Source organism: Rhopalosiphum padi, chromosome 3, assembly GCF_020882245.1.
Source record: "Rhopalosiphum padi isolate XX-2018 chromosome 3, ASM2088224v1, whole genome shotgun sequence".
NCBI lineage: Eukaryota > Metazoa > Arthropoda > Insecta > Hemiptera > Aphididae > Rhopalosiphum > Rhopalosiphum padi.
In genome coordinates, this window is record NC_083599.1 from 27208422 (window position 1) to 27330361 (window position 121940).

Genomic DNA, 121940 nt, shown 5'->3' on the forward strand with positions numbered 1-121940 from the left:
TAATTAATTATAACAGCAGTTCTTAGGATATTTTATAGTTACAAAAGAATCTTAGGTATATACGTTTTGTAAAGTTCTTCGAGTTTCTTCAATTCTTTGCTGAAGTTCTTCTCTTTTACTTTGAGATTCAATGTTTGAATTCTGTTGTATTGTAGAACCATTATTATTTCCTTTGTACTGTGAAGATATACTTCTTTTACCTAAAAGTTTGACAGATTAGTTAATAACAGAAAGAATTATTTAAATAATTTTAGCTAAAACTTACTTGGGAAATGATATTTGTTGTCTTGAAAATCGGTTTCAGTTCCTCCAAGTGATTCAAAAGTATTCTTTAAGAATTGTTCTCGTTTTTCAATCATGTCTAATCTTTCAGTACTAAAACAAATAAATAATCAACAAAATAATAATATTTAAAAGTAAAATTTTAATTTGCTTACCTAGTTGAAAATATTGTTAAATTTTTGTCTGAGTGATCAACACTTGGAGTTGAAGTATCATCATCATCTTCATCACTTCCTTGACTACCAGACATTGAATGACTAGATAAATCAGTGAGCCCAGATGATAATAAACGATCTTTTTGTTTAATAGCTTTTGATTTTCTTTGAGACATTCTAAGAGCATCAGAATCTAATTTTGTAATCGTATAATCACTAAATAAAAATAAATATTATTTTTTATATGTTATCAGCCATAAAGATAAATTATTTAAGAACTTACTTGACAAGATCATCGTTATTTGATGGGTAATACAAAACAGTATTTTTAATTTTTTCATTACCAATCCATTCACCTTCAGAATCTTCAATATCACCATCATGATCATTACTTTCTAATTCCTAAAATTGTTTTAATACTCATTAATTTTCTTTAATTTACATTTTAATAAAACTCATAATTACCTCATTTTTAAAGCTGCCTAATGAACTGTCATCAGTTAAATTACGAATACGCTGAATATCCGAGATAGTTTGTGAATTTGTTTTTTCAGATGTTAACTATATAATTGCATTAATAATTTATTATAATATTGTAAAAATATATATTAAGTTATATTTAATAATGAATATTATTAAAAAAAGTAATACAAAAACCCTAAAATATATTCCATTACAATATTTTTTTTGAATACTCACATGAGTTAAAGTATTTTCCTCAAAATCATGTGGAACAAATACCGGTGGCATACGCATTGTCTAAAAGAATAAAAGTCAAATTAAAATACATTGATTACTATAAACATATTAAAAACTTAATATAATTAATTTACCTTCTTTGGTACTATTAATGACTCTTTTTGACTTTCGGGATAAATTGATCTGCTAGTTTCAGTACCACTATCTACAGAACTATCATCTTTAAAACAATCAGAGTCATCTTTATTAATAGGTAGTTGCAAAATACTACTGGGTTCTGATGAACTAGTTGCTCGCTGAGCCCATTGTCCTTTGGGGGCGTTTATTTGATTTTGAGAAGTATTTAACAGTGTATTTGTTGGAATATCATCAGAGACCTGGTTTTTGGCCCATAATGGTAATTGGCCATCTCTATTATATAAAAATTATTAAACACTTAGCACTTTTTACATTAAGCTAAAAATTATCACTTACGCAGGAATACTAAATGTATTTGTTTCATTTTCTTCAACTATTTTATGTGTAAATGACATACTTTCATTTTCAATAATTGACACCGGAACAGGTCTAAAATGTACATAATACATTGTTAAAATGTTATAGTTAATTTGTATCTCAGATTAATAATTAACTCAATAGAATTTTAGTATCAAAGATATTTTATTGAAACTTAGAATGCAATTTTTTTTTAAAAATTAGATAGCAGATTAATTTTAAAGTGTATTTACAATGCATATAATTATCATAAACATGATTTAATACATCAAAATATAATACCTTTCAATTTTAGTTATTTGTTTCTTATTAGAATTAGCATGTTTAATCATGTCAGATGGCATTCGCCAAACAAATATGCAACCATCTCCACTAGCTGATATTAAATGTTTACTATCATTAGTAAACCTTAATCCAGTAACTAGTTCTGAATGTCCATACATAGTAGCCAAACATTCTCCTGCGACAAAATCATACACACACAATGTCTTGTCAGTACAACTAGTAGCTATGAATGATCCACTTCTATCTAATACTACCTGCTCAGTAAAAATTATACATCAATTATACATTATTTTCAGTTAAAGAAATAAATATAATATGATTACTTTGATAAGTGAACCTTCATCTCCAACAGATCCTTTAAATGTTTTTGTGTGTTTTCCAGATGTTGTATTGTATACTCTAATATTACGATCTTGACATGCAGTCATAATATGTTTCTGTTTAGGGTCTACTTCCATATCATAAAATGTGGTTTTTCCTGATACATAATGATCATGTACAAAACTATCTTGGTTCTTATCACCTGACTAGAATAAGCAAATAATAAACTCATATTACATTTATTAAAACAGTATGATGTACGCAATAATCAATTTTAAATTAACCTCATTATAATTTCGAAATATAATTGATTTGTCTGCTCCACAAGAAACCATTTGAAGTTTATTGTGAGAATTTATAAACCGAACAGCTGTTATTGATGATGAATGATCATCTAATGTTTGTGTAAAATCATATCCCTGAAAATAATATACATTTGTTTTTTAATTAGACTTATTTAAAATAACAATTGTTTTAATAAAGAATACTTAATTACTTACTTTATTCACATTAAATACATGTATCAATCTATCTCTTGAAGCTGAAGCAAATAACTTGATCTTATCATTGTACTTAGTATAATCTAAATACAACACCTCAGCATCATGGGCTTCAATTAAACAAACTTGTCGTAAAGTCTTCAAATCATGAACCCTATTCAATTTACAAAAATTAAAACTCATGTCACATGTTTATAAAATATTTATACCATATGAAGCAAAAATTTTAAGTTAGAACTTTGTTTTAATATTAATATATAGAAAAATATCTCTTGGATATTGAATGTATGTTTACTGAAACCAGGAACCTATTATATTTTATTAATCAAAACAGTAAATTTACAATTTGTAGGTAGTTTATGTAAATATTATAATACAATAAGTAATTATGATAGAATGAGAAAAAGTGAATCAAGACAGGAGAGTGCCCTTTTGGTATCACCCTATAAACTTAATAATAGAAACATATAATGGCAAAGATTATAAAAAATTATAAGATTTTCATAAAGTTAATAGAATTTCTAATTTTATATTATTACCTTATGTTACCAGATCGATCACCAGATGCAAGATGCACACCATCAGGACTAATTCGTATTGCTCGAACACCATTCCTGCCATCGTATGACGATGAGTCATTTTTATCAACTAAGTTTAACTCTGTATTCTTAATAAAATTTAGTTCTGGATCGATGTAAATTATTTTAAGAAGTTCCTAAAACGAGGAAAGTTAACAATTAAATATATCAATAAAATTTAATGTATTATTTGTGCTTACATTACTGTAAATATTTTTTTGATAAAGAGATTTTCTATCATATTCTATTCTGTCTAGGTTCCAAACTCTAATGGTATCATCACTTGAGCATGTTATAAATGAATTTTTTGGAATTTGTAAATCAAGGTCTAATGCAGGATACATCTCTACTCCCCAAATACACGCCGAATGAAATAGAAAGGAATTGGATTTTCCCACCTAATTGAAAACATAATATATTAGATATGAAAAAGAACAATAAGATATTACACATACCCTTTTAATATCTTTCACATCCCATACATATAAACTGTGATCATTGTAAACACAGGTGACCTTCATATTAGTTTCATCATAAGCAAGTGCTATAGCATCAGGATACTTCGCATTTGGTGGTATATTGGCCATATGACTAAATAATTAAGATGATCTTAGAGTAAGAAATAATAATTTATTTGTTAAAATTATTACCTAATATCATGTCCTTGAGCTACATCGACACCCAAATAATGAGTTCGTGGTAAGGTAGTTACAAATTGAAGAGTTCCTGGATTGAAACACCTTACAATACCTTCAGCACATCCAACGAAGATAAACTGATTACCTATGGCCATACAGTTGGCACTAGTAGTCTAAAAAATAATAAAATAAAATAATAACTGCAAGTACATTAAGATAATTTATAATTACTTTTAATTCGACCCATCTATCTAATAATCTACGATTATTAAATTCACACAATAATCCAGATTTTGTTATTGCATAGGTGTAATCTTTTAGTTCACCATGTCCACAACAAACATCAATAAAATCATTATTTCGTTGTTCTCCTAAAATGGCTGACCGACCCATTAATGGTACTGGTTCTTTGTACTAAAATTATTAGAAATAATGGTAAAATTATAATTTATAACAAAATAATTACAGAACCTTTAACTTACTGTAACTGATCTAGAAGACTGTAAGTACCAAAATTTTACATGTCTATTGCCGATTGTTATAAAGTTACCATTATCGGAGAAGGCAATAGCTTTAATTTTAGCAGACACTTTGTTGGATGCATATTTTAAATTTAATTTCCATTCCCAAACATTCACAATCATGTCATGCTGTGATCCTACAGAAACTAAATATTTTTGGTTTGGAGAAAAAGCCTACAAATAAAAAATTATTTAAAAATGATAATAACATTTATTTTATAAAATAAGTGGGTTTGGATCAAATTTAAAACTCACCACACAATTTATTCCATATTTATGACCTGGGAATTCAGCTATTTGGGTAAAATCTGCCATGTCCCAAACCCTAACATTTGACTGATGACCGCATTCTCCAGTACCAAGATATCTTCCATCAGATGAAAATGTTAAACATGTTATTGACTTTCTACAGATGTTAGACAAATGTGTTTCGGTACCCAAAACTGGATTGTGGAATACCACAGTACATCTAAAAATAATTGTAATTGCAATATATTATAAATATAAATATATAACTTAAGTACAGTACCCACATTTTAAATAAATAAAATAATTTTGACACTATATATATATTTAGACAGAACAGAAAATAATTGTAATAAACAACTGAATTATATTAAATTGCTTGATTGAAATTTAGTAGCTAACTTTAACTCATAATTTTAACATTCTAATTTAAACAAACAACTAAAACTGTTATCAAAACAATGTTTTTTTGTTGTTTTTATTAGCTTTCAATGTTCAAACTATTACAGCTCAAGAATTAAGTGGAACACATACTTACGGGAAAGAAATGATTTTATTAACTTTAAAGCAAAATATAGCACACACACACAATACAATAAATAATTTAACTTTGTGGTGTTCACTATACTAAAAAGAAGTGCAGCCTTATACCCATTTCTACCAAAAGTATACCTTCCCTTTTTTACCAAATTAAATATTGACCACATTTCCACCAAAATAATGCCTATACTATTAAAAGCAATAATGTAGTAAGTTTATTAAAAATACTAGATACTATTAAAAACAGTGTATTATAAATTTTAATAAAATAATAATAATAATAATAAATCATAGATTGATCAAATACAACATAATATAGAAAATAAAAACATTTTAAAAGTAAATAATAGTTTTTATAAGATGAATAAAAATACAATACAATTTTCTTAAAAATAAAAATTAATTTTTAAAATATGATTTAGTGTTGATAATATACCTAATGAGAATTTGAGAACAGAGTAAAAGGCTAGGTCTGAACAGAATGTACATTGTGCATACCAGAAAAATGTGATCATGCCTATTAGTCATAGGTAATATGTAGTTTTATTTTTTTTTAAATCATATACAGTATTTCCAGGTATGTATATTATGTATATTTTATTGATTTTAATTTCATAAAATCTTTCAATATTTATGCTAAGAACATTTTTTAAGCTACTTATATTATATTGTTTTATAGTTTTATTAATTATTGTTTGTACTTATTTATACTAAATATGAATTGTTTTTATATTTTAAATTATACATACATTATTAATAATTGGGTTCTTTTTACCTGTATATATATGCTCTGTTTACAATAAGAAGAAACCTCAGTGGTGACCAGTCTTTTTGATGGCAGTCAGGCAATGCTCTCGTTTGTCACCCCCATCAAGTTTACTATACATATGCCTACTATGCAGTGAAGCCAAGTATATTATATACTTGCACACAAGTCAGAAGTTGAATACCGAGATTCTTTCTTATTATGAACAAAGTATATATATATATATATACATACATACATTAATTAATTAAATAAATATTTTATTAGTTAAAATATTTTTTTTTAGTTGTAAGTTATAATTTTCACAATATATCATTATATTTATAAGTATCCAACTAATTCAAGATTTTAACACTGATATATAGATATATTATTATTGCTTTCAACAAAAACAATAGAAATAAGAAGTTTTTTGGTAGATGCATGATCAACATCTCATTTGGTGGAAATGAGTATCAGTAGAAAATAGAAAAGTACCCTTTTGGCAGAAAGGTATTACGTCTCAAAAAAGTATTCAATATGAGTAATATGACTATAAAACAGTTTTTAAAATTTAAGTAAAATCTACAATTTTATTAGCAGTATTAGTGTTCCTCAAAGTTTTAATAATTGTTAAATACTTAAGCAAAAACTTTAATTATAACTTACCCAGCTGGATAAGCAATGGTTCCAGTATTCTTATCAACATCTAATGATGAGTTTGTTGACACAGTCAACCCAATAACCCTTTCAAGTTTAATCTAAAAATTAATATAAATATTTATTTATTATTTTATTAATGTTTATAAATTATTAGTATTAAACTCTTTTCATAGTACTAGATAGGGTTGGAAAAAAACAGATCTTTTCTAAATAATGAATTAAAAAACATATGTTTTATTCATTTAAAATTTGTTATATATAAATAGTATGCAGTAGTTTAAGAACAAATTTAACTTAAAATCTAACCAAAAGGATTAATAAAAGTAAAAATTGCTTGTAAATTATATGATGATAGATTGGTTGTATATACCGTAAACTACATACAAAACGTGTATTACATAGAAAAAAATTATGATACAGTTTCATGTTTTTATGGATAAATGTTTTAAACAAAACTACTTATTTAAAACACATTCTAACCTTGAACCTGGATGATTTTTTTTTAAAGAAAACATTCATTATCTAAAAAAGTAAAACATTTTTAATATACATGTTTAGATCATTGTAAGGCAACATTTTTGGGATATTTTTGTTTTATTTTATTGAATAATAACTTACATTTTTACATTTTTAATTTAAATCTTTGAAACAAAATGTTTTTCAAAATGTTGATAATCAAAAATTAAATTTTGAAAAAGTAGGTTATTATTATTATATAGTAGTTAAACTAAAGATAAGTGAAATGGAATTTAACAAGAGTATTAAACCAAATATAAAAAGTTTACTACTATTTTAAAATTTTAAATATTTATAACTAATGAACTACTATTTTGAAATATGTTAATATTTTTGAGATATGCAGTTTAATCAAACAATAATGGCCTTGTATTGCAAATATTATTTAAAAATTGTATGACTTACTTTGCCACCTTGTGAATCACCAGATCGACCACGTTTTAATGTTGGTGGTCGAATTAGCTTACTAGGTTGATTCAATGGTGATAAATTCTCCATTGTGTCAAGTGCTCATTATCAACTTGATATATTACTATGATATTTGTTATTTATTACTTGTTTTTTCAGAAATAAACATAAATCATGCATTCCAGTATAGTATATCATAATCTGAAATAAACAAAATACAATTAATCTAATAAACATAATAAAATAATAAATAATTACAGCATAAGTAATGTGTTGGACTAAATATAAAATTGTTTTTAAATTAGAAGTTATAACATTTAAAAATATTTTGTTTTTACAATTTATAAACACAATATATGTATATTTTATAATTATTAAGGTTTGGAAATTAAAAAAGTTAAAATTAATAAAATATGCATATTAATTATTAATAAGTATATTATATATTATTTTTATTATAAACAATAATATTCAATAAATGTAATGAAAAATTAATTGGATTTAAATATTAAGATTTTAGTGTAGCAGCTATAACAAAAAAAAAAAATAGCTCTATCAAAAATGTTTGTTATAGTGTTAAAATTTGTTTTTTGTTACTTTACAAAAGTCTTTAGAAAGAAAATATAAATGAATTTACAATTTTTTCCAAAATTGACAGAAATATGCATTTTAAATTGTTGTTTTTAATCAGTTAAAATGGGTTTGTTTTAACTTGGTCTTGTATAAATCAAGAGCACACAAAATATATGTAACTCTAACAATGTTCAAGCTTTAGTAACCATTTGTTTTTGATCTTTTTTATAGTATCTATTGATATACTCTTCAACAATTTCATGGAATATTTGTTAAGATATGAAATTAAAAATTAAAAATACCCAGTAATTAATTTAAGCTCATGAACATGAAGTTATCAAAAATATTATAATGAACATTAATTTATTTTCAATATTTGAATATTTGAATGAAAAAGTGAACTATATATCTATCTTTTTTTGTCAGGTAAAAAATAATTTTAAAAATGTTAATTTTAGTATACATATTACATTTACATAACGTACAACACTAATAAAGAATTAATAGATATGTCTACATAATATAATTTGGAATAAATATTATAAACTCTTTTATATATTTTTGGTTTTAAAGGATTTTATTCAGTAATATAAAATGTATGTATAAAAAAAATTAGTTAGCAAACACAACCAATACCATTTTTAACTGCAATATTATTACATCTTTTTCACTCGTGATTAAATATTATTTAATTGTTTCTTTATCGCTTAGAATCTTTTGTGAGAGTGAGAACCTGCTTTTTTCTTTATTAGTCTATTATGTTGGCCAAAAAGCTTATATTTAGTGAAATAAGAACAAGGCATTCCATATGTCTAATATCAATAATTTTATCTTGTAAATCAATTTATGTATTAAATATAATTATTTAGCACAATACAAATATGGTAATAAAAATGACAAAGAAGTATGTTCATCATTGATCAAGATATTAGTTTTTTTTTCAATTTGTATAGTTCTTAGTATGTATTATTGTCACTTATCAAATGGTTAATGTAAAATACTCAAAATGCTCAAATAATAAACAAAAAACCATATGCCTATTTAATTTAAAACTGATATTGATTAAGTAATGAAAAAGTACATGAATTATTATAAACATAATTCAATTATTTAAAAATATATACGCATCATATTTTGAATACTATCTTTTAAAAATAACTTATATGTATTATACCTAGAATTTAGATATTTAAATTAAATAATAAATACATCTTTAACTTCTATTGAGAATTGTAAAAAACAAATAAAATAGTATATTAACAGTATTTACCTACCAATCCTTAAAGCCTTGATAAAATATTTAAAAATCAATGCTCATTGCTACTTTAGAATATTGTATAAATAACATTACGCTACTTGGTACTATGTACACTATAAAAGTATACAGATATACCCAAATTAAAAATTATGAAACTTTATTTTAATAATATTAATGAATGATTTAAAATCAATATAAAGTTAACATAACAATTACAAATTAATATATTTTGTGTTATAACAAGCACACCAAATGGCAAACACCCATCTTTATTAGATTTCAGTACATTTTTAAGCTTTGTTTTTATAAATATTTAATACAATTTTAATTTAGGTCTTTTCTATCATTTATTTTTTAGGTTTCCAGTGGTGTAATACAGAACTAGAAAGTACTTAAAAATATATTAATTTAAATTTTTTTAAAGAATCAAATTTATATAATGGTAATGTACTAAAAAAATGTATTAGTAATACATCAATTATTTTATTATTAGTTATTATTATAATTTATTAGTTATAACTAATCATTAAGATGAACATTTATGTAGTGTTTTCTAACTTAACACGGTAATTATATTCTAATTAGCATTGAAAACATCAAAAGTTCAAGGAAAAATCTACACATCTACCCAAGTAATTGGGACTTGAACTAAATAAATAATATTTTCTTATCAACTTGTACTATATCTACCATTATAACTATATGGCTTTACTGTTCAATAGATATATCTAATTGAAATGTTTAGGTTACTTTCATACTAAGTATATATATATATATATTGCTACTAATAAAATATCAATAGGTTAAATTAATTACGGAATAATAAGTAGTTAGAAATAATTAAAACTAGATAATACTTACGTGGGTTATTCAGTGTTGTTGTACCGACAACAATTGTAACTAGTTGATGACGGTTGGGGGGCCGAAAGACCACTGTGACATAAATAACAGCAGTGACTTCACAACACTCACAGTGGAATTTATTGTAAACAAACGGAGAAAAAAATATAAGGAAACTTTAGGCCTTCAAATGGCCAGTTCTAAATAAGGAGTAACGTATGTAGGCAGGTCGCGCTGTTGATGATGATGATAATAATAATAATAATAGTAGTACTAATGTGTTGTTGTGTCGAAACTCCAAATCCTTCGCACCTGCTGCTGCGACGGTAGTTCGTGTAGCGTTGTCGCGTCGACACTCGACGGTGGTGCGCGCTCGATCACAGGGCGGGACCCGAAAACGATTGAACGATAATTAATAATCAACGGGAAAACAATAACCAGAGAAAAAAATAATAATAACAAATCTACATATACATAATGGTTAATGGATTGCGATAATAATATGTGTACGCACGCACAAAATCGCGACACTCGTAGTGATGATAGCCGTCTCGAAGGTTTTCGGAAGTTTCGACCGATGCTAAATAGACGGACCGATTGGGACGGAACGTTTTGATATTTCCGCTACGGTAACGACCGGCCGGGCACCAGCAGCTGCACCTGCATGTCGCAAACTCGCAACGTACACATTACGGATACTCCGCCGTCGTCATCGGTCGGCGGTGATCGGGACGCGCCGTCGCCAACACGGAAATAAAATTCTGTTCGACAATCACGACAGTCTACTCCTTTTTTTTTATTACTATTGTTAAATGTTTACAATTACAATATTCTATTTATCTGTTTTCCCGTGGGAAATCGTATACAATATACACCGTGCAGACTTACACATTTGCAATTCGTAAATTCGTTGCTGTGTACACCGACAGTGAAGTGCCTTTATAAATTTATAATCCGCCGCTATGTACTCATATATCATAATTCATAATAACTAACAAAATAAACAATACGTAAAATAGTAATATCATTTATGTATACATTAAATAGATGTATTCGATAATGCATTTAAATTATAATAATATAATAACCTACACATTACCTAATTGCTCATCAATTAATATTGTTATTATTATAATGAGGTAGTACTGTAGTAGGTATAATTATTTTCACTACAAGTTACAACGATTGTTGGTGATGGCGGGAAAGTTTAGTAGACAGTAACTATAATATAAATACTTTATAGTTTAAATTTAGGTACTCTGGTATAATTTTGAGGTAGGCATAAATTGTAGTAGAGACAGATCTACGTATTGCTGGTCATCACCACACATATTATATAGTAGTACAGTAACTATCTACTTTTTAAGTGTACCTACTTTGTTATAGTTGTTGCCTGTTTACAAGTATTGTATATATACAGTATATTATACTTGTATACAACACGGTACCCATATAGATAGGTAGCTATATATTATATCACTAAAAAATATCCATATAAATATAATATGTAGGTAGGTCAAACATCGATCCCTACCTGGTTTGTAGTTAGATACATTATTATTATTATTATATGACAAATGACACGAATTAACCATAGTTTTCACAATTTCACAATAAAAAAAAACCGTAATCGTCTTGAGCCTATATACGTTCTACTCATCAGTCCTCACTATAAAAAGAGACTATAGCAGGTAGGACTTACCTACCTATAATATAACATACCTAATCACTTCCATAAAAACAATAATAATTATACATTATACGTAACCACCTATATAAATTTTACACATATTTTATATTGTCGTCATTTGTCTTAATTAAAAACCCAAATAAGTGCTTATATTTAAATAGGTATATATAAAAACTTACTTGTTTTGTATTTTTTGATTTTATTTAAAAAAAAAATCAAAATACAGAATATAGTGAATATACTGTAAAAAAAAAACAAGTATAAACAGTACTTGTATGCAAACTTGTATAGGAAATTGTCTGTTGTCCTATAGAGTTGTGACACCCATTGCTCTGCTTTTTACGTTGTAGGTATTGAGTGTACCTCGTAATTGAGTAAAGACGTATTAAATTTTAATTCAATGATTAATCATCGTATACGAATATACGATGAAAAACGATTCTGACAAGAGACTGCACAAGTGCAGACCGTCATGGCGTCATCGTATACGTACCTATACGTATACTTAATAATATACTACGACTTGATGTCTATATATTTCTAAGAAAATGTCATAATATATTTATATTAGCCCGTACCTATATTACTAATTTATTCATAGAAAAATTACTATAATAACATAATATAGGTGAAATAATTTTTTGCCAAAAACAAATCGCATATTATACTAAATAGTAATTTATTATTTCATATATTTATATATAGTTCTATATAATATAAAGTAAGGTACAGGCTACAGTTTCAGTGGTGGTGCCTAACCTTAGACATTATAATATACTAATTTTTAATTTTTTGTGGCCCTACCTTATAATTGTTGGCCTCCCATTGGCCTTACCTAGAAAAAAATCTTGGCGCTGCCACTGCTACAGTCGTGCGTGTGCAAAATAGGTTTATGGTATATTTAAATGACTTAAAATTAATCTAAATATTTTAAACATTTAATTTGGTACCTATTTATAAAATAATATATACGTATAGGTCATAGACTAACCACTAACCTCTCAGTACAAATAAAACATCTCCTCAGTCTACATGTTAGCGGTTCTAAATAGAAAATAATGTAGAGCCGTAGAGGAATGGGTGTCTTCTAATCAAAAAATGTAAGTAGGTGCCTATATAATATAATATAATATTATTATTATACTACCTATAATATCCATTTACAAAATACTTTTTTTTAATAATATATGTATTTAAATACCGTAATTCTCGACATAAATTATGATAATACATACTAATACACAATAGGTATAATATTACCTACATAATATTATATAGGTAAGTCAGTAAAATAAAAAAAATGAATTTCAATTTTTACATTTTTTTATAAAAAAAAAAAAATTCTTGAATTAAATATATTATATAACTATACCTATGCCCGCGGTGGCACGGTCTATACTTAACAGTACGCTTCTGGATAAAAATATATGATAATTTAGATAAGCTTTTCTTCTTACCTATATCTATAAATATTTTAAAAAATATATTGATCAATTAAAATATTTAATTATGTTTAAATTACAATTCACAATATTCTATAGAAATATTTTTAAATGACATCATATGATATTGTATCAAAATATTTAACATACCTAAATTAAATAAATAATAATGTTTTAGAAATAGTACGAGTACTTAATATAATATCTTGGCATCTTGCTATGTGGCCATGTATGACACATATGTGTTATATTATTATGTATTTTAAGTAGGTAGATTTGCGCATTTGCTTATTTCAAATTCGTATATTATCGTATTATATATAACTTCTCCTGCACATTTTATACCAACAATATATTTATAAAAAAAGGTACCTACTTATTAATTATTTTCAGACTATGAAAAATCAGGGGCATCATTTCAAGATAAAAAATTTTCTAGGTGGTATAACATTTTCATTCGCCCTTTAACAAATAAATAATAATAAATGTATTAATTGTCCTTTTCCTTTCTATAGTTTTTATTTACAATTTTTATACAGTGCATATTTTAGTAAATTGCATAATATCGGTAGGCAATTAAATATTTGTTCTTGAGTAATTCCTTCCGCTACCACACTCCTCTATACCTATTTTAGTATTTAAACTTACGTAGTAAACTAGGAACGTCAATAATAGGGTTCGGAATTTTAGGCATATATAAATAAGACATAAGTATTTAAATAGCGAAAAAACAAAAAAAGTTATTTTACATGTTTCCGTAGTAAAAATATTTAAAAAAAAGTTAAAAAAAAAATTATGTCTAAGAAAATGTATTTATGTTACCTATTATAATATGTATTATATTTATATATTTTCTATTTCTAATAATTTTGTGTTAAAAATAAATGTGCCTATACGGGCTATATACAACTATCACTATGTACCAAATACCAATTATACTACACATAGATAAGTATCTAAAGTATCTATAAGTTACTACAATATTGTTACCAATATAAATACTCATAAATTTATGAAAATACCTATACAATAAAATCATTGTAATAAATTGGTAATTTAATTCAAAAAACCAAAAAAGAAATAAGGCAAAAATCATTATATCTTTGGTCATCGTATATTTTATTCAGATAGTCTATGCTTGTAGCTTATGTACCTATATATAATTTGTAATAACTAATAACAATAAAACAACGTTAGAATTAAAGTAAATTAAAGTTTACGTATTATCTAATAATCTGCATAATTTAAATACTTCTTTGTTTTCCTAATTTATTAATCTAATTTTACACGGTCATATATATATATTTTTCAAGATTTAATAAAAAATAATTTAAGCTAATGAAAATTATAAAAATGATCACTTACAAATTATTTATAGTGATAGAAAGTTATTTTTAAAAGGTAATTGGTAGTTCAAGTTTAAGTTAATATTGTTAATATATGAACTATAAGTATATAAATAGTTAAAATTCTAATTTCTAGTTCACATAGTAGTTTTCAAATCGGTTTTTTATCTACAATCTACAATTTTCAAGTGATGAAGAAGTTGAAGATGTGTTTTAGAGTTAATGAGATCTACACTGCAGTAGAAAAAGATAAAAATAAGAATTACCGAACAAAATAATAAAAATTTAAATAAATATATAATACCTATGCAATACAAAATTAATTTTGTATAATATGTTGGCTATTTTACAGAAATTGACAAATACCTAGGTTTGGTAACTATATTATTTCAACTATTCAACTTATTATTTATACAGCCATATTATTTCTAAGATATATTATTATAATTTTAAATTTATTACTATTTCTTTGAACATTTTAATTTATAATGCAAGATATAAATACTAAACATATATTATAATTTAATCGTTGGACCAAAAATATATAACGAAGCTTATACTATATAATATACTATATAGTAATATTAAATGATTATTAAGCGTCACCGTAGTTTGTTAACTGAAGTCGATCACTTTTGTTTTTGAAATATAAAAATACTATACATTGAAATACTTATATATTTTTGTTTTTTTATCCCACTATTGAATTATAACAGCGCAAACAGTGACCGCAATTAATAGGTAACCTTTTAATTGGTTAACTGCAACTAGTACGTAGTTTTTGATTTCGACCGCAACTAGTAAACGCCGCATAATAGTTATGTATCTCCTATTTAACGTTTTAGGGGGTATGATTTTTTTTATGATCTATTATGTCAGGGGCGCCATTTGGGAGGGGACGCAGGGTATACTTTACAGGCTCCTCTATTTTTTTCCTAGTCATATTGGCCTGGATTAAAAATTACAATGCGCCGACGGCGCATGGGCGATGGCCTATGGCCCCTATGAGTAAAAATTAAAATATATTTTAATTATTATGAATACTATATTGTAATGCGTAGGTATAAAATATAAATATAAAATAAATAGTATAATATTATTATGTATGTAGATAGGTAATAAATAATAATGCATAATATTTATTATTTTTAGATTCTTATTAGATTATAGCATGAATTATACGTCTATGATCATTGATCAAAGCTATTTCTAACTTTCCAGATAATGTTTTTTTTTGTTATTATGTATAAATGCGGGTATAATAAAATATAGTTTAAATATAGGTATATATAAATATATAATAGGTACGTATCGTCGTATATGGATATTCCATCATATAATTATGCTTGTAATTCAGAATAATTCTATATTTCTAACATTTCTATGATGTTGTTACAGACTACCTAGGGACTACGGTTACAGTGTTACACATAGTATCATAGTATAGTAATTATTATGTCTTCAATGGGTGACAAATGATTAAGTGATTTAATGGTCATAGTGATAGAAAAATAAGATGTTAACAAAATAGATTTAGACGACTAACGAAGCAGTAGATAGATTTCTAAAATAAAAACTAGAATAGCATAGTTAATTTAAAAAACTAATGTATTTTGTATGGAATATTGTATTTGAATTTGAATTCATTAAAATATACCCTTCAAGAGTTTTACCCCATACAATCGACTTACACACAAACCATCTGTATTGATTGTATCTATTATCTTGAAAAAAGTGGCCTGACGAAAAAAAAATTGGCCTGCTTAATTTTGGCACCCCTATTTATAATAGTTATATAAACTCAAATGGCGCCACTGTATTATGTTTCACGATTTGTTATTTAATTTTTATCAAACCAATATAGATGGTAGATATTTGAGTATATATGTAATAAATAATAAAATACTTTCTAACTTCACGTGAGACTGTACCTAAGTGATTTAAATGCATTTAAATATGAGTATATGACTATCAAAAATAGGTAATTGAAATTGATAAGTTACAGAGACTATATTAAGTAGGTAGGTAGGTACTTACAAAGTAAAAGGCAATACCTACCTGAATCGAGTTTGGTATAATACTATCTAATAATAATTATTGAAATTCACCTTTCTCTAGAAAGTCATAAATAACCGCCGCTGGACTAAATAGATATAAAAACTTTTTTTATAATTACACTTTGATTATATAGGTACTTATATTATACTTTAACATTAAGTATTTATGATTTACACGATACCTATATAACATTGATTTTAAAATATGATATTATAAAATCAATGCTATATAGTATAATTAGTATAATACTATATGTCTATATAATAGTATATTATGCTCGGTACAGTAGACTATAGCTATAGTCAGTGGTGTTCCCATGAATTTTTTTGAGAGTATACTATATCATCAAATACGCATGTATTATGGATTTATGGGTATACGCAGTTACCCATAATATTGAAAAAAAATCTTGAGAGTATACGGCGTATATGTAGTATACCCTATGGGAACACCCCTGGCTATAGTATAGGTAGATATAGCCTATAGTAAAATATTCGAAGGACCAAAAATAAATTACAAAAAAAATATAGGTACCTATTCGAAAAGTACAGTATTTTTACAGAAACAACGAATATCAACATCCGAAAAATATATATTAACCAAGAATTATTTATCATAAAAAATTTTTTTAAGAACTTGACCAAAAAATATGTCAGCCAAATGTATTTTGTCCTGATCATTTTTTATAGGCAACAAATATTTGATATTAGGAATTAGGATAATACCGCGATAAAAAAGTCCTTGTAAAAATTATTGTGAATTGTAGAAATGCATTATAATATTAATTAGTAATTACAAATTTATGTAATTTATTTAATTACAAAACTATGTACAACAATTTTACAAGTCATTTTTTTTATAAATATATCATAATTATACAATGAAAATAAACTGTGTGGTTTTTGGATGCAATTGCAACCATATATTATATCTACCACTTACCTACTGATTGGTCGCCGCAACAAATCTTGCGATGTATGAGCAGTTGTTTGCCGCGACTCGCGTGGACTTTGAATTAGGTTACCAATATAGAATAATAAATTATTATGACAACAAATCAATTGTGAAGTCTCAATATTTATATATAATAATAAAGACGACACTGTCGCACTCAACTATAAAAAATATTATAACAACACGGGGCCCTAAAATAATAATAACATATAAACAATTATAATAATAAATAATATAAAATATAAATACTAAATTATAACATGGAATAATTAATTTACCTGTACGGCAATAAAAAAAAAGGGTATATAATAATACAATATAAAAAATAGACCTGATATCTAGTAGTGGTGTCGATCCAAACTTTCCCGGGTCCAAGTTGGGAAACTTCACTGGTATAATCGAATATTAGGATAAGCTTGACGACGTAAATCAGTATACGTATAATATACTGATATAATATGTATATACTCGTATACAAAATAGTGTATGTATTACAACGACCGAAAAAGGTACGTTACACCCTGGCCGATAGCTGGGCAAAAAAGTGATCACACGTTGAGTATCAGCAGAATATGATACAATTATATATCGGGTCGCACACAATGCCACGATATTAAATAGAAAAACGTAAGTTTATATAAACGCCGCTTAAAAGTCGTAATAAACACGTGGTTTTATGCCACCGGACAACGCAACCGGGCACACACGTATAACAAAAAGGTCTCGGGCTTACCGCGGCAACAACACACGGTGACCGGTTTTGACGATATTCAGAAAAGGTGTGAAAACTGGCGCAAGTTCACGCGTCGACCGAGACAGCGGCGACAAGTTCGCGGCGATCACAGCTTGACCACTCGGGAGGGAAATAGACAAGTGTGATGACCGGACTGTCACTTGTGTTGTAGTGGCCTTTGACCCGGCTGAAACGCGCCAAGAGGATCGATGTTCGAACACCTACTGCAATAACCTTTTCCGAAATTTTATTATTAATTTATTATCATACGATTCAAACTTATAATTAATAATCACTAGATAAAAAGTTTGATTTAAACCCTAAAATCACTACTTCAAAAATGAACCTGATCAAATGGATTGCACATTGTTAATATTATGTTGTATCGCCATTCGCCGATATGAACGTAGGACATTAATAAACATATCTAATAAGTAAATATTTTACTCAAAGGAAATGATGACTGAAAATACCTACTTTTTAACCTATCTATGTATAGCAATAGCATATATTTACACACAGTTATTTTGCTTTGTTAAGAGGACGCCATACCCGCATGTTTTGTCTCTGTCTTACTAACGTATATCATAACATGCATAAGTCATAACACATTTTCGTTCAGCAGAATACATTTTGTGACGTTAGCTTTAATATTAGAGTAAATTTACCTATTATCAAATTTAAAGATAAGAATATTATCTAGACAATGACATATGATTTTATTTATATTATCATTTTACAGTGAGTTATGAACATTTTAAAGTTGTTATATTTTACATAACTGTAACTCACTTTAAAATAATAATATCTTTAAAAGCATATGTCATTGTCTAGATAAAATTCTTTCCTTTAAATTTGATAATAGGTAAATTTACTCTAATATTGAAGTTAACGTCACAAAATGTATTCTGCTGAACGAAAATTTGTTATGATGTACGTTAGTAAGACAGAGACAAAACATACGGGTATGGCGTCCTCTTAACTGCATCGGAATAATCGATTAGTGATATCTTTAAGATATCTTAGTTCGTGGTGATTACGGTCTTAATTCATATATAGTATATATACGTATATACTATATAGAATAATAATTAAAAGTAGATTAATATAAGTATTTATATTGTATTAATATGAATATATTTACTCATTACTCACTACATTCTATTATGAAACATAAAATATTGTTTCGTTATTGAGTGACTGCTGACTAATACACTATAAAGAATTAATGATTAATAGGTTATAAATCAAACTAAAAATTATATTATAATATTTATGTTATATAGAATTTTCACTATATTAAAATACCTAAATATATCAATTTATGAGTCATTAAAAATAACTATGTTAAGTACAAAGCCAAAATGTATTAGGTAGATAGGTTATCAATTTGTGCAAAAAACATTTAGCATAATATTAGACATTTAGACTAAGCATATACAGGTGAGGAGGACTGGCTACTCTTCCCAACAATCATAATTACTAAGAATAAAAACATAAATTAGAAAACATTTAAAAATTTAGTAGGAATGTATGTAAATAGTTACTGTAGTTAGATGTTACTTATCTATGTTAATACATATATCATATTATATCATTAAATATTATAGGTACCTACTCAGAAAAGTTTAGTCACACTGTGTTAATAATGAATTTTACTTTAGTTTAACTGTGACATAACATTTCTATTTAAAGTAAATACATTAATCAGTGGCGTAGCTAGGATTTTTTTTTTGGAGAAGGTTGATAAATTTTTGTAGTGATTTTCATAAACCATTTAAAATTAAAATAATTTTTAAATTTTCTTGATATTTTTTTTGGAGAGGGGGCTGCTACCCCCTCAACCATCGCAATGGCTATGCCACTGGCGTTAATATTACCATTGATTAAGTATACGTCATAATAAATTATACTAATATGTATTCAAAAATAACAAAATATCAGTATTTAATATAGATTCATACTAGCCAATATTAAAAACTGAGTACCAAAATATATATAAAGGTTAACAAATTTTTTTTAAATTGTATATAAAATTATAGTTTATTACTTTGTATTAAAATATGTTTAAAAACCAAGAATTTAACATACTAGCATATTAAGCTATCTAAACTTGTTTTTTTTTTTTATAATTATTTAAATTTAATAATTTTAATCAATTTTAAATAAATAAATAAATATCTACAATTTCGTGCAAAGAAATTCAAACATATATACAGTGTATATAATATATTTATTTATAACTAATAATTTATTATACAGGTATTTCACAAAATAATGAAGTTGTTATGAAGTTATCACGTCCATAATTTTGTCATCTTATACATTTAGAAATAAGAATTAATGTTATTAAATATTAGGTATATTATTTTTTTAAGTTTCTACTCTTTTTTGATGTTTGGTTTTATATTTGGAGAGGCTATTTTGAACATAAAACCGTTCACTGTATCATAATAGTTAATAATCGTAATTTATTAAAATAATACCATTTATATTTTATATTAATACCATTGATTATAGAATAGACTATTCTATAATCAATGTTAATACTTTAACTGCTGACATCGACAACCTGTATTATTTTTTGAACTCCCAATAATACCAGCATACAACAAACTATTTGTGCCGCACAGATAAACGGTTGAAATTGTTTAATTTGCAGAGGTTTGAGATTCCGGGAATTTTTTATATTTAAAATTTTTATTATACTTACTATTATTATTACAAAAAATGTTCAGCATAGGGAAATCACTCAGGTCAAACCAGCAGTCAGTGTTAAATGATATTTTTAATTGCTTTTTTAGCGTTTTCTATAAATTGACTTTATTTTAGCTTTAACCATTGACCAAAAAATACAGTTTTTAGAAGAACTAATATTAAAATAAAAAGCTTAGTTAACAGGACTTGATATCAAAGACCACAGTTAGGTATTAAACATGTTTAATACAAATTTGTTTTTTATATTTAATTAATTAGTAATTTTTAATATTTTATTATTAGTTTAACTGAAGAATATTATACGTACAGTAAACACCTATCAAATATCTACCAATATAAATTATTATAGCAAGTCATTTTTATAATGATGTAAGAACAAGAACATTATTATATGTCTTAATTATTTTATTAAAAGTGAAATAGCCAGTCGTTGCACTATATTATTAGATTCCCAAATTCCATATAAATTTTGCACAAGAATATTAATTTCAAAATAACAACAAAATATTATAAAAATGTAATTAAATCAAATGGTTTGTAAAATTAAAAGTAAAATATAAACTGTTAAAATAATATTTTTGAGTAAATAAGTTATTAAAATAATCAAGTTTGAAACATGAGATGATTAGCACCATCCATTTCTGAAGCCACTGTTACGCCTGGAGCATGTCTGTGGTTTTGCCCTCCAATTCGTACTTTACATTCAGGACAAACAGCCTCTTGCATTGGCCCTCCACATTCTGTGATAACATAGATGTGTCCATTAGGACACTTGCACCAATGACCCTGACTTCTATAGCCATCTAGAAAACTGGTGGACATTGCATCATGTATCATCTTTCTCTCTTCATCAGTAATAATTGCCAATCCATCAAATTTATCATTAATTAATTTGGTTATTATGTCTATGTCTGTTTCACTATCAACGGTATATGTTTTACATGACATTAATAAAGCCTCCATATTTTCTACTAAGTCTACTAATTCAGTTGTATAAGAATTTTGTATCTTTTGTCCACATGCCATCTTATACTTTGGAGTAGACATGATTTCAAATAAATGTAATATCCTAGCACCTCTTGCAACTTCCATATTTATATTGTGTTTTTGTTGGTTAGATAATTGTCTAGGATAAGTAAAAGCAACTTCAAGTAACCACTTAAAGTGGTTAGTGATTATATGTTTTTTTTGGGTGTCATTGATTTCTTCAATTCTTTTTTTAAATTTTGAAGTAGTTTTAAACAAATCAACGACAAAATTTAAAGATTCTATATCTTTTGCAGGTAATGAGAAGTTCAAACGCGTCTTTTTTCTATATTTTAATGAAGCTATTAAAGGTTGGCAAAATGCATCCCATAGATGTTTGATATTATCATATCCATTATTCTGACCACTAAAATAATTTGAATCAAAATTAATATCCAAGGATTTTAATGATTTAATGATTTCTTTTTTTCCTTGTTTAATAGCATCTAATTCTCCATACTGTTTGGATTTTATTATTGAAATGTCCTCTATTATAACTTTTACTTGGTTCATGAAACGTTGGGTTCTTAAAATTGGTGTCTTACACATAGGACACTGTTTCAAACATATTTCTTTATCGTTTTGATTCATCCATTTAGATAAAGCTTCCGATTCAATGGTGTGTTTACAATCTTCTAAGTAAACAAATCTGAAATATAATAAAAAAAAATACGCATTACTTAATTTACATGTAAATTACAGCTAATGATACACACAAAGAATATTTTTAATTCTAATTTCTAAGACATGACATATATTTATTGTTGTAACAATATATAATGATAAAACTAACCTTTGTTTATTATGACAAAGTAATGAAACTCAAGTTTCAACAAAAACATACAAATGAACAATTAAATTAAATTTTCACAGTAAATTTCTAAGATATATATGAAAAAAAATACAAAATGTTTATAGTATTCCTTCCAAATAAATTTACCTTGCATTTGGTTCATCTTCATTGCCAAAAATAATTGTGGTCACTTCTTCTTCTTGACAAATACGACATAGAGGAGGACACGGTTCACCACAAAAACCTATACATTCATGCCCACATTTCAACTTTAATGTGCAAGACTCATAACATGGTTCTCGATCACAAATTTCATTACATATTTGGGTGCATTTCAAATGTGGACACTCCCATACACATTTTTCCTGTTATTAACATCAACAGATAAATAATATATTTAAAAAATTACCTATACACTTTTTGTTTTTATTGATTATACATTACCTTACACGGTGCACAAAGGTTACCACACACACGAGGGCATTTAGAATGGACACAAGAATAAATACATTTTTGATTGCAAGGAGGACACCGTTCCTTACAAGGGAATTTACAACTGTAAAAAGATTAATATTTTATTAATTAATCCAGTTATTTAATGAAAATATACACATACGTATGATTACATGGGTTAATTTTGTTGCAAACTTCACTGCAAGGAATATGTAATCGACCTTGCTTACATTCTCCACATGTGCCCAAACAAATATCACCACAATTTAATTTCTGTAAACACGGTTCACGGCATTTATCAAGTAAATATTGGCTATTCAGCCGGAACTCTATAACAAATAATATTATTTATTAATTAAATTTATAAATTTACAGAATATAGGTATTACATAAAAAACAGATAAATGTAACAGTCAAAATCAATAAGATCATATTTTTTGTTTTATATATTGCAGCGGTTCTCAAACTTTTTTGTTCGCGGAGCCCTTATATTTCTAAAAAAAATTACGGAGCCCCAAAAATCAGAAATGTCTATATGAGACAACAAAAATTCATAAAAAAATGATGTCAATTGTAAATGATTTGCTTTTTATTTTTATTTTCTGTGAAATACGAGTATATACAAATTATTCAATTAATATTAATTTAATAAGAAAAAAGAACATAATATTTTAGAAATTTATTTATTTATTAATGTGATCCATGATGTTGGCTTTTTTTATTGACCAGTATTTTTATATTTGGCTTGATAGGCGAGAGTTGAATGCGCATATTTGCTTCAGCATCCAATTTATTACGATATTTGGTTTTCGTTGATGCATATGATGAAAATCCGGTTTCACAGATATGTTGTTGCAAAAGGAAGAAGTGCTAAGATAGCTTTTTTAGCCAGAGATTGATATTCGTTAGTAATACTGCTACTGCACCAAAAATCTGTTAATGATATTTTATCAAATAAAGTTTTTAAAGATCAATCGGTGGTCATTTCAATAAATTCTTCATACTCCGTTATAGATAAATCTTCGGGCTTATCATTGATTAAAAACGGGTTTTTAACCCAATTATATCGTTGGATAAATTCTATATCTTTACTTTCTGGAAAATATTTTTCTAATGACGATAGTATTTCATTTAAATGTTGTTCAATTTCGCCATATATTTCATCAAAATCTTCAATAGTACCATCAATCGATTTTAAATATTCCTTTAACAAAGGAAAACTATCAATTTTATATTGAGAAAAACACACAGCCCAAAAATTAATTTTTTTTTTTAAAGCTCGAATTTCATTTGTCGTGAAAACGATGGTAATTTTACCTTGTATTGATAAGTTCACTTCATTTAATTTTGTGAAAATATCAGCCAAGTAACTAAGTCGAAATAACCAAATTTTATCAGTAAGTAAATTAAATGGGTGATCGGTGAAAAAAATGTACAATTCATTGCGCAATGCGAGTAAGCGTACAAGTGTTTTTCCCCGAGAAAGCCATCTTACTTCGGTATGGTAAAGTAGCGATTTGTGCACACTTCCCATATCTTCACACAAAATTGTGAACAGTCTTGTGCTCAATAGTCGAGATATATAAATATATATATTTATAAATATTTTAAAGTTTTAAACGTTTAAAATAATAAATATTGGTACGGTCCAAATAATATTGATTATAAAAATAAAAATGTAACTAAGAAATATAATAATAATTTAATAATTTAAATTTAATTAATACAGATATCCTCAGGGAGCCACGGAGCCCCTAGATTACTCTCACACAGTTTGAGAACCGCTGATATATTGTAATAAATAAATAGCAAAATAATTAATCATAACTAATATGTGTGTGGGTGTGTGTGTGTGTACAATAAATAACATATATTTTAAGCTTTATAAAAAATTTTCAAAAACTAGATACATTTTTTTAGAATTGAAATTTTAATTTAATATTATAAAATCATTATTTTCACTCGCTTATTTTCTATAAAGGGATATACATAAAAAGAGGATGCCAACCAATACCAATATTAAAGACACCTTTTATTCACTGCTATACAAATACATCTTAGTAATATTTTTATTTAAATCAAGAATACATTACTATATACCAATCTTAAAGACATATTAAAAAAAATATAATAATATATAATCAAAAACCATCATATTATTACTGTAACATTTTTAATTAAACATACTAATTTTTCAATATTTATAATACTTATAATAATCAAATGATATATTACCTTTATCTTTGTCACAGCAAAGGACCCAAACTTTATTATGACCACAAGCGAGTTTACTATGTTTTTGCAACACCAGTTCTTTACATTCTTCGGGGATGCATTCATTTGCACATAAATTCTTACATTTATGTCCACAAATTAAAATTCGATCACATTGCTTGGTGCAATGCTTACGTTCAGGTTTTGTTTTACATTTTATTGTGATTGAATGATCACAGCCTGGTATCACCTTTTTTACCTGAAAAAAAAAATATAGAATAAACAAATAGATAGACAGAAGAAAATATTTAACTTACTAATTCTTCGCAAGGTTTACATGGTTCATAGCATTTAGCTAGACACTTATGATCACATTTTAAAGGACGAATACACGGAAGATTGCATTTAATTTCATTAGAATTTAATCCACAAGGTACATCATTTTTTATGTGCCCACAAGGCAAAGTTTTTTTAACTTTAACTGTACATGATGCACAATCTTCATAACACATCTTTTTACATTTGTGATTTAAAGAGCATTTGTTATTAATATTTTCACAAGGTTTTAAGCACATGTACTGTAAATGAAATTTTTAAAATAATACATTTATTGCTATATATTACAATAAAAAATACATTTAAATAAACTAGATTACCTTTTCGTGGTCTGGATCATCAGTCTTGTGACAATTGCGCTCACAAGCATGACCACAATCTAACCGATTATAACATTTAACTGAACAATTTGGACTTTTGTCAAAACACTTTTTCATGATTTTATGACCACATTCATCTAGCACTTTTTCCACCTAAATTTAAGTTTAAGGACAATTTTTAATTAAAATAATATATTAAACAATGTAAGAAGTGCAATACTAAAACTCCAACCATTTCTTCACACTGATAAGTATCAATATCAACATAGCATGGTAATGTCGACAGATGACCACATGGTAAATCTTTTGTCATAAGTACGGGGCACTCTCCACAATCCATATAACATATTTTTGTACATGGATGATTATAATCACAGGACCTATGATACATATATACGATTGCAAGACAATTAAAAATATTTTCTAAAAATTATAAATAAGATCTTAAAAAATTTTACTTGTTACAAGGCTCCCTGCATTTTATTTCCAAATGTTCACGGTCATAAGAATGACATATACTTGAACAATAATGACCACATAATAACAATGATTTACACAACATGGTACAACCGCCTTCCATTATTATATTAAAATCTTCACTCTTTGAAACCTTTGTTCTAATACCAAAATGTATAGCACATTCTAAAGATAATTCGTCACCTTTAAACATTAAGTAGAAAAATTAAAATGTATCTAACAAAAACTAAATAAAAATATATTTACCATATGAACCCTGATTTACCAATGTTTCTTTTATTTGTTTCCACAAATTACAAGAATTATACAAATTGTTCATGTTACCCATTATGTAAAATCCATATTTTGCTCTTGATAATGCAACACATATTCTGTTCTCCGTTTTTAAAAAACCAACATTTCCATTTTCATTACTTCTAACTAATGATAGCAATATGATATCACTTTCTTCGCCCTGATAGTTATCAACAACAGTTATTTTCATACCTTCTAATATTGAATGTTTTTTTCGTAACTAAAAATATATTAAACCATTAATTTATCATACTTAAGTATTTTATTATTTAAAATTAATATCGATATATTTTTTTTTTTTGCCTATAGACCATACATCAAAACATAACTGTCTCTATACATCACAATTTTTCCCTAACATATACCAATCTTAAGAAGTCTGCTACATCTTTCTTGGCACAATCAGGGCCAGCCTTAGGTTTTTGCCACCCTAGGCAACTCTAGGTTATGATACCCTATTTAAAAGTTTATATTTTAGAGAGGAGGGGGTTATATAAAATATGGATATTAATTTTTTAATAATAAACCCGTTTTTATTAAAAAAAAAAATGTTTTGAAATAATACAAATTATATTTATAACCGACATTATACATTCATTATCGTTATCATACATTAACAATAAGTATTAATTTATACATTGAAAAAAATATCATAGAACTTCAAAATTAAAAATATATTAAATGAAATTTATTGTTTGAACTTTTTCTTGTGCAAAATCAGTTGATTTTTTTATCACTTCTTTTTCAATAGAAATTGTAGCAAGATCACTGAATCTTTCTTGGTCCATAGAAGACCTCAAATAGTTGTTAATGATTTTTAAGTAGGAAAAACTTGTTTCACTTGACGCGACCAATACAAAAATCGTTGAATATAATTAAATCAAATTGATTCATTCGAAATTTTCCGCCCTAGGCTGCTGTCTATTTTGCTACCACCGCATTGGGCTGGCCTTGAACACAATCCTCCCATCACATTCAGAGTCTCCTCAAAAGTCTTTATCCCTTTTCTAATCAGCCACTATTAAATTTATTTAACATTATTGATTTATCAAAAAGAAGGAAAACCTTATGCTACTTTCCTTAATCATTTTACATACCCATTTTCATTTTCATTTCTACTACGCTAATTTTTTGTTTTCTTGCCTGCTGTCCAACATTCTGATCTAGACAAAATCTAAAAATCTTCTATTTAATCTTATCCGCTTCCTTGTGTACTCAAAACACCAGATTCTTCTATCTACTTTATCCATCCATACTTAATCATATATTTTTAATGTCTTCTTTTGTATTATCGATCCAAAGTATTTGAACCTATCAATCCAACCAGTATATCAAATCTTCAGAAATCATATATTATGATTGCCTCTGTTTTATTCAGACCAATTCTTAGCCATTAACTTACGAGCACTACTCTTCCAGTCTTTTATTTACTTGTTTTAAGATTTCTCTCATTAACACAAAATTTGCAAACATCATGCATACATCAACATAATAATAATACAGATTAAATATGTACAATAATTTGTATTATTTAGACAAGAAAAACAAAAATAGACTGTCATACAAATTGATAAAAGCATGTTAACTTACTGAACGAATTAGAAATAATTGACCACTGTAAGTTGTTAATATTGTCACTTGATTTGTTGTATATCCTTGTAAAACTAAATGCCTGGCAAACATAATTAAAAATCTGGCTTCATGGTCATTACTTTTGCTTGAAATTTCTTCAACCTAAATACTCAGAAATATAGTATTAATTAAATTAAATTGTAATGAAATAGAACCAAATAACATACTTCTTTTTCATACACATTATGGTTTAGGAAGAACACATCTTTGTTAACACCACGAATGTGTTCTCTATTGTTGACAGAAATATGATTGTTCAATTCATTATAGATCGATGGAGTTATAAGGGATGCTATTTCAGGACGCATTCTATGTTGTTCACCCAACATGTAACAAGGTACTTCATTATTAACCATACGTTCAAACAGTGAAATATCAAAATTAAAATCTTTGGCCAGTTTGTAAACTGCATTACTAGGACGAAGTTGTTTGTGGTCACCTATAAAATAAAAAATAATTATTTGTTACATTAATTTTCAACATTATTTTTTAAATATAAATACCTATCAATATAAGATGTTGACAATGCCTTGTTAATGACGAAATTATGTGTGCCTCCAAAACTTCAGCAGCTTCTTCAACAACAACTACAAATTAAAAACAACTATTAAATTAATAAAAAATAAAAAAATAAATTATAATATAATATACCGATTGGCGACTCTAGACCTTCCAGCATTATTCTATGTTTAGCTGCACCAGTAGTAGTTAATGCTATTACATGCATTTTATTTAATAACTCTATGTTTTCTAACTCCCTTAATTCAGAATATTGCTTATAAACTTGAATATACTTTTCTTCATATTTCATTATTTTTGGATCAAACATCTCTTTTGTTTCTCGTACCCAACAAAAATATAAAGACCATCTTTGAGCCATACTTAATTTATTTAAATCTTTAACTGATTTTGGTAGTTCCACATAAACATTAGCAAGATTCAACATATTTTCAAAATAATCATGTATCTTTTCCATTATATCAAAGTTGAATTTGGCTTCTTCAGATTCATTGTAGTAATTTAAATCCAAATTTGATAAATTCTCTAATTGTATATTGTTTTCGAGAAGTTCCTTGCAAGCATGTTTAATGTCATCTAAAGTTATACTATAAATAACAATATCTTTATAATCATGTTCTATATCTAAATAATCTGGTTCATATCGAATATCTTCATCATCTTCTACAATTGCTTCTTTTTCAATTTTCAACAATTTTTCAGAATGAAAAACTTTGTTAATCAAATCGGGGCTAATTCCAGTTATAAACCCAATTGGGTCTACATTGAAATAATTAGGATCTTGAAATAACCAAGAAAGAAGATCTAAGGTAGTATTAAAAAAATGATGATATATTTCAGGCATACCATTTTTTAATAGCGATAACTCTAAAATTCCCGCATTGTATCCTACAATATCACTACATTTCTTAAAATAATTTATGTTATCCATAGTTGTTTTAACTTGATCTTGAACATTTCTTAGACCTCTATTAGTGGTAATGGATCTTTTGTACATGCGAGTGATATTTCTTAAACTGTATTCTTCTATTATTTTGGATTTAGATTGACCACCAATTCTTATAACTTTGTTTGTGAAATTTAAAATACCTTCCATGAATTGATCTAACGCATGGTTAGTGTAGCAAACTACTAAAATTGGTTTAGAAAGACATGGTTTGTTATATAAATTATTTATAATTGTTTTCATAATTTTTAAACCAATAAATGTTTTTCCTGTGCCAGGGGGACCTTGTATAATAGTAAATTCTTGAGTTAGTGCTGCTTTGAATGCTTTGAATTGCATTTTATCAAGTTGTAGCTGTTCTTTAGTGGGCCAATCAAGATTATTCAGTAGATAGAATTTTTGGGAATCGTCAATTGAATAAAATGGTTCAGGCAATGTATCTAAGTAATATGGATAATCTACTATTTTAGAAGCTGATATTATATATTTCTCCATTGGAAAATTATGAGCATTAATATTTTTAAGAGCTTCCATTGAGCATTTATATGGTTCAAAAAAGACTTCACTCTCTACCATAGTAAGAGATGTATTAAATAAAGGTTTTGCATTTTCTAATAATTCTACAATCAATTTTCCTTGTTTCAAAAGTTCAATCTTACGCTCCAAAACAATACCCAAAAAAAAAGTTTTAAAATCATTAACAGTAAATAGCAACAAAGAACCATACATGAAACGTTTAGCCATTTCCCAGTTGATTTTCAATTTTTTTTTTATGTCAAAGTTTATTGAATAACCATATTTATCACGAACAAATTCACCCTTTTTTTGAAATTCAACATCTCGATAAATACGGATATTATTGATTTTTTTTCGACGTTGAGGTTGGCGTTGATCATTTATTAATTCTTTATAAAAATGTATTCCTTCTCGAAGTGGAGCAATAAAATCTTCACGTAAAAGACGAAATTGAACGTCCAAATAGTGTTCTACGTTTTGATAAGCTCCTTTTGAGATATTCGGTCGTAAAAATGGTTCACCATATTCAAGATCAATTGCGGTTGGATATACTGTAAGTTCCCTAAAATTTTCGGGAGGAGGCATAATATGAGCCAAGTTTTCAATCATACATTTTTCTTTCAATTTTAATTCATTGGTCACTTTAGTTTCATTCAGTTTTTTTAATAGTCCATTCATTTCAATGATTGTAGTTTCATTTATTTTAATATGATCACAATAAGTTTTAATACCAGTTAAAGCAATATTACTACTAACTATTATCTCTTTCAATTTTTCTTCCGCTGTTTTTGGAAATAATGTAGTTATAGATTGAAAAACTACTAAGCAATCTTCATAAAATGTATTCATATTGTTGCATCGATTTTTATTTTTTTCTGTAGGTGTACTCAGTATATAGGATTTTATATGACTAAAAAATTCATTACATGTTAATTCTGTTAGTAAACAAATTTTATTTTGCATTAATTCTGAAGAACAAATCTTGGCTGAAACTTTCATAAGCAAAAATATCCAATCCGGATCTTTATCTTGTTTGAATAAATCCATGAACCCATTAGTTTTATTAGACATCACAAATACAATCTCAGAAGGTTCTTTACTACATAATTCTTCAAGGCGATTGAATCCAAAAGTAAACTTTTTTTTACAATTTTTATTATTATTGTCATTATCAAAGTCTTGTTTTTGCTTAAATTCATTGTTTCTCGCTGTTTCTCGTCTATTTTCTGAGTTTTTATTAACTTTCCAATTTTTTTGTCGATTTTCTGAATTATGTATTGATGTCCACTGTGATTGTCTGTTTTCATGATTTTGATTTTTTCTCCAGTTTTCTTCTCCATTATCTGAATGTTGTTTTTCCTTTGAATTGGAACCACTTGAATGCGACTGTCCATTTTGTTGATTAAGCGACTTAAAATCAAATTGGGTTTTTTTTTCATTCACTCTGGATTTTCTAGTATGGTAGTTTTGACCTTGATGGTCATTCTTGTCTCTATGTCTTTTATTAAACATGATATTTCTCTAACTATGGCTAGTCACAGATTTACATTTGAGTCCTGTAACAGTATTAAATACATACTATAGTAAATTATAACTAAGTATAAACATTAAACAAAGCATTGTAATATTTTTTTAAATATGAATACCTAGAATTGTTTATACTTTATTTAATTGATTTTGTAATTATTTATTTTTTAAAGTTATAGACCATTTATCAATTCTTTAATTTTAAATACTTTAAATCAATTTAATTAGAAATTTAACACTCACCTAATAAACTTCTAAAATATAAATACTGTGTGATATAATTTATTTCTTAGAAAACCTATATGTTAATTATTTGTATGAAACTTTAAAACTACTTAACTTATAAATGTTTTACATGATAATGAAGTTCAAAACACATATAAATATATCATTGTATACAAAAAAATTATTCTGAGCAGAGGTCTATCAGCTTATATCACTAAGTATATTTCATTTTTAAGTACATTAATTTTTTATATACATATTAATTTGTTTTACTTTTTCTGAAAACATTGCCTTAATCATATTATTAGTAACTAATTATTATAATAGTATGTACTATTACTAATACAGTTAAACGATACTTTATCCCAACTTTTGAATTAATACTGACATAAGGCAAATATCGTAAAACCATGTGAATACAGTGACATTATTAGAAATTTTCCTAGAGGGGAGAGGAATAGAAAACTGTAAACTATATCATTTCTAAAAAAAAAACAACTATAAATAAGCACAATTAACAATTATTTATAATATGATACTTGGATTACCTACCATTAAATTATAAATGTTGAAAAATATTAGTAAAATAAGGCTCTGGAGTGGGATCTATCCTCCACCTCACCCTAAATCACTCCCCTGTGTGAATAAGAAAGTTATAGTATAAAAAAATTATAGATAATATCTTAAAACTTATCTATATCTTGATATTTCATTGCGTACAGTAAAATTCATGATATACATTTAAGTTTTATGTCCCCACACATGTTTTTGAATTATAACAAAATAACGAACAATATTCATTTTAAAATATATAATTTCATCCAAATCTGAACAATTATTTTTGTGTTAAATGTATATTATCTGTACTCATTGCAAATACAAAAATTGCAGTATAACGAAAATGATACGATTCTAAAATTAATCAAACTATCGTTTCGACTATACCTATATATATATAAAAATATGGATAGACAATAAGTAATTTAAACTGCAATATACATCAATACATTATGTACTTGAGAATTAAAGCAATTTGACAATCTTATTTCATGAAATTTTTATAAAACCGTTTAAAAAGTTTTAAAAAAGTGAAATTATAAAAAAACATGTATAAATGAGTAAATTCTATAAAATTGCACTTAAATTTTTTAGATTTTAGTTCGTACTTGCATAACACAAATTTTAAACTTACTAATCAATTAATTGAAACAGTAGAAAAAAAATTATAAATGCAACAACATCTGTGCCCTAATTATTATATATTTGAAGATTTTATAATTTTTTTATTATAAAATACTTGAAGTTTGAAATTTCCATGATTTTGAACTTTAAATGCATATAAAATTAAAGTGTAACAACTGTCACAACTTTTTGAAAATATTATACCAATATATGAACAACTTATAAGGGATCTTGTATTAAATTTTAGAAAATTTTGACCCACTAAATAATTTTTATCAACATCTAAAAAAAAAAAAAATTTCTCATGCCTATAAATGGCTTGGAAAGAGTTAAAATATGTTGTAAATTATACCATGAATAAAAAATGGTAATATAAACTAAATAAATATTTAATTAAAATTTCAAAAATTCACAAATATTTGTTTTTGAATTACAACAAAAAAACAAAAATTATTTGAGGAGAAATAGTTATCATAAGAGTAAATATCCAATATCATGAAAATTATAAATCCAAACACTCAAAAAATTTGACTTTCCAATAGAAATATTATGTATTAATATAGGTTGTTAAATGTATAAATTCTTTTACACAATTTTAAAATCTTAGGTATAAACAGAAAATTTTTTATGCATTTCTAACTACAATATAATTTTAAATGTTTATAAAAAAATATTGTAAGAATAAATTTCCTCTATTTTTTAATTGGGAAATAAAAAACTTGTAAAAATCTTGTATTAAATTTTCAAGCATTTACACCCAGAGCCGTAGCAATATTCCTTTGCACTCTTGGCCATTTAAAATATTTCCGCCGTTTTAAAAATTGTTAACCCCCCCCCCCCCCACGTACTTACACATATAGACATTTGTTATTTTATTTTATTTTTATTAGCCATTATAATAATTATTATATTTAATAAGAAAAAAAACACTGCAAAACTTATTATAACCTTTTATAATAATTTAAAAAATAATTGTACTTTTATACATTTCAAAATTTCACTTTTCGTGCTTTTTTAGTACCAAATTCATCTATAACATTTTTTAAATTAATGTTTGAAACCAATTCACGTTCAATTAATATAATACTCATATTCGTCAATTTTTCTTGTGACATTGTAGACCTTAAATCGAGGGCGTCATTTCAACTTTTTGAAAGGTATGCTAACAAAGCAGGCCAATATATTATAATATACTATAGTTATTACAAAAAAAAAATTTTCTCGCAAAGCTCAAACATTTAATTCTTCATCAATACAATGATTTAATATAATACATATATATCTAATAATCCCAGGTTAATGCCTATCTATATTATTTTATTTTAAATTTAATTATTTATATTTTATAGATAGTATGAAAAATAAAACAGAAAGTCAGCATTTATATAGTCAAATACAAAATATTTAAAAAAAACATTGCACATTGTTATGTAATAGTCATGATTAAATTTTATTTATATCAATTTAAGATATAAAATTGAAATTTTAAACACCATGAAATATAATTAGAGGGCCGCGGGTTGCTGGTGCCTGTCAAATACATTAAATATGTCAAAAAAGTGTTCATTACCACCTATTACAACTTATGGCCAAAAATGTCGAATGCTTAAGACCAATTATATATAAAAAAAGAATAATTTTTACCCGGCGCAGAAAAATAGTCAGGCCAGATTGGATCTTGATAAATTTTAGGTATGCATAAGCTACCCTGCAATACCCCAACTGACGCCCCTATCTTAGATAGTTCTTAATAATTGTCAGTTTACTAAAACTTCTTTCACAAGTGTTTCCTTCATGACTGATACAAAAAGACTAAATGCTAAAAAAGGAGTAGTTATCTACCACCCATAAATATGAATAAATTGATGAAGGTCTTTAAAATATTAAAATAAAACATTTAGAATCCTAATTTTAAATTAAACATGCAGCTATGAGTTAACAATAATAATCGATTTTGAAAATCATTATGTTTATTATTTTGTAAACACTTGCAAGTTGTAATATTTTTGTACACAATACGCCATAATAAAGTACTATAGCGTAGATATTCTAGTATAATTATTTTACCCATATTATAAATAAAATGTATGTTATTAATAAATGGTATAATATATGGTATATTGTATTCTGGATTTTGCGCCCTTTTTTTCGTTGCGCCCCTGGCCTGGTGGCCTGGGCCAGTTTTGCCAAGCCCTAGCTACAGCTCTGTTTACACCCACCCATTCATAAATTTTCATCAGCATATATAAATTTTTTTTTTTAAGAAATTGAAAATATCTTATTCCTAAAATATTTTTGAAATTATTCATTGTATAGAAAATTTAAACATTCTGTATCTATGAATATTGGGGGGGTTTTTTTTTTAACTATATGGCTCATATTCCAAATATATACTATCATATATCATATTATTATGTCACTATATATTACTCTCATAGAGTAATATTATAATAGTTATAATATCTAGAAATGTGTTAGGCTAAGACTACAAACCAGTATAAAATTAGAATATACTGATATGTATTGTTGGTTCAATATTAAACGTTTAAGAAGTTACATGTGTGGTATACCAAGGAAATGTACAAACCCGTATCAAACCATGATTTCAATACGAGTTGATATATAGCTGTTCCAAAACAATATTTTCTTCTTGAATGTGTTTGTAATTATAGCCAACATATTCATTTCCTAGAGTATGTTGTGTGCTGGTAAGATGTAGCTGAAGTAGCAGCTGAACAAGTATGTTATAAGTTTTATGCTTTTAATGTTTCACCTTCCACAACCATACTGTTTATAATATTATGAGTATGTTTTCAAAGGTATTAGATATTATTTAATTTACCTCTACTCCATGGAAAAATGATTTATTCTTATGAATGTTGAGATACATAACAAAATACATGATATAATATATAAAATAATCTTAGAGTAATAATACGACTATACAAGACATTATATTTTATAAGAAGTCTTATGATTATATAATATACTTTTATCTATCCAAGACAATATTCTTATCGTTACCTCCAAACACGTCTGAGTTACAGGTCAAAATGTACATACTATTGATAACCATCTCAATGCCTCCAAAAAATTAACAAAACATCTGTTATGATAACAATTATTTTATGACTGAACTATTTCCTCAGTTTAAAAATGTATATATATTAATTATTAATTAGACACAGGTTTATGAATTATGATTATACTATTGAGTGTTTCTATGACTGAATGAGTCTGGTTCAAATAAATTCACCACTTATGATAAATGTCCAATAAGCAATGATAAGGTGATCTTTAAAAACAATTTCAAAAATGTGTAAAATGTAATTATTGTTGGTAGATATATTGGTGGATAAACCTAATAAAAGTTAATTGACCACACATTTATAATATTAGGTCTGATGATGGCACTCGCATGTGCTGTCTCCGTTGCATATACATACAATATTGCAAATTTTTATTCAGAAAAATCAATTTCATGCTGTTAGCTTATATATTTTAATTTTTAAGCGAGTTATAGTTATATAACATTTTAAAACTTTAAAATGCTTGTAAACTCACTTAAAAATTAAAATATTATTAAAAGCTTATGAGATGCCCTAGATAATATTATTACCCTTAAGTTTAATAATAAGTAAATTGATTCCAATATTAAAGCTAACAGCATAAAATTGATTTCATTGAACAAAAATTTGCTATGTTGTATGTAAGACAGAGACAATACAATGTGGCGTCCTCTTTTAACACTTTTAGGTGATGGATACAATTAAAAATATTATAGCTGATTATACTTTAGTAGGTATGTGAACAAATATTGTTGTGTGTACCTTTGATAATGGCTATAAACATAAGAACTGTTTGTAAAATGATGTTAACTTTATACTTAAAACTGTGAACTATAGATAATAATAAATTTACTTTTTAACATACACAAATTACTAAAAAATTAATATTTATTAATCGAACAGTGCATTGATCATCGATGGGGATTTTGGACCCACCAAACAATGAACGTATACACAAATACAGAAATCAAATGACAAGTGATGCGTTAAAGTATTAAAAGTGATACATAATAACTACTCAAATGAAAATTAACCATGTATAATAGGTAATCGTCTTTATCCCGAGTATTATTATTTATTACCATTGAGGGTAATTACTTAATAGTACTACTAGTACTAGTCACCTAAAACTTAATAAACAACATACATTATACGTTAAAGTACTTACTATATTATATACAGAATGCATTACCGTTTCGCAAGACGTAATAGGAGTTATTATACTACTGAAAAATGAATAAATCGTAGAACGCAGTTAGTCAATCAAATAATTACCGGCGCCGAAGCCAGAAATCAGCGTCAGCCTATTAATCTATTATAAATTATCCGGCAATCATAGATACTCTTGACTGAATAATAAATATTTGATAATATATACTTATAATATAAGCAAAAATCACGAAGACGTGAAGGAGTGCGGACAGAGAAACGAACTGTGTAAATATGCGAGTGAACACTGTCCACTGAACATTGAAATGAAATATACAATTATATAATAGTGCGAGCTTAGAGCAGTTGGTCCCATGCCGACCCGTACACGCCAGTGTAGTACTGTTGCTCATAGTCCATAGTGCCAACATCGTTTAATTTTATTGTTTTATATCATGTCGGAATGTCCCCGCATCTGTGGCCTAACAATATTAGACATAATATAATATTATCAGTGGCGGCTGGCAGTTATTATCTAACACAAGCGGCATACACAATAAATCAAAATAATAGAAACAAGAATTTGTATTGTTATTGATATTATATTTCAAAATAGAAATATAGAATATTTCGGAATATGAAAATAATATAATGTTTGGATTGGGTTATTTCGAAGGCCAAACAACCGAGCGGTTATCAGTGCCGGAACGGTATCGACACACAGAATAATTATTATTAATATTATTATTATTATTATTATTTTTATTATTCTGTGATCGACATTCGACATGATTAACTAACTAGTTAGTTAATCATGGGTATCGGTATGATATATGTTTAGTAGTGTACACAATCGCTGTACACGGTAATTTGTAGCTTGTACTGTGTAAAAACTAAAAACAAAGTCAAAACACGCAATCCGTGTTATTGATGCGTTCATAACCAATTAAATTATTTTCAGCCAATCATTTTGGATGTCGCCGTCGTGCGTCGGCATTAATAATTTATTTTTACTCTCACTTTTACTCACAAAGCCATTTATTATATTCCGATTATTAGCTGATAAGCAGCGGCAATAATAATTGTAAACAATTAATATAAAACAATAATATTTATAGATATTTTTTTTGGATGTGCACAGTGCACTCTTCATTAAAACCCACGAGCCGCCTTTGCATATTAATATATTATTATTATAAAAATCCATATTGCGCACCGAGCACGATTTGAGATGACCGACATCATGTCAGACGGCGTTTCCTAAAACAATGATAATGTTACACGAAAAAAATCGAAATCAGAATTAAATCTATTCTGTGATAATACTATGAATATTGAATTCAAAACGTCTTGTTGTTTTCTACACCCATCATTTATTTCTTCGTATGTTAATCTCTTACCAACAATGACTTAGTTATGACATTTATCTAGCCATACTGCAATAGCAAAGATCTTTAACCTATTAATTGCATAATAACAAATTAATTTTAAAATTATGTTCGCAACTAATAGAAAAGCGAAAACAATGAATAAAAAATTAATAATTATATTTTTAATTTATAGTATACATTAGCTATTAGCAGCTTATAACTGAAAGGCTTTGTAAATTATATTTTTAAATTAAACACCGAACTATATTATTATATAAGGCATAAACTTAAACGATTTAAGTTCTGTGTTGGTATCAAATATCAATATTATGTAATCAAAAATTAATTTTATTATCTAATATGTGTCCCAAGTCAATTATCAAAACTTGTTCAGACTCAATTAATGCAGAGTTTAGCTTACAGCCTAACACAGATTATTATATTACAATTTACAATTGAGTTATGCTGAAATAAATTAATTCATATATAGTAAGATAATGACTTAATTAATGTTTACTCTAGCTATGCACTAAGTCCAACCACTCCAACCAATGCTGATACAAATACAATGCTCATAGTCCATAGAGTAACTAGAGAAAATATTTTACAATTATAATATAATAAACCTTATGTTATATATTAAATTGTATGACATTATCAGTAAATAATAGATTTCTATTTCTATATTATTTTTTTATTCTACAATTCTACTACATACTAGATAAATTATTATAAAAACAAAAAATCCAAGCTATAAATTATTGAATTAAAAAAATGCAATAAAAATGTATGTTATTGATAATATGTTTAAAATAATAATTAATAATAAAGTATTAAAAAATTAATAACTAAATTAGTTTAATTGTCAGGAATAAAAAATTGAAAGGCAATAATAAAATGTACTGTAACTACATAAATTCTATAGTTGAGAAAATGATTTGTTACAATTACAAATATAGCATAGATATATAGATAAATTCTATTAAACCTTATAAATAATACATCGTTGTCTTGAAGTAGATGCTTGAGCCAGATATTTATCACAATTATTTCAAGTGTATGGTTCTATTCCAGTGTAAATTTGATGGATTCTATTCAGAGGGATTGATACCTAGCAAAGCTTGCATTAGAATACATACAGGAAAAAACCATACAATTGATATAATTGTAACTAATTTAAAACAAATATTACTACAATTCTCGGAAAGGCAAGACAATTTTTATTATGTTTTACATTCGTGAGACGAAGGCAACACATGCGGGTATAGCGCCCTCTTAGGCGGCATTTCTATAAGCTTTTTCATAAGTCCTAAAGCAAGGTACTAATGCATTAATTCATTATACACTATTTAAAAAACAATGATTATAAATTAATAGGCACTGTATAAAATCTGGTGGAGGTAAATCTGGAAATCTGATGGATTTATAAATTAGAATTCTGTATTAAATTTAGGTATATAAAATTTTATTATTATAGGTAATTCTACAATTATTATAACTATTACCATTTACCTTTTTACTAAATATTTACTATATGACGTACAGTACTGGAATAATATTATAAAATCAAAAACAAAAACAAAAACTTTATACACCATAAACACCTAATACAATCAATTAAAGGGGACCCAGTGGTTGCAACCAGGTAAGTCCACTTTCGAAAAATGTACAGTAGAAGAAAAAAATCTTTCAACCATTAATATTTATTCGGCATATAATATATATGTATACTGAAAACGTGTAGCATTTTTCTCTATGTAATGATAATATCTATTTAAATTATATATTTTATAATAACGTAGTCAATACCTATTAGGAGCATTAAATATAATACAATTATTAGTTCACTTTATCTTACACTCACATAAATACAGTTACACATTTTAAATTCTGAGTGGAGCGATGAGTATATTAATTTGACAATGATGTATGTTTGTTTTTTAGTGTGTTTGACGTTTGTATAGGTACATATATCACCTAATCGATAGATAGTCGAAAAAAAGTTAGATTTTAAACTACCTATGAGAATGATTTCGGATAGCATATTGGATCTATGTAGTTTGTAAAATAGAGAGAGTTCAAAATTCAAAAGTTATCAGTATTTCTTAAAAGAAATCGAGAGAAAAAAAATTAGGGAAAACGGACATTTTTACACATACCCATCTTTTTTTTTAGCAAAAATTGAATTTGATTTTTGCTCTAATAACTTGAAAACAAATAGTCGTAAAAACTTGAAATTATCACCAAACGGTTAAATGTCATTTTTAAGATATATTTACTAGGTATTTAAAATTGTGCATTTATTACTTGTATGCTGTTACAATATAACATAGAACTACGTGATAAACTACGCACTATGCATAATACGCCGTAAACGAACAGGTCGGTTTGCAACGGATATACATGTACTTAATAAGACATCTGGCATATAATTTATAAATGTATAATAGGACTTAATATAATAATAATATTACGTATACATTTTATAGTTCAATAGTTATCTAAGATAACTTACTTATTATATAATATATTTGCTTACTTCCTACAAATTGTCAATTGATTTGTTTTATTAATAAATAAATATAGCAGATACATGACGATTTAACGCATTTACGCATCTATTTTAGTAAATCACAATTCAGTGTAATCGGTCGTCATTAGTGAAAAAATAATAATTTTAAAATAATTATATAATATTGAATAAATAAAATACAATAATATTTTTAAAACATTTATAAAATAATTTTAGTAAAATGAATGCACCTCTCTTCAGACCTTCTATTTAATGTCAGGAGCCACTGTTGGACATTTCGCTCATTAGACCATTTACAAATCATTTATTTTTCATCGTCATTTTTTTAAAAAGTTTTTAATAAACATGAAGTAAAATCATTTATTAAAAAAAATACAGAACAATATTTTTGAAGATTTATGGCATATCTATATTCGTTTAAATATATTGTCTTAAAACAATGTAATATTCATTTGAATTTACAGTTTTCAATTTTATATTTAAAGTTGAATAAACAATTAAATAACAATAAAATATATTTTGTAAGAACCCTTGCTCAAAAATATTATTCTCTACAATTTTTAAAATATATGATTTCACTCTAAGATTTCTCAAAAATCATAATAAACTATTTGGAAATGAAAACAAATATACTGCTGACATCCTGTTGAAAAATACTAATCCTTATCAATTTAAAGGTACGACGGTTTCCCTGGAGCATCTGGGTGATCTAATTTAGACGCACATTTAGCGTCAACTACCGGTCTGGATTTAATAAAGTGTCAAGATGCAATGTGGTTATAACACCATGCTGTTTTATCGTTTGACGTTGCAGGGAAACCAATTTACCACTCTCGAAGTTAATATACAGGCGTAGGAGGAAATAACGAAGTGATGCGACGATACTAAAATGTTTAACTATTTCGACACAATAACATGGTCTACCTGAGTGAAATTTACCATTAACGCATGTATGATCAAAATATAAAAATAAATCTTCAACTCAGTGGCGTAACATGATGGGAATGGGCCCCGGGGCAATTAATAAATTAGGCTCCTTAATTCTATATATAGGAAAAACCACATTATACGTTATATTGCTGTTTAAAATATAAATACCTCCATAAAACCATTAATGAAAATAATAAACAGATAATAAATTGATACTCAAAATAAAAAGGAAATCCATTTAATTACTAAAACAAATTTTAAATATTAACATTTTATCATTATTAATTTATTAATTCTATCTAATCAAATAAAATAAAATAAAGGCTATCAAATCAAATTTATAATCTTTTACGAGCACCGATTATTGCATATTCTGTGTATTTATAGGTATACAATGTTCATAATGTTCATAATGTTCATATTAAACTTCTAATATTCAATTATCATATTAAAAATATCCAACCCTTTTTTCAATTTTATTTCAATTATTTTACGGATGTATTTTTAAAACTTACCAAGAGCTCTGAGGGCCCCTAAGATCTAGGGGCCCCAGGGCACTGCCCTGCTTTGCCCGATGATAGCTACGCCACTGCTTCAACTACAACCGGCGCACAATAGTTTTAAGTATGTCATATACCAGTCCCTATTTTTGTGTGCAGTAACAAATGAAAAACAGACAAAAGAAAGTTTATGTTTACTAGTAAAGTTACAACCCTTAAAATATATTTGTCTAGTTATGCTAAAAAAAAATGGTTAAGTGGCGTGTAGTAGCAAAATTTACAAAAAATATGGACTGTGCCATACATACATGTTTAACATAAATGTTTCGAATCCTCCTCCGTTTTCCATACACAGTATTTGTTATTCGTCATCTTCTCGTGAAATATATTATATTCGCGACTTCGCGAGTACATAAGCAAAAATTGTATTCTACATTTGGGGACACAATTTTTGAGCCCCATCCAATCCCAGATCCCTCCCCCAAATTATTGTTCGTATATGTGATCAAATACTCTAGTCACGATGAGAACCCGGCTTAACACTTGATATAAGCGTGAATAGTACTAATGTGCTTTTAAGTTTTAATCCGAAATATATTAATTTAATGTGGGTGACTATTCTGACTATATACAGTATACAGCAATTAAACGCGGCGCGATCGGTTCGCGCCTCCACGACCGTACCGACGTTCGACGGCAAACACGGCCGTCGACAGCGCGCATCCGACAATCCATACGACCATGACGACTTTGAACTGTTTGTAGCTAAGCGGCGACGGGTTACTGCCCCTGCGAGGCTTTATCTCGTACACCTGCTCGAACGTGGCTGGCGACATGCGGACCTCGGTCACCCGGCTCAGCCAATAGTCGATCAGCCCACTCTCGAAAATCCGCTGGATGACCAGGTTGGCCGGTTTCACGTAAGGCGACTGCTTGGCGAACCCGAACCCGATGTAGAACTGGTTCATGCACGTCCGGCCCGTCCGCAGGTTGTTCAGCATGGACACCGGCACATCTTCCAGTTCCATGAAGTGTTTCTTGTACAGGCACTTGGACAGAATCGCGTACCGGCCGCGCTTCAGTCGCTTGATCCGGTCGTCCACGCTACGTTCGGGTATGAACCGCTTGCTGAACTCCACGTGCACTGGATTCTGCGCAAGTTTCATACAAAAATTGTTGTTTTTGTTGTTATAATTAATTCATGTTTATAGAGCTATCCGCTAAATGCAACATTGTTGTAGAAACAAGTATAATAATATTACCTACTTATAATTTGTGGTATAGCACTATAGCTTAATATAAGACGCAAATATATATTGCCTACCTACTGGCAGGTTTTTCACGTACGTGAAATTGGTTCACCTACTTTAGCGTAACGACTCAAAGTTTTCACCGATATACTTTGCGAGTTAACTGTGAGAATTTCAGAATTCAATCAGAATTTGTGAGTTACAAAATAAAAGTGGGTAGGCAACTTCACGTAGCCCATCGTCGCTCTAAAATTTCGAAATGCATATCAAAAGATGCATCGAGATTTGTAAGAATTATTTGCGAGTCAATTTTTAAAATTTGCAAGTCCACCTTTCATCAAAATATTCACCTTTTTATCGTAAAGTTGGCCTAACCATGTTGTCTTAAAACTTTGAAATTGATTAAGCCACAATAAATGTTGCACACATCGGAACATATAAATACGATGGTTATTGTAATTTTGATGAAATAGTGCAATAATTCAAAATGTTGCCTTCGTCATGCAATCATTATGTTTGATTTCGCGAACAAAAATGTCGTACTCTAGACTGTTGCAAGAATTAATGTAATATATATAGTCGTTATACGCTAAAGAGTGGATGAATCAATTTCACGTACCTACGTATTTTTATTTTTTCACCGTTTTCTGTCGACTCGTATGAATATGAATATGAATATTGTAAATATTGTTATACATATTATAATTTATGAGTCAAGGGCCAAGGCATGGGAACTTCTAGGCTTGGGTTTAAGTAATACGTTTATTATGGATTGTTCAATGAATAGCAGTGTCAGATATAATTATAAAAGACCTAAAATATTTTTTATAGGTACCTATATGATATGTTTATAGTAAGATTCTAAATCCAAAATGTTTAATTTTGAATATTTACGCATTATTAGCTTATATCAGGAAAACAATTATTCATAAAAATTAAAAAATATGATTATTAAATTAAAATACCTATATTTCACCAACATTGTATTTTATAGTTTTCAAGTTCTGAGCTCCTCGTCATCGTCAACATTTATTGAATCATGATTTTGTTTTTATTAACGGATTAGATGACATTGATATGAAACTACAGTATTCCATACCATATTTACTGTAATTGGCTCATTTGACCTTATTCTACACGACATTTGAATTTGATATAATTTCTTTGGATAAGCTAAGCTTACCTAACCTTACATAAATTTAAATCTCAACGGGCTCAACCAAAACTAATTATTAAAACAACTTATGAATAATAATTAATAAGTACACTGTACACGTACATTTTTTATATTTATATTATTTTAATAATAATTACAAATTAAATAAATTTAATTTCTATATTTCTATATTCATATTTTTATACTAGGTATATTATTTAAAAATAATCAGAAAACACAATATTTTTTAACTGTCTAGCGTATATAATTTATAATTATATTTTAAATTTCTTAATGCAAAACACAGTGTTATAATAGCCTATAGTACAATTAAAAATAAATAAATATGTACATTTTGGTAAAAATAGTTTTGTTTTCAATAATTTAATTAACAATTTTTTTTTTTTATAAATCTATAGTAGCTCATATAGTTGGCTCGTACTGGCTCACCACTCACCAGGACACAAGAAGATTTCCCGGCGCGCCTCGTGAAAATCTAAATATTATTTAGCCCCTCAAAAAAAATTGAAAATTGAAATTCATTCTTACTATGTATAGGTTAGTGTGTCTGTTAAAATTAAACATGATATTTTATTATTTCAACATTGGAACACAAATAATTATATGTAATTTATTTTGCAGAAAACTATTTTTATTTCATGTACGTCGTATATTATTCTATTTAATATCCATGTATAATCGTCGTTGCCGTTAATTTCCACTGCCGCGGAAAGCTTTTAAAAATATTAAATAAATAGCTTATAGATAACGAAAATGTTTCGTCGATTATAGTAAATAAATTTCAATATATTATTATTATTATTTGTCTTTGACAGATTGATCCGCTAGCCGCTGCACGGTTGCATAATGCACACTGCAGTGCATTTTTTAAACAATTAAATTAGATGACATAAATGTCGTCAAGTGAAAACATTTTGTCGCCTAGTTAACTTTATTTTTAAAGACTGGACGACACACAATTTTTAATAGAATAATTTTTATATAATGTAAAAAAAATAATTGGGTAATGAACACTAATCTGTAGTACCTACATAATAATATTATCATACTATCAATAATAAATACAAAATTAATTTATTATATTATAGAATATGAGAAAATAAGTTATAATAATTCTAAAAAATTTTTAACGATAAAATAAATATAAAATTCCAATATGTGTAAAAATAATCATCAATAACGATTCATTGTTACATGCGTAGTCCCGTAGACTGCGACAGCTCATGCCTCACGGTAATACGGTATTGTAGATATACAACATAATTATACGTATAGACCGTATAGTATTTATACTGCATTGTGATTTTTATTGCATTCTTTTTTCGCCTATATATGATACGATATATTTTTTATAATATAAAATCATAGTTAAAAATTTAAAATAGACGAAATTATTTGTTTATATGCAACTGATAAACTTCCGTGTTCATCATAGACCCAACAGGAAAATTATATTATTATTTAAAAATAAGCAGCTCTACAAATTTGTAAGCAAAAATTAATACAAGCATATGCCACACTAATACCACATAGTTGTGGAGCAGAACGTGCTGTATCATTCCATACTGCTCATACTATATTAAAAATCAATAAACTATAAACAATCTTGATATTCGAAGGATACAATTAATAGCAGGATGTATATTGGCATATTGCTTTAAACAGTACTTAAACAGCAAATTTTGAATCCAAGCCAGCAGTGGCTAAGTTTTAAACAATAAAGGAACGATGTTACAATCTTCTAGACTAAGAAATTGAAGAAATATATAAAAATCGTTCATTCATCAAACATTTTTTTTTGAAAAATAGTATAATATATTAATAAGTTTACCTAAACATAATTTTGTAACATATTTTAAGATTATTCAAGTTTATAGAATATAGTAAAACAAGTGCTTATAATTATACAAATATTATATCTTAGTTTCTTATTTTTATAGTGTATTCATATATTATTATAAGTCTAAATTATCAATTACTTTCATTCAAAGTATCTGTTTACATTAATTGGTTAGGTGTTAACATTTTAAGGGGGTGAGTAATATTTGATACTTTTGAATACATCATTGTTTTTTCTATACAAATGAATAAAAATAAAATAATATGTATTGTAATATAAGTGGAAACAATTCTAATAAAATGAAACAGTGTTTGTGTTATTAAAAGCAATTTTTATAATTAGCGAATTACGCTTGTGATGGGAATATTTATTTTTTTTGCATATTATTTTTTTATAATATGACTTGGTATAATACTTATAATGGGTATTATGTTCCCACAGTAATGAATATCCTGATAAAGCTATTTTTAACAGACGTTCGACAGACTGAGTTGACTGACAAGTTAATTGTTAGTCTATAATAAATACATCAAGTATTATTCCAATATTCAGCGCATTTTTCTTTAGGGACATTGTAAACATTATTTTAAATGAATTTAATTAATTCAATATTATTTTAAACTAAAAATACATGCATAGATTATACTGATTATAGACTTGCTAAAATTAAATATTTTTTTTTACATTGGATTTATTTTACCCGAAGTCTGGGTAACAATATTTTTTAAATAAAAGATATAACTAATAAATTAATTATTTTTATTTTGAGCCCATTATATTCTTAAAATTACCTATACGGCTATACATAGTATTCATAGTAACTTTATTACCTAGCTATTATAATTAATATAAAAATTTTAAGGTGCATACTATAATGCACCTACTGCTAATATTTAAGGTATTTGTGGAAGCTATAAGCATAAATATTTTATTAAAAAAAAATTGTGTGGAGGAGGGGAGGAAATGAGGAATATTTTTCGCAGTTAAAGCCTAATTATAAATCTACTGTTGCCAATACGAAAATATAGTCCTAGAACCGCGTCTGGTTAAACCTCCCCATATGGACACTTACAAACAGTGGACTTTTTTTTGAACAAACTACAAAATTTTTGTAAAACATAAACTAAACCTTATTTGAATCACTTTTAGAAAGTGGACAACTTGAATAGTTTGTATAATGTTTAAACATTTTAATAATGTCGAATAAAAATATCAATAACGTAATTCCTAGAAAATTGTATAATTTATAAATGTATAGGTACAAACTATAGTATACAATGTACACAAATACATAATACATAATTGTTTATCTGTACACTCAAGGCCCTAGTAATAGATGAGAGCAAAGGTGGAAAGTCCCTAATGCACTTTCCCTATTTGCCAGTATATAATTAATAAAATATTATTTTTAATTAAAACCATGGTTATCGTACAAAACTTGCACGTACCAACACGGAAATACTTTATATTAATTTAGGCGTTAAAAAAGAACCGTAAATTCACGTTAATATATTATCTTTTAAGTACACATTTCAATAATTTAAAATTAATATCGATAATTTTATTCCAACACACAACCATATAAATATCATTATAAGCTTACCTGCATTTTAAGTATATACTTATAAGGAGGAGGGTACGTAAGGCCCCAATGGTAATTTGCTTTCACCATGTCTTCAACTTCCAAAACAATGTCTGTGTACTCGAATGATGTGATGAATGAATAGAGAATGCTGGAAAACGAAGTAGACATGATGAATATAAATATACACCACCAATTGATCAAATGTCTAATAGGTCCCATTCGATAAGTACGTGGGTTGTTCGTCAATAACATCATTCCGATAATCCAAAAAATGGTTGCTGATATCGAAGTAAATACTAAAAAAAAACAAGTTGGTACGTTGTATATACATTTTAAATATATTTTTGGAACATTAATAAATTAATTACTATTATAGTACACCAATAAAGTTAAATTCAATAAGGCCCTTTTTCAAGTATAACTAATATATTTACGAAAAATATATATTTAATCCCACCTTAAACTGAAGATTCATCATAAACAAAATAATATTACAATAGTTCTGAATATTTAAGGTTTCTAATAAAAATTATTGGATAAACAAAAATTGTTTATGTTCAATACAGATTGAATATTTTTATTGGGAATATAATAATGTAATATAAACTGTATATTTTAATTTCAGATGTCGTTCAACTCGTTCCTAAATAAATATTTTTATTTGAATAAACTCAATTATACTACTATAGAAAGTAAAATCTGGCTTACTGATTCAAATTATATTAATATTAGAAGCACTAATATACAATTATCAGAGATCAAAGAAAAATTACTCAAATTAATAAAGATAGAACAAGACAAACAAAAAAAACACTTTAATAAAAGTTATAAAATAGTAGTAGATTATTTGCCAGGATAAATAGTATACTTGTAAACATTAAATCCCAAAACCACGGAGACATAAAAATGTTATCACATAACTACAAAGTACAAAGTTATAACTTATAGATAAAATATCTGACGTTATAAATACAATATACTGTATAACTGTATTATATTATACGTAAATAGAATAAACCCGTAATATTAGAGGTCAACACATTATAATAATTTATTTTTAATATAATAACTTATTATATTAAAAACGTATAGAAAAGTAAATGATTCATAATTAGCTGGATTTGAAGATTATAGGAGTTGCATATTGTTCTGTATAATATGCTCTCGATTTATAGGCTTATAGCAGACCAAGATAGAAATCCGAACTTACGATGGTATAAGCTAAAAAATCAAAAGTTTATAATTTATATTTTACATATTTCATTGATTTTTATACGCATAATATTATGCATATTACCTATTTAATATTTTCTAAAGGCAATTAATTTTTTGTTTTAACTTCCGAGCTCTAAGTTCTAACATTTTATATATTAAACATGTTACAGGTATATATATATAATATAATATACAGTAAACGCCGCATATAATACTCATTTTAGGACTAGCACACTGCAGTGAGTATTATAACCGAATGAATCTTAAAGAAATTATTAATTATATTTTTCTTTAATTAGATAATATATTACATATTATTAAATAAAAATAACTATTACTAATCTTTTATTATTATTTTAACTTATATTATAAATAAAATCAGATATATGTAGACATGTAGTACTTAATACAATTTTTTTAATTTAAAATTTAGTTAATATTATCTATTTATTATAATTATATTATTATATTATAAGACAAATTAGTCTGTTTTTTATTTTAAATTAGTATTCTGGAAATATACTGCTCGTACTTACATTTTTTACATTAAAATTAGTACAAACTACACAAACTACAAATGTTTGGTTTTTCAAAACCAATTTACTCGAATTTTTTAATTTTACCAAAATAGTTTATTTGATACCATTTTTCTTACAAAATTTGAGTGTAACCGATTTTTATAGAGATTGAATCTTATATCCGTGAGTCTTATAAAGTTATAAGCGGCATTCGTTGTGACCGTTGTGTGTATATAATATATATACATCCTTAATATTTAAAAGTAATTGTGTTTATAGTTATAAAGTCTATAACGTAAAGATAAGGTTGTATTAAGTGACATAAATACTAACCATTAATATTTTCATAGCCAATTTTTTTTTGAACGCAAGCCAATATCCATACTGTAAATGTTGTCAATGTCGCAGAAAATAAAACTAATAACCATAAACTTAACGGAAACGGTTTAAACAGCAAGTCCCATTTTTCTCGCAGCGGCCGGGGCTTGGGGACCAAAAACTTTAAACACGTTAATGTCCAAAATTTAGACATGTCCACGAACTTTGATTTTATATGATCAGTCCAAAGCGAACAAAATGACACATCAACTTTTTTAGTGTATAGCCATTTGAGTGCACCACCGGTTATTGTGTTGTTCGACCATACAGTCCCCCATTTATCTTTGTCATCAGACGTGTATGTATCCCATGTGACGTTCAATCTTGTAGCGATTTCTTTAAATATACTACATTCGACACCATACGATAAGCCTGTTTTAAAATATACGGACTTTTATCTTTTACTGGAGTTTATATTCTGCACTTTATAAATGGATGTATAGTACAACCTCATATACCTATACCTATACCTATAGCGTAAGTTCAAGCAGTATAGTCAGTAGTACAACTTCGTATATGGGATTATGATTTTAGATATCTTATCATTTATCAAGATTTAAAAACTTGTATTTTATTAAAAAAAAAATACGATAAAATATGTCGTACAGTGTTATGTACGTTGTGGTTACTTGCGTGTCCATATAAGTCATAGAGAAATGTAGGTGTTTCCGTATAGTGTTTATATATTTCTTTATAAAAATAAAACCTTTATTACACGAATTATTATTTTTTTATATTGGAACATTATATTCTTGTGTACAAATATGTGAACAAAAATGTTCTTTAAAGAGGTAAAATATATGTAAGTCCGAATTATAATAAATGAAGGACACTTCAAAGTTGCGCCTTGGACAGCCACAGCTTAATATATTATATACATAAGTGTAAATAAATTTAACAACAAAATAAATGTTTATAATTTTTTTACTTATTGTGTATAAGTAATATTATCGTCTAAAATGAATAAAAGAAAATTCAAATTAAACTATTCTTTTATACAATTGAATATTTTTATGACGGAAATAGCTTTAAAAACGTTCGAACTTATGCCATAATAATATATGAACTATAGGTATATATGATATGTTTATAACATACTCACTTATTTTTCCTGTTCCATTTTCTTTTATCACACTACTAAAAAATGAATTGTTGTAAGCCAATAACTTAATTCGGGTATTATGAAAGTTTTTTACTTTTTGTTTTCCTTGCAAGTCCTAAAATTAATCGTATATGAATAATTATAAAAGTAAAACGTATTATAATATATATAATTTATATACTAAGAAAAGAATAATAGTTGAAGGTAAAAATATATAAATTGGAAAAAAAATAATTATTTTTCTAAATCTAAACATAACAATATTATTATTATGTTATAAAAAAATTATGGATTTATAATTATGCATTAAATTAAATAGCACAATATTCCATATAACATGCATAATATGCAGTAAATATTGTGAAAATATGTAATAAATTTGCAAAAAGTTAAATTTTAAAATAAGTAAAAAAAAAACACTAAAAAAATAGTACAATTAAATCATTATTTAGATATAATTAATAGAATAATTTATTTATTAATTAAGTATAAAATAAAATAATATCTTATAAAAATCTTTTGGAATATCAAATTTATATTAGTTCCAAACTCTTAATATTTATAATAACTAATCCTAATGAGCACAATCAGTCAGTTGCGAAACGGCATAATGTAATGCATAATAATAATAATAATGGTTGTAGAAATTCTTGTAATATATTGTAGAAACATTCTGGAGACGTTTTGACTTTTGAGTACCGTTTAAGACGCGAAGAATTTAAATATATGTAACAGGATTGTATGCGGTGATAGTCATGTCTCATGGCTGTTAAACTACGAGTATTACTGCTACGCACCGACTAAATCAAATCTAAAATAATGAGTAGTGACTAACACATGCAACCCTGGTACCACGGACTCAATTTCATCAACGCAAATCGTCTACTGTGTTATGAAATCAAATAATATATAATATGTAATATATATAATCAAATATACTGTGTACTGTATACTAATGTGTACTCTCAAATAAATTAATTGATTTTACAACTTTACATTTTATATTTTATTTCATTGCTGTTGTAATTATTATATTTTAATAAAATCGTATAAAAACAATTATTAAATAATAAATAAAATAATAATAATAATAATAATATATTACAATAATAATTGCAAATTTTACTTATTAATTAAATTATTTCCGTTTAAATTTTATTAAGATTTCTAATTCCGCAGGAGTTTATCATAAAGTATACTTAATATATTATTATGTTTGATATAGTTTTAAATTTCTAATATACCTACTACCTAGTCATATTTTTAGTATTAATTATTTGAATAATAACAAAATAACAAAAAAAGATTTACGATAAAACGTTATAATACGTTTAAATATTTAATATCAATATTCAATATCTTATACAACTTTGAACTTAACTAATAAAAAAATATTGTAACTTTACCCTGAACTATTTTTTTTTTTTGATTTCCAGTTAATAAACTATAAAGGAATACAATTTTTGATCCTTAGGTCAAAAAATTACTTTTATATACTTCAGAATAATTTTTAAGCTTTCGCATGATTTAAATAAAATTTGTAAAAAGTTAATTATGAATGCTTATAAAAAAAAATGTTGACTGTGTTTAGTTACTGTGAGTAAATCATCAAGAAAGTTGATTTCAAATTTTAAAAGTTTTTTTACTTCGAAACAAAAATGTTATTATACACATATAAATTGAAAAAAAAAATCAAATAACTATAAATAACACAAAAGAGCCAAAATATTTTGAAAATTAAATAATGTTTAGTAAATGATTACTTGAATATGTTGTATACATTTCAAGTCTTGATTATTTATTTTTGAATTATGACAAAAAATAAGATCACTTGATCAAAAAATGTTTTGCGTAAACATTCCCATTTTTGCACTTTTATTTTTCATGAATATTTTGAAAAATACTTTTCTAAAAGGATTTTAAATTTTAATCTCTTAAAGTATTAAATAAATACAATTTACTAACAGAAATAAACCTTGATATTGAAGATTGAACCGTATAAAATTGATATACATACTTTGCTCAGAATCTATAAAATAAATTATTAAGCTAACTTATTATTTGTCACTTCACTAAGAGTAGGTAGGTATCCGTAATAATTGGTTTACATAAAACCTATTTATATATTTAAATTCTACTTATTTGACAAGGGAAATTACAACATTAATCTTACTATTCTAATTCTATGCACGTTTATAGTACTATACAGTTTTATACCTATGTATAATATAATAGATACTAAATAGTCACTTTAAAATTTTAAATATTTATTATACTTACATGTCTAAACCATTGGTCATGTTGTTTGGAAATAGGAACGAATTTCTTGAAGTATATGCTCATTTGATACACTGATTCTTTTTGTGGATATACATTTATAAGTATAACATCTTTATAATTGAAGTATGAGGGTGAATACTGAAACAATGTAATAACTGATTAAATACAACTTCATTAAATATTTAGAGCACTATTTTCGTAATAATATAAATAGGAAATAGCAAAGTATATTCTAAGTCCGATTTTTTACGGAGTTACATACATGTTATTGATATAAGTATCAAGTATCACTAATATTAATTGTTACATAATAATAATAAAATAAATGTATAATATTTTAATCAATAATCAAATTAACCTGCCATAATATTAATGGTGAAATAAATGACTTTAATAACATTATCCAAAAACATATCGTGAAATATACTTAGTAATATAGGTTGACCGTTTTCGATCAGAATCGATTTTTTATACCTACAGGCTGAGCCTACAACTATATATATTATTGAATACAAATTTAATACATCCATTACAGTGATCTACTCAATATATATTAATGTCCAACAGAAGTTGTACCCACTAGACAATCTTTTTTTAATCTTATTTCTTTATTCATTTTAAAATCTATTAGAAAATCAAATAAACCTATGCCCTATTTTATAAATAAATTTTAAAATTTTAAATAAATTGAAATTTAACATTTCTGGCCTATACCTTTTAAATATACAATAATAAATATCGATTTCCAGTGTTTGTATAGAAACCAATAATATATTGTAGTATATATTTTTGTATTGTGCATAAAGTAGAAATATTGTACGTAATAGTTAATAAAAATATATTTGTTTAACATTTTAAGTCTTATTCGACCTAATGTTACTTAATGTACCACCATCTAGTAAAGACAATTCAAATAGTTTTAATACTGAATTTGATCTAAAGAAAAAAATTGGTGAAGGAACGTTTTCCGATGTTTGGCTTTGTGTACAACGAAACAACAAACGAGAATATGCGGCAAAAGTATTGAAAAAAAATTATGGATGTACAGTTGACGCTGACACATGGAACTCTATATCCGAAGTGAATGTATCAAACTCGGTAGGAAAACATCCATTTTTAATTATGCTAGAAGCCGCATACCACGAAAAAGAAACAGGAAAAATTATTTTAGTGTCAGAACTAATGAAAAAATCATTATACGATATCATAGAAAACGGAGAATGTCCTCTATCAGATAATAGAATTAAAACTTATATGTATCAAATGTTAGAAGGTATAATTGTTTTGACAAACTATAATAATAATAATAATAATAATAACAATAATAATTAATTAGGACGTTTTGTAAAGGTTTGAGATATCTGCACGAAAATGGCTTTATCCATAGGGATATCAAGCCAGAAAACATTTTGCTAAGATCGCGGGACAGGCTATTGAAAATTGGCGATTTTGGAACCACGTGTCATTACACTAGTGGCCATCCGTACACAGAGTACGTGGCAACTAGATGGTATCGCTCACCCGAATGCTTGTTAACACGGGGTTGGTACAATTCAAAGATGGATATTTGGGCTACGGGATGTGTACTTTATGAAATAGCCACCGGTCACCCGTTGTTCGATGGTCGAGACGAAAATGATCAGATGGAAAAGGTTGACTATGTATTAGGCAGCCCAGACCAAAGATTAATTAATAAATTTAAGAAACATAAATCTGACGTGTTCATCGCACGATACGAGATCAAACGAAATGAAAGAACCGCTGGAGTTGGACTGCATTCAGTGTACCAACCATACCGGCCGGCATATGAATTAATCAAAGATATGGTAGTTTATGATCCATCCAAAAGGTACTCGGCAGATCGATTATTACGAAAGGCATACTTTTATGATATTAAGAATACTGGGTATGAATATAAAATGAGAGAGTTTGACAAATTCCTAAGAAATAAAACAATAATCACCTTATTCGATAACAAGCAAATAGTAAGTTATTGTCAGTGTTTTAAAGTACCAGTGTAAACGAGTAATTTATATTGTTATTATTTGTAATATTCGTACCTACTTTTTCAAATATTTAAATTGTATTATAAAATTAAACTCTTTTTTTCGTGTACTTATCTAATACATTTTATTTTGTAATATTATTTCGTAAATCGTAATTTTAAACATTAAAGTGAATGTAAAATAATTGTGATGTTATAATGCCGGATTTTAAACATAATATTACTAATTCTATAAGAAAAAACTGTTTTCGTTAGTTACCTATAACACCTATAAGTTTAAGATACATTGTATAATTTTGAAAATATTGTAAAAATATGTAGGTAATGATAAAGATAATCACCCTATCTAATTTTACAAATATCCATAAAACGTTAATCGACTTGTTATTTTGTAAACAATAGAAAATGACTTATTTAAAATAATATAATATTAATGATATTAATTTAAAATTTTTTTTTGAACTTTTCCAATTTAGTCGAACTCAACAATTAACAGACAGTCTTCGTTAATTAAAAAACAAGGCCCAGGTGGTGATCGCTTACAAAATTTGCAGACACGTTCGGGAAATGCTGAAATATTTGATAGATTATCTGATATAAGTCAAAAAATAGAGCAAACTAAATTGGATAAAAATAAGTCAAATTCGAACAAAATATGTTCAAAGGTCAATATGAAAAAATCTATAATTATCCAAGAACCAGAGAATACCTACCAAGAAAATAAAAAACCAAATCCATCGAATAAATATTCAAAGACTAATACAAAAGATATTCCTTCAGTTAAACAAATGTTGACAACTTCAGTATCGACTTTAAACAAAGGCTCAGTAATAAAAATTGTTAAAAATAAATTGGTAAACCGTCCACCGTTCAGATGATAAAAAATTAAAAATAACATTGTTTTTTTTAAAACAAAATTTCTTAAACACAATTTTAGCACAATTAAGCTGTTGTAAAAACAATAACAACATCTAACGTAACATTTGTAGCGTTTCCTACCTACCAGTTACCGTTAAATAAGAATTTTTATTTTTAAATTGTAAACAATATTTTACAACACCCATAAATGGTATAGATAGCTAGTTTATAAGTTACCTATTATAAATATAAATTTAAATAATATGTGTTAAATCATTGTCTTATTCTGATTAATAACTACCTATATTTATATCTGATAGAGGGGCGTCATTAATTTTGGCGAATGATTCAAAATTTACTTGAGTAGAGCATATATTTTTAGATGAAAAGTTTGGGAAAATGTATAAATTAATGAATATTAGATACCTAGAGTCAGAAAAAAATGGGTGTACCTTGTGTGTGAGTTATGACCTTGTGAATACATACTATATGGAACCAAAATGTACGTTGCTGGGGAAGTAACTTACTTATGTCCTATATAACAATTTTTATAATTTTTACTTCATATTTTTAACTATACCTTAGTTAGCTGAAAATCTTTAGTTTCTAAAAATGGTAAAAAAAACATATAAGTTCACAAAAATTTCACCTAAATTATATATATATATATATAAATATATAAAATAATATAAGCTCGCCTAAATTATATGTTATTTTGAGTAATTTGCCAAAATATAAGTCGTTCCTACAAAGCCAAATGTTAAATTAAGACAATAAATTATGCAACATATAAATTCAATAGATAAATAACATTTAACTAGGTACCTAATATTATTTATAACAGTTACAAATAAAAATATTATATTTACTTAATTTTTAAAAACTTTTAATAATTTATAGCCTATATATATATACTATGTAGGTTTATTAAATAATTTTAGTAACTAATAGGTAATTATTATTAAAATAAAATTTGAAAATGTTTTCTTTATTGTATGAAGATCTTCCATTAATGCTAAATTTTAGGTACACTAATCATGCGTAAAATATGTGTTGTCTCTGTTTGAAGTGTTTGAACAAGCACATACAAAGCATTTACTTTCAGTACCTACCATAATTATAGTTAATATTATATAGGGTAATTATAAATATAACAATATTATCTGTGTTTTCTAAATATTTTTTAATATTTTAATTTTAAAGCTAGTTAAAAGTAGTTAAGAATTTTATTTTTTATGGTATATCTTTTTTAGTCTATCTGGCACGTACTGACGTACTCCATACAAACGAGGAATGCATCCATTGGTTTTACAATGATTGCAAATATTTTTTATTTTTATTAACACGTTTTGAAGCAGATTGATTTTCTCCAATCATCGATATTATGTATTAAATAATGTTAATATAAATTAATGAATTTTAAAATGTACAATAAATATACAATTTTAAAATTCTAATAACTATTATTGCTTCGTAATAAAAATATCAACAAAATATTTCGATGTGCTTTAGATAATAATCTTACCATAAAATTGTGTGATATGTCAATTCACATTAATTTTAAAAATAACAAAGTACTTAAAATTAATTATTGTGAATATAAAATTTGTTAAAGATATTGTAAGACAGAGACAACACATATTATACAGGTGGCGTCTTAATTAAACAACTGTGTAATATATTATATTATACCGTATTTATAGTTTAAAAATATATTAAAATATACAATAAAATTTGTGGGTGATTAATTTATTTGCATACATTTTACAACTCGTTTACGTAAAAATTATACACAATATAGATAGTTTCTCAATATTAAAATGTCTATGGAAAGCTTCAGATTCGTTCGTTGTACTTGGTTGTTAATCATTCGGTTTTTCAGTGCCAAATAATAATGAGCTTTAGTTTGAATTAGATAAAATGTATAATATTATGATACAGAAAAATAATTAGAAAAGTTTAACTATCAGGATGAGCAATTTAAGTTATTCAATTTAATTTGAAAAAACATTTATTCTTTATCTCTAAATGTTCTGGTGGAAAATATACAGCAAACCAAAAAAAAAAATAAATTTATTAAGGCTGCATGTATAGAAATCTACCTAAGAATTATTATTTTTATACTTCCGTACCTAATAATGTATTATACCCGACAAATCAATATAGTGCTAAATGATTCAATGTACACATCGTACAGTAGGAAGGAAGAACTTTAAAATTGATTTATGAACACGTTTTGTCGATATGGATTTATTTAACAATATATTTATTATTGCTAAATGCTAATACATTTATTTATCTTCTAAAAAACAAAATACTATACTGGCACGCGAACAAAAAATTCATAAGGACTTATAGGTATAGCCCATTGGAAAATAATATGGTGATGTGACTGTGCCTACCTAGTACCTACTCATATGAACGCAACGCGTATAATTGTAGAAATCAGTTGTAGCCAAATTTCGGCGGGTGGGCGGTGGCTTTGGTGAGGTGAAGGACACAGAAGCTAAACTTACTTTGATAAACGGCTTAATGTACTTTCTATCCTGTACGACGACCACCAACATCCTCTCGGCCGCATCACTCTTGAAATACTCGAAATACTTATCGATCGTTTCCAGATGACGTCCGACAACCACGTAGGCAGAACAGAACACCGTAATGTTACCGGACGCGACCAACGCGATCGTCCTAGCGGGGACGTTCTGCACGTCGGACGGATGTCCGCCCGCACCGTCGCTGTCCCGCTGCGAGTAGAGCATGGCCACTATGGCGGCCGCCTCGGCGGTGTCGTCGGCGGCCACTTTCAAGCACCGCTGCAACGGTCCGAACGTTTTATTCACGTACGCCGTCAACGTAGCCGCGGTCAACCGGTGTGGCCAGTCCGGAGCGTATGGAGCCAGGCGTCCTGTAGCAGACACCAGAATTCCGACCAACACAGTGACGGTAAACGTCGTCAACCGTCGCATTGTAGTCTGTAAATATCCAGCAATAAAAGTATTGCCGTAAAAAATGTCGGTCAATTTTACGTAAACTTGAGCAAATTTGTTTTTATAGATTAGTTGTAATTTACATTAAATATATTATTACTAATTCAATAGTAGTTTTATCGTCAATAATTATATAATTAAAACGTTAAAGTTATAATTAATAACATATATTATTATTATAGCGGGAAGACTAATGCCTTAAAAGATAGTGAGAGAATGAGAGATGACATTGAAAAATGAACAAAAAAATCTAGAAAAACTAAAGCTAAAATAAATTTAAATTTATTATTTTAAATTTCAAAATATTTTAAAGAATAATATAAGTATTTAAAAAAATTAATATCCATATTATTTTTTTGTTAAATCATCAATCAATTGTAATAAAAATTGCAAATCTTGGTTTTTCCAATATTTTTGCGACTTCATAAACTGTGCAGGTATAGTATTTATATATATGCACATTATTCGAATATCTATCATCTTAATTTATCTTTTTAATATTACGCAACACGTCCATCTGTACTATCAAATATTATAAAATTATTTGTTATTGTGTACCTACATGAAAACAACTGAAATGTGTGGTGTGTCACTCAATAGTCATTTTTATGAATATTAAATTAAAACGTATTCAGTAGAATGTATATAAAATTTAGTCTATTCGCTACTTCGCTAGTATACTTAATTTATATATTATTGCATACCTGCATCAATTTCGAAGAATTTATAGGGAGCACAAACGTCGATCACCCACAGAACATAATACAGTTATGGCTGAGCGTCTTTATAAAAAATATTATATTTTTACATTAAGGCTCACTGGAGTCATACTAAAAGGGTAAAGATACTTGAAACTACGAGTCGGACAGCTGCATAAATATTAAAACGCAATCATTCTTAAAATAATATTCAATCTGAATATTATACTTGCAAGGTTTTTATTTTTTTTACCACTCTAATTTATATTTATATTCATATTTTATTTACTCATATAAGTTTGAGGAGGTTGAATAATGTAATCAAAGAACTCGTACCTAGGGTATAAGTGTTAAATATTTATTTTTTTCAGTGAATGTTGTAACTACAGTCTACAATATTCTATTTTGTATATTAAATTGGAATAGTGTAGTTTGTTATTGTTATTATGGCAATATGGCTGTATGCCTGTATAGTATATAGCAAGGAAACCATAATGATTTTACACTATAATAAATAGCCCGTTGATAAGCAATCCAGTAATATAAGATATAAGTGATATAACTCATATGGGATAAAGATTCACTCAAAACTTAGAAATTGCAATTTACTATTTTCGTATCAAATGATACGAATATTATAGTGCAGCAGCAGCGGTTCCCAAACTTTTTCATCTTATGGCGCCCTTTTGGAACTAAATTTTTCTCATGGCGCCCCTGATAAAACCGATGACCACTTTTTTAGATAAAATAATGAATAGAACATTTTAAATTTATTTTTGGACAACATAACAATTAGCGTTGTGGCATACACTTTGGGAACTGCTGTTAGTGTATTCAGTGAAAATATATATTTATAAAATATAAATAATAAACAGGATACCTATAAAGTGGAAGTGTGAACTGAAAAAGCTAAAAAAACAAAAAATAAACATAATGTATAACCAATACATTTTTTTTGTAAGTTAAAATCACATACCTATCATTGAATCTCGCTTCCTGTGCTTTAAATCTTGAGAATCATAAAATGACTGAATATGAACTAACATCATAATAGTTCTATTATATTATAATTTGTAAATAACAACTTTGCATATAAATTATAATTATAATACCTCAGGACATTTAAGACTTTATTTTCTCTATTTTTGATTGTTTTAATTAAATACAAAAAATAAAAATAAAAATGTTCTAGTTCTTCAGACTGTGTTATACTTTTATTATTAAACCATAATTGATATTATACATGTCAGGTATACAGCCAGCCAAATATTTCAGAGAAGGCCGATTGCATAAATTGTTTTTAAAAAAATGTACATTACATGTATAATATTTAATCATAAGTTAATTATATAAAATGAAAAAAATATATATATAATAGGAAATATTGATAAAAAAATAATTAAAAAAAGTGCATATACATATTTTTAAATAATATAGTGCTTAATTAATAATGCTTACAGTTTTAGGACTTTCATTTAAGTTGTTCATTAGACTTAACATATAAAAAGAAAATAAAACATTAATGCTCTAAAATATTAAAATGAAATACATAAGGTATAAATTACCAACTTATAATAATATTTGTAAATCTTAACTTAATAAAAAAACATAAGTAATTCAAATAAAATAGTTATCTTCTATTTTTATATTGGCACATATTTTATAAGCATAATGCAATTTATCATTAAACAAATTGAGATTAAAGTTTATTTAGATACTTAACATAATAGAAAAAAGATAAAAAAAATAATCTACACTTTTATATTGCATGTAATGGGAACAATTTGGAATTTATGTTATTAGTTAAATCGTATGTAAAAATATTAGCGCCAATAAATCCACCATAACCTTTTGTCCCTTTAAAGTAAATTCCTAATCCAGAAAATGGTATACCTGGATATGGTGCTACTATCTGCATGTCAATAAAAGGTAATGTTGTTTGAGCAACATCACGGTCAATAGATGAATGTGTAAACGTAAGGTATTTGTTTGATGACATATCTGGTTCAGATGGAGTAGTTGATTTGGTTGGCAGATCTGAATTACTTATGTCAATATGGGTTCTGCAAGTGATTATTATAATGATTATTAAATATGATACATCATACATAATACAAATAGGGATATAATCATTGTAGTCAAAATAATTCACAAACCTTGGGTTTGCGGACAGTTCAGTGTTTTCATTTCCAACCCAATAACTTTTCAACTCGGGTTCAATAAGTTCACCGGTCATAAAATCAAAAGGTGTAACACGAACTTCAATATTAAGGTGAGATCCAATCTTTCTAAATTTTACTCCTATAACAATTAATACAATTTAAATTAATTAAGTATTATGATTAAATTACAAAATAAAAAGATTTTACCTGTAACAACTGTATTTTCAGGAGCAATTACATTATCAATATCAATAGTACGAGCTTCATATGTTAATGTATGATAGTCAACACCATCTTTTAATGTTTTATTCTTATAAGAAAAATCAGAACCCGGTACTTGAATCCATTGTCTGGAAGGTTCATGTATTGTTCCTCGAGGGCCAAGTACACCTTCTTGTGCTTGTAAATGGAACATTTGTTTAACTTTAATAAACCTTACACCTGTTATAACTCTAAAAACACAAAACAAATTACAAATATAAGAACAAAAACTCATTAATTAATGATTGAAGCTTACTTATTTTCTTTAATATTAGATAAGGAAGGTTTTAAACTGAAATATCTATCAGAAGCAGAATCGGATGAATCGCAAATGCAAAAACAATAAGAACAATGCCAAATCAAAAAATTCCACCAGCTGTCCACCATACTTGTTGTACCTTTGCATTCAACTGATGTATCACCCAAAACTTTACCTCTTTCATATGAAATATAATCATATCGCCTATTACTTCCAAATTTCTATAATGATTTATTTATATTAATTTTATTATTAATACATATCAAAGATATAAAGTACATTCAAGAAGCAACTTTAAATACTTCTAGTCATTATATTGTAAAAGTATACTTACAGATTGACAAATTCTCATATCGGAATCGAAATACTGACAATTTAATATACGTCCATTACAAACACGCTGTTTAGCACAAAATTGATCTCTAAAACATGATTTATGTTCTGCGACTTCATAGTATCCACAGTCTTTTGTGCAGCTCTGCTCAATGTTCATATCGGCTTCATTTTCTATGTAACCCTATTAATTGTATAATATGATTTACATGTTATTACAAATACATATAATTCATAATAATAGTAATTATTAGTTTATAAAATTAATTGTCTCTAGTATACCTGTAATAACTGTGTAACTTCTAAATAAGTTGAATCTTTAACATGTCTTATTGGGTCACATCTCCAGTAGATATTACTTGCAGAAATTATTGAAGATTTTAAAGCATCGAGTTGTCCAATGATTTTTTTCTCAAATTGTTCTAATTGCTTTTTTCTTTCAAATGTAAAATTTCCTGTACAATAATTAATTATAGAAATAGCATTTTTTAAATGATTTTTCACTAATGGAAATAATAAAAAATAAACACAGTAATTAATATTAAAGATAAGATATTAGGTACTCCAGTATTTATGTCTATGTCATTACAATATGTACGTTTATAATTCCAAAACATACGATTAATATTTTTTTTAAACAAAAATACCTAAAAATATTAAACTAAACTACATTTTTAATATCTGACAGCTCAGATATTTTTCTGTTCTTAAAAGAGCTTAGTATTTCTTAGAACTTTAACATTTAAAATGTTTAATAATACTTGCATCAAAGTTTTCCGATTATTAAACAATAATTACAATATTGGTTTCTTTCTAGTAAAATTAAAATTAAATTCAGTATATTAATCTTTTAGAATTAATTTAAAAGGAAATTTTTTAGAAAATGAATTTTTTGTGTAGAATTAACAAAGAATGAGTGCAGAAACTACTACATTTTAGTATAACATATAACACAAAATATATTATAATACCTTTTCCATACGTTTGCAGTAACATCCATGAATATTGCATAACAGAAAATCCTTTAAGTTGAGTAAGATGCAATGTTGTGTACATATTAAAAATCAACTGTTGTAATGATTGGTTTTTCTCACAAAGTGCATCACTATTTTCCTAAAATATAAAAGTACAAAATGATTTAATAATTACTTATTAGTTTTTCCAATCTTCAATGTAAATATTATTGACTATAATTTACACTAAATAGACAACAAATATAATAAAATTGTAAATTACAATTTTATAGTGTATTTACTAGTTATAATTGTTCTAATGATTATATTATTCAAATGAAAATTAAATTTTCAATATACTTTGTAGAAAAAAAACCCTAACTATTATACATGTCAAAATGTGGAATCTGATATTACACTTTAATATTTTTAATGCTTACTCCATTAATAATTTGATTAAAAAAAAATAATAATAATAAAAATTGTATAAATTTAAATAAATATTAAATTGTTTTTAGACATATTGATAGATACATACCTAAAAAATATTATTTTCTATAATTTTTGTAATGGATGATTTTAATCTAAGATAACTTAAAAAAAAAAAAATGATTTTACAAAAATATTCTTGTCTGTGTTGCGTGTGGGCCAGAAAGATAAAACAAACAGTACTCTGATATTCTCTTAACCATAGTTCTAATGTTAAAATATAGGCTATTGGCTTATTGTGGTCATTAGATAGGTATTTTTGATCAGAAAATTTATTGATGTCTTAATGCCAATTATTATTTAATACTGCATTAATATTATTAATTTTTAATTAAATAATAATTAATAATTTTTTTATAATATTTTAATATTTTAATATTCACATCATAACATAATGAAATACAAATATATATTATGATATACTCGTAGATATCAGTTTAATAAAATATTATCTATTCTATAACCGTTGGTACTACATTTGAACTATACAAATTAATTAAATTCCTTATACCATTAAAAGTATTTATATTACAATATTTAAACAAAGTGCCAAGTGGTATGACACAATCCAAAAAATATATTTGTTTTATATTAATAAATATACAATTGAGTCCTAATATGACACAATGTAATTTTTATCTGTAACTGAATTAGTCAATACTATTTTCTTTATCCTTAAACCTTATGCAAGCACGTATACAGGAGGTCCACTCCCCTCCCCCAAAAATTAATTGTTATGTAATTTATTTATAACGATCAACGATACGATAACTATAACAATGAATTGGTGACAATTTATATTTTACACTTACTAGGTAATAAAGATAAATAAATATGATAATGTATAATTCAGGAAAAATACGATTTAAAAAAAAAACCTTGGACACGATCTAAAAATTACTAAATTTCTATTGAACCACATAGCGACTAAAATTTTAAATGCATTGGTTAAACTGTTATCCTTGGCCAGCGCCCAGCTTCCCCGGAAAAATTAGTGGGTGCATTGTATAGGCATTAGATGCTGTGTTATATTTACCAATAATATAGTTGGTAAAGACACATTTAAAATTAATTATGTTCAACATAAAATAATACCTAACCTAACTATTACAATTAATTTTTGGACTATTTTTATTTATTTAAATTAATTCATGTACAAATAATAAAATATATGTAATATTAATTGACAATTTTTTTGAAGCCCCCACGAATTTTTTTTTTTTTGTAAGTGATTTACAGAGGCTGAAGAAGGGTATAACTTCAGAAGTTAAAAATATTACAAAATTATTTATAAACACATAAACATATTAAGTGGAAATCGATAATAACGACATCGACTATGTACTTATTACGTCGCCACTGGTAAAACGAATGAAAAATGTCAATCTGAATATTTTTCTACTACTTTATTTAAAATATAATATAGTTGTAGCGATCATGTTATATCTGATTTAACGATTATATTATCATTATAATATACATAGTTATAATTTATCCGTAATTATTATAGTTATTATTTTTTCGTGATCGCGTATTGCTCATAATGCCTATAATATATTATTATATTAATGTATCAGTTATAAGTTATAACTGTTATAAGATACAGGAGCGTGCTCAGAAAATTTATGTGGGGGAGAGGTTCAAGTAAAATTGAAGGAGCTTGATTTTTATCTAACTTAACCATTTGTTTTTTCTTTTTAATTAACGACAAATTCAATTTATGGATTTAAATGTTATATAGCTAATATATAGGGCTCGGAATTTGATGCATTGTTGCATTTTTTTTTTTTGAAACTTTTTAGACGATTTTCTCCTGGTCACAAATTTGTTTCATTAGCATGTGAATCTGAACAACTAATTTTTATTTTGTATTTTTTTGTAGTTTTTGGGTGTTTATTTACTTTTTAAGTCTTTTTTGACATTTTTAGGTCATTTTCCCAGATTTGTAGTCATTTTTACTGATTTCACATTAGTTCACTTCTTATAGTTTCTTTTCAACCATTATTCCGATAATTTACTTAAAACTTTAAAATTACCACATACTAAGATTAGTACCTATCCGATTTTATCTCACCGATTACAATCGTCGTTGTCCTGCTGTAGTGAATATTATTGTAAGTATATCTAAATTGTATTATTTTTTCGTAATATTTTCGAAAAGCCGAAAATTAAAACATCGGTAAGTGCTCGTCTACGTGTACTATGTTTGTAATTTTTTTTTTTAATTTTTAAGGAAATTTTTTTAATTTTTATGTCATATTTTGAGTAATTTGTAAGCTTTGATAAATGTTTATAGAATTTTATAGTAAAATTGAATAGAGTGCAATTTTTAAAAAAAATATATTTTTATTAATTTAAAACAAATATTTGTAATTTTTTTAGGTCATTTTTGAATGTTTTTAAGGTCATCAACTTCCGAACTGCCCTACTAATATACAATAATATGGTCTATACGACTATACGTCTGGTCTAACTGCCAGATAAGTAAGGAAGCTTGTAATATACTCGATATTGGAAGCATTTAACGATAAAATACGAATTGGGAAATTTTATGATAAAATAATTCGACAAGTACATTATAAAGATGCATTATTTCTTTTATAATAAAAAATAAAGCCATTTAGATCGTATAATAATTAGAAATACCAATAAGCTTCGTAATGTGATTCTACAAAATGTATTGATTGGTGGTAGTAAACAGTGACTTTAATAAGCAAAGGCAAAGAGCATTGGATATAAATAATTTAATATATTATGGCAAGTATACAGCCAGTAGCCATGCGCCCACGCAAATGATTTGATTTGAGAGTTTGAATTAGTTGAAACGCTATTAATTGTTAACGTCACTGGTTCGTGTAAGAACTTGGTACAAAATAATTATGTCACGCAAGCATAACATTCCAAGTGGAATGTATATAAACGTAGATAAAATGTATAATAAAGAAAATACATTTTATGTTGTATAGGTAAAGTAAATAATTAATAAAATGGAATAAATTATTAATTTGATTATTTCAACCAGTTTTCAACAGACTATGCTTTACAAACAAAAGTGATTTGTTGTATTAATACACAATAACTAACAAAGAAATTATTAACCTATCGATCATTAATAAGTCTACATAATTGTTTGTTGGTTTTTTACGATTATTAAGTTTTTAAGTGAGTTATGAGCATTTTTAATTTACGCTATGTTATAAACGCATAACTTGCTAAAAAAATTGAACTATCGTAAAAAACCAATATATAAACACAGATTATGTTCTTACCATCAAGTTTCATAATAGGCCGATTCACTCTAATTTTTAAACTGACTAGCTAAACATGATCTTGCTGAGCGTAAATTTGCTATGTTAAGTACTTGTAAGACAGAGACAACACATTCGGGTATGACGCCCTCCTAACAACTGTTTTTAAATAAAAAAAAGGACTGATAAAAAAGTTTTTAACTCCCTAATTTCATAAGAAAACTGAAGAACTACCTAGTCTAACATTAGATAAATATAGAATAATAGAATAAAAAACAATATATCCAAGTCTGGATGCTTTGTATATTCATGGACCATAGTTATTTTGTCATTAAACACTTCTATATAATAGGTAAGTAAAGATAATATTATTATCAGATTATCAATGACCAATTTTATTAAAGACAACAGAGTACAGACCTATTATTAATTCATTGATATCATTATTTACTGTTGTTCTAAATCAAATATAATTAAAATTCTTCATAATTTAATTTATATATCATTTAATTATCCATCTAATTTTAACTGTGTCTGTACATACATTAACATTAGGTACTATATGTTTATATAGATGCTGTTTTACATATACATATTAATCTGTTTCTTAAGAGGACGTAGAACCCACCACATATGTTGTCTCCGTCTTACACACATGCGACATAGCAAACATTTTAAAATTATCATAACTTAAATTTCAATAAAAGGCTACGTGGGACCCAGGATAATTATCTTACCTTTAAATTTTATAATAAGTTAGTTCACTGTAATATCAAAACTAACAGCACAATATTGAAACTGGTGAACAAAGATTTGCCATGTCTCACGTGTGTAAGATGGAGACAACACATGCGGGTACTACATCCTCTTAATAGGTCTATGCTATTTTATTACTTAGTTGTTATTATTATCAATATTTCCAAATCTAATGATATATTTATTATTTATTATTTATAATATTATTTAGATGATGTAAGTTTAAAATTGTATTTTGATAGCTGAACTGTATTTTTATCTAAATATAAGCTAATAAAAAAAGACATTAGTGTAACGTTATATTGTATATTTGTATTGAATGTTATAACTTCTAACTTATAAGTTATAAGTTATAACCTTTTAAAAATTAAATTCAGATCCTATTAAAAACAGATTATTTTTTGTAATTTGATAAAATTAAAATTATGTTATGTGGCTTAATAATTTAAAATAAAATATCACAGTTATTATACACTCAATACCGTAATGATAACAATTAATAAAACATAACAACTAAAATTAATGTAGCAAAATATTAATTTTAAATGGAGAGATAAATAATATTAAATTTAAATTATAATAATTTATATTTATTTTGTAATCAATACTAACCCCTTATGGTTTATAGGATATTATAATCTCATAAAATAGTGACATATTTAAATTATTTAAACTCAATAAAGATTTTTGTAAAAATAAATTAAAATTCTTCATACAACTAAATTATTATAAGCATAATTATTGGTATAAATTATTTAGTTTATCATGTATAAAAACTAGAACAAGAACTTACAGTTTTGATTTCTTCTAATTTTGTTAAAAATTAAGTATAAGTAAGTATTTACTAAATTAATTCATTTTCAATAAGTGATCTCTGAAGATAGTAATTTATATCTATAATGTTAAGAAAAAATGTAATAATATATAAATACATAAACATAAAACATACATTTATTGAAAATATTAGAACTATTGCTACCATCATTTAAATTATATTGTTATGTACACAAAACATTTTTCAAACATCCTGTAGGGCACTGTATTTTTTGTTGACACTTATAATTTGATATCTGTGAATAATATCACAATATCATATTTTATAAACGTTTCATTTTGTATTCTTTTTACTACTAAACATTATAAAGGTATTGCGTACTATTACGTAACTGCATTGATAAATTGTTTTCATAATAGAAAATAAAAATTAACTCTTGTGGCAGTGGATCGTAGTTATTATTTATTATTTATAATAAAGAGCTAAATTAAAAGAATATTAATGAAACTCGAGAACAACATAACATATTTATTACATTTTAATAAATATTATTGATAACTAAAAATATATAAAATAAATGTAATACTATATTGGATGTATATGGCCACATGAGACAGTAAAATAAGCTATAAAATATAAATAATTTGTATATACTTATTATTTAATAATAAGAGAAATTATTCATTTTTTTATGATTAAATATTTCTCTAATAAAACTTTGTGAAATAAAATTACAAAAATAATGCATGTAAAAGGATCTTGTAAAACAGAACATACCCCCTTTCTTATTACAATAATTTTACTAAAAATATATAACTAGTTAGGGGGTTCTGAAAATATTAAAGGAAATTTTAAAACAGCTCAGTTTCTCTACTCCTTCCCACATTTCAAACACTGTCCCAAATATATCATTTTCAGTAATCCATAGCGAGTTTTTTTTTATAAATTTTAAAAGTGTACACGTTAGTCTAATCTTATGAGTATGTTTATTATTTTTTTTGTTTATTCTAAATTTAATTATTTTATCACACTCTTCTAAAAAATGATCTTATTAGTTCCATTATATGCATGAGTAGGTACATTATATTTATCACAAATATTTAATTTTTATTATCATGGAATTCAGAATATTTAAATACATTATACTATACAATGTATTAAACGTATACGTATTTTATTTCTGGAAATTATAAACAATGAACATTTTTATAAATTATACACATTTCACAATACCATTCATTTTCAACAACAACTGCATATTGCTTATATAAAAAGATTACAGTGCAATTGTTTATAGGTACTGTGAAACACGTGATGACTATATATGTAATATTATGTATATTGATTAAAATGTGGAGATTGATTAAATTAAAAAAAGGAATACATAGGATGTTATTAATATATTTACAATCTAAGCAAAACATTATTATTTAACAATAACTTATTTACTTGTTTTGTATACAATTTATAAAAACTATTTGTATCCAAAAAAAAGTTAATACAATTTAAATAATTTGCACATTGTATATTTTTGTACCTATAACATAGATGTATTTTGAATGTTTAAGCTCCAAATACACAATTTATTCCATTTATTATGTTGTGTATGATTGGAGAATGAAGATGATAGTGATTCTATAACATTTGTTATACATTTTTTGTAATATATTATTCTAACTAATTAATTGAAACCATTTAACAATCACGAGTCTTTTTCTAAACATATATTATACATGTTTTAAAATATGAAATTGCCAATTAAATGTTGTTGGTTTTTAAGAAATTTTTTCTTATCTGAATATTAGCATTATCATCAAAAATGTATAACATTTTTTTTATCAAATTCTTAAACTATACATTTCAAAAACTAATACAACTAATTTTACCTAAATATTTTGTTGCCCCAGTCACATGTCTTTGTGTACCTCTCTAAGTATAGTCCAGAATTATAATAATCTATAATTTATGGATATAAAAAGGTTTAAAGACTATAGCTATATAAATACATCTGTCACTGTATATAATAAATAATTAATAATTATTCCATAAAAATAATTAGTCTGTACTTTTCTATTTATTGATTATTAATGTTATAGGTTAACCAATTACATGATAACCAAAAAATATGTTAACAATTTACATGAAGACTTCATTATGAAGTTTTATAATAATTCATAATATAAATATTACAAAATTTACGCCGCAGGTAATATACATAACACAATGAAAAAAATGTATTATTTTTATCTTTAAGGAAATATTGATAAATTTAAAATGGACATGGGATATCATTGGAGAGATATAGACTAGCTGTCATTTTATAATACGTGTAAAATCAACCACTTTGTAGCAATGATTCATTCATTTCAAAATTATGATATCAAATTTTTTATAAATCTATTTGACATGTATTTACTTGGAACTAGAAATACGATAACAAATTTTATTTTTCAGTACTTAAAAATATAATGAGTAATTTTAGTCATAACACATGACTTAATGGGTGTTATAGTATTTACTATGAAGTATTGAAAAAAAAAAATATATTGCATTTCTGGTACCACCATTTTATCAGCACAAAAATAAAAATAGGTAAAACAATAAAGCATATAATATAATTTTAAAATAGATAAATAATTGTGTGATGCGAACATCTTACAATTTTTAATGTCTACATACATAATAAGATAGGCGATTAGGTATCCAATAAGGTAATGTGTAGTGTGTTTTTTTTTTCAATTTCCCATAAGTCATTGAAAAATATGGATGTTCTAAAGTTGTAGAAACGTTTTTCTAACACAATTAATTTTAGAACTAAAGTAATTTCAAACTGAAAAATTATTTTGTGTCTAGTGTATTTCATTGAAATATCTGTATCATGAAAAATTGGTTGGAAAAATATACAAATAATAAAAGCTTTTAATCCTAATTTAAAATAATTATATTGTTATTCTTGAAATGTATATCTTGAAAAATATTTAAAAATTAAAATCATTATATAGTGCAGTAGTTTTCAACCTTTTTAATATAAGCTGAGAAAATGCTTTATAACATTGTTTATATAGTTTTTATAGACTATAAATTTTTATATAAATTATTTACAATGATATTTAAATATAAGGTATTGACAAGTAGGTTAGAAATTCTACTGAAGCATGGTCATAAAATAAAATGTAATTATATAAAATTATATTTTTATGTATTTGACATTTGTTGTCATATTTGAGTATTTAACAATGATTTCGATATTATACATTTGTAAGATGAAGACAACACATCCGGGTGAGACATCCTGCAGTTAACACCACCAACACGACATAAAATAATTTAATATTACTATAAACTATTATGATTACATAGGTATTACTGTATTATGTACCTATTTCCGTATTAGTCGTTTGACCGTGAATTAATTTTAATCTACACGCGTAATACAAAATACTCGTAATATATATTCATAAGAATACTACTTTACTAGTTTTGTGGTTTTGTCTGTTATTTGTAAAATAGTTAATAAATAACAAACATATTAACAACACGAAACATAATTTTTAAGTGCACATATAGCTTTCTCAATTACCCAAAAAATGCCTTAATGCTAATTTTTTTTAGAGCCTTGCTATAATATTATAATTTATAATCATAAAAACAATCTGCCTAGTGCCTAAATATCTATGATAAAATAATTAAATCCAATCGCATCATTTATATGTATAAGCCGACGACAAAAACTTTACCAATTTAAAGATAAAAAATAGTCAAAGTATTAACCGATTAATTTGGACTGCATTGAAAGTTAAAGAGAAATATTTATAGCAACTACATAAATGCCATATGGACTATGGTGGTTTATATTATAGAAAATATCTCGTACAATTTAGGATTTTTTGATATTTCATTGGTCACTCGTCGTAATAGAAGCTCTACTAGCTTTAGCCTCTAATGCTTTAAATAAAGGTTATAAATGTTTGGTAAAATAGTATTTTAATAACATAATAATGATACTGATTAATGATTATTGTTTTTACTTATTGATAATTATTAATGTTTAAATGCATATTATATGTGGATTAATTTGGTAAAATTTACTCGGAACTCGCTGTCAAGTTAAACAGCACCGCTGCGACCAATTAATGTACAATGCAATAGGACAAGTCATCAAATTTTGAACACTCGCTGGTCGCTGCTTACCCCTGTTTACAATAAATTTACTTTTGTCGTTAATCGCTGCCTCGCTGGTTATTTTACTCCCTGGCAAGTGAAATCCTATTGTGTAATCGACATGGCTAACAAAATTGTTTGGTGTGCTAGACACTAGTGACTAGTGCTTAGTTCGGCGTTTCTCAATCTTTATATTATAATAAAACACTATTAAAATGTTTTATATTTTGCAACACAATAAAAAAATAAAAATAATAGGCAATATTTAATTTTAATTGGTAATGTACAAATAAAAATAACAAAGAAAAAATATAACATAAAAAATAATATGCCGAAAACAGATTACTAGTTTTTATTATCATACAAATTATATCAATACTTATTAATTTTTGTAAATTGTGTCAGAAGTGTTTGGACATTTTGTGCCATTATACTAGGTGATACATTAGAATTTATTCGGCGATACACCAGTGTATCGTGGCTCACTCAGTTCACTGAATGAGAAACACTATCTTAGTTACTAGCAGTAGACAGGGCCTGATTTAGGCATTTTGTGGCATAAGGCAAAACAGTGGCGTAGTTAAGGGGGGGTGTAAGGGGTTTCCTCCCCCCCCCATCATCAAAACAAAATATTTTTTTTATATTGGTTATAATTTTAAATAATAGTTATACTAAATAATACTAGTGTATAAATTAACATGTATATTATTATTATTACTATTTATAATAATATAGTTGTAGAAATTATCCGAGTGTTTACACATCTATTTTAAGAAAACCAATTATAAAATCGACGAAAACAGCGATAACGGCCTCCGACGTTCAGCACGCCGACGCTGGTCGATAATATTATATACGATATTACGATCTGTCGACATAATATTTCATTTGATTGTTATAATTTAAAACTTTGAAACATTAGTTTTTTTAAATTCAAAATTTTTTAAAATTAATTTAATTAAACAAAAATATGAATGAAATTTTAAATTTTTAGAAAAGATTAAATGGATTAGCAATGCTGTCCATTCATCGTTCAATATCAGTAGATGCAAAGGAAGTGTTGGACGAATTATCTACAGACAAACGACGGGTGGATTTTATTTTATGAATTTCTTATTATAATAAACTAATATAACACTATAAAAACTTTTTATAACTAAAACCAATTTGAAACAAAATAAAAATGACGTTTAGTTTAACTAATAACTTGTAAATTTGATCATATATATATTTTAAAACCCCCCCCCCCCCAGAAAAAAATCGTATCTACGCCGCTGAGGCAAAATAAAAAATGTGGCCCCTTATTGTCAACAGTAGCATATATAGCCATATATAGCCCCTCACCACAAATGAGTTGTATATAACAAAATAATAATTTATTATAATTTACTTATACATTTTCACAAACATAATTATAATGTTATATATTTGTTTATCTCTACAGGCTACAAATTTCTTGTACCTATTATTTTAATTTACATTTTACGCTAATAAGGATTAATTATTTTATTTTTTTTTTTTGAAATATTATGTTTCTTATATTTATTTTATATGATAAAAGAAGTACTCTAAAAAAAAAAATAAGGTTCATAAAAATCCTAGGCCCTCTAATAACGGAGGCCATAGGCAGTTTCCTATGCTGCCCAATAGTAAATAAGGCCCTGGCAGTAGATGGGACTCACACGAGTCACGATTGAGTTTAATATCTTATTTCTTAAGTGTAATCAAAGTAGCCGCTCACTGACAAGCAACGAGTAAATTCGCTCAATTTAGTCCACCCTTAACAGGCAATATATTGTATAATATACAATATATTTATAATAATAAGAATAAAAACTTATTAATAATGCTCAGTTGTGGTAACTATTAGTAAGTTGAAAGGAACCAAGAATCGTTTTCGGCCATTTTGTAAGAAAACTATTTTAGGTATACCAATGTAAAATGTATTAAATATAATCGCGTAGAAATTCCCATTTTCTGTAATTTTTTAAAAAAAATTTCCAAGTATTTTAAAAAGTAACCATTTTCTATTTTTGTCCGCCCAAACTTCACAGTCGTAAATTTAATTTGCTATCGGAAACTACTCTTTTAGTTGATGATTAAAGTTTGAAATTTGTAATGCTCCAAAAGTTTTAGACGTCAAAACACCACAAACAAATCATTATACAACCAATATTCATCACTGATGAGAATCAAATAATATGTTGGTGATGTAAACTTTATTTTAATTATCGGCTATGGTCTGTTGTTTTATTTTTGAATTTGCTATAATTATATTATTATTAGTGATGAGTGATAGCAATGAACAAATTATGCCATTATTAAATTTTTCTACAAATTATAATTAACATATTACAAAATAAATTATCATAGGAAATAGGAATAGTAAAATTCTATCACACCGCTCACACCATATGATAAGGTATATAAGGAATTCCCAAAAATAACCAAACCCTTCGGCCTTCACTACTACAGTTCACTTCACTTACTATAGTTGCGTGCAAACATTTCATCCCATGCTACAGACGTACTAGGTATTACGTTCCTTTATTTTTTGATTAATAAACCAAAGTTATCCGCTTGGTCTTGATAGTTAAAAATATAGAAAAAATAATTAATTTAACGGTAAAAAGGTAAATAAGTGAGTATTGCTCTGCTGTTTATTTAGTGTTGAGTACTTGAGTGGGTAACTTTAATGGATGTATTAAATTTGAATTCAATGATATATCATTGTAATTTGTACTCGAAAAACGATTCTGAGCGAATAAGGTATGTCAGCCATAGCTTATATCCATTGGCGCAACTAGCTTTAAAATATTAGGAGGGGGCTGCAGGCCCACAAATAAATACCTAATTTAATTTACTTACTTACATGCTTTACAAAAAACTAGGAAGATCATCTGGATTATTTTCATATCAATAGTAACAACTTACTGTACAAATATGGATTTTTTTTGGTATATCAAAAATACTAAATAAGTTTTTTGTCCATTTTTAATCAACAAAATAAAACTAAAATATTGGATGGTGACCACCGCAATGCCGATGGTCGATGGATGACGCATGCCCGTATAATATTTATTACTTTATTAGATAAAAATATTTTTATTAAATTACATGTATATTGTAAAATAAACTTTAATATTTTATACTTATACAATTTACTATTGAATAATTCTGTTATAATAATTATCTACGTCATATTGCATAGGATGTATCTCACATTCTTACTATTTTATGCTTAAATTATTATTTAATCTTAAATAAACAAAAAAAATTGCGAGGACTAAAACCCCCCTAGTTGCGCTAATGCTTATATCACTAAGTATATTAAATTATATGTTTTTTGATAAAGTTATTAAAGTAATTTATTTCACTATTAATATAACAGTAGGTTGATATACCTTATTGTTAATACTATAAAATAGCGTGAAAAGGTTCATATTATAATTAGATGATATTTTAAAATTAATTAATATATTTTAAAAATGCCATTGCTTATAGTAAAATGTATTATATACGTAAATTATAATAAACGTATATTATATTCATAATATTTTGAAAATTATAATATAAACACTCGGTAAAAGTTTTAAGTTCAACTAGTTCAAGTTTACATGATTATTTGTTTTTGAATTATAATAAAATAAAGAAATCAATTTTGTCAAAAACTAGTTTAGCGTAAAAACTCCGGTTTTCTTTAATTTTTTTTTTAGTTTTTCTAAATAGTTAAAAAAGTACAGAGAATTTTTTACTTTTAACCTCATAAAGGACTAACTAGATCTAATTTACCACCAGAAACCACCTCTAAAGTAAAAAATCTAAATTTTTATCGTCAATTTTTCGCGTACACACACGCACCAAAAAAATACACTTCATTATAAATTTAATACATTCATCGTTGGCTCAAAATCTAAAAACAAAAATGTTTCCGTGTTTATATCGGAAAGAATAATATATAGGTATTTTAAATTATCATTATTAAAAAGTGATTACCAACGAGACGTGGTGGCACTGGTGACTACCACCAGGCACTGCGCCTTTACTAGGCAATTTGTTAATTTTTGTTGTATACATTTAAAACTTAAAATACAAGTCAATATAATTTTTTTTTTAACTTCATAAATGGAACTAAATTTGTTGTTTTTTCTTCAAAATAATACTATACAAATAACTAAACCATCATTCAATTGTGTTAAATAAATAAAATAATACCTATATAAAATAATATTATATTTTCAAATATTTTTAGTAAAAATGTTTGCATGAATTAAATGTTTAAGGTATATTTTCAAGTAATAAATCTACAATGGTTGTATATAACCATTTTTACAATAAAAAAAACTAAAAAAACTACAACAAGCAGACATTTTGAAACAATTGGTACCAAACTATACAATAAAATACCATCTTATATAACAAACCTCCTAATAAACTTATTTAAAAGGAGCATTCTACAGTGGCTATTGGATTCTCCTTGCGAATTAAATTTGTAATAATATTTCTGTTCTTATTTTCAATTGTTTAACTATTATAAGTTACCGAACTCAAATTGTATACACCTTAAATCTTCATACGCTTATTTTTTTTTAACTATATACTTGTAATTTATATGTAATTATTATATTTTTGAGCTCCTGAGCCCCCACACAAGTCATCTCAGTGGGGCCCAGTATTCATATGTATATGAAATTAAATTAAATTAAATAAATAAATATAATTATTATAGCTAAATTGTATATATAAAACAAATCCTATTAAAAATAATTAACAAAATTATTCATTACTTACCATAGTGTGTTTTAAAATATTGAAAATACCGCCATGTGTATGAAATTTAAATCCTTCCCAATCCGCAACAATGAAAGAGTGAATTTTAGCCAATTGCTTATGAGGAGATCCCGAAGAGTATGTCAACATTGCATCCGCAAATTTTTCTAATGTATAAGATGTATATGTAGGATTTACACTTTTTTCATTCTTACCATTTTCTTCAAATTTATACTCTAAATAAACATAATATAAAAACACAGTAAACTGAAGAAGGCTGAACCTGAATAACATTTATAAATGTAATTGTTGTTGTTTTTTAAAATTGAATCATAAAAAAATACCGTCATTACTATTACAAGTAATTCTGATATTAAAAGGTACAAAAACAAAATACTTAAAAGGGTACCAGTACCACTACCTATATAAGAAGTAATAAACAGATTAAAAAATAACTATGCAAGTCTCCTACAAACATTAAAAATTTCAATGACAAGTAAATTTAATAAGGTACTTAATTAATTTTATAAATATTATTATAATGGGACTTTGCTCCATGCTCGTTCCATTCATCAACCCCTTTTAATGTTTTATCTAAAATGTTTTATATATTTTAATGTTATTCTACTTTTTTTTGTTTTGTAATTATTATTTTTTTTACTTATTGGTTATTGTTACAATTATAAAACATGGGTAAACAAAAAAAAAATTCAAAACTTATTATATTATAATAGAGTAATAGGATTGTAGTTTATATATTAACCATAGATAATAATACAGATTAACATTTTAATATATATTCAAAATATTCAAATAAGGTATCTATATTGAAATATTTAAATCAACTAAATTCCATCTGAGGTGACATTTTAATAGCATAATTTACCATTTACCCAATAATTATTGTTTGTACTATTTGAAATTTACAATTTCAAATCAATTATACATTTATAGGTACTTATATTAGCTGCGTTTCCAATGTTATTTTATAAGCATATTCATACGAATTTATCAATAGAAAAATATTATTAATTTATTACATAAATTTGATTTAAAAATATGAATTAATATTATTACTGAATACCAACTATCAAGACCATTTTAATTAAACTCTATAGGTACTAGAACCAATAAGACATCTCTCGCTAGGTATGCACTTTATGAAGTTATATAAAAAAAATACAAACCTAAAATAGGTTTATAAAACATCTTACATTACTGTTGTGCTTTTATATTATGTATAAGAACATTTAAATTTTTATCTAGAAACCTTATTATCAGAACTGTTATTACATGCAATAATATAAGCAATACATACCTTCCATAGTCATAAAATCATTTTCAATTGATCTGACAGACTCCAAGAGTTCATTAATTTGCATGCCATTCAAAACAGCATCAGGCAAGGATTGTAGCTTTTTAAGACTAACCAACATCATAGTCCTTATGTCATTTGTTTCTTTTTGGGTGACTTGCACAAGCTGAGTTATTTGTCCAAAGTAGGATAAAATCTTTCGTTCTTTTTTTTTTGTGTACCACACGAGTGGAGTATTTTCACTACCTAAACGTTCTTCCACCTTGTCAGCAACCTCCCATGATTTGCTGACGAAATCAAACACTTTGGTAGTCAACTCAAAGACGTCGTCAATGTCATCAAAGGACACAGTACTATACACATTGCTGGTCGTAATCGATAGCATCGCGCATATCAAAAGGTATTTGAAATCCATGTCTGCGTTTGGAGCGTGTACAGTATTTTCTGGATAATGGTAAAGTCAAATTCAATACATTAGCTCCCGAAAGAGCACACGCGCGACTGAACAGGCGAACAGTGAACACTCAACACATTCAAGGAACAGAAAAACGTTAGTACTTAGTAATCACTAATCATGATAATATTACTCGAATCAGCAAAAATACGATGGGAAAGGATTTTGTGTTTATAATTTATAATTATTCTTTTTACGTCAGTCAAACAAACGTCTTTGTCAGAAATAATTTACAACAGAATGAATAACCGTCGACAGTCTACACTCGACACAATACGCGTCTCACAAGGTCGCAGGGAGGGGATGCGAAAAAATGAATACGGACAATTTTTTTTCAAAGGAGACACACGTTTCTCCGCTCCACTTATTAATGAGGAATGACACATGCACACACTATATTGAACGACACTGTCGACACTACTGAGTACTGACGGGTGAGTGGTGACGACTGACCAGTGACGACCGCACAACAGTCGACAGCGACAGAACGCCGCAAAAATGAACTATAAATATACTCTATAATATATTTTGTCTATTATAGTGAATGCTTAAAAATAATTGCAACTTATTTACTAGTAGCCATTGGCCACTAGCTAATGCTACGCACAATGTGCACACCAGTCACCAGTGTATTTAATAAATAATATTATCAGACTGATAGTATTGTTCTGTGCTGATAGTCTTAAACATTGTATTCTCATACCATAAATTACATTATTATTATCTTATCGTCTGTGCTATCATAACTAAGGTTGTTATCATTATAAAGTTAATTTCTTGCAAAATATTCTTGCATAATATTATAGTATATTTTATACTTATCTTATGAATTTTAATATGTCTGTCGTGTCTATGTAGCTACTAGCTTGATCCGAACATGACCTGCTCGATATACTATCGCAATTATATTATTATAATAATTAATTATTATACGTTTATTATAGACGTACACAATAAATCAATAGGTACCTACTTAATATAATATGGTTGAATGGTTCTTATTTGGACTCTCCTAAGAACAGTAAGAACCAAAATAAATTGGACAAGGAAACAAATCTGCCTTTGAAAACTTGGTTATTAGGTGCTAAATGTCGTCTTGGATTTAGTTTATACCTAAATATACTATTGAAAAGTTCTTATTATTTTTACATTAAAAATGTTTTATTTTATATTTCTTAATTATTCTTGCATAAATCTTTGTAAGACACTCCGCTATGGGTTTTATTTAAGGGGTAATAATTGAGCAATTTTTTAATTTTGTTGTCGCTGAGTAAATTTAACGAATGTCACTCTCGTACGCACATGTCGATATCTCGATTCTCGGTAATAATAAATAAAATCTACTATACGATTTTTACGGCAACTTATATAGTTATTATTTTAACAAAATTATTTGAATGATTTTAATTCTGACAAAAAGATCTGGATTCAACAAAAAAATGTATATACCTATAGATTGTTCTGAAATTTAATTAAATTTTTTTAATGTATAGTACGACTCACTGCAGGCACAGCGCCAGAATTTTTTTTTAGGGGGGCGGTAAAGGACAAGTAAATATTTTTTGAAGGGACAAATTCAACAATTTTACTTCTTTTAATAACAATAAAAAAAATTTAGGTGAACACTGTAATACTGTATAAGTGAATTTCTGCATGTAACATACATTTATAACAAAATAGTACCTAATATTTGAAAATAAAAAATTAAGATCTAAACATAAAAACATTTTAACTTTATAGGTACATTTCAGCATAAGACCTAAATTTAATATATGATAGTAATTACTAATTAGTAACATTTAAGTATGAAAATGTGAAATGAAATGAAATTTACACCAAAGACATTTATATTTATCTACTATCATAGGCGTGCATACGGGGGGTTCTGGGTGTGCTTGGGCACCCCCAACATGTAATTGGGACCCCAAAATTTAAGTCTTATAGCATATAATATATGGGTCCGTATTGTACAGTAATTGTACAGTATTGTATAGTAATGTTACTAGAATAAAAATGGTATTTTTTCTAAAATATGTCGTAAAAAAAATTATGTATCGCGGACAAAATGGACAAAAAGTCCGTTTTAAAAAAGTTGGACTAAAAGTTCGGATTCAGTTTTTATAGTCGGACAAAAAGTCCGAGCGCATTTTTAGTGTTGGACAAAAAGTCCAAAAATACAAAATATTTTATATAAGTAATTAATATTTATTTTAAAAATTTAAAAATGTTTGTAGATATTATATATTATACCTAAACTTATATTATTACATTTTTTTCGATTTTCTTATTTTCATTTATAATTATATAATTTATTATTAATTTTAATTTTAATTAATTTTAATAGGTACGTATAGATACATGTATTTAAAAATATTAACATAGGTACAATCACACGATATCTTGGGAACAATAATATCAAAATTTATTTGTAACTAAATACATTTCAATAAACAATGAATTTTATTTTAATTATAAACAAGTCAGTTTAACTAAAACTAAAAAAACTTTTCGTCCGCGATTCCATGCATATACAATGAACAAAATATTATGTCGTGCAATTTAATATATAATATAAAATTGTAAAATTTATATGTTGGTGGGAAACCGACTAATAGACGAACGCCGCTATTTTTAAACATTTTGAATCGTGCCACATTTATCGATTACGGAGAGTGAACAATGAAGATAGTCATCCTATTTATTATTTAAATAACATGTCAGATGTCTATCAAAAATAAATACACTCGTAAACTGTATAAACATAAACTATAAAGTACAGCGCTACAGTGATTGTTGAATAATCGTCGATTAAAATTATGAGGAAATCATCGGTTGAAAACTACTGTCATAATATTTTAATATATATTAAAATCAACGTTATTATTTGTTCTACGTCGACACGTCGTTAAGGAATTCGAAATCCACCAATTGTAAATTGTAATTTTTAAGAGTTCTTTATTATAACAATATAATTATATAACTGTATATTGTATAATAATTAATAATTAATAATAATACTTATTTGACTATTTTATTAGAAATTTAGAACTAGTAAATAATCATTAGTGCACTTTGCGTCTGTGCACTAATGTGTCTCAAGTCATAAACTCATACATAGGCATAAGTTGGGGGGATTTAGGGGGGTTTAGCCCCCCTACCTTTCTTCAAGTTTTTCTAGAAATTTAAGGTTATTTATTAGAGATAATTATAAAATGTAAAACGTAATTTCTAATCAGGATATCCGATAGGCATGTGTTATGTGAATATTTAAGCTTCGTGTATGAATTTTGTATTGCAAATTTGTAATAAAATTAAAATGATTGATCTATACATTAATATTTTATAACGACAACGATAGAAAGTTATGTATTATATGCCGTTAAATAAAATAATTTTGAAGTTTTTATATACATTTAATATAATAAATGTTAAAATAATAACTCTGCAAAAACTTAAACACCAACTGTGTTCAGTGTTTCCTATCCGAAACCCTCAGAGAAATCAGCAACCTTATACATTTCAAATCAGTTCTTAGTTTCTATTACTCCTTATACATAATGACCAATTAAAATGTTAGTTTGTAAAGAAATATAAAACATTGTCGTTATTTGTATTTTATATAAAAAAAAATGTAAACCCTAATTTAGTATTTCAGTACGTAATTTCACATAGCTGATAAAAAAAATTGTATTTTACAAACAGTATACACTACAGGATAGCCGTTCGCTTAAATTCGATGTTTAATATACTTTTGGATTCGGGAAAGAATAACGTTCAGCACATTTTTTCGTATAAAATACTAAACGTATAAACACTAAACATTTGTTTGTAAGTAGGTACTTTGTTAGGTTAGGTATTAAATAGGTACGTTTTTTTTTTTACTCTTACAACATATAATTCCAAACAATTTTCAGGACTTAAAAGAAAATATATGGTATACGGTGGTTTTTGTTTTCCGCCAAAGTGGCTCTTATTCTTTCTTATTTATTCTAAAATAAAAGTGAATGCGCTTTATTAGGTTAGATGTACATTATGAATTTTATTTTTTAAATACAAAGAATAGGTAGAAATTAAATTAAAACATTTAGGTAATTATATTTTACCAGTAAATCCAAAAATTGATGTTCAAAAAGTTTCGAAAAAAAGTTTGTTGTGTCGTTTATCTGACCTATATATGAATATGGCTATATGTATAGGTTAAATGATAATATGATTTATGAGTATGCCAATTGCCCAATATTAATCGAATAATAAAATAAAACCATGGGACTTGGACGAAATAAACTATACCTAATTTGGACTGCCGGATGTTGTTTGCGTACCACTATATTGTTAATTTTGAACTTTTTTATAAGACACTTGCGCATCGTTTTTAATTGATTTTTGGGTTATACACAGGGCCGGATTGGGACTCAGAAACTTACCGAGCACAATAATTTTACCGGCCCATTACTTACAAGTTTTCCATTTACATAAGTACAATTAGGGGGTTTTAGGGGCTATGCACATTTTACATTATACATCGTTTGCGCATCGGCTGTTTAAAATGTCGTACACCATTTGCGTATCAATATTATTTAACAATAGAACTAAAAGAAAGGTGTATGCCTACCTACCCAAAAATGCTAATTGTTTTCTAACTGCGTTCTTAAAATTCGCACATTTCCTAATTTACTCTCGTAATATTCAATTTTAAAATATTATATAGGTATAAGGTATTCGTAGTAATATTGTGTAATTAATAAGTTAGCAAATTAACAACGAAGTTATACAACCAAGTGTACAGGTGATCAATCGATTTGTATTGCATAAGCATAACGTATATCTATCGATCTGGATAGTAAAACGGAGACCCGTCAAGACGTACGATTGTAACTATTACTGTAATAATATATGCATATGCATTTATATATTATTATAACTACAATTCAATTGAACTAATCCAATTTATTTTTAATTGTTTGTATAAATTTATTACATATGATTTATGACAATCATTAAATTTTCAACCAACAATTATTTTTTATACCTTCCAATTGTTTAGAATATTGATGCGCATTTGATGTATGATAATTTGGTACAGGTAAAACAGATAATGCACAAATTACATACGACCAATTTAGGCATAATATCATCGTGAATACTCGCAAGTAGGTTATCGAGAATCACGTCTGTTCCAAAATTGTTATACTTACATATTATTTAGCTTAGTCTTAGTAAATTATATATATACATTATACACATAACTATATTATAACTTATAAGTAGGTAGTATAAAGGTACCTAATACATTTATTTTATAATATACGTCAATCACTATTATAATATATTAATATCTGTTAACCATCGTTACGATGTATTTGTTTATTAATATTTAAATATTTCTACATATTTACCTTATAAATGAGCCGAATAGCAATATGCATAAATAAAATATATTTATTACTATTAAAATAATTTGATTTTTAATTGTATTAACTGCCAGTGTATATATTTGTATTTAGATCATGTGCACCTATGTCTATAATACTAGTATTACTGTTCCTGATGCAATGAAATTGCCATTTTATGAAGTAAGTTCATTATAAATTTACCATTAAAAAAAAAAAATTAAAATTATGTATCCACCGAGATGTAATCACAAAATAATGATCGCCAATACACCTTCAGACCTTCTAGATGGTATCCGTACTCCGTAGAATTCTGCATGTGAATTTTTCCGAATGTATGCTTTATTTTAAAAACGAACGAGACAAACAAATAACCTATAATATAATGCTATAATAGTATGTTTGTCAGACATGATGTATTAATAATGGTAATTTAACTATAGTATAATATGTACCTAATACCTAAATACTTAGTAGTAGGGCAATAAGCAATATTTTATTCGGCCGGAGATTTACGCGATACTTGTTAGTTGTTTGTTATCGCCTAGGCAACAAACCATGTATACAATTTATCACACCGATTACTTTTAAATATAAATATTACAACTTTAAAGTGCTCATAACTCGCTTTAAAATCATGATATTAATAAAATCCCATGACATACCTAGTAGCTACTACCTACCCAAGATAATATTCTTAGCTTTAAGTTGTGTAATATAGGTAAATTTATTTTAATAAGTAAGTAATAACTAACAATTAACATCATAAAACGGATTCGGCTAAACGCAAATTTATCACGTTGTTTGTTAGTAAGGTATAGTCAAGTTAGTCAACACGTTGGAAACGACCCTTTCTTATAGACATATTATGTCATTTTAAGGAGCTTTAGAAAATTATCTTATTTTTTTAAGTGCAATTATGAAACATTACTTATTACTTATTCACTATGCTACAATTTATAATTATAATTATTTACCATTATTTAAAACTTTAAAGTTTTATAACGGTATACAAAGATATTATAGTACTATACGGAAAGTCACCTGGTGAGTGATTAATTGTATTTGGTGAGGGGGAGGGACAAATTTTTTTTTTAAAATATAAATACTGAAAATTTATAGTCAATTAACTTTATTCACCAGTATACAATGTTTCTATTTTAAGAAAATTCTTGTGTGGGCCCGGACCCCTGTACCCTACCTCAGTTACGGCTTTGCCTAAGGTCTACGATTGTATTAATCCAGGCCTGGTGAAAGCACGAAGATAATAAATAAGTATTAGATTTACATTTAGTATTTGGACATACGGACGTATATGATTTAAAGATTTCACAAATTTTTGACTGTTATACGAATATAATCGATTAGTCAAAAGTTTTAAGTATTATTTATTAAATTTTTGTTAGCTTATTCTAGGCTATCTAAACCCATTGTAACTTCTAGGACTTCTCTTCATGTTTCTTTATAATGTGCAATATTGTTAGATATATGACTCAGTACCTCTATATTGCTGTCTAAGCCTTCCCCTTGATCGACTTTTATTAGGTCTACATTTCGTGACCACATAAGTTGATCCTCTTAAGGAAGATTTTCCTTTCGAATATCATTTTGATTTGTTTTCATCAGACGAAAATAATATTAATAAAAATATTATAAAATAATATATAACTTTATTTTTTGCGCTTGTTAGATCTCATCTTGAGTTTGGTTCGATAGACTGGTCACTTAATTACATCACTTTTATTGGCCTTATTAAAAATGTACAACATAAATTCTTAAAATTATTAAATTACAAAATAAATGTTCTATTTACTTCAAATAACTCGTGTAATATGTGAATAATTTAATTAGACTTTATATCTTTGAAGGTTAGAAGTTGCAGATATTATGTTTATTTATGATTTGTTGAATGGTCATATTTTTTCCCCTGCAGAATTGCTCTCTATATGATAGAGTTTAATATAACAAATCACCGATTAAGAAATTCAAACTTATTTCATGTACTATTTTATAAAAATAATTATAGCTCCACTTCTTTCTTTCCTAGAGCATTAAAACTAGCAAATCTTATTACTGATCATGTAGATTTTTTCTTTATGTCACGTATTGTTTTTAATAGAAATAATGTATATTTAGCTTTAAATTTAGTTGTAAATTAATTATCATTATTATGTTATTATTAATGTAATGCTGTTTTGTATTACTATTATTCATTTACCACTGTCTAATTATTATTATTTTGTAACTGTATTTTCATTATTATTTTTTGTCTTACTTTTTATTTTTCGTTTTTACTGTAAAATACTTAACAATGTAAGCCTGATACTGCTCACACAAAAGGGTTATTGCCCGTTTATCATAAATAAATAAATATTTACTTTATAATAATTAATATTATAATTTATAGTCTGTTTACTGTTATACAAATTAGTCGTAATATGAATGACAGTTTAAGATTTCAAGTAGAACTATAAATGTATTAGTCTTGCAACAATGTCTGTTATTTACTTATTCTAGCTACAATTCTATTTTATAAGTATTTGAAGTCACGAAATTATCTGATTATTTTATAGTTATACGAAATTACTAGACATCTTATATTTTAAAAGCTATAAGGCTTGAACACCAAATATAAGTTTCCTTTAATCTTAAGTAAATTATTCTTACTTGAACATACAAGAAAGGTAGTTCAAAGCCACTACATTTTTTTAACGTTTAAAATTTGACGAAATTGAATATTTTTAAACGTGAATAACGATTACTATTCAAGTGTATTTTTGCTATTTTGTTGTAATTCAATAAATATAAATTGTAAGATTTTAAATATTCCACTTTTAATGTCAAGCTATTAATATGACCAATTTATTACAAGTCGATATATTGACATATAGTTTATAAGTTAAAACAAAAATAATTTATTTTAAACTATTATAATAATTATCTAATAATGTATGCAATATGTTTAGCTAAAATTAGTTCAATTCTTGATTATAAATACTAGTATTTAAAATTAATGGCTTGCCTCAAACTATTCTAAAAATTATAAAATATTTCCTAAGTAGGCTAACACACTATCTAAATTTGGAATTGTTTTTATTACCAATGCAATAATTTATGATCAAACTTAAATTCAACACATCCATTTGCACTACACTATTATACAAATATATTCAATAACGTCTATTGACGATACATTCAAACTTTTAAAGTTTTACTTTTATTGATAACACTTTTTATTTTTAATGGAGGAAAAAAATCGAATGACTTTAGAAAAAATACACATAAAAAATAGAAATATTTTCGAAAATGTTGAACGTCATCAATCTAACAAGATTAAAATTCAGATATTAAACAAAAATAAATTACAAATTAAATTCGATCAGAGGGATAAACACTATGCTCGAAGTACCTATTATACATTCAAATAATTCATAGATTCGATATTAAGTATACTATACCATTTCTGTTATTTTCATATTAGATCAGAGATTTTTAATTTGGCAACGAAATAATTGTTTACGACGAAACGCTCGAATATTTGAAGATATTGATGAAAATAAATCAAGTGGATATTTTTCATACTTAAAAAACAGCGAAATTAAAGTAAAACCACCTAGTATTAAAACTTTAATCAAAACCAACAAAATAAGTGAGTTGTAAACATATTATAAATAAACTATAGTACTACAATAAACTACACTTATATTTAAATAGGTTCTTAATACTATTTTCAGATTCACAAATCACACAAAATAAGTTTTCAATAAATTTCCCACAAATAACGACAAACGAGAATTATCAAGACCTGTATTTAAAATTTCAAAAAACATTGGTAAATGACAAAATTACGAGTAAACTTTTAGAAATAATTGAAATGAAAACGGACAACCAAGTTGGTGATGAAAAATATCACAAACCACTGAATAAAGAATTTTACGATTCAAAATACTATGATAAATATATTGACACGAAAAACAATGTCAAATGTTCACTAATTACTAATAAAGGTTAACCTAACCTAGTCTAATATGGTATTAAAATAAATATTAGTATTTACTGTATTTTGATTAAAGTTTATAGATATAAGCTATGAACCGACAATACTAAGTTTTAAATCACAAGATAAGCATAAAGTCATCAAAGAAAATCGTAAGAAATATCGAATTGATGATGAAAACATTTTTACCGAATTAGACAAAAGCGTAACATTATTCCAGAGGCTATTACGAGGAAGAGCTTATCAGACTATGGTTAAAATAAAAACTTAATAATAATAGTAAATTGTAGAATTAATGGTAATTTATTATAGATGATTATGGCAAAAATCAGGTATCAACCTATTTTACATTCAGACGAAGCACCAGAAACACTTGACACTGCAAAAGTACGAGTATAATAATTATCAAAAAAATACAATTTTATACAAGAATGATAGTAAAATATTTAATAATAATAAAATACACCTTCTTACAGAAAATTAAAGAAATTACACGTGCTGATGTATTAGAATATTCCAGAAAAAAACATGTCAGTAGATTTTTCGACACTCTTTCAAACGAATCAATTCATATAAAATATAGTGAAAATAAAAACAAAATGCTGATTCAACAAGGAAATTTGAGTAGAATTGCGAATGAAATGGTAGAAAGAAAAAGAAGACAAAGAGAAATAGCAGGACGACTTGAACAAGACGAAATATTAAAACAAGTGATTATTACACTATAATAATTAATTTCTACTTATCATAAAAAATAGTTAATGAACATGTTTATTTAGTATATATTTTTTATTGATTCTCATTTTATAGTAACAGATTTTTCCTAAATTTCTGATACGATTATTTTAGGATATTATAAATATAATAAAAAATGAATGTACCTAATGTTTTAACTTTTAATGATAAAATTATTAAATAAAATATCAAAAAAAATTATAAATATTAAAAATTATTAGGCTATAATAATATAATATATTAGAATAAAATAAAATAATTATCATGTACCTATAATAATGTATACAATATTGAATATATACTTCCAAAAATAGTTATTGTACTGTTTCGACGTATATAGGTACTAAAAATTCATGAAGATGTAAGTGTTCTCTTCTGTGAAAAAATAATGGAAGAAACAATTAAACGGTCAGCAAAAGAGGAATCATTAAAAGAGATGATGAAGTCATGCAAAAATAAGTTTTATAATATCGAGTATGTTTACTGTTTTGCGTTATATAGTATTTATTTTATTGCAAAAATGTGTTTGATTTTAATATTAATTTCAAGGAGTGATAAAAATATTGAAAAAGAATTAGTTTCCAATTTCATAATACCAGAAGCACAAAAAGTTATATTGAGAGAAAGTCAAAATTATATGAACTAGAATTGTCAACAATAGAATATCGAATAACAATTAATTATAACTCCCGAGACTTTTGAAATTTTGAATAATAGGTAAATTATGAATTTTTCAAATAATTTTAATCTTGTCAACCAATGAATAATATTTATTGTATTTTAATGTTTATTATGTCACTATTATGTGCGTTTAGATCAAAGCTGAAAAAAAAATGTATCAAAAATATTATGTAGTACAATAATTGTTATCTAAGACTAAAATCTTTACAACAATCAAATAAACCAATTAAAATGTGGTAAAATTATTATTTTATAAATTTAAAATTTAAAAGATCATATTATGTGGCTATTTATGTAATGCACTTTGCTTTTATTTCTGAAAAAAAAATAGCTATTGATAGTACAGTATTGATATAGCTTATTTCTATTAATAATAGTTATGTTCATAGGATATATAGTTATAAATTTATAATCATTGAACTATATTGTTTATATAGGTATTGAAATTTAAAACTATTATATAGAATTATTGAAAACTTAGATTGTATTACGATTTATTGGTGTCTTACTCTTACACTTACATTACTATTATGATAGCATACCTACCATGAAGATTAAAAGTTGATTATTTTGATTCAATTACGTTTTTTCAATACCTTCAATTAATATTCTAGCGTTATGTTGTAAACAATTAATCATTGCCAAATTAAAAATCTATAGATCTAAATTTAAAATAGCATAAATATTACTATATTAGTATAATAAAGAATAAGAATTAAAGAATAATAAGAATGTATCTATATTCTATGTAATAGTTGGTTATACACTGAGTTGTTTTACTGCGCGCGATCGTGGTTTTTAGTGATCGAAAGCGGTCGACCGCCCAAAATTGAACATGAGCGCCGAGGGGTCGCTGGCAGTATTTCTCGTATGAATACACCATTTGAATAACCCATGTTTAATTGTAGGCGGTTATCCGCCGCGGATAAAAACCGCAACCAAACCGTTCCGTGTGTAACCACCTTATTAATACCTACTTAATGCATAAATGTTTATCCCACGCACGGCCACGCTGATCCAATTTGGTTTGTAATTACACATACGGTGACCGTTACTTAACTGTGAAATCTTGAAATTTTTCCTACAAAACTGAAAATATATGTACAAACAAAATCAAAGTAAAACATCTATCAAATCCAACAAAAAACTTAAGTTGTATAAACACATTTAAATTTAATTATATGTCAATAAACTAGTATTACCTATACTTATGTAGTTATGTTTAAATATTTAACACACAAAATAAGTTTTTTACGCGTACCAACAAATGAGTATTATTAAGACCTATATTTATAAATGAAAAAAATATTGATATATGAAAAAATTACGAGTAAACTTTTAGAAATGTTTGAAACAAAAACGGACAACCAAGTTGGTGATAAAAAATATCACAAACCGCTGAATGTGATTCAAATTATTGTGACAATTAACAGTGGCGTATTTAGGATTTTATCAAGGGGGATATACGTTGGCATTTTGGCAAACATATAATTTCCTCGACAGGAGGACCCCCTCCCTTATCATCATCACTGTTTCTAAAAAATATTGAGAATTTATAAGCTTATTATCAATAAGTACCTATATACACATACATATATAAATTTGTATTATTTTGTTTTGAAGATTTATTATTCATAGGTAATTCATTTTTTATAAAATAAAGAAAAGCATAAGAATACAATATGTAGTACCTATTTATAAATATACAAATTTATACTGGCTACCAGCCAATGCTTCGAAGGTACTTATTATACAAGATTTTTATAAATACTTAATTATAGTATGATAATTAAATAAATTAATAGAATTATGGACATATAATATAATAGGTAATTTATAAACTGAAAATGAAATATAAATATAATAAAAATATAATTTATAAATTACAAATTCAAAAAAAAGCCAACGGCACGTAGTGTTCCTAAGCGGTCACCCATCCAAGTACTAACTACGCCCGACAGTGCTTTACTTCAGTGATCGGACTAGAACTGGTGTATTCAATGTGGTATGGTCGTTGGCAATCTAAATTTGTTTATCCTAATTAATTTAGGTACAAGTAAACTGGTAATTAAAATAATTAAATTGTAATATTATAATTTATAATACTTAAAATTTTAGATTCTAAGTGGAGCGAATGAGTGATGCATGTATTGATTTTACAATGACATGTCTATTTTTTTTTAGTTACATATAATTATCTATCATATTTCAAAATTTATTTAATTATTACTATTTAGGTATTTTTAAAAATTAAAAATCACCTATTAGGGCAGTAAAAATCTTTCATTTTTCAACTTGGGGTGGAAGTTCTGGTAGAAAATAAGATTTATTTGGTACTATTAAGTTGGTAAAATTAGTAGGTATTTAATTATTTTAATAATACATATTTATACGTAATAATATCTTAAAAGAAATCAAAAATGATATTGCGTTAAGTAGAATTCTTAACATTTAATACACTTAAAACTTTAAATCCCACAAATAATGTTTTTGAATTGTATTATAATAAAATTTGTAATTTTAACGAAATTTATCAAAAATCTTAATTATTCAAATGCATATTAAAAAAATTGTGCTTATGTATTTTTAATTTTCATATAGATATAAGAATATATAAGGATCACTTATATAGGATTTTGTATAATATTTTCAAGAATTTTGATCCATCGAATAATTTTTTATAAATTCTTACAATAAATGTAGTTATAAATTTTTTTTTTAAATATTCATAATATATAAAAATGGTAAAGATACTTTGTATAAAAAGATAAAATATAAGTAATTTAGTTAGTTTTGTTGTTCTATTTTAATTAAATAATAAATAATAATGAATAAACAATGAAGTGAGCACGATGCTCACTCAACAACAATGGCAGGATATTATACAGTGATACTAAAGACAAGTTTAAATAATGTGTAATATATAAAAAATGTTAAAATTATTTATAATTATTTATTTCAACCAATAATTAAAACGTTTAATATAAATTATAATGCTAAATTAGAAATAATCAATCAAACACTTATTTAATTATTAAGTTTCTCTTACAGACATTTTATAAAACAAAAAAAAATAATTTAGTTAAAAAAATCAATTAAATATACAATAATATGTAGCCCGAAACATAAAAAAAAATTATACAAAACAATTTTATTATTTACGAAAACTCAAAGATACATTTATTTTTATAGTTAACTTAAACATCATAAATTATATACATAAAGTATACACAGTTATACCAAAGCACACAAATATACATTATTCTTATATATTATAAATACCTATAACTTAAATGAACATGGCAAATTTGAAGTATATATAATAATTATGCGTGTATTATGTGTGTCTTTAGATATAGGTACATTTTTATATTCTAACAATAAAAAAAAATAAATATATTTAAGGATGTTAGTTGGAAGTTAAAGTATTCATTAACATGATTAAGAACAATATGGCACAAAATATTAAATTAATTCTTATTATTAAAAAACATAATATTTAATATGAATTTGAATTGATAAAATTGATTATTCTATAATAACAAACATAATATGAAAGCTACTAATTTTTAAAGCAATTACAAAATGTCATATTATACCAAATACTTCAACATAAAAATTTAATAATTAAGTAAATGTTACTTTATATACTGACATTTTATTTAAAATTTATGTCAAATATTACAAATATTAATAATATAAAATAAAGACATTTTGTGAAAAATAAATAAAATAGTTTATAGTAAAACTATTCATATTTTAAATTATTTATGAAATAATATTAATTTATTTTAATATACATTGTATACATGTACATACTATGTACTTTTAAGCCATAAGGGAATACATTTGTGTTTAGGAGTGTAATCAGTTTAATTTATATCTATTATTATTACTATTACTATAGCATGTATATAACTCACATAACATATTTACTAGTATTATTTTTTCACAATTATTAGTTAATATATTAAGCTAATCGAAAAATTATAAACAGTTATTTTATTTCACATAACAATAGACAATAATTAATTGTCAAAATTATTTATATTTTTATCAAAGGGTATTTCTTTTAATCTTGAGTATTTACACTTATCTATGAAATTAAACTTAATACAAATAGCAATTAAAAATGTTTTTATAGATAATATAAAATATTATTACAAATGTCTTTCATATTGTGGTGAAAAGGCAATATTTTCTTTTCATATAGACCCATTGGTGTAGAGGGCCAATAAGATATAAGAAAAATATACAACTTATACATAAATTTTATAATTATGGTATACTTCACCAAAAAACAAAACAAAACATAACATAATAGGCTCCTAGTCCCTTAGAGGAATTCTCTGATGTTGACAGCAACAGGCCAAATAGTTTTATTTGGTCAACTAGTCCGCAAGTTATTAAATCGAGAGATGGCATACATAGTTATCAAAACAATATAAGGGAGAAAATATATAGATTGGCAGTATTTAAATATGAGGTCGATATGTAAGAGTTGAAATGTGCATCCCCAAAATGAAAACTGATACATTTTCATAGTATATAAGAAGAATGTCCACAATATGCGTTTCTATATAAAACAAATTCAATATTAATAAAAATTAAATAATATAATAAATCACAACTATGTAGTTAAATTTTTTTCAAGTACTTCATAGAATTTATAACTATAAAACTAATAACTAATCAAACAAAAAAATAATTATCATTTCATATTAAAAATAATTTTTAAATTTTATAACCATTAAAGATGTATTATTTATTTATAAAGAAAATAAATTGTTATATTTTAAGTAAAATCAACTCTAATTTAATTTTTATATTGGCAGAAGTAATAATAATCATAAATTAAATTATGTAATTTTTATTATAAGAAACAGAATTCTAAAAGTAATTTTTTGATATTATATTAAGATTTCAAAAGCATAACAAATATTTGTTGACAAATAAATATATACTACATTTTAAAGTTAGATTGACTTTCATTATTTTCTAAATTTATAAAGATATTTTAAGATAATGCAACACTCACATGTGTTATCTTCATCTTATAAACATACAATATAGAAAATCTATGTTAGTAGAACCAAATTTGTGTTATTAACTTAAATATTAGAGTGAAATCAGTTTATTTTTTTGTAATAAAATTCACAATCTGTTACAAATAGAAAAAACAAGTGAAAGAGTTAATTGACTATATGGCTTGAATGACAGATTTAAGAAGCCTTCCAATAAAGGCACATAATTATCAATGTGAAAGGTAAGAATATTATCTGCTTAAGCGTTTTTTTTCTAATATTTTAATTTTTGACTTAAAATATTTACAATACTCATATCTTATATTAATAAAAATTTATAAAAAAAATGTAACGAGCCATTACCTTTAACTTTGATAATAAAACAATTCACTCTAATATTAAAGCTAACAACATACCATCGATTTTACAAACGCAATACGCAAATTTGCTATGTTGTTTATAAGTAAGACGGAGACAACATAAACAGGTATAGCATTTCCTATCCCATTTCCTGATCTGTCATTAAAGATAATTTTTTAAAAAATCATATGCATATTAAACTTACGCCTGCAGAGTCAGCATAGTTACGGTATTGTCTATCATAAATGTCTTCCACTGCTAAGTAAAAAGGCACTGAACATAAACTAACATAATAGCCTGCATATATGCCATGCCAAATTGCAGAAATACCAAATGCTACCAACGTCCTTCAATAAAAATAAAAAGATATATTGTTAATGAAAAATCTATGACATATAATATATATATATATATATATATAAATGTAGTTACCTAAGTTTTTTAATAGGAATTCTTCTATACACATATTCAGCAATCCAGTACTGTACAGTCATATTCCAAATTCTCGTAGCTCCACGGACTGTTGAAATAGTTTCTACTTTCATAATATCAATACTTTCAATACAATCAAAATTGTAAGCCTCTCCTTTTCCAGAATATCTATAAATAGTACAGACCATAAAAGGTTTAAATAATTTCATTTAAGTTAAAAACCAATACATATTTATAATTTATATACAATAAATACATACTCTGTTTCTAATGATTCAAAGTTTCTAGTTGGCCCACTTCCAGACTGTGGGTCTGTAATTTCAGGATAAGCACCCATTCCAGAAGCTATACAAATAAGCTCAGAAAAAATAAAGCCCAAATATAATCTTGTGCGAAAAATAAAAAATGAAGAGTACATATACCATAATCTGTATGATAATGATGTTGATGTATAAAAAGAGTCATTTTTGAATTCCTAAAATATAATAAATAAAAACATAATTACAAACAATTTGTACTTGATTATAAAAAAATTAAAGTATTTAATTAGTACCATAATTAGTTTAATTCAGTTAATTAACCATTTATACATTTTTATCTTTAATTCCTATCCTATAAGAAATGTATATATTGTATAACTAAGTTTAGATGACTAAGTCAGGGAAACTTAAAATCAATATTAATAAAATATATATTTATATATATATATACTATATTATAGAGTTAAACTATCATTATTGATAATACAATTTGGAATCACCCAGTTGAATGAAAATAATAACCAAAAAAAAGATAAGTAATTTTTGTTTATAATAATGTTTTATAAACGGTCAATTTATGGTATTAAGCTAAAGAAATGTTCTTTTTATCCATTTGGTAGCTTATATTTTAAAATATTAGAAAAAAATTTTCAAGTATAATAAATATAAATATGTATGTATGAGTAGTCTCATTGAGAATACTTAATAATTATTTGATTATAAATAAAAAATTTATAAAAAGAAAATTAAAAATAGTATAATATGAAAAAAATATTTAGTATTCTATAATTAAAATATAAAGAAAAAATATTTTCGCAAACTTGATTATGAGTATAAAATATAAAGATATTTTTGAAATAAATACATAGGATTTTAAAGATAAATAATTTATCACAATTTAATATAGGTACAATTAAAGCATAGTATATTATAAAGTAAGAATAAAAATTTCAATTTAAAAATGAACTAATCAAAAAATTACAATCAAACAATCAGTATGCCAAACACTATTTTTAAAGCAGTACTATATACCTAATAAATATTTTTAGACACAGAATACAAACCAACTACATTTTAAATCATTTTAAAATTAAATATGAAATACGTTTTTAGAAATAATAGCAATTAAAAGACAAAATAATTTATTATATTTTTATTTTCATAGCTTCCAATATCTAAATAAGTATAACTCAAAAATTAAAACTACATATATATGTATATATAAATAAAAAGATAAAATAATATTCATTTTTAAAATTAAATCAAGATAATAACTACACCAATTTAAGTTTGTTAAATTTACTGGATACATTACAATTATTAAAAATAATTGTTTTTATAATTTATTTGAATTAAATACAACAAATTAAAAAGTCATAAAATATTCATTTACTTACACTTAATGGAAATATCCACGAAGTTGCCAAATAACAAATAATTAAAGTTGGGATTATACGTATTTTTTTAACTAATAAATTAATATAAGTAGCTTTTCTCCAATAATTATGATTAAATAAATCCCAGTAAGTACGATACTTAAAATATGGTCCTATAATACAAAGTATTTTAAAACAGTTAAATAAATGTAATTCTTATAACCAATTTATATACCTGTTTAATAATTACCTGTTAAAATGCCTATATAACAAAATGCATAATGAAATACTTCTATAATACTAGGTTGACAAATCATTTTAAATTTTTTTTCAGCATCACATTTTGCATCCTTTTGTTTCAATTTAATTAAATAACTGTCATGGACTTCAAACGAAAGACCAACAAGCTATTAAAATGTAATAAATTATAAGTTTTCTAATACATGTATGAAAAATATATATATTATAAATAATATAAAATTTTAAAATATATATAAAAAATATTGTGCTTAAAAAAAAGCATTCAAGTGTAAAATGGTAAAATAACACTAAATTAAACATAAATTAAAAAATATCCTTACAAACAATGGCTATTATTGAAACTTCTTAATTTTAAAAATTAATAGTTACATACTTAATTTTCTTATATACCTTTAGAGTAAGCATCATTTGTATTAAGTTAGTATGAGCTGGTGGATATGGTATTCCAAAATATGTTGTCATCCGAAAGAATATTAAATATCCAAACGTAAATAAGAAACTTAATACATGACAACGTCTAAAAAACAAGTTAAAATAATTTAATTAGAAACATTTCTTTTTAAATATAATTAGGAGGTATAGAATAAAGTATGTATAAAATACAAACATATTAATATAACCATTAATCATTGCTTTACATAATATTATACAATATATTGAACATTAGCCATTAAAATGCCAAAATACATTTTAGTACAATCTCTAAGTAATTATTCTCTTATATAAATTAAATTATTAGTAAAATGTAAAATTTAATTAACTTACTAAACGTACAAAATAAGTATTATTATTCTGTTTAAAATTAATTCTCATTTAATTTTAATTTAAAACTTTTATATATCTTTTTATACTTTCATATTTCCTTAATATTGATTCAGCCAATCAAGATTTTCCCAAAACAAGCTTTATCTAACACTATTTGTACATATTTATTCAATAAAATTCCAAAATAAGAGAGTTAAGTATGAATATTACTGACATTGATGACTAATACCATTGAAAAAAAGTTTGAACTAAAAAAACAAATATATAAAATTAAAATTTTTATTTAAGATAAAAGTTATTTAAGCACTTATATAATATTCCATAATAATATACAATAACCTATTATATTTTATTATTAAAGAATATATTAATTTTTATTTGGTGATTTTTTTTATTGATGTGCAGTGAATTATAAGCAGTTAAAATATCATCATTGACCTTATTAGCTATTATTAGGGAACGGATTTATATAAATGCATATTTTTATTAGAACAAGATACCTATTTAAAATTTGATAAATAATGTTTGCGATTTAAATCTCATTTTTACATTTTCACATATTTATAAATATTTTCAAACATATTTTATCATTTCATTATTCATACATTTTTAATTTATTGTATACTGAACTAGTGAACAAAAAACAACCATTTATCGGTATATTGTTATGATTTATATTTTTAGTCATTATCTTGCTCATACTTTCCAGCCCTTTTTAGATGTAGTGCAACGCAATAAGTCCTAATCAGTGGCGGTCCTTACAAATTCCAAGGGGAGGGGGAATATTTTTCACATTAAAATAGAAGTCATAAAAAGAAAAAATGTAAAACATAGATATATTATCAAATTTTTGTTGTAATATAATATAGGCCAAGGGAGGGGGCGATCCACCCCGTAGGATCGCCAATGGTCCTAAACTTGTATTTAATAAAGTATATATTAGTATATACTTATTGCACATACAATAACAAAATATGTCCTTAAATAGTAGTATGTAAATTGTCGAATCAACGATAGAAAAATTAAAACAAGTAAGTGGACAAATAGGAGTTGTTATAAAAAAGAAAATTCATGCTATTGTCGAAAAAAATCCAGGCTATATTGATTTTAAATCAGTGAAATAATGATTGGCAGACGCAGATATCCTTCTAAACATTTGGAATTATTGCCTTCAGATTTTACGCGCTTCAAATACGCTCTATTACATTGATTGATTTAAAACGGCTAAACAATCGTTAAATATTTTGAGACTTAATAAACGACATTTAAAATTCAATAATTTAAAAGAAATTTTAATTATTCAATGCAACACATCATTTTGGTACTTTTATAATTATATTTAATGTATTTTTTCTATAAATGCATTGTACTTAAACAGAAAAAAAATTTTCCTACATACTTTGATGCTTTTAGCACATAATTTATAAATTATACTTCCATATTTATGTATAAATGTACATATTTTTGTATTTTTATTATATATATATCCATTCCTTAATATTCAGTTACAATTGAATTAATGACTTTATTTTTGATAGTTAATGTACATACATACAAAAATAAACTGTATCATAGTATCATCACTGATTATAATAAAATTGGAACTTTGAGTTATCCACAAAATATTCAAATTATGAGGATGTTACACCTGCATATTTGTCTTAGTTGTATAAGTGTGTTTCATAGTAAATTTGTGTTCAATGGTTCATATTTAGCTTCATTAGCTTTAATATTAGAGTGAAAGAACCTAGTATGAAACTTAATGTTAAGTACTTTATCTGTGTTCGCATATAAATTTTTCTTAATAAACTACATTTATGCATCATAATGCAAGGCAAAAATGTATTAAGTCTAAATAAAATTATCTATTTTTAAACAACAAGGATGTATGAGGGATGAAGCACTAGTAGTAATATAGTGAGTGAAATTGAGTGGTGGTCTTGCAACCTTTTTGGGTATAAACTAGATCAAAATAAATGCGCATTGCATTACAGGGTGTGTCAGTAGATGGGATGGGTATTGGAAAAAAATACTTCCCTCCGACAACATTTAAGATTGATACAAAACGTATATCAAAGAACCTTACTTAAGGTACATAACTTTGTCTAAAGATGATAATCCTATTTGTTTGATTGATTTATAAAATAATAAAATTAAAAAAATAATTTGATGGTTTTTAAATTGTATAATTAATGTAATATAATTAATAAAATATAATTAATGAAGTCGTACCTTTTATCAATTTGTATCAAAATTGAATTGACTAGTGTGCAAATTATCGGATGGACAATGTGTAAGCCAGAAACTGTTAGTACAATAATTGCTCCATAAATTGTTGACATCCATTGTCTAACATTTTTGTGTTTAACTTTTCTGAATAAAAAGCTAAATAAAAATGATAAGACCAATAAGCCAACATACACAGTGTCATCGGAATACATGGTTAGCTGTAGTTCACATCCACTGCGGCATAGGGACAAATAACTTCATCTTCTAATTCTTCTAACCTAGGCAAGCGATAATTAATTTTACAAGAAAATTACTTTTAAAAATCAAAAATATTTATAATAATAATCTATTTTATGTATGTAATATTACCTTATTAATATTATCAGTAATGAAAATTAAAAAAAATGAGATTATTATTTTAATTTACTGAGGTAGTAATGTACAGTATTCAAACATAAACAAAACAAACCAATAGTAATACTGCTATTCTAAAATAAATATCATTAAAATTAATCGGTATTCAAACGATAAGTATAATATTAAAACAACTTACAATAATCTACGGACAAATAAGTAACCATTTTAAATAGTAATTAATATTAAATACCTACCTAGCAATATATTTATATTAATCATATTAGTATGTAATATAGTGGAATGGTTGAATTACCTATGTAAATAATTAGCTAATTACTGATAACCTTTATTGCACATAATGTAAAAAATTAAAATACTATATCTATATGAAATGTAAATACAAACTTTAAATATAATGATGTTTTCTTACCTAAATTGTATGGAATTGTCAATATTCAACACAGGAAATCTAATAAATAGTTTTCAAATAGACGTTATGGTTATTCAATAAGAAAAATATAAATCTTGGTGATGTAAAACAATTTATTTAACAACTACCTTACTACTTTGCTGATGCCAAAAAGATATCGTATCATATAAAAAAATAATGTTATCATTTTCGGCGTTTTCTGGTTATCAGCTGGTGATAACAATTATAATATTACTCACAGCATAAAATATACTATATAGACCACTAGACCAGTGTATCTCAACATTTGTAACACTAACACACTATAAAAATATTTCATACTTTTTGTTTATCTTTATAATAAACAATAAACATTAAACAGCAGTTACAAATATGTCTCTTTTTTTTCTCTTACCTATAAGTCTATAACATATAATATTGTAAAAAGTATTTAGAACTTAAAGAAAATTCGCAATTATTTGCATCAGTGATATACGCAAACCATCATCCAAAGAAATTAATTACTTGTTCATCAGAATCAAATTCACTATCGTACAATAATTAATAAACGCTCATTTCTTTTACAAAATCCACAAAATCCAGTCACCATAGATGATAGTCTATAGTTATACATACTATCTATAGCTCTGATAAATTTTAAGGTTTTTTTTAATACATTTTGACCTTTACAATTATACACAATACACATTGTTCTTTTGGTGTATATTCCAATTCCAGAGCTTTTTTTGGTAAATTACTGACTACCTACTTCCACAAAAACTTGAGAAGGTGACGAAGGTGTATTTGTTGACATTTTAAATCAGTTTTCCATTGCGTCCTTTGCTTTTTCATAATGTGATCATACGGGACAGTCCCGCCTCCCGCTTTCGAGATTTATGTCCCGCTGTCCCCAAGGATTAAGGAACCCCAAAAAAGTCACAACCAAAAACATTATGTTGAACGTTGCCACGTTGTTAAATGGTAGGTAATAGGTATACGTATACTGTACACTGAATATTTATATACATATTAAACATTTTATACTGTAAAATTGTGATGGATTGAAATACTTTAATTGAGATATCGTTGTGTTTATATACCTGTCTCTATAGTAAATAAACTTAAGTATACTAAGTGATTAATACATATTTGAAAAAATAACTATTTAATAATAAAATATTTTTTTTAAATAATTTTGCATTAACTATTTTTAAATAAATCTATATATTTATATATTATATTTGTATAATGGTAAATTAATAATGAATAATAATTAATAAATATTTAAATAATTTTTTCTCGGACTTTTTTTTTCCGTTTATCAGGATATTTTTTTCCTAATACAAGTAATATCATACATCATAATTTATAATTTATAAATATTGAAAACAGTGTAGTAGGTAAGCCTGAAATAAGCTATATCTTAAAAGTGAAAAATTCAAGGTGTTTTTGTACTGTTAACGTTAAGTTCCATGTTCAAAATGCATTTTTGAAAAAATATTTTAATTTTTTCTTAGTTTAAAATGTTTAAAATGCAAAATTTAAAAAAATTTCTTCGAGATGTCCTTCCCTTTGGTATAAGAATTTCAGAACCATATTATATAATTGTAATAATTGCGAAAGACTTCGTTGTGGATTACACACAGTTCACAGATAAACAAACATTGCCTTTAATTAAAATAAATTAATATTATTTTACTAAAAAAATTTAAATAAGTATACCTATAAATATCGTTAAAAGAGCCAAAATATTTTGAAAATTATTTTATGTCTAGTAATTGCTAATATGAATATATGGTGAAAATTTCAAGTCTCTGCGGTAAAATATAAAAAAAAAACTGGTTTTGAGTAAAAATTCCGATTTTTCCTAAATTTTTTTACCTGTTTATATACTTAAAAAACTTAAAAGTACTGTATAATTATCCACATAGTACCTGTTATACTTGTGTATATATATTGTGATGTATAAAAAAATAAATTATCTTTTCATATACTTTTTATACCATTTACTACTCTTTTATTTTATTTTAATCAAATAAATTTAAGGTAAATTTACAACAATTCCTTTATTTTTCTAGCTATTTTGAAAATATTAAAATACTTTAAGAAATTAAGACTGCTTAAATTTGGTTTATCTAAAATAAGAAATCTTCACTGTTATAGATCGAGAATGCGTTGTTAGTATTTACAATTTACCTACATGTTATGATGTTTGGTGTAATATTTATAATCTACATTTTATTTTAGTTGATCGAATCCAATCTTGAATTAAATTCAAAGTTGTATTTTTTGGAAGTATTAAAGATAATTAGGTTTGGAAAACGAAATAATGTAATAGTTACTTCCGTTTATATTATAGTCTTAATCATTTGGAAAAAAATCTAAAATTGTTTCAACAAAAGTCTGAAACTGATGTGGTGAAACTTGGTGAAATTTGGATCTCCAAACAAAAAAAAGAGACTAATTAAACTTTTGAAACGTAGAAAATTATTTTTAATCAATTTATACTCAAAGTTACATAAATCATACAATATATATTTTACACATTATATTAATTTAAATGATAATATCTAGATTATTTCAAGAAGTTATTTCGTACATCAATTATCTCCTTTAATTTTTAATTAAGAAATATATTTGAACAAAATTTATAATAGCAAGTATAAAATATAAATAGGCAAGTAATTTAACATACTTATTTTTTAAATTATACTTGTATTTAAAAAAACTTAAGTTATAAGTTTCAAAGTTTGTTCCATAAATTTAAAAATAAAGCAAGTATAAAAGCTTTTATTAGAATACCTATGCGCACAATGAATAATGCAACAAATATAAGTTAATGCATCAGGTACGGATGCAGGTACGGAGGTCCTTATTATAACATCTAAATACAGTGGACAGTGGAGAAGCATTGTGAGGTTACTATTCCAACCATATCCTGGTATAGTTATATATAAACTTTAAGATACCACGAAACTTATTTAAAAATTTTTCATAGGAACAAGATTTAAAAGGTTCACGAGTATAAATGTTATTGGCTACTTAAAAATACATATTATTATATTTTTAATTTGTTTATTAATTGACAGAGGTTCATTTTATCTAAATAATATTGAATTCTATAGTTATACATTATGATTTTTAAAGTATTGATTTAAATTTCTATACTATATATATATCATGCTTTGGATCACGCAATTGTACACCGATTTATGTAATACATGTTCATTGAAGGTAAAAAATTAAATTAAAAATATTTCAACAATTCTATGTTGTAGTGATAAATTAATAGTATAAAATATTTATTTGTTATTTTAAATTCAAAGTTTATAATATATATTTTTTTTTTGTGAGGGGGGGTCAAAAAAATTTAATAATGTTTTCAGGGTAAAAATGAATTTATTTTATTTAACTATAATAATAATAATAATAAGGTTAACATCATATAATGATAATAATAATAGTAAAAAAACTTAGGAAATGATAATAATAGATATTGTGTGTAGTATATATATAGCAGGGGTCACCAACTATAATTTCTATGGATGTCCGTTTTGAAACTTACTATTCTGGCCGCGGTTCCTAACAGTTTTAATAATATACATTTTACATACGTTAATAAATACATTTTTTTTAAATTAGTATTTTTATTGATTTATGATTTATTTATGCATTCTTTCAATAAAAATTAATTTAATTTTTTTGTCGTAATATAAATTTTATATGATACACTTATAATTTTTATTTATTTATAATATAAAAATTTTAAAATTTATTCCGCGGATAAGGGTCCGTAAAAAAAGTGTTTGCCATGTCTATACATGATGTATACATGTATCTATGATGTATAGTGACGGCCAACGGGAAAGTTCATTTTCAAATTAACTATTTAACTAAATAGTTCATGTTCATCAAATTGAAATAAAAATGAATTATTTATACATAATAATATAATATTGTTATTTATTTTAATAACTCTGATAATCAAATGTATAGTGAGTTTACGAAAAATCGATTGTCTGCAGTGTTCAGCATATTAATTTACTTACAGGTATATTATCAATATATTATCAATATCTAGACTTGCACAGTTATCAACACCTACTAATTGGATTCGTATACCTAAGAAATTTATTTTTATACAACATCACGCATACACAGCATTGTTATTACTGCTATATAGGTACGACCTACTACACATATTGTCTGTATACATCATTATATTATATTCATAATATTATTATTATTATTATTATTATTTATTTATTTTTTCATTATATTCATTACTCTAAGGTATACATAGACGAATCATTACAATTACAAATAATGCGGGAAATGTTCAAGAGAGATGTCGATAATATGCTCATGTCTCCGCTAGCTGTTAACACCGATGACATGATTGTGGTAACGATGCCAACTTTGGAATTTCGGTACTTTGATGCATTGCCTGAAAAAATTTTGCTCAAAAACAATGGACTGACTGGTAAGGTTATAATCACAATTCATAAAACTAAAAAATACTTTAAAGATTACTATAATCTTCAGGGTTTTAATTTTTAATACGTATATAATATTCAACGTTTAGCCAGGCCCAGGCGTGTACGGTATACAAGTCATTAGTAAATACAATGGAATCATTAGTGGAATGCACAAGGATGTGATGCATTTATATATACAAATTACAAGGTGATTATTTAATCGAACAACACTCATTATTTCTAAATCTATAAATGTTTTTGAAAATATTTTTCTTACATAATTTACAGTTGAAATAAAACAATATTTCTTATATATATATATATGTAATTTAATATTTTATATCGTTGTATATTATTAAGTTTTTTACATCTTTGAATGACAACGTGCATTTTTAAAAATCCATATTCTGAAACAGAATATTTTTTTGATTATTTTGATCCATAAAAATCGAAATTCCGGAAATTCGGACAAGTAGTTTATGAGTTATAAGTATTTAAAATTTGGTTTGCGGAGTGGAGTGATATGGAGATACCTTGCAAAATGTTGGTCACTATACTTCGCTCACTTACACTTTAAATATTTATAACCACAAAAACTACTCGTCTAAATTTCGATTTTTATGTATCAAAATACTCCAAAAAATATTCTACTTAAGAATATGAAATTAAAAATCCATGATGTCATTTAAAAACTGTAAAAACTTAAAAAAAATTATAACAATAACAAATATTATTTTTTTTTAATGTTGTTTTATTTGTACTGGAAATTGTATAAGAAAAATAATTTCAAAAACATAAATCAATTTTGAAATAATGAGTTTTTAACGATAAAACAATCAACTTGTATATTACGCTCTTTATATTCTCTATATATTATTATTATTATTATATTATTTTTTTTTTTTTTTGAAATTTGTGGTCTATGTGTTTATAATACAATAGCATTTAGATGAATTTAGATATAATTAGTGTTAAAAAAAAAAAGGGAAAATACGTATTTGTTCTGCTGAACAATATATTATATTAGGTTGTATAGCTTGTGTAATTGTGTATAGATATAATCATTTAGTAGGTTACTATAACAAATGCTTAAAATTTTAATTCAACGATAAATCATTGCGCATTATATGAAAAATGGTTCTAAGTGGAGACTGCAGTTCTTCATTACCTACCAGCTACTAAGTATAGTAATTTATTTTACGGTAAATTGAATTAATTTTTGCCTAAAACATTGCATTTATTATTTTATCATAAGTACTCTTATAATAATAATTATGTACCTATAAATAACATTTTTATCATATATTATTGTTATTACTTATTAAAATATTAGTTTTTGAGTTAATACCAATTTACCGTAGAAAGGTATAAACATAAAGAGGTCTATAAATATCGTGCTATACATAGGTAATAGCTTTAAATTAATATCGCCATTTTTAAAACATCCTCACAAAAACTATTTTTAATTACAACTAAATAATTAATAAATAACTAAAATCGTTAATTTAATATCAAATTTTGTCCAAATTTGGATTTCAATTATTTATAAAAAAAATATGTTATTCATACATTTTTAAATTTGTTGTATTACAGAAATAAGTTCAAAGAAACTGAAAGAACTATTTATAAAGAACCTCGGTTGTATTAAATTTTAAAGCCTTATCTAAAAAAATAGAAAATTGTATACATTTTTTATTACAAAATAGTTAATAAGTTGTCATGATTTTGAAGAATTTCGTCAAAACTTTAAACGCATATAAAAAATTATAACAATATACCTACTTTTAATATTTTTAAATTTCTATATAAAAGCAACAAGTCGACATGGAATTACAATTCAAGTTTATTAGTCAAGCCTAAAAATGTTTATCAATAATAATAATAATAAAAATACTTATTATTATAATATAATTAAGTTTACGATTTCATCGCCCCGCTCAGAATCTAAAATTGAAAGTGATTATTTTTTAAATTTTGATTTACCTATTCTAATTCGCTAGATATTAGATATACTTATTAGACATTAACGGAATCTATGTACGAATATATTTTATATCAGTTGTTGTCTGTAGTAATGTAATTATTCGTATTGTAGCATAGTTGTATTGTGCACAATAATGTAAAACGTGTGTCATTATTATAATGTATAGTAACGCTGACTGGTTTGTGGGCTGCCGATCAACAGCCGTGCATCGAAGGCGCCAACCTGGAGGACAAGTATAATTTTTCTCATTTGCATTTCCACTGGACGGATGGTGATGGTAGTGATGTCGTCAATGAACACATCGTCAACGGCCGAGGGTAAGTATCAGACGCGTATTCAGAAATTTTGTTAGTCGAGGAGCAGGGCTTACATATTTTCCTTCCCTCTACATACATAATATACACAATTACCACTAATTCTACATTCATGAAATCAGAAATAATACCTTATTATTTTTTTTTCAACGTTTTCAATCAAAACCAACGGCTTATGACCACCTAATCTAAAATAATTTTCAACAAAATAATTTATCGATGATTATCATAGCCCATAGGCCTTAACAACTGATATTAACATAGGTGGTCCATACACGATAATTTAAGATTGTAAATGCCACTCCACGAATCATGATTGTATTGTTGCATAATTGTCACCATAGATCCATAGATATAGATAATGGCAGTGATTGTTACTGCTTATTTTTTATGATTGATGAATATTAAAATGTTTGGTTTTTTATTACTTGACTAGTTGGTTACAAAAATTTGACAATATTGAATGATTGTACATAAGCTCCGTCATATAATAATCAAATTCAAAAACAAACGTCATTGCAATATAATATATTTATAATAAAAAAATTATCACAATAAAAATCATAGGTAATTTAATATAAAATATAGCTTTATAGTGGGTTTTGTAACAAGTTGAGCCGTGAGAAGTATGATATACAATACATATGTATTAGAATAATTTATATAATGGGTATAGTTACTAATTAGTTAGTTGTATATCGCTAATATAAATGCTTACCTATAGCGAGTAGCATATAAGAAAGAATCTACCTTGGTGGCTAGTTTTTCCTGTAACGAATATTTTGAGCAAAATAACGACGACGTTGATATGTGTGGGCCTTCAGTGTGTGGTAGATAGCCCCGGTACTGTATAAAACCACAAACTAATTAATATTATTACTTACGACTAACACAATAAGGTCACGCGAAAGACCATGAGCGGCGTCAACAAGATTGCACATTGCCTAAATATAACCCCTTATAATATAGACACTAATATAAGAGTGTAGGACACTTAATTAGGTCTTCCGTTTTATAAAGTAGTAAATATTTCATAATAATAAAAGCCGTACCTAACCGTACTAACTACTGGGTGTCGATATTTTAACTTTAAGTTAGCAGTGTATCAACGAGGTGGTCATATTACACATGCGATCCATTATACGTTTATCAGATCATTACTGTCACTGTATATTATATTATTACATTATAATAATGAATATCTATAATATTAATAACTACTTGTAGCCAGTTTTGTAAAGTATTCGAATAAATGTATTTAAATAAAACTATTTGAATACTTTTTTTCGAAACGGAAAAATAGTTTTAAATTTATAACAAGAGATTTTTCTATTATTAATTGAGCAAATTATAAATCATGAATATTAGTTATATTAATTAAACGAAATATAATTGGCACATGATATGATTATATTTATAAACATCATTGTGTTTTATACTTTTATGCCGTATGGTTGTGATTTTTGTCTTGTATAGATCTATTATTATTTATAATTGTTAATTCCAACCATTCCAAAACTGATAAAAACTAACAGAAAAAAATATTCGAATATTTATTCTGAATATCTTAATTCTTATTTATTCGAATTCATATTCCGAATACAAAAATAAAAGTATCCTTTACAAGACAGCTTATAGAGTATCATGTTTACGTCATAGTTCTATATATATATATGCTACAGTTGACAGTTGTAGGTACATATTCGAAATAGATAGAATATTAAATTTTCTGATAAATGATAAGTTAAACCGAGTGTTATAAGTATGATCGAGTGTTAGGTTAGTTTTTTCTCTATCCACATTATGGTGAGTTTTAAAAGCATTATTAACATACTTTTTTTTTGTCTAGACACGAGTTGGAAATGCATTTAATATTTTTCAAAGGGTCGTGTAAAACAATTGTTGAAGCTGGATCAATAAAAAATGGTATTGTAACGTTGGCATATTTATTTGACGTAAGTAAATACATGAGTAGACCCTAATACCATATACTAATATAAATATAATGCGGGTTGTTTTTTATATTATTTTCTTTAACGAGTATATTTTCAGTTTTCACTAGAACTTACTACTGTCTACCTCTACAGTCTTTTTTTTGATTTTACTTTTATACCTACGCTGCTGTAGTGCTATTAAGTATTAATGATGGTTACCTATCTCCTAATTATTTACTTAATTATAAATATCTAACTATCTAAATATTAAGTTTCATTTAAGAATTAAGTAGATCCATTTTTTTGTAATCGTTCGTGTATTCGTTGAAAATTTTAATAAAATATTTTAAACGTTTCATTTTCACATTTACCAAGGCTAAACTAAATAGATTATAAAAAGTCTTATTTGTTGTTTGAAAATATCTAAACAGTGCACAATAATATATTTTATTAAATTCCCAGTCAGTTATTATGCAGATAAGTATTTTACAAATATTAATTTGCACACCACTTCACTTTGGCATAGGTAGCCAGTAGATTCTACCAAGTTTCGCTCATGCTGCACAGTTTTGGACTATAATATATTATTTACCCTTATATATATATATATATAATATTAAAGAATAGGTATTTTTATATATCAAATTTCTAAGAACACTATTGAACTATTTTATGATTTATTTTTACAAAGTTTTTTAAATACTACATTGAATGTCTTAACATCATCCATTTTTTTATTTTCCGTTGAAGTGTTTATATTATGGATAATCTATATAATCGTCGAATTATTGATAGTTCTTGCGGTCAAAGTGATCCGACAATTAACGTTCACGAACGAGGCGACAAAATAACTCATGCAGGCCCAGTTCAAGGGGTGACACTAGGCGACATAAGCACACTCCTGAGTCCTGGGGTGGTTTTTAATATGTTCATATAATAAATAATTTTTAAAAAGATTACATGACAGTCGTGACAGTGTGACACGTTGTGTAATGTATTAAATAATAATAAATATTAATTGTTTTTTTTATAATATTTTTTAACAACGACAGTTTGACACTTTGAATTTGTAAATAATGTAAAATTATTCCTTGAGTTTATATATCAATGAATAAGTTTTTAGGTACCTAGTTTGTTTAACCTTTTTTTTGTTTTAAGTAACATTTTGTAACATTATTTTAAAATGTGTTCTATAGGTCACAGAAAACCAACATCAGGGCATTGATCACATAACTACTCATTTGAGTAATGTACAAACGTTTGGAAAAACGTCTAGAATACCCGTTTTTCCGTTAAGCCATTTGATTCATAACCAACCAGTTGAGTACTTTACGTACTCTGGCCAAATCGATATACGCGGATGTAAGTGTGGCGTAACTCAGTGGATAGTTTTCACTAAAACGAGTGATGTTAATCGTGAACAGGTATCAATCATTTATATATATATATAGGTTTTTATTATAAACACATACCTATACGCACAAGTTATATATATATTACAAACATAGTCGAATAATAAAAGTACTGAAAATTATTAGTAAATGTGCAATATAAATAGGTCGTATCATCACCCCACCTTTCTTCAAAAATAGAAAATAATAATACGCTTTCAGCCTTCAGTAGGAACTACGAGATGGGTTTTCCTTAATTTTGAATAATGAAACATCCAGATTAAATGTATTAAATAGATATGTAGCTTATTTCAATACTTATTTGTTCGTTGTTAGAATTGGAAGAGGAGAAGTCCACCACGATATAATTCTTTAGTCACTTCAATACTTCATTCAGAATCTAAAAATCTATGTAGGTATCTACAATAATACAACATTTGTGGATCTACTCTTGTATGTATCTTATCATCCAAAATATTAAAGATGACAAAAAAAAATTATCATTAAGTCCGAATATACCTATTAATCATTGTTTTTGGTATAGGTACCTTCTTTAATTTTTAGGTACTTACCTTTCTTTAATCTTTAGGCTATCCTTATATCATAAACATTAAAAAAAAAAGTTTGGAACATGTTTAATCAAAACAACTTCGCGTTAAATTTGTAAAAAAATACATTTTTTCTTATTTATTTACTTAAATAATATTTAATAATTTAATGGCACGCAAGAAACAAAACAAAAAACAAAAATCATGCAATTTTTGGTAAAATGTGTGTACAAATGTACTCATGCTACACACCCGTTAAAAACTCATAAATAATTATATTTATATAAAAATATTTTTTATTATTATCATGTGCCATGTATGCACGGCGTTCCGACGTACTTATATTATGACAAAAAAAATAAAAACGTCATGCTCAGATGGATCAGTTCCGTTGTATGCTGAACAAACAGGGTCATGCTATCAATAGTAACTATCGAAAGGCCAACCCAGTGCCAGCCGGCAACAATACACGTCCCTATCTGGTAGTGTTGAACGGCTACCACAGTGACTCGACGGATGGCGTTGTCGTGACGGCGGCGGTGGAGTCAGAAGCGGCGGTGCCGGTGGTGGAGTCAGAGGCGGGGGTTGAGTTAGAAGCTGTGGTGGAATCAGAAGCATTGGTGGAATCAGAAGCAGTGGTGGAATCAGAAGTATTGGTGGAATCAGAAGCAGTGGCGGAATCAGAGGCGGGAGTTGAGGTAGCCATGGTCCGATCACGTTCCGGCGAACTAAGGCAGATATCAAGACGCCCATCGTTGACTGTCGTCGCATCTGTCGACGGCGGTAATTCGCGCAGGCCCCTGTGCGTCAAGTCCACTAAGACGCAACTGTTGCGTCGTTCGTTCAACCTAAATAAACTGTCGGTCCACAATTACTGGCCACCGACTACGAAGCCGGTTGTCATAAGCAACCACGGGCTGTTTGAACACGTGCAGAGGGCGACCGTTGTCAAAACCGAGAAAAATAACTTGCAGCCGTCGTTGTCGTTAGTCAACGCGACCAGACCTTCGTGGAAGTAAATGTCACGTTATTATAATACGTACACCGCGCATGTGTTACGTTCAAAAGTGTACGGCCAACTACTGTTGTTGTTGCTATATGTACCTGTTATGTTATACACATTGATTGATAAATAATAATGTGTATTTGTACAATTTTGTACTACTTTAGTTTAGCTTGGATTTTCTTGGGTACAACCCCGTTTTCCCTTTTCGTTACATAATCGTTGATTTTTGTTAAGGCTGTAGTCAGTCGACTGATACCTATGTAGGTATTTATAGATACAATTAACCATTTTCACTGTAAAAGTAATAAGTATGTATATGCAATAACATCAATTAATTAATCATTCATTTTTTTAAATAAAACTTAAATTAAATCTTTTTCGGGTAAAGGAGTAAAACACATAATATTATATATAATAAACTATGAAAAAAAAATTAATTCAATTATTATTACATTATAATTCAACATTTTTATGGTTCAATTAGGCAGTTCAATTTGAATCCCTTATTGGTATCAACAACCCAAATGATAATCGATATGAATTATAATAAAAATATAAACACAATAGGTATAATTAGTAATAATATTTTCAATACTAATTATATTGTGTTTATTTTTTATATGCTATGCTTATACTCCTCTCTTATTCTTAAAAGTTTATATTGTTGTACAATAAATTAAGACATATTTAATCGCTATCAATTCCAATAAATTACCAATTTAACCCAAAAAACCAATTTATTTTCTTTATTTTGAATATATACAATATAATATTATATATTAAATAAACTAACTAAAATTTAATGCACGGCCAGTAAGCTATCCATACTATGTATAATCAATGGTAATATTATAAGAAGACGATGCAAACAAAGTTGATTTAATTAAAATAGTTGATGTATTTCCTAAGATAAAAAATGGAAGATATCAAGTAAAATTATCATTTAATATATTAATTTTTCTGTTTTAATATACTAGACGATTTTATTGCTTAGTAAATTGTTTTGTGAGTTTATTAATGTTTTCCACAAGTACCAATGTTTTTTAAAAATATTTCTGATTGTTACCTATTTAAGAATCTTACTTAGTGATCTGAGAAAATGTATTAAAAGTCAAGTACAAGTTTATTTAATTATAGACATACATTTAAAATTATAGGTGATAATTACAATTAATTCAAATACATATACATATTAATTCATAAGTCAGAACAGCTCCATTTATATGCTTCATCTTCCACAGCTTTCTGAGAATTTAGTTGCAGTAGCCATTTCTGTTCATAACCATTCGATCTATCTACACCATCCCATGCAAATCCTGGAACTATACCAAACCTGTTTGGTGGACAAAATCCTCGAAACCGCTTTACTTCTATTTAAATATATATATATAAAAAAGATTTGTTACAATTTTGTATAACTAAATTAATATTAATTGTAGACTGAAGTATACCGGATGATCCATTTAATGTAAAATACTCATTATTTCAAAAACTATTATATACACTTTTTTTTTGTTATTTTACTTTTTTAATTCTTTATTTAGAATAGAATATTTTTTTATATACTTTCATAAATAAAATGTTATTTTGGATAAGTAATTTATGAGATAAATATTTAAAACTTAGATTAGTATGTTGGAATGGTCATCAGCATAGCTAGAATTTCAATCAGGGGGGGGGACAGTGGCATAGCCAAATTTATATCATTAAAACACAATTTATAAGGTGTAAGAAATATAATTTAGTTTGAAGTGCAAGGTGAGGGCACTTGCACCCCTCCCGCTCCACCCATGGGAATGGCACAGGGATATTCAGCAAAATGTTTTCCCACTATTCCACTCAATTAAACTTTTAATACTAATAACTAGGGCAAGGACTTTTATGCATTTGCATATTTTATCTGGTGAACATTATAAGTATAAAATACATTTCACAACATTTGTGATCAATTACTCAAAAGTTTTTTGCGCATATTTTGATGGTTTATCAAAAATCAAATACTTTGGTAAATATTTTTCATGAATTAGTGCAATTCTGATGTAGGAAAGATAAATATTTGAGAATTATTTAACAATTATTTTATATTTTATTTTTGTTTTATTAGATACTGTTTAGTAATGCATTTTTTTTTGAATCTCTGATAAAATTGCTTTCAAGCACAAAGTTCATTTCATATGTCAAGGAAAAAATGTAACTTTTATTTAGCATTTATTTGCATTTTTAAGACTTGTATTTTAGAGCATTTTTTATGTTTTTAAGTCATTTTTATACAGGAATTGATAACATTTGATAAAAATTAAGAAGCACCTGATTACACAGTGCTATTATGAAACACAAGATAAAAGTACAACAAATGTATCCATCTAAATTGTATATTATACAAAATATTATAAAAATTTGGTTATGAGTGCATTAAATCATATTTTTTTAAGGGATTTTTCTTTTTTTTTTAGAGCATTTAAATTCATTTCCGAGTAATGATTTACAATTATTTAACAATAAATAATGTAAAAAATTATTTAAATCATTTAAAAACAAGACTTATCAAAATATTTTTTGTAAATAATAAGTATTTTACGTTGAATCGTTAAATGGATTGGGGTGAACATTGGTATTTTAAATTATAGCAAATAATAATATCATTTGGTTTATCTTTAAATATGTTTTAACGAGTAAATAAAATTTACAAACATTCATAAAGTAAATAAGCATTGTTTGTTATAAATGTCATTGTATAGATTTGTACAATTTAATTAGCTCTTATTAAAAGACTAAAAATAGGAATTACCATGTCTGACACCATCAGGAGAATCTTCACCTGATCCTTTATTTTTTGATATATATTCGAGCATTGGATCTCCATCTCTGATCTTGGACTTCAACAAATTCTCCAGGTCTTGGTCATCTGCATATCTCGCTAATGGTTTTTGCATTTCATGCAAATCAGACTCGTATTGTTCTTGAGCATCCTTAACTTGTTTTACTCTACAATTATAAAGTATATATATATATATATATAAGATGTTTTAGTACCCAGTACCTAATCTGTATAAGTCAGTTAGATCATTAAGAAATAAAATACTGATTATCTCCAAACATATTTAAAATTATAAGTGTATTTATATAGTATAATTTCATCAATAATTATTTATAGTGTAAAAATTAGTTACCCTTTTCCCCATACAGCATATTTCGCTTTATGCTCTTTTAATATTTCTTCTTTCTTCTTTTCTTCTTCTTTTTCTTTTTTGAGATCTCGTTTTTTACCAGTTTTTCGATCACGTCTAATAGGCATATCATTTTCTATTGACTCATCATTTTTCTAAAAATGTATAATAATAATTTATAATTTATATACAGTGGAACCTTAATAACTCAAATCTCTTTAAGTCAAAATTTCAATAACTCAAAGGAATGCCATGGCCCCAGCATTTCAATTTATGATAACTCACATTTTTTTTCACCCTCAACCAATTCAAGTTACGAGGTTTCACTATATGTTTAATTTATGATAAACTTATAACTTATATACCTCTTTTATTAAATCATTTAAAGTAGATTTATTTATTTGTTGAACATAATTTTTGACTTGATCAATGTCAATTTTAGTAGAATCCTCTTCAATGTCACTATCTCCACCTATTCGTTTCCATCGATTTTTATTTTTGTACATGTCCAATGTTTTAACATCTTTAGGTCTTTCGTCAACAACACCTACTATTTGAGGTGCAAATTCATCAACTGGATCAAACCCAATGTTAGTTTCATAATCATTTTCAACACAATCAATATTGTCGTCAATAATTTGTACTCTACAATAGAAAAATCAAATATTTTATTATTTTGGTTTATGATATTAGATTGTAACAGTTCTTTCAACAGTTGAGTTTCTTTATGATTTATTTTACTTTTATTCAAATAAAATACGCAAAGATGTTTAAAAAAAAATAAAAGTTGTTGTAAATTATGCATATTTGAAGATGTTTAAAGCTTATTGAATAAGCATAATATTTAGATATGTTTTGTACATTAATACATAGATTATTAATATATTGATATTAAAGCTATTTTAATGTTATACAAACATATAGGTTAAATAATAACTAAGAAAAACAACTGAAATTGAGCTATTTGTATAATATTCAAAATTTAACACAAGCACAACCTAAAATGTATGTATAGGCTAAATCATACTTAAAAATAAAGTTAATGATAATGTTCATATTATAAAAAATACCTTTTTTGAATTTTAACTTTTTCTTTTTTCTTCTTTCCACCAGAAAGATATTTTTTTAGATAATCCTTTTGGGACATCACCTTTTTTTTAGTCTCTGAAAATATAAAATACATAATTTATTGTATAAATAATGTTAAACAATAAATTAAATTATGTTGATTGTTTACATTAAAAACTATGATGCTATCTTCATAGTACCTTTGAGTCATATTTGAGTATTCATATACCAAGTGATACATTTTATTCACTCCTAATATTTAAACTAAATAATAATAATAATTTGTGTAAAACCAAAATATACATTTAAGATAATTCCCTTCATTAAAATTTCTGGTTTGCAATATATTTATTATTATTTATTACCGTTAATTTTAAATTAATATCACTATTGTTCTATTATGAAAAACAAAAAAAAAAATTTGATAGTCTGACATAAATTTTGAGATAAAAACATTATTTTAATCAAACACAATCATAACATTTTTACAATATAGAAGAATGTGAAATTTGTTCTTCATAAAATGATAAAATAGTCAAAAACAACTGTTTGAAAATATTTTAATACTTAACTTAAGTTTAAACGACTAGTGTACATACAATTGTTAAGACAACGTTAAAAGATTAATTTAATTCTAGATAAATAACAATCGTCTTGATATTTATTTGATTATACGTACATATCAGTGCACTATTTGTTTTAAATCTCTTAACCTCGCGCAAGATAGCAAGTTTGCATTCAGCAGTACCAACAAAGTGTTGTTAATTTTAGTACAAGAGTGAATTGAACTTTAATCAAAGAAAATATGAAAAGCATTATCTATGTTCTTACATCAGTTTTCTTACAATGTTTCAATTTTTGTGGTAGTTATTAGAATGTAAAATGTTACAATTTAATAATGCTTTGAAACATGAATACTGTAAAAAAAGCTAACATAAAAACAAAGTTGATGTTCTTAACTACAAGTTTTAAACATGGTCAATCTACTTCAATACGAAAGTTAATAACACAAGGTTTGTTCTGCTAAATACAAATTTACTGTTGTATATGGGTCAGAGAGAGAAAACAAATAATGCAGATATTCTCTTAAGCCGTGAAAAACACAAGTATTATTAGTACCGATCATTTAGTGTTGTACTTACCCTTTTGTGACATGTTTAAATGTTTTCAAATGTCTGTAAGGCACGATTTTTTCGATTTAAGATATTTGTATTGTGGTTTGTTTAGATTGTAATGATTGTATCCATATATTTCCCGCTTATCAATTCTGATAAGGAAAGCAACAGTAATATTGTATATTCTATTGCCTATACATATATTAAAAGGAGTTTTAATAAACATTTATTTTTATATTATATAATTCTATATTTAAGATAGATAAATAATAATAATTATCATTGAGATTATACTTTATACTATTATTTATTAATTATATTCACTTACTATCATTTGTAAAAAATCAGACCGAAATATTTTAAAATCGCTTTTCTGCTTCCGAAAAAAAAAATATTCGCAATTCAAATTTGTATATTTTTTTTAACGTTGAAGAAGAACTTACTTAAATTTATACAATTAATACTTAGGGCTTTGTTTTTTTTATTAATATTTAATATACACAGATATAAGACTATTTTTTATATAAATAAATATATAATAGTCGTACTGCCACAATATTTATGTATTAACAAGTAATGCCACAGTGTACAGTCTATTTCCAGTGCGGATACCGTGTCGCTTAAACGTAAATAATATGGTCTGTCGATAGACAGGTTACCACTGTTCTTGCTATTTATTATTTTTATAACAAATAATATGCGTATTGCGTATACTTATACACAAAAACATTTAGTAGGTACAAATTCTTGCCCAATTGAATAGTAGATACATCAAACGCAATATTAAAATAATATTATAGGAAATTAAATTAAATAGATATAAAAATATCTAAAAATAATTTTCATTTGTTGATTTCAATAAAATATTTTAAAAACCTATTTTTATTTCTTATAATTTATTTATAAAAATACATCTTACACTGGAAGCTAATATTATACATGCCGTCTTATATATTATTATTGTAAAGAGTGATAAAAATAGATATTTGTCGTTTCCGTATTCCATCACTACATTGCGGGGAAATAACCACAAAAACAATATTTTAAATTTGATATATTATTATTATATTGATCATCTGTATAATTTCTGAGTCTATCGATAGTCGATATTATTAGTACAATGGTACGTCGTACGTAACAGGTTGAGCTATTAAGTTTGAGTAGATACATGATCGATATTCCAGCAATACATATTGAAGTTGAAGATTTGAACTCATATATATACGAGTCTGGAGTCATTAGTCAGACTAGGACGTAATCTATTATTGATGTTTCTTTTTGTCTTTTGAAAGTAATAATGATTTATTTGTTAGTTATAAGTATAATATTATTATTTGGAATTTGGTAACTGATTGATAACTTATTGAGTATTGACTGTGTAGTCACATTTGTGAAAAGTTGTGTACATTGTAATAGTTATCGTTGTATATCGTATTGGGGGGAGGGGTGCAGGAGCATGGAGCTTCCCTTCAAAATTTTATTTATTTTAGCGTACCCCTTCTTGTATTTTTAATTTGCACGGGGGAATGAATAAATCATTATTGAAAAACTTGTAAAACGTTTATGTTCTATATAATATATATATTTATATATTTGTTTTTTTTTGTTATGGG

General features: G+C 25.8%; 9 protein-coding genes and 1 non-coding gene across 14 annotated transcripts in view; 2 read left to right on the top strand and 8 right to left on the bottom strand.

The window, feature by feature from the left end:
• LOC132924334 (mitogen-activated protein kinase-binding protein 1) overlaps positions 1-10915 on the bottom strand; it is a 15648-nt gene extending 4733 nt beyond the window's left edge. Inside the window, exons 1-22 of the mRNA XM_060988567.1 lie at positions 10285-10915; positions 7590-7793; positions 6675-6766; positions 4730-4943; positions 4436-4648; positions 4185-4367; positions 3966-4126; positions 3771-3906; positions 3516-3713; positions 3277-3452; positions 2738-2891; positions 2522-2656; positions 2240-2443; positions 1914-2170; positions 1611-1703; positions 1271-1547; positions 1137-1196; positions 903-998; positions 721-839; positions 438-653; positions 266-375; positions 64-200 (exon numbers count right to left, since the gene is read on the bottom strand). Of these exons, the coding sequence (XP_060844550.1) occupies positions 64-200; positions 266-375; positions 438-653; positions 721-839; positions 903-998; positions 1137-1196; positions 1271-1547; positions 1611-1703; positions 1914-2170; positions 2240-2443; positions 2522-2656; positions 2738-2891; positions 3277-3452; positions 3516-3713; positions 3771-3906; positions 3966-4126; positions 4185-4367; positions 4436-4648; positions 4730-4943; positions 6675-6766; positions 7590-7682 (3324 nt within the window). The 5' untranslated portion in view covers positions 7683-7793; positions 10285-10915. The remainder of the gene's footprint in view (positions 1-63; positions 201-265; positions 376-437; positions 654-720; positions 840-902; positions 999-1136; positions 1197-1270; positions 1548-1610; positions 1704-1913; positions 2171-2239; positions 2444-2521; positions 2657-2737; positions 2892-3276; positions 3453-3515; positions 3714-3770; positions 3907-3965; positions 4127-4184; positions 4368-4435; positions 4649-4729; positions 4944-6674; positions 6767-7589; positions 7794-10284) is intronic.
• A 10673-nt stretch (positions 10916-21588) lies between these two features.
• Positions 21589-38256, bottom strand: LOC132923777 (NFX1-type zinc finger-containing protein 1-like). 2 transcript variants are annotated; one of them, XM_060987740.1, is made up of 15 exons: positions 37925-38256; positions 29401-32286; positions 29253-29336; positions 28917-29188; positions 28708-28851; positions 27070-27337; positions 26805-27006; positions 26579-26726; positions 26347-26499; positions 26008-26268; positions 25712-25949; positions 23640-23805; positions 23468-23579; positions 23171-23388; positions 21589-22879 (listed from the first exon to the last, which is right to left on the bottom strand). In XM_060987740.1, exons 2-15 carry the CDS (start codon positions 32240-32242, stop codon positions 21808-21810), a joined length of 6180 nt encoding a protein of 2059 aa, XP_060843723.1. In that variant the 5' UTR covers positions 32243-32286; positions 37925-38256; the 3' UTR covers positions 21589-21807. The 2 variants fall into 2 exon arrangements, with proteins under 2 accessions (XP_060843723.1, XP_060843722.1); XM_060987739.1 differs by having other exon boundaries at positions 37901-38256.
• On the bottom strand, positions 23839-25658 carry LOC132926852 (zinc finger BED domain-containing protein 5-like). The gene is made up of 2 exons (XM_060991265.1): positions 24481-25658; positions 23839-24409 (listed from the first exon to the last, which is right to left on the bottom strand). Exons 1-2 carry the CDS (start codon positions 25008-25010, stop codon positions 24394-24396), a joined length of 546 nt encoding a protein of 181 aa, XP_060847248.1. The 5' UTR covers positions 25011-25658; the 3' UTR covers positions 23839-24393.
• A 3246-nt stretch (positions 38257-41502) lies between the features above and the next one.
• LOC132927356 (uncharacterized) lies at positions 41503-60703 on the bottom strand. Its single transcript, XM_060991867.1, has 6 exons — positions 59939-60703; positions 54560-54697; positions 52280-52394; positions 51133-51549; positions 49085-49362; positions 41503-44365 (listed from the first exon to the last, which is right to left on the bottom strand). Exons 1-6 carry the CDS (start codon positions 60389-60391, stop codon positions 43859-43861), a joined length of 1908 nt encoding a protein of 635 aa, XP_060847850.1. The 5' UTR covers positions 60392-60703; the 3' UTR covers positions 41503-43858.
• On the top strand, positions 55433-57442 carry LOC132927898 (MAPK/MAK/MRK overlapping kinase-like). The gene is made up of 3 exons (XM_060992475.1): positions 55433-55832; positions 55910-56544; positions 57041-57442. The coding sequence occupies exons 1-3, from the start codon at positions 55433-55435 to the stop codon at positions 57440-57442; spliced, it is 1437 nt and encodes a 478-aa protein (XP_060848458.1).
• A 1593-nt stretch (positions 60704-62296) lies between the features above and the next one.
• Positions 62297-81678, bottom strand: LOC132925768 (uncharacterized). 2 transcript variants are annotated; one of them, XM_060990134.1, is made up of 9 exons: positions 80596-81678; positions 79299-79444; positions 65097-65238; positions 64408-64580; positions 64127-64309; positions 63790-64013; positions 63480-63724; positions 63267-63411; positions 62297-63173 (listed from the first exon to the last, which is right to left on the bottom strand). In XM_060990134.1, exons 1-9 carry the CDS (start codon positions 81005-81007, stop codon positions 62870-62872), a joined length of 1974 nt encoding a protein of 657 aa, XP_060846117.1. In that variant the 5' UTR covers positions 81008-81678; the 3' UTR covers positions 62297-62869. The 2 variants fall into 2 exon arrangements, with proteins under 2 accessions (XP_060846117.1, XP_060846116.1); XM_060990133.1 differs by having other exon boundaries at positions 79299-79513.
• Positions 81679-93749: 12071 nt separating this feature from the next.
• Positions 93750-93868, bottom strand: LOC132928096 (5S ribosomal RNA). Its single transcript, XR_009661973.1, has one exon. It is a non-coding gene; the product is annotated as a 5S ribosomal RNA (ribosomal RNA).
• Positions 93869-94773: 905 nt separating this feature from the next.
• Positions 94774-103489, bottom strand: LOC132927232 (lysophospholipid acyltransferase 7). Of its 3 annotated transcripts, none has more exons than XM_060991725.1 (9): positions 103344-103489; positions 102560-102829; positions 99953-100079; positions 99552-99708; positions 99323-99474; positions 97926-98140; positions 97666-97833; positions 97439-97580; positions 94774-96425 (listed from the first exon to the last, which is right to left on the bottom strand). In XM_060991725.1, exons 2-9 carry the CDS (start codon positions 102766-102768, stop codon positions 96237-96239), a joined length of 1359 nt encoding a protein of 452 aa, XP_060847708.1. In that variant the 5' UTR covers positions 102769-102829; positions 103344-103489; the 3' UTR covers positions 94774-96236. The 3 variants fall into 3 exon arrangements, with proteins under 3 accessions (XP_060847708.1, XP_060847707.1, XP_060847709.1); XM_060991724.1 differs by having other exon boundaries at positions 102560-102834; XM_060991726.1 differs by lacking the exon at positions 103344-103489 and adding an exon at positions 102926-102945 and having other exon boundaries at positions 102560-102834.
• Positions 103490-109960: 6471 nt separating this feature from the next.
• LOC132927334 (uncharacterized) lies at positions 109961-115035 on the top strand. The gene is made up of 4 exons (XM_060991851.1): positions 109961-110101; positions 111948-112053; positions 113229-113456; positions 114349-115035. Exons 2-4 carry the CDS (start codon positions 111961-111963, stop codon positions 114988-114990), a joined length of 963 nt encoding a protein of 320 aa, XP_060847834.1. The 5' UTR covers positions 109961-110101; positions 111948-111960; the 3' UTR covers positions 114991-115035.
• A 1046-nt stretch (positions 115036-116081) lies between these two features.
• On the bottom strand, positions 116082-120472 carry LOC132927485 (BUD13 homolog). Its single transcript, XM_060992026.1, has 6 exons — positions 120355-120472; positions 119215-119308; positions 118510-118789; positions 118148-118299; positions 117766-117962; positions 116082-116347 (listed from the first exon to the last, which is right to left on the bottom strand). The coding sequence occupies exons 1-6, from the start codon at positions 120365-120367 to the stop codon at positions 116175-116177; spliced, it is 909 nt and encodes a 302-aa protein (XP_060848009.1). The 5' UTR covers positions 120368-120472; the 3' UTR covers positions 116082-116174.
• Positions 120473-121940: the final 1468 nt, after the last annotated feature.

Excerpts from the sequence above, each read along its gene's own strand:
- LOC132926852 (XM_060991265.1), bottom strand. The coding sequence starts at position 25,010 with ATGGGAAGTGTGCACAAATCGCTACTTTACCATACCGAAGTAAGATGG.
- LOC132923777 (XM_060987740.1), bottom strand. The coding sequence starts at position 32,242 with ATGTTTAATAAAAGACATAGAGACAAGAATGACCATCAAGGTCAAAAC. Across the intron at positions 29,337-29,400 it reads AGGTCTAGAGTCGCCAATCG|TTGTTGTTGAAGAAGCTGCT; the intron begins GTATATTATATT and ends TTTAATTTGTAG. Across the intron at positions 23,389-23,467 it reads ACCTTTGTGCACCGTGTAAG|GAAAAATGTGTATGGGAGTG; the intron begins GTAATGTATAAT and ends TGTTAATAACAG.
- LOC132927898 (XM_060992475.1), top strand. The coding sequence starts at position 55,433 with ATGTTACTTAATGTACCACCATCTAGTAAAGACAATTCAAATAGTTTT. Across the intron at positions 55,833-55,909 it reads TATGTATCAAATGTTAGAAG|GTTTGAGATATCTGCACGAA; the intron begins GTATAATTGTTT and ends CGTTTTGTAAAG. Across the intron at positions 56,545-57,040 it reads TATTCGATAACAAGCAAATA|TCGAACTCAACAATTAACAG; the intron begins GTAAGTTATTGT and ends TTTCCAATTTAG.
- LOC132927356 (XM_060991867.1), bottom strand. The coding sequence starts at position 60,391 with ATGCGACGGTTGACGACGTTTACCGTCACTGTGTTGGTCGGAATTCTG. Across the intron at positions 51,550-52,279 it reads AAATGGAACAGGAAAAATAA|GCTTATCGTATGGTGTCGAA; the intron begins GTGAGTATGTTA and ends ATTTTAAAACAG. Across the intron at positions 49,363-51,132 it reads TGGCTATGAAAATATTAATG|TATTTACTTCGATATCAGCA; the intron begins GTTAGTATTTAT and ends GTTTTTTTTTAG.
- LOC132925768 (XM_060990133.1), bottom strand. The coding sequence starts at position 81,007 with ATGGATTTCAAATACCTTTTGATATGCGCGATGCTATCGATTACGACC. Across the intron at positions 64,310-64,407 it reads AAGTTACACAGTTATTACAG|GGTTACATAGAAAATGAAGC; the intron begins GTATACTAGAGA and ends TACAATTAATAG. Across the intron at positions 64,014-64,126 it reads ATATGAGAATTTGTCAATCT|AAATTTGGAAGTAATAGGCG; the intron begins GTAAGTATACTT and ends AAATCATTATAG.
- LOC132927232 (XM_060991725.1), bottom strand. The coding sequence starts at position 102,768 with ATGTATTCCGATGACACTGTGTATGTTGGCTTATTGGTCTTATCATTT. Across the intron at positions 100,080-102,559 it reads TTGATACAAATTGATAAAAG|ACGTTGTCATGTATTAAGTT; the intron begins GTACGACTTCAT and ends CTTGTTTTTTAG. Across the intron at positions 99,475-99,551 it reads TTATATAGGCATTTTAACAG|GACCATATTTTAAGTATCGT; the intron begins GTAATTATTAAA and ends TTTGTATTATAG.
- LOC132927334 (XM_060991851.1), top strand. The coding sequence starts at position 111,961 with ATGCATTTAATATTTTTCAAAGGGTCGTGTAAAACAATTGTTGAAGCT. Across the intron at positions 112,054-113,228 it reads CGTTGGCATATTTATTTGAC|GTCACAGAAAACCAACATCA; the intron begins GTAAGTAAATAC and ends TGTGTTCTATAG. Across the intron at positions 113,457-114,348 it reads GTGATGTTAATCGTGAACAG|ATGGATCAGTTCCGTTGTAT; the intron begins GTATCAATCATT and ends CGTCATGCTCAG.
- LOC132927485 (XM_060992026.1), bottom strand. Across the intron at positions 118,790-119,214 it reads AAAGTTAAAATTCAAAAAAG|AGTACAAATTATTGACGACA; the intron begins GTATTTTTTATA and ends TTTCTATTGTAG. Across the intron at positions 117,963-118,147 it reads TATGCTGTATGGGGAAAAGG|AGTAAAACAAGTTAAGGATG; the intron begins GTAACTAATTTT and ends TTATAATTGTAG.